General features: G+C 39.7%; 11 protein-coding genes and 3 pseudogenes across 15 annotated transcripts in view; 11 read left to right on the top strand and 3 right to left on the bottom strand.

Moving 5' to 3' along the window:
- Positions 1 to 3,690, top strand: part of hmgb1a (high mobility group box 1a) — a 4,115-nt gene extending 425 nt beyond the window's left edge. The window contains exons 2-5 of the mRNA XM_042432095.1: positions 1,985 to 2,145; positions 2,349 to 2,494; positions 2,666 to 2,840; positions 2,991 to 3,690. Coding sequence (XP_042288029.1) covers positions 1,999 to 2,145; positions 2,349 to 2,494; positions 2,666 to 2,840; positions 2,991 to 3,146 — 624 coding nt within the window. The 5' untranslated portion in view covers positions 1,985 to 1,998 and the 3' untranslated portion in view covers positions 3,147 to 3,690. The remainder of the gene's footprint in view (positions 1 to 1,984; positions 2,146 to 2,348; positions 2,495 to 2,665; positions 2,841 to 2,990) is intronic.
- Positions 3,691 to 25,051: 21,361 nt separating this feature from the next.
- Positions 25,052 to 65,292, top strand: ubl3a (ubiquitin-like 3a). Its single transcript, XM_042431556.1, has 5 exons — positions 25,052 to 25,755; positions 58,184 to 58,292; positions 59,859 to 59,945; positions 62,147 to 62,224; positions 63,383 to 65,292. The coding sequence occupies exons 1-5, from the start codon at positions 25,726 to 25,728 to the stop codon at positions 63,433 to 63,435; spliced, it is 357 nt and encodes a 118-aa protein (XP_042287490.1). The 5' UTR covers positions 25,052 to 25,725; the 3' UTR covers positions 63,436 to 65,292.
- A 4,736-nt stretch (positions 65,293 to 70,028) lies between these two features.
- Positions 70,029 to 75,644, bottom strand: or30bu1 (odorant receptor, family 30, subfamily BU, member 1). Its single transcript, XM_042430442.1, has 6 exons — positions 75,571 to 75,644; positions 72,044 to 72,180; positions 71,730 to 71,953; positions 70,981 to 71,158; positions 70,555 to 70,858; positions 70,029 to 70,329 (listed from the first exon to the last, which is right to left on the bottom strand). Exons 2-6 carry the CDS (start codon positions 72,046 to 72,048, stop codon positions 70,036 to 70,038), a joined length of 1,005 nt encoding a protein of 334 aa, XP_042286376.1. The 5' UTR covers positions 72,049 to 72,180; positions 75,571 to 75,644; the 3' UTR covers positions 70,029 to 70,035.
- Positions 75,645 to 76,493: 849 nt separating this feature from the next.
- On the top strand, positions 76,494 to 91,333 carry LOC121909765 (olfactory receptor 1-like). Of its 4 annotated transcripts, none has more exons than XM_042430436.1 (3): positions 76,494 to 76,737; positions 78,814 to 78,906; positions 89,458 to 91,333. In XM_042430436.1, exon 3 carries the CDS (start codon positions 89,474 to 89,476, stop codon positions 90,479 to 90,481), a length of 1,008 nt encoding a protein of 335 aa, XP_042286370.1. In that variant the 5' UTR covers positions 76,494 to 76,737; positions 78,814 to 78,906; positions 89,458 to 89,473; the 3' UTR covers positions 90,482 to 91,333. The 4 variants fall into 4 exon arrangements, with proteins under 4 accessions (XP_042286370.1, XP_042286373.1, XP_042286372.1 ...); XM_042430439.1 differs by lacking the exon at positions 76,494 to 76,737 and adding an exon at positions 76,747 to 77,033 and having other exon boundaries at positions 90,264 to 91,333; XM_042430438.1 differs by lacking the exon at positions 76,494 to 76,737 and adding an exon at positions 76,747 to 77,033 and having other exon boundaries at positions 90,243 to 91,333.
- On the top strand, positions 84,536 to 86,773 carry LOC121909768 (olfactory receptor 1-like). Its single transcript, XM_042430443.1, has one exon. The coding sequence runs from the start codon at positions 85,019 to 85,021 to the stop codon at positions 85,982 to 85,984; it is 966 nt and encodes a 321-aa protein (XP_042286377.1). The 5' UTR covers positions 84,536 to 85,018; the 3' UTR covers positions 85,985 to 86,773.
- Positions 91,334 to 93,638: 2,305 nt separating the features above from the next.
- LOC121909766 (olfactory receptor 1-like) lies at positions 93,639 to 96,129 on the top strand. Its single transcript, XM_042430441.1, has one exon. It carries the CDS (start codon positions 94,573 to 94,575, stop codon positions 95,578 to 95,580), a length of 1,008 nt encoding a protein of 335 aa, XP_042286375.1. The 5' UTR covers positions 93,639 to 94,572; the 3' UTR covers positions 95,581 to 96,129.
- A 276-nt stretch (positions 96,130 to 96,405) lies between these two features.
- LOC121910539 lies at positions 96,406 to 101,584 on the top strand (annotated as a pseudogene).
- A 316-nt stretch (positions 101,585 to 101,900) lies between these two features.
- On the top strand, positions 101,901 to 106,412 carry LOC121909764 (olfactory receptor 1-like). Its single transcript, XM_042430435.1, has 2 exons — positions 101,901 to 106,132; positions 106,217 to 106,412. Exon 1 carries the CDS (start codon positions 102,785 to 102,787, stop codon positions 103,943 to 103,945), a length of 1,161 nt encoding a protein of 386 aa, XP_042286369.1. The 5' UTR covers positions 101,901 to 102,784; the 3' UTR covers positions 103,946 to 106,132; positions 106,217 to 106,412.
- Positions 106,413 to 107,077: 665 nt separating this feature from the next.
- LOC121910538 lies at positions 107,078 to 109,220 on the top strand (annotated as a pseudogene).
- Positions 109,221 to 112,250: 3,030 nt separating this feature from the next.
- On the top strand, positions 112,251 to 113,299 carry LOC121910268 (olfactory receptor 1-like). The gene has a single exon (XM_042431404.1). It carries the CDS (start codon positions 112,251 to 112,253, stop codon positions 113,256 to 113,258), a length of 1,008 nt encoding a protein of 335 aa, XP_042287338.1. The 3' UTR covers positions 113,259 to 113,299.
- A 2,969-nt stretch (positions 113,300 to 116,268) lies between these two features.
- Positions 116,269 to 118,616, top strand: LOC121910536 (annotated as a pseudogene).
- A 3,140-nt stretch (positions 118,617 to 121,756) lies between these two features.
- LOC121910535 (olfactory receptor 1-like) lies at positions 121,757 to 122,970 on the top strand. The gene has a single exon (XM_042431778.1). The coding sequence runs from the start codon at positions 121,795 to 121,797 to the stop codon at positions 122,968 to 122,970; it is 1,176 nt and encodes a 391-aa protein (XP_042287712.1). The 5' UTR covers positions 121,757 to 121,794.
- Positions 122,971 to 130,069: 7,099 nt separating this feature from the next.
- Positions 130,070 to 137,781, bottom strand: LOC121910534 (olfactory receptor 2AT4-like). Its single transcript, XM_042431777.1, has 2 exons — positions 136,846 to 137,781; positions 130,070 to 130,132 (listed from the first exon to the last, which is right to left on the bottom strand). The coding sequence occupies exons 1-2, from the start codon at positions 137,779 to 137,781 to the stop codon at positions 130,070 to 130,072; spliced, it is 999 nt and encodes a 332-aa protein (XP_042287711.1).
- Positions 137,782 to 140,544: 2,763 nt separating this feature from the next.
- LOC121910569 (olfactory receptor 2AT4-like) lies at positions 140,545 to 143,619 on the bottom strand. 2 transcript variants are annotated; one of them, XM_042431812.1, is made up of 3 exons: positions 143,583 to 143,619; positions 142,144 to 142,254; positions 140,545 to 141,976 (listed from the first exon to the last, which is right to left on the bottom strand). In XM_042431812.1, the coding sequence occupies exons 2-3, from the start codon at positions 142,226 to 142,228 to the stop codon at positions 140,913 to 140,915; spliced, it is 1,149 nt and encodes a 382-aa protein (XP_042287746.1). In that variant the 5' UTR covers positions 142,229 to 142,254; positions 143,583 to 143,619; the 3' UTR covers positions 140,545 to 140,912. The 2 variants fall into 2 exon arrangements, with proteins under 2 accessions (XP_042287746.1, XP_042287745.1); XM_042431811.1 differs by lacking the exon at positions 143,583 to 143,619 and having other exon boundaries at positions 142,144 to 142,391.
- Positions 143,620 to 144,179: the final 560 nt, after the last annotated feature.

Here is a 144,179-nt window from a genome sequence, read left to right as displayed (position 1 = left end):
TTAAATACGAATAATTTTGTATATTACTGTCGTGTCGTTGTTCACAAAATGGAGTCTAATCACTCGTCGGTTATCGCGTAAAAATTCAGGAATGTCTCGCGGACAACACGGTTAGCGACAATGGTAGAAGACTCGCCGTTAAGCTAGCCATTGCAGTGCATTGCGAAGCTGAACGCCTGTCATGTGAAGACTGTGGGCAGCGAGCGGCTGTGGAAAGGGGCATTTAAAATTCATGAAAACATGAGAAAAAGAAAGACCGTCTGAAAATACACATAGACATATGTTTGTTTGCCACAATTCGCCCTGCAAGACGATGAAAAAATTACCTCACGATCTGCGCTTTACTGTAATGGCTGACTGTATTCGCATAGGAAACAAGGCAGCGAGGCAAATGGGAAGCCAGTGACAAGAGGCGCAGTTCGGTTCAACTTTTTCTAACCGTGTTTTCTCGAAAAACAATCCCGTAACTATAAGATGTAACGACGGCAAAAGAAAGTTCAATCCTTCGTGGTTCTAACGACGCCCTTGTGAGATTTTTCCGATGCTCGGAAGACGTTTAAATCCGGGGTTGAAACAGAGTGGTCGCCGCGGTCGCTCTGCCCTCTATTGCATGCAGTGCAATGGCTGTGCGTTGACACAAAGAGAAGGAGCCATATTCTCCATGTTAGTGGATGAAGACGAGCGGCCATTAGGAGCTCATAGAAACCAAGGCAGTAGCACAGCCCGCTCATAGACTCAGTACAGACCCAATGTATTACTATACAAGGCGGCTAGTGCAATAGGAATCAATCGGGGAAATATTTTGTACAGATCACCGGCTTTCTAGACATATTTGTCGTGTTGCAAAGCGAACTGGGAGGCGGGAGGAGACATTTGAGGGGGACTTTCTTTCATGAAGAAGGCATTCTCACAAAATGGAAGAAGAAATATTGCCGTCGTTGCTGACCTCCTTTTCCTCAACGAGAGCCTATGCGCCATTACTACTTCGGTCGACGCAGCTTAGTTGGGAGTTACAATAGCATTTAATGGGGAAATGTAAAGGGGAAAAATACGAGTTTTGATGGGTTTAGCAAATCATGCCGAATTATTTACAGGATCACAGACATGGAAGACTTGATATAGGACGAGTGTTAAATCGCATCGAATAACAGTTTAAGTGTTATATTTTCAATAAATACGTTTTTATGTGTGATTTGTGTCTTTTTTGTGTCAAAGTTATTTGTTTGATGAAAACATGAACATGAATGAAATGGGTGGTTTCCGAGGGCCTTTTTTAATGCAGTTGAGATTTTAGGATTTTTTTTTTTTTTTTTTTTTTTTTTTTTTTTGCAAAGACAAGTCATTTAAAAAAAAGTCCACTGTTTAAGTCCCACAGTGGTCTGTGGTTTATGTTATGTACTTGAACTTAGGGAACTTTTGCAGTTAGATGAGAAAGTGATACGGACCGCGAACTATTACTGAAAGAAAAAAAATATTTTGTACATATATGTATATTTATGGATTTTGACGAGATTTCCTTCTTGAATTCATGTTTAGTCAGTTTTAAGCCACCATAATGGGAGTTAACCACGGAGTTTTATATAAAGGCCACAGTACAGATTGCATCAATAAATAAAGCCATTTTCATCGCATCAGCTCCGTCTGTGCTGGACGGTTTTGTTTTAGCAGACTGCAATAACGGGTCCTAACTTAGTGGGCGGGTCAATTAAATAGTGCCATCAATACCAGTGCTCATTCTATGAGCCTGGGAGGTGGGTAAGAGCAGTAATAGCAAACACATCTAACATTTACATGCAATTAACATAATATAATTTTACATATGAGTTGAAAATATAATTAATTAACAATTTTTATTTTTTTTTTAGAAAACAGCTTTTAGCAGAGTGCCCCAACCAAATATCCACCCATTCCACTTCTCAAAAGAAACATTAATATACAATTACATAATTGCACATTTAATCTATATTTGAAACATTTGTTTTAGAAATTGCCGCCAGGATGGGGAAAGATCCAACCAAGCCGAGGGGCAAGATGTCCTCCTATGCCTATTTTGTCCAGACCTGTCGGGAGGAGCACAAGAAGAAACACCCTGATGCTTCGGTTAACTTTGCGGAGTTCTCCAAGAAGTGCTCCGAGCGATGGAAGGTATGTATGATGATGTCATAAACTTGTAGTCTTGATGCAACTCTTAACTGATGTATATCAGGATAATTCAGACGCATGATTGTGTTGGATGATTTTATATGTATAGTACTTAAATACAGATGTTCACGTTGTAAAATGAGTAAGAAAACAACCTGGGTGTTGCCACAGCTGGTACCAATAGCTAGTTGTCTCTCTGTTTTCAGACAATGTCTGCTAAGGAGAAGGGCAAATTTGAGGACCTGGCTAGACAGGACAAGGCGCGTTATGAGAGGGAGATGATGAGCTACGTTCCAGTCAGGGGAGGAAAGAAGAAGAAGTTCAAGGACCCCAATGCCCCCAAGAGACCCCCGTAAGTATTACAAGTCTACACTTAATGATTTCATAACCTTTTGCAATTGAAATACAGTGTAGCAGAACAAAACAAATCTGAATCATAGGCGGCTGACTCATGTTGACACAATGTCGAACATGTCATGTTGGATAAATGACAAGCTCATTCTTTTTCCCGCTTTCTGTCCAGATCTGCCTTCTTCATCTTCTGCTCAGAGTTCCGCCCTAAGGTCAAAGGGGAGAGCCCTGGTCTGTCCATTGGAGATGTTGCCAAGCGGCTGGGCGAGATGTGGAATGGCACCGCTGCAGAGGACAAGCAGCCCTATGAGAAAAAGGCCGCTAAGCTGAAGGAGAAGTATGAGAAGGTAAAGAAACGGTGATCAGTTGTATTGATGATGCCAGGGGAAACTTATGTTGTGCTCTTCATCCTTGTCAAGCTTTAAATACAAATATTACGAACAGTGTTGGGGTCTCAACAGTTTTAAAAAAAAAAAACCTTCATTCCTTCATCACAGGACATTGCAGCATATCGCGCTAAGGGCAAAACAGGCGGCGGAGCACCAGGAAAAGCCCCTGCCAAGGCGGTGGAGAAGAAGGATGATGACGATGATGATGATGACGAGGATGACGAGGAGGAGGAGGACGATGATGATGAGGATGATGATGAGTAGATGGCGGTTGACATATATAGTGGTCATTTTCTTGTTTATAAAGCATTTAACCCCCTTGTACACACTTCACTTACTGAAAGGAAATACATTAGTATCCAAGGGGTAAAAAAAAACAACAAAAAAGGCTGTGTATATCAGTTGTTTTTATGCTGTACAGTTTTTTTCTCCTTTTTGTATAGTTAACACTACACAAGTATCGTGTCTGTGTCTTTCTGCCAGTCTTATTTTTTCCAGTGTTAGTTCCTAGACCACTATCCTGCCTGGTACAGTGTCAAGGGGTGGGCTTACAGTATTTACCCTAGCTAGAGGTGCACAGCACATAAAAAAACATTCTGAGTTAGATCTGAGTGTTCCTTCTTTTTTTTCCTTTTTTGTTTTCTGTGTGTTTTTATTTTAAATGACATGTTATCAAAAATTGACGTATCACAGTTGTTTTACTGATCTTTATGTACCACTGTAATAGCAAAAATAAGAAAAAAACGCCTTGTTTATTGTTGAAATTTAAATTGCTTCTGATGTCAATAAACATTTTTTTTTTAATAAATTTGATTTGTTGTTTTTGTGTCCAAGTGAAAATATTGAAGGTATTGCTCATTGTCCTTCAAGGTTCCTTCTCCCAAGATGAAATGGGCCCCACATGTTTTGGTAGAAGCAGACTAGTTTAAGTGAATAGTAATACACAATAAACAAGTAAAAACTACAATATGGCTGGTCCAGAAGAGTACAAGGAAAGAAGTATTCACCAGAATATAATGCTCTGTAAAGCCGTCATCACTGCAGCCACAATCAATGGAATACAATTAAATTTAAAACAATTAAAACATAATAAATGATCAAAGTATGATGCAACAGTGTACCACTGCTTCTGAAACAAATAGTCATCACTGAGACTATCCTTCTCAGTAAATGTTCCAAGACCTAAGAGTCATTCATTTTGATCTTAGGAGGTGAGATTTGTGTGTTAACTTGCATCGCTTCCTACTCAGTAAATTTGAGTTGACATGTCAGTGCCCGGAGACGATTAAATAGAGCAGGAAAGCATCTAACGACCATGCCTCGATAAGCTGTTCCTATGAAGAATGACTCATCACCACTACTGTATGAGTCCTGTCCTTTTTACTGTGGTTGTATGCAAACAAGCTGTGCATAGAAGCTCTTTGCCCCGGTGGAGGTACGCTAAAAGTTGTAGCATTACTGTCTGCTCTGCATGCCAACATGCATCACTGACTCTTCCTGTTTTATTTAGATACAGCTGCTTCATCTCTCACGTACTCCCTAGGTCTCATCCAGGGTATAAAAAAAAAAAAAAAAACACACACATTTATATAAGAAGGATTATGTGCTTTGAAAAACCCAGTGACATAAGAATATGGCTGGTGTATAAACCACCGCAGTCCAAACCTTAAAAGGCACACTCACACACACATTCTGTACATTGTGGTCTTGACAACACAGTTTACCCCTAATGGAGAGAGCCTATGTAGACAGGGGGGTTACCAACTGTCAGCCTGGGCATACACAAGTATTCATAGAAATGAGCCGCGCAGCACAAACGTGTCTCTGATCTGCGGTGTAAATTACAAGGATGTGTGTCTTCTTCTCCTGTGTTGCAAATCTCTGCACTAATGTCAGGCCTTGGCCTACTGAATGAGCCTTGGTGTGAAGTAGGCTAGAGGACAGGCGCGCACACACACACGGGGCAGCCAGTAGCTGACCTCTGCACTGCTATGATAAAACCCAGCCAGTCCCTGAAGGTGACGTAGCCCCCTGCTATCCCTGATCACACACACACCTACTGATGATGCTTGTTTTCTTCTATTACATATGAAACCAGTGGATGATGATAGCAACGATGACATTTCCTAAACCCTCAATCTTGGGACATATCATGGATGTGTCGTCTACGTCTGTTATTGTCTCTGAAAAGCTCCATGGAAAGCTAACTTGAGGCAAACAATTACCAAACATGTGACAGCTGCAAGCTGCTGTCACTGCTGATCATTATTTATCTGTGTGCAATATGCTATATGGCCTGTTTACAGTTGCAGCAGACTGAGGGAGGCATGTTTACCCTCACATCCACTGGATTGGCCAACAGATTGTCCTTTTTTCATACTGCAGTGGATCATAATGGTGAAAGGCAGGAAGGGGAAACTATGCTGAAACAGTTGCAGTGCCTCGTGGCCGCACTCAGCTGTTGATCAGTGTCTGTATGGGCCTGTACAGGCTAGGAGTGCGCATACAGTATAGCAAGCTTAGCTACACAGCGCCACTGACGGCTCCAGAGCCTGTTAATCCCAGCCACCTGGTGCCCACTGTGCACACTGAGCCCCATCAATGGTCTCGGGGCGACACCTAGTGGTCATATTTCTGCAACTGCATCAAAACTGCAGAGACAGCCAAACATCCGGGAAGGCCGTTTTCAATCAATATTTAACTTAAACAGTCAGTCAGTGGTTTAAATATTTTACTTAACTATAAACAAACAAGATTCTCCTTTACAAGTAAAAGTTCGTCATTCATAGTTATACTTAAGTAAAAGTACAAAAGTAGTCGCAGCAAAGTGTACTTCAAAAGTAAAAGTACTCATTAGGCGGCAGAATGGCTCCCGTGGAGTGTTATTTGATATAACTGGAAGTTATTTATGTATCTTATATACTGTTGGGTACTTCAATCTATAACAATTGTGACAGACCCTGTTTCCTGCTGTCTGCTGCTGTGTCAGTAACTGTATCCACCCATGTTGTCTTTGAGGTGTCAGAGGAGCTGATTGCAGTATCCAGCCAGATCTGGAGCACCTAGGTCCAGTCCTCTACAGCTTCAAGCGTGGATCGCTCTCTTCCCTATCAGCGCCTGCACCCTCTTGCTTTGCTTTGCTTTGTTTTGCTTTGTTTTGTTTTGTTTTGTTTTGTTTTGTTTTGTTTTGTTTTGTTTTGTTTTTACTCCACACATTGCCCTACACCAGTGTTTTTCAATCCTGGTCCTGGGGCACCTACCCCTGCCCTGCATGTTTTAAATGTTTCCCTGCTTCAACACACCTAATTCAAATGAATGGGTCGTTATCGGGCTTCTGCAGAGCTTCATGATGAGCTGATTATTTGAATCAAGTGTGTTGGAAGTGGGAAACATCTAAAACATGCAGGGCAGGGGGGCCCCGGGACCAGGATTGGAAAACATTGCCCTGCACTATCCACACACATCCACATGAACACTACTGATGTCAATGACTAATACACCTCACGTCCGAAGTTACCTTGCAGTTTATTTTTTCTTTTTTGCAATAAATAACTTGTATTTATTGCCATTTGTTGTCTTTTTTCATTTTTGTTATGACACAATGCATCATATTTTTTAAGAACTAGTTAAAGCTGTTGTCAAATAAATGTAGTGGGGTAAAAAGTACAACATTTGACTCTAAAATGAAGTGGAGTAGAAGTAAAATGTACAATAAAAGTACTCCAGTAAAGAACAAGTACCTCAAACTTATACTTAAGCACAGTACTTGAGTAAATGTGCTTACTTTCCAAAGCTGTGATCTTTTCAAATATATATAAATGTGCCCAAATGTGAAAATGCTAATTACATCAAGCAAATGATTGTAAAATGTATTAACATTTGTAAGAAGGTTCAGAAATTAACCAGTGGTTTTTATCTTTAGTTATTTTGTGATTATCACAGATATTATAAAGACTTAATTTAATTTTAGTACTGGTCTGATCAGTTATGCAAATGCTGTGTTTATACAGTATATTTATGAAACTTTGACTCAAAAGGATGTGGAACGTTTGAGAAAGAATTCATATACCCTACAACATTACATATGATTTGATGAGGGTGTTCAGATCGGCAAACATGAGTTTTTCCCCACAAACTTTATCAATGAAGATTCGACAAAGTCCAGTTAAGTGTTGTTGGTTCAAGGTTAATGTAGATACTTCAGAATCACTGTTTTACATGAATATTAATATATTGAAAATACCAAATCCATGTATTTTTCATGAATCCTTGATTGAATCACTAGTGTTTTGTCACCACCTGGAGGTAAATGTGAACTAGTCCATGCAAACATAATTTTTCTTTATACTGAATAATTAAAGGCGGTGTCTTTTCATTGTGTTCATGCTTAAGACCTTGTAAATTTAATTTCATCACCAGAGCAATGCAAATTTTCAGTCTATCTGCTCATATCTTCATGTCATCTCCTCCACCAAACAATCTATGTTTTTCCAGAAACAAGTAAAAGATAAAACTGAATGTTTGAATGTGCAATAATGCAAATGATTTTTGGATCAGTTCATATGTAATATCATCATATATCATCATAATCATAGTTATGATCATAATCACAATCATCATCATGATATCATCTAATATCAACATATCTGACTTCAGCTTGATGAAGAGACATTTGTAAGATAATGAGTTAATGGAAAATACAACTGAAAATAACACTTACTTTATCTAATTGAAGATGCGTTTGGGTGCTGATTTTACATCAGATGCACTTTGCACACTGCTTTCCCTCCTCTATAGTGAAAATAGATCGTACATATTGTGCATTATTGTACAGATTGGTGGCTTGTTTTTGTCCACTACATGCCATCAAATGAAACATATATTTTTTTGTGTGTCTTGACACTTTTAATAGCAGTCCTGCAGCTCTGCCATATCTCAGACACCAATTCAGTTATCAGTAAGTGACCACCCCAGGGGAAAAAACCCTCTACATCCTCTTCATATCAAACACTCATCTGGATGCTGCTGTTTCTGGATCCTGAACAACTCTGATTCTGTTTAGAAAATATAGAATTATCAGCATGTACTGAACAGCCTTTGCTGGACATTTCATACAAATATTATGTGCACCTGCCTGTCATCTTTTATTGGCTAAATGATTTAGTCTGCCAACTTTTCATTCAGGAGGCTGCTAGATGAAGCATCAGTGGGGTTAATAATCTATTTAAAAAATGTTATCCAAATTATGATTAATAATAAAGAAAAAATATTATTTTCATGTTGTTCTCTACATTCCTATTCCTGACAAATGTGTTTAAATTCAATATTGTATAAAGCAATTGAGGTCAGTGATAAACAATGATTTTATTTACCTGCTGATGACCACTGAAGATGTATGTTTTATCTCATGTCTCTACAGATATATTTCACTTTCCTGCAGATCATATTTCCTAATATTTTTTGAATATATCTCTCTTACCCTTCAGGCAGCGGCTTGAGCTGTTTGGTTTCCAAGCTGGGTTTACTGGAGATACAAAGTTTCAGCCAGTCAGGCATCAAATTCACAATATGAAACAATACCATCTTTATGCTGGAGCCACAGGCTAGACTATACAAATCAGAAGGACAACCAGATGTTTTTCTTTAAGGTTATGAAGATATTTGCAGTTTGGATATAGGACTTGAACTAGTTATTGACTTATTTGTCTCCCCTTTCCCCTATTTGAACTTATCTTGTTAATAGAAATTCTCTATCTTCCATTTCCAAGCTTATCTTTTATTTAAAATGTTCTGTTTTCATTTGTACTTTATGGATTATGACATATATTGTTTATCTATTTTCAAGAATGCGGTAATTGTCTCGGGTGTTTGAGATTAGTTGTTGCAGCCTGTGGCTCTAAAAGTTGTTTTTCATATTATGAATTTGATGAATGACAAAGGTCCATGATTTAAATGTTGTACCTCTATTAAACTCAGTGCAGGAATTCAACCTTTTTATTTTCTTCACAATTTCATTTTCATACACATCCATCTACCAGGCAGAACTTACTTTGATTCCCAAGCTGCAAAATTTGTCACAAACATGCACAAAAACCCCCCAAAGATCTGAGCAGAGACCAGAGCCTTATGATCAGTCACCCTTTAATGAAGAGCCAGACCTGTTAAAAGTCATTTAAACTCAACAACAAATCAGAGGAAAACAACAACCTTTCTCAAAAGACATTTTGCATATAGCCAGGCGCCTGCAGCCAGCATGAGAAGCACAACATAACACTGTGCCTATCGAGTTCGTGTTCACTGAAGTGAGCATATCAAGGCTCTGCAGACGACTGGCAGAACGGTTTGATTAATTGCTTTCTTCTGGATAAGGGGAGCTACGTGCCATAGGATTGTGATTCAATGAGTTTTGTTGTTCTTTTTTCTGTCTTTTCTCACTTTCTTATCTTTTTTTCTTCTTCATCACATGTCCTTGTTATAGTAATGTTTGTTTTATTTGCATGCATGTGTGAAGGACATGTACAAGTTCTACATTCTCCCCACTGAAATTATATTTTTACTACATGAAATGTGTTTAAAATGTGTCCAGTATTTTATATTAAGAAAAGGCCCACACACTGATAAAGAGATAGAGGAGGCTTCAGATACAAAAGAATCAATTTATGTCATTGTGTGAAATGTTTATATTTTAACCCATGTGACAGAATCCTTGCAATGGATTCTTAAGTAGTTATTACGTTTTTTCATGTACTGTGTCAAAGTACAGGTTTAGATTGATAGTTAATAATATTGATCATATGCAAGGTAGTCATGCCACAATAAAAAAGTGCATGTCTACCAAACTTGTAGTTAACTTATTAAAAGTGTTGTATATTTGAGTACAAATGGGCCTGACAGGTGAACATGTTGCACGGCATAAGATGTGGCAGCATGCACGTGTGTGTATCATTGGTGTCAACATTTCAATCATACTACTTTCTGCCTCTGAAGTTAACATGATTCAAAGTGAGGGACCAATCAGGTGCATCTTCTCAGTACCAGCCCACCTCTGAACCAATCATGTGAGGGCTGGTTCCCTCAGCAGGGAGCATGGGGACAGTTGACTACCTGTGCTGAGAGACAACAGTATTCGTTTGATACAGTCATGTATGAGGAAATTATTTTATAAGCTATACACACTGAGTTGCTCTGAACAAAGTTGTCTTATAAAGATGGTTCTCTGCTGTCATTTCACATAAGATGGATCCTGCTATAAACCTCTTCCTCCACTGGGTGATGCTGTTGGAAAGGACAAATCCACTTACTAGTCACATAGTCCCTTTCATTTCTACAATCAACACATTAGAAGAATATAGAGGTTGGACTCATAACATAGCATAACATAACATCCCTAGCAGCGGAATAGAATAGTACATACACAGATGTTTTGGGTCTCAACTCTTTATTAGTGTAAGGTACAGCACTGTAAGTTTCACATTTATACTCTACAGCAGGTTAGAGAAATCAGCTTATCTAATCACTTCATTGCCTCTACAAAGAGAAAGAAAACTGAAGTTAAACAAAGCTCTTAATCATGATTGTTTCCCATAGTTCGCCTAAAATTATCTGAAATATTGTGATGATATAAAGATAGCAAATTGCACCAGGGTAAAAGTAGAGAAAGGACATGAGTTAAAATGCATTTGAGCCAGGGACAGAATTCAAAGACTACTTCTAATAATAATAATTATATTTTTTTTTAAAAAAAACAACGCTTATTATCTTTTACTAGATTAAAAAAACATTTTACTGTTTTCAGAACATGGAAAGATCAGCCATTGCAATTGCATTGTATAATGGTTCATTTATTTACTTCTATAACTAAGACAAACATGATTCTGGTTGAAACTGTGCTGGCGTTTGTTCCCATGGGACAATAAAACTAAGAACTTTGTGACCAAATGAAGATTTATTTAAGAGGGAAACAGATCTGTTAGAACTGATCTGGCTCCAATCATTGTGAAGATAAATCATTTTTGTGCAAGCATGCCTACTTGCCTGTGTATGTGAGAGACAGCAACAGAAAGTGTGTTTGCATGTTTCTTGTATTTTTTTTAAGCAGACAAGTATTTCAAATGCTCGAGTAGGCGGCTACACAAATGTTGAGATCTTGTGAAATGAGATTTGTCATCCGGCACTCATGGTTGCATCTCATGAGTCATCTCGCTCCTCTTTTCCGTGTGTGTGTATGTGCTTCTGTGTGTTTTGTATGAGAAAGTATTGGTGTATGGGCTATGTGTACAAACTGTATGTTGACTTGTACACCTTACATTAATGTCAAGAGACTGAATGCCTGGAAAAAAAGAAATATGTAGGCAGACAGACAAAGAGAGTGACTAACACCATGCGGAACAACACACAACAAAACAAAATAGAATAAAATAAAATCCAGAGCATATAATCTGGAGAAAATCCACGCCCAAACAGAATAGACAACAAAAGGATCTTTGTTGTTTATCCATCATGAGCCAGAAGAAACAGCTTCAATGCTTCTTGTCATAGATTCTTCGAGTCTCTGGGACTCTCATGGAGGGAACTACTAAAAAGACAAGAAAGTTTGATGCTGTAGGAGGAAAATTTATTCTTATTAATGGCTTACAAATTATTTATAAAGCACTAGTAAATCATTTATTAAAGTTACTACAAGGAACTTTAATTTTGTGTTGATTTTTAGTGGCCCCCGTGGACAAAAGAGGTACTGTTTTCCCAGAATGAAGATTTCATTTCCCATGAGCACCACCACCTTGTGTCGTAAAGATCTTGGGTAGTGCGGACATTTGTTTTGGAAGCGAGTGAAAGAAAGACGCTACTTATATGTAATACAATTTTTCTTTTTTAAACACAGCTGTTTGCAGGATGCATAGTGATGAGGTAATGAATCTATTTGTGGCTATGTAAGATTAAAAATTGTAATATGATGATGGTGAAGCAAAGTAAACTTTGTTTTAGTACCGTTCATACACCTAGGTTACAGATAAGGCTACATTCACATTAAATCAAGCCATGCAGCACCTTCCGGCAGGGTTGTGCAGAGGTGTGTGTGTGTGTATTTGTGCTTTAGAACATAACCGCTGTGAAACAATCAGAAAATTACTGCATTGTTCTCGCTACTGCTGCTCCCTCTCTTCATTCACTCTTAAGCTTGCTTGACCACTGCTGCTCTCTCTCTCATGCACTCAGCTCATGCTCTCTTGTCTTTTTGTTTTTGTTTCTCTCGTCTTTTTAAAAATGAGTCAGGAAGCCGACAACAAGTCTAACTTTACTTATAACATTATCAAATGAAGAGAAATGTCCTCCCGAGTCCTAGTAATGTCTTTATACTTGCTACAACGCTACATGTAATGTAAACATAGGCTCTTCTGGTCTGCATGCTGTAAATTGTTTTGTCTGATTTTGCTGGGAGTCTGACTTGGTGGCAGGCATATAGAATAACTACATAGAAATAGCCAATCTTCTTGCTGATGATCTCGTTTGCTAATGTAGGTCATATAGAGGCATCATGAGATGTTTCATAACCGGTTAAAAGTTCCTAATAATGACATTAACCATTAATAAAGCCATTTATTGATTCTTATAAATCCTTTATAAAGGATGACTTCTCAGAAAGTGGAAGCAAAGTATCTAATAAAACACCTTTAATAAATAATCCTGAGTAGTTTTGATAGACATGTTGAATTATAAACAAGCATTGCTTCCTGGATCAAATGGGTAAAGTGCAGCCTCAAGCTCCATATATCTGTCAAAGTAGTAAACAAATGTATGTGTTATTTGTATGGGTTTCCAGTTATATGTCAAGCTGCAATTACGTTTCCCATAAAAATGTAACTAGGAAAATAAATTAGGACATAAACATAATTTCTGAGAGACAGAGATGTTTACTGCAACGTTCAGCCTTAAGAGTCTCATCAATCAAAAGAGCTCTGATAAACCTACTGCACACTACCTACCCAGCGCCAAACAGCTGGCAGATAAATTGGTGACAAGCTGATGAGGAAAGTTGAACATAAACAAGTTGGTGGACACCAAACTAAAGCTGTAAGGAGAGTGAGTATTGGACTCAGGTGGACAGAAACACAACTCCAAATGAATGCTGATGTTACTCAGTGTTTGCCGGATGTGTGGGAAGGAAATTATTTTCTAACACATTAGCCTTAACTTTATAAACTGGTATTATGTGATGACTTTGCATCTTTCAGCTTGTTTTGATATTTTTCTGCCCCCTGGTGACCAAAAATCAGTTAATACAGCTTTGAAGAGTAACTTCAGGTGAAAAGTGTTTCACTGTCCTCTCTGCTGAAAGTTTTAAGTGTGTTGTACCTCTGAGCACAACAGGCATCACTGATGGGTAGAAGTGTGTTCTGTTGCACCTGTAACCACACCCAACGGTGACGTCACAGTGTACTGATCACAGCATGTATATAAAGATGGACATAGCGATGTGTGATGTCACCCATTGGTTTGCATTGGAACCGGTTTGAAGCCTAGAGTTGCTGCTTATGGTCAGTGCCATCTTTTCTGTTTGGAGCCAGGACCTTCCAAATAAGGAATGCCTTTCACGCTCCGGAAACACATCCCGCTACCTCGGAGGCAAACCCTAGCTTACATAGGCACAGCTGTCAATGACATCAAGGCCTACTATAAGTCTTCAAATCTTATTAACAGTGCAATAATTTCCAAAATGACCACCAGCACACTTATAAGAGGGCCCAAATTTAGCAACAGAGACCATAATGACTCATTAAAAAAATTATTGACTTAGTACCTTTAGAGAGAAGTTGACACTTTTTGAATTGGAGTCAATTGGTGCCAGCATTTAGTGGCCACTGGCCTCAAGCCTTGGTAGTTGGTGCTTGGTGCTGATTCACCCCGGTGTACACCTGTATGTCACTACAGTAAGGTGCAAACTAATGGAGGTCAGCAGCATTAAGAGTTTCAGCTGCTAAAGTTGAAAGATTTAAAGATTAGTCCCCGATTTTGTTGTAGGACTGAATAGCTACCCCTACAGACCAAACTTTCCTCCCAACTCCCTGATGATGACTTGAAGCTTAAAGTTCACAGTTCAATCTTAAAACCTCAAAGGCGAGCCGGAGTGAAGATTGCGGATTTGGACTGAGTGTACTTTGAACGGGGTATTATGAGTAAATTCGTCCCACTGGGTTGTATTATCGGACTCTCCTAAATGAAACTCTTCTATGTGGGATTAGGACACAGATTTGGCACACTCATTAATGGAATGGTTATCAGCTAAAATCATCAAACCGATTAAAATTAAAACCTGATTGAATGTTAGTAAAAAGACATTATTACAGTGCACACATATCAAGGACACACCAGCAATGTAGTTCCATTATAGGGTCCAAATACAATTACATGAACACACGAACACAACTGCAGTACACACAAACTTTGTTAGCCTTATAATTTAATATAATTAGTAAAACAATATAATTTACAATTTTGTTGATTTTCTTTATTTGTCACAGTGGTCTTGAATGTACTCTGGAATTTTTTTAGGGCTGTAGTGTGCAGTGTTGTTGGACTGTCATATTTGGAGATGACATGAATTCATAATTTCAAATGGTTTATAAGTTTCCGGGTTGTCTCTGTAACCTTCTTATAGCTGCTCGATTGTTCGGCCCATTTTCTGCACTTTTTATTTCTTGTATCATGAGGAAGCGATCATTTAATTTCGGATCTCTTTCACTACCAGTAATTTAATTAGGTCGACTTAAAAAAACGAGTTCCTCTGGTAAAACCCTGAATCACTCACATAATTTTAGGCCATCGGTGCCTAATCAACTTTGTGTGTATGTGTGTGTTTAAGTGAATTTGAGTGCACACACAGACACATCCTCCCTTGACTTAAAGCCAGTGAATTTCAGCTGATGGAAACCAAAGCAGGAAGTGAGGCGCCGACAGCAGGGACAACACACACACACACACACACACACACACACACACACACACACACACACACACACACACACACACACACACAAAGCATAAAGATAATGTTTGTATCTGTGTATTTGAACATATTTTTAGGACACTGAAAGGAAATGTAAAAGAAGTATGTCAGGATATTCAGGATATAATATTTGTCACTATCACAAATTCATGTTGCTGTGCGTGTGTACATGTCTGCCGGAAGTTTTGCAATGTGAGAGGAGTTTGATGATATATTGGATTTACCTTGTACAGCGCTACAGATTATGTTCTTTAGCCTTCTTTCATTCTCTGTCTGTGTTTTTCTTTTAAGCTCTGCAAACATTTGCTGTTGATGAATCTGCCATATTCTGTCTGCGAAAAACACCTCAAATGACTCAAGGATGTATCCTGGAGGCACCCTGGTGCAAACACAAATCAAGTGACCACCTAAAAAACAATGGCTACTTGAAGACTGAGCCCAGCAAAAACATTATGTAATCCTATTATTTGCTTGGTAGATTTACATGTGCTCACGTACTCATGACGCCCAAATGAAGCAGAGGACACAATCTTTTCCCTCTGTGACTGAATCTAGCTCAAAGTTGTGTGATCATACCATGGAGTGGAAACAGCTACAATCTGTGCTGTCTCACAATCCTCTTTTTTTGTTTTGAGCTCTATACGGAAGACTGCAGCTCATCTAATCACAGCGATTCTGTGCGAAAATGACTGCCCGGCATCCCCATGGTAGCCACAGTACCAGTCGTGCACTGCTGATAACCCCACCTCGCCCTCTACTTTATACCTGCCGAGTCACCATGAGAGAGGGAGGAATGGAAAGAGAAACAGCAAAAGAGGGGGAGGTTGAAGAAGGAAGTGGAGGCTGACTCAGGTACGCGGAGGTTGGTGCTGCCTGTGGTTTGCTCTATCAACACAGCTGTGTGTCCACACCCTGGTAGAGCACCACTGCGAACGTGTGCCTATGTGTGTGTGCAAGTGTGTGAATAATAAGTGACTGTAACTACTGCAGTGGAAAGTGTCGAGACGAAATCACAACAATAGACACTGTGATTATGTCAAGTGCAGCAGGCAGGTAGTGCAATAATAGTTTCTGCAGCTATGTACAGACTATACAGTGTCACTGTGACAACTAGATTTTTTTCTTTTACAGTGTTTTTTATTCCTTTATGATACCATTTTACAAGTTCAGTATCTTCCTGGTGTCATGTCATTTCAAACACATAGAAAGAGAAAGAAAGAAAGAAAGAAAGAAAGAAAGAAAGAGAAAGAAAGAAAGAAAAAGAATGAAAGAAAGACTGAGAGAAAATTCAATAAGTTGAGTTTTTGTTTTCTGCACTTTGGTGTTAGAGTAAAACTCTTTGGTAACCTATATGAAAAGGGTAATTGTTGTAAGCATGAAAGTGTTAAGAGATGTGTGTGACAGTATTACATGTTTCTGTCAGTTTACCTCACAGTTGTTGACACTTAACTCTGAACCAAAAAGGCAACCTCATGGTGGTGATAGATGCGATGTCAGAGGATCACCAAAGTCATCAGGACTGATTGTCAGCTGTCACAACCTGGCTCAAGGCTGGACAAAGGAGGGGAGACTATATAGGAGTTGTAACTAAAAAAAGGTTTATTTCACATCGCTAGAAGATATATTAATCTAAAGACAAAGTAAAGCCAGGGGAGAGAGAAGTGGCTGACTGCCACAAGCTTATATAGAGTCAGTCAGTCCAGGTAAGCTGAATATCCCTGATGACCCAACTGCTCCCCAGGCTCCTGGAGTGGAGAGGGGAAAGGAGTCCTATATAGAGAGGGTACATTAGATAACATGAATGTCTGTACAAAATGTTGTGCCAGTCCAGTTAGTAGATATTAAGATATACTGGATACATTTTGACATACTGGTGGCACCAGAGGAAAAGTCAAGGGATCAACAATGTCTTTAAGATTCATCCTCTGGTGAACATGAATGTCTGTATAGAATCCATCCAATAGATGCTAAGATATTTAACTCTGAACCAAAGTGGTGGACCAACTAGCAATGCAATTCATAGAATCACTGGCATGGCTACAAAAGTACAAAAACTCCATGGTTTGTTTGCACACTCTCTCTCTCTCTTTTTCTCAACCACAACAGGAAGAGATGTACAGCTAGATTGGCTGGTGTACAATAAGTAGCCCATAAGAGATAAGAGCTCATGTTATTTTAATGGTTTTGAGATGGACAGGCTAGATACACACACGTGAACACGCATGGATCCATTAGCACCTTCCACACCTTTTATGCCCTTATATACACAGATATCCGGTGAATTTAGGATGGAGAAACCTGCTAAACTGCTGCATTCCTTAACATTATTCAGACAATACCTGACTTGTTTGTGCATATACAGAGAAACAGTCTTGTTAGATGTTATGCACAGTTTGGCCAGTGTGTATATGTGAGCTCGTCTACTGAAAAGGTTAAACAGGCGAGAGAAAAGGAGTTATTTAGACTGAACAGAACCTCCCTGGGACATGCTGTACTCATACAAACACATAAAATGCTAAATAACTCCCACTCACAGGTAACCGAAAGAGAACAGATAAGCATCTACACTCCCAGAGGCAGGCGTACACAGATACAAAATACAAGCACAGAGCATGTACTCTATTCCCCTTCTGTGGCAGACAGATGGTAAAAAAACATGAAATGATGACGCATTGTTTTCACAGCTAAGGAGAGGAGGCTTTTAATGATGACGAGTGCATGAAAACTGCCTCTCTTCTCGTATATCGCCCCTGCAAACCACCAACTGCACTTGACACTGATTCAAAACACAATCACTCAAACACAATAACTTGAAATGACACAGACAACTTAGTACCTCAGATTTAGCCTTCAGCAAAAGGTCTATCAGGGGGATCTAAGGACAAATCCCTGTGTATATTTACTGCTCAGCATGTTAGACAGGTGGGCAGATTAGGAAAGCTCCCACCTCCTCCTGATCCCCACAACAACAGCTCGTTGTAGATAAGCTCCAGGTTTAGGTTGTCTCTTGGTAAGTCTGAGCCAAATCCAACTCAGGTTTAGACTATCGCTTTTGAGAGAGACCTGATCCACAGTAATGAAGGTAGCTTTTTGAGGATTGATTTCATCGTACCAGAGCTGTCAGTCAAAGAGAAGAATGGGTACATGCGAACTGTTCATGTGAGTCTCTGCAGAAAGTATTTCAAATGCAGACAGTTTGTAAAAACAAGACTAGGAGTCTACAGCCATGCTAGTAGCTCTGTGTGGCCATACTGTAGAGCGTATAAGCTTTGAGCTAAATGCTAACGTCAGTGTGCTAATATGCTCACAGTGACAATTGCTGCCTTCTAATGGAACTCGTGAGCTCGTGGTTACGACATCGGAAGTTGTGTACATGATATGCTCGGCATTCATGTGGTTAAGTCATGAGAACACTGCTGTTAGGCAACATGGATGCCAAAAGATGCCTTGTTCTCTTGTCATTAATATTAATGTTACTGTCGGCTTCTAGATGCCACCAAGGCTAATAATTTAGCCAGGTAGCGAGTGGGTCACATAATACAGGAAATGCAAAGGACAGACAGAGGAAAAAGGTGAGGCCGTTGTGATATCAACAATTTGAACAACATGTCACAACTCATAAACTTGGAGCTTTCAGAAAATTTCATGGATGTATTATAAGAGCTGGATACCGGACTGAAAATGGCGCCTATTCAGTCCAGTAAGAATTGCTCGCCTGGCACATGTGCCAAAAAAATTTCTAGCTTCCGGGTTTACTTCTGGGGGTATGTGGCCCTACTGAATATGAATACACTGAATGCGCTAGAGGAAAAGTCAGATGACCATTTAAGTCATTGGGATTCATCCTCTTGGCACCATGGCATAAGATGAGAAATGAAAAATGTACAAAAGAGAAGAAAAAGGCCATATATACAGACAAATATACAATAGTATAGCTAATAAACTTTTTGTGAGTCATCGTAATTAATTGTGACATTTGTTTCTAGAAAGACACTGCTTTGAGTGCCACAGACAACTCCATTGACTTCCATTGTATTAGTGGGGTGGTAGAGATGATATCTCAAAACCTGCACACATAAAATCTAATTTTCCTGCATAGTTGTACATTAATAGGTGAACTGACCCTTTAAGAATAAGACACTCAGTGTTCTTCTCATTGATCTCTCTCAATCAGGGACTGATGGGCCTGAGGGAGACTGTAGACTAGCAGGAAGGGGACATAGAACAGCATGATGTGGTTACATTGGGGAAATAATTGCTCACACCTCCTCTGTGAGCACCGAACTGAATTGTCCTCTCAGTCAGGGGGTGTGAAACGTCATGCTGGGTGCTGTGTTGCGTCGGTGGCTCTCAGCACCAACCTTTCCGCCACAGTCCAAGCTCAAAGTCCGCTTTGGGTTCTCAGAATAGCTGATGACACACAGTGCATGTTAATAATCTGTGGGAAACATGGTGAGGCAGCGGTGGCAAAGCAGTGGGATGTTTGATTACTGCTATGCTGAGCGTCAGTGTTTATATATGGAGCAGTGGCAAGCACCAAGTGTATTTGCATGCCGCCCTTCAAAGCTGAAAAGCAGCAACTGTTTAGTAGTGACACTGGAGACAGAAATAGATCAAACTTTATCTTCTGTTCTGACAGTGCGCAAATGGATATTGTATACTGGTTAAACTCCAGACTTGCACTTTGACCTTTGAATCACACAAAAAAGTAGCTGATGCTGCTTCCTTTTCAGTGCTGGTACACTTTATATGTGTGGGTTTCACATTTACAACATGTCTTCCTCTGGTGTGTGTGTGTGGTCTGAGCAAAGCAGCAGGTGCTTAGATGAAAACCTAAATGAGAACACAGTCAAGAGGCTTAGAGGATTACAGAGTTGTATTGTCTTTACACAAAATGTAGCATTTATATTTGATCAGCAGACCTTAAAGAGAGGAACTAAGGGACTATAAAGGTGACCTGGCGCTTCATATTACACAGACCTGCACTGTTGTACAAGTACAGGCAACTGCTGAGGAGGGAAACACAGGTCGGATAGACAGACACACACACACTCACACGCAATTATATTGATCTGATCCAGATACAGTTTGGTTTTGCTGGGAAGATATGAGATGGCCAGCAGGTCAAATAATGAAACACAAGCATTTATGGTTAAATGTGCCATCAGGCTCGACACCAGCAGCAGAATCACTGCATATTTCATTTCTTTTATATCCAGTTTTACATAGTCATGTGCAGAAAAACCACATGTACTCTTATGTTCTTAACCCTTTGGTGAAACACTCACTCAAATAATTCATTTATATCATCCAGCTGACTATCTTTTTGGGCCATTTTTAAATATTTTCTGACGTTTTATAAATTAAACTATTATCAGTCAATTTGAAAATAATCAAGGGATTAATCGATAATGAAAATAATCATTATTTGCATTTCTACTTAGCTCATGGGCTAAATCATACTCTGACCTTCATTTTGAAATGATAGCCAGCAAAAACACATTCACACTTCACTGTGTTTGTGCAGGCATGCTTACGCTTTTGTGTGTGTGTGTGTGTGTGTGTGTGTGTGTCAGACTCACTACCCCCTCTCCACTCTCCCTTTATGGTGGGGAGATTAGGTAGTTAATCCTGTAGATCTCAGAGAAAAAGCCACTCCTGATGCCACAATGGATTTCACTCAGTCCACCAGAGAGGACAGACCTGCTGCCGATACACATCTCGACCTCTGACGGAAACAGGGCCCACACACACACACACACACACACACACACACACACACACACACACACACACACACACACAAGCCAGAGCACTTCACCAAGGACAAGATATTATATTACATATGTATTAGATGTATGCTATAAATAACCTGACAACCATATTGAACTATAATATTATGAACCTGTCATGTCTTTTTCCAGTACACATCTTTTCATAATGAAACCATTTAGTATTTCTTTTTGCTGCTTAAGAAAAGCCATTATTTTGTCGTTTCATGTCTGTAAGGCATTCTTCACTCTTAATGACAGCATGTGCTGAAGAGTCGAACAGTCCTGGATACTGATTGGCTAAACTATTGATTAAGTGATTACAGAAGCAGCCTTTTTGCCTTGCTTTATCCTTTAAGTCACCAATCATGTCTAATTGACTGTTACTATGCATGAATGCAAATATAACTGTAAACAATGCAGTTTTGAGTACTATTGCCACCGTCTGTGGCAGAATTAGTATTGGTATTACCGAATCTCAGTGTTGCATTCGACACATATTACTAGACGAACTGGAAAACTGGGAGGGACTTTCTGACACAGTACTAAATTGGTTTGAGTCCTACTTAAAGGACAGGGACTACTTTGTGTCTATAGGTAATTACACACCTGAGCGGACAAAAATGACATGCAGAGTTCCCCAAGGCTCCATTCTGGGGCCTCTTCTGTTCAACATCTACATGCTCCCACTGGCTCAGATTATGGAAAACAACAAAATATGTTACCATAGTTATGCAGATGACACACTCATTTACATTACCATATCATCAGAGGACTATGGTCCATTATAAGTGCATTGAACAAATCAATGATTTGATGTGCCAGAATTTTCTTCAATTGAACAAAGTTAAAACTGAAGTAATTGTTTTTGGAGCCAAGGAAGAACGATTAAAAGTCAGCATTCAGCTTCTATTGGTAATGTTAAAAACCACAAACCAAGCCAGAAATCTTGGTGTACTCATGGACTCAGACCTGAATTTTAACAGCCACATTAAGACAATTACAGAGTCAGTCTACTATCACCTTAAGAAGGATTAAAGTCTCAGCAGGATTTGGAAAAACTTGTCGATCAGACAGCTGCAGCTGATTCAGAACACTGCCCCTCAAGTCCTCACTAAGACCAAGAAAGTGGATCACATCACTCCAGTTCTCAGATCTTTACACTGGCTTCCTGTCTGTCAAAGAATTGATTTTAAAATACTGCTGTTGGTTTATAAAGCACTGAATGGTTTAAAGCCAAAATAAATTTTTGATCTTCTGCTATGTTATGAACCATCCAGACCTCTCAGGTCGTCTGGGACAGGTCTGCTTTCTGTCTCCAGAGTCAAAACTAAACATGGAGAGGCAGCTTTCAGCTTTTACGCTCCACATATCTGGAACAAACTTTCAGAAAACTGCAGGTCTGCTGCAACTCTCATTTTTTGTAAATCAAGGCTGAAGACTTTTCTGTTTTTCCGCTGCCTTTTGTTAAATTAAATAATTATTCATTTCTTACACTGCACTGTAACTTTTATTCTTGTATTTTATCTGTCTTATTCTATTTGAGCTTATTTTTGTTTTCTATTCTCTTAGCCCTTAATTGACTGTTTTTTGTCGTATTTAAATGTCCGTTTATGGTGTGTTTTCTTTTCACTTTGTCTCTATGCTTTTAAAGTTTTATGTAAATCACTTTGAATTGCCTTGTTGAAATATACAAATAAACTTGCCTTGCCTTACTATTGTGAACCTGGGGAGGTTAAAAGACATTAAACCCAGCCCTAGCAATGCTATTCTGCAGCTGACCCTGACCTTTGACCTTCTCAGAGGTGACAGACAGAAAAAACAGTCAATAAGGTATCAAATTCTTATTCTGCTGTTAAGACAAAAAGCTTAGAGCTGCTCAATTAATGGAGACTTTTCTTCAGCAGAAGAAGAGGAACTTTATGTGTTATAGCCTACTTGTGTTTGAGTGAGGTGTAGAACATAAATGTTAATAGTCTGTCAAAAATTAAATGTGATGAATTTCCCATTTTTCCTGAAAGGTCCCATTGATTATCCACACTCTTCCTCCTCTCTGTGTCTCTTCATAAAAAAGGAAACCTCCCTTCCTGCCAGTTTCTCAGGAGGTGTGTTCAGTCATTCCTGCACCAGGCTGCACAATCTCCCACTCAAGCTCCCACTGTACTTTCAGCACTCACTTTTCCTGTTACAGCCCCTTAATCTGTGGACTGCCGCCATGTTCTTAAAGGGACTGATCAAGCAGCACAGAGAGAAATATTCAACACGGATGTGAAGTGATTTCGACTTCAAAATAAAGCATACACTTAAAATGAATTTAATAAAACTCCATAAACCTGAACAATGATGCTTTTTTTTGGTTGTTTGTCTTTTGGAATACATTAAATGTTTTCGGGGAAAATGAAAAGATTGCATTTTCATTTTTATGGTTAACTTTACCTCAATATCTTGATGGATAGCTGTTGATAACTTCAGGTCAGAAATCCATTATTACTATTATTTATTATTATAATTTTATTTATCTATTTTCTTGTTCTTCTTCTTTTTCCATAATTATGATTTTATTTATTATTTATCTTTTTTACTTTACTATTAGTATTTTTCACTATAAAATATATAAATGTTGTTGAAACGATGTAGGTATGAATAATATCATATGTATAACTCTTGCACTCCTGCAATTAAGTATATTTTAAGTAAATAAGTATATGACTAAGCATGATGTGCCAATTGTCACTACATAGAGAATGTGGCTTTCATGCAATGATTGGACACTGATTGGTACATAAAAGTATAGACCTTTTGTACAGAGGACATTTTGAAATGTCAGCAGAGAAAGCACAGGTGTAAATGATTTAAAAAAAAAAAAAGAATTCCTTTTAGTTGCTTCAGTTTCACGATCCTGTTATTCTGCATGCTGGCTCACTGTTACACTGTTACGACTTACTAAGACACCTGGATGTTGTTAGTAACACAGAATTTTGCTTTATTAGGGTTCAGCCACATAAAACCTGCAGTGGAAGGTGACCTCCACTGCAGCACATTTACTCAAGTACTGTGCTTAAGTACAACTTTGAGGTACTTACACTACATTTGAGTATTTCCATTATATGCCTCTTCTACTCCATTACATTTCAAAGAAATATTGCACCTTTTTTATTTCACTACATTATGCAACAGCTATGGTTGCTAGCTACTTTGTTAGATGGTTTTACATATTGTACAAAACATATAATCAGTTTATAAAATATGAATCAATGTTACTGACAAAACTACCCAACAGTAAATGAAGCAGTTAAAATGATCTCCATCTACATAAAAATACATTAAACTACATTAAAATACCACTTACATGTTAATGCACTCATAATGATGATCCAATAATACAATAAGGTAACACTGACAGTGGTCATTCTGCATAATGAATACTTCTTCTTTTCATACTTAAACTGCAATTTTGTTATTAATACCTCTGTACTTGAGTAGAATTTTGAATGCAGTACTTCTACTACTACTACAGGAGTTTTTTAGGGAATACTTACCTGTTGCTAATCACTGAGTGGGACAGAACAAAGGTGCAGTGGCACTTGGACATTTTTGTCAGGAGGCCATATGAGGATACTGTTGATGTCACATAATGTGACTTGAGAATGAGGAACTGGATGAGTGTAACCCATTTTTTTCATCTTATGTGCAGCAGTTCAACTTTTGAGACCAACATATTTGCATATTCATAGATTCTGGATTGTTTCAATAAGAGAGAAGAAGGAAATTGGATTTTATGTATTTTAATGAAGTAATTTGACTTTTTTTGGCTGAAAAAACCACAACAGAAACAAATTATTATTCCAAGCAGAGTATTTTTATACATCTGAAAACATGTCTGGAGGTGATCTTTGACAATTTATAATTAGATTTTTTGACTTTTTTTTGTGGAAAAACCATATCAGACACAAATTATTACTCAAAGCACTTGTATAGATAGTATTTTTTTTATAGATAGAGAGATAGATAGATAGATAACTTTATCCCCAAAGGGAAATTTCCATGTTACAGCAGCTATCACATAAAAAATGACAAAAACACATGACAAAAAACACACGTAGCTTACAAAAACACACACAATGAGGTGTGTATGTGTGAATTACCAACAATATTTACAGTATATATACAAAAACGTACTATTCTAAATAAAAAATAACTGGAAAAAAAATACAATTTTACACTTTAAACTGTGGGTCTTAAAACATGTCTGGATTGGTTTAAATTGTCAAAAAAAAAGAAAAAAGAAAAAGCTGTATGCTGTACACTGGGAAGATTTTAAAGTGGTTTAATGTTGAAAAATGTAACCGGACGTCCCGCATCTATTTTGCGTCACGAGCTCGAGCTTGACGTCAATTTGGAGGCAGGATGACAGCTGAGAAAAGGTACAGCAGCGCGAGCGCACTCAGTATCGTTAACAACAATAAGTAGCCTACAAACTCCCGTTTTAACGAGACGGACCGACACATTTCACCGTCCGACGCCTTTTATACCAAACCGACGGGAGTGTTTGAGTTCATCAGAGGACGGTAACCGACCGTTAACCTTGCGGATATTATTTTTTCTTTCTTTTTTCACCAAGAGAGAAAAAGGTCGGTGTCCGGATGTGCCAGCAGTGTTGGGTTTTTCGCATGGCGTAGGCACCTTTTTTTCTACAGCAGGATATTCTTAATGTTTGGAGGGTCGCAGGAGGCCCTTGGGTCGACAGTTTATCCCCATTAACATTATCTACACTTTCCTAATTAACCGATTTGTCAGCGAAATGAGCAACGACATGATTGTGCAATAGAGAGGAAGAAGCGTTGTAACACGTCTCGACTACCTCAGTGTTGTGACTGGAGAGAGAGAGCAAGTCACCGGGAATAAACTCTGCTTTTTTTTTTATTTACACGACGCGCTTTTTCACACCTTGTGAGTGCTTTCACGAGAGAGACGAGAAAGGGGGGAATATTTGTACCCTTGTGTTGTGTTGTGTGAGTGAGAGAGAGAGAGTGTGTGTGTGTGAACCGGGACCGGGAAAACCTTCACGATGACGGGCAGCAGCACCCCAGCAGACATGGTGAGAGAATTTAATGTTACTTTTCTTTTTCTTTTCTTTTTTTTTTATTTTTACACTTAACAGTTTCATCCATTTATTCCCGGAAGCTTTTGACATTAAAAAAAACAGAGCAGCAATGAAGAGTGTTCTCTAACACTGGTTTCATTTATTTCATTTAGGGATAAGAAATATATTGATATTTTATCGACATTATATTGATATAAGATGATATGACATGTAATATTGTGGTATGGCGTAAGTATTGTCTTTTCGTGGTTTTAAAGAGTACAGTGAAATGATGTAATTTTCTGAACTTACCAGGCTGTTCTTGCTGTTCTATTATTTGTCTTTACTCACCTAATCATTATATCAACATTACTAATGATTATCTGATTATGTAAATATTTAACAAAAGCACCAATAGTCATCCGTACAATATTGTCACGCTATGGATATCGAGATATTTGGTAAAAAAATATTGTGATATTGGATTTTGTCCACAGTATTGAGCACATAGCTGTACAAGTCTAGTATCACATGAACTAGACTTTACTTCCTGGTGGTGCTCAAAGTTTGACGTGTGGATCTCTCTGATAGGGAAGTGTCTTAAAGGACAAGTCCACAATGTTTCAAGTCTGTTTTAAAACAACAGTCAGGTGCCCAAATGAACACTGAAACAGGTTTTTATTGCAGTAATCATTCCTCCTGTTCATACCGGCCATTAGATCCCTTCATAAAGCATTTACAAGGTAAGTGTTGGAGGCCAAAATCCACAGTCCTCCTTCTGTGCAAAAATGTATTTAAAAGTTTATCTGAAGTTAATATGAAGCTTCAGTCATCCAAATTAGTCAAATCAAGTAGATATCTATCAATGCTACAGTCATTTTAGTGCCAAAGTCTCATTTGACATTCCTGTCACCCCCTGCTAAACCTAAGTGTCAAATGCTTTTTCGGAACTGGAAAAGCAGTGACCCAGCCATCATGGCTACTGACCTCCAGCCCATCACCTGCCAAACTTCTGCATCAGTGGATGAACTAGTGGCACTCTACAATACATCTCTGAGCAGTGTCTTTGATCTTCATAGCCCTGTCAAGACGTGCAAGGTCAATTTTTCACGCTCTGCTCCCTGGTTCAGTCATGACCTGCAGAAAATAAAAACAGCTGGACGTGTCCTGGAACGACGCTTCAGATGCTCTGGGCTCACTGTCCATAAACTGGCCTTCAGTGAACATCAAAGGACTTACTAAAAGTCCCTTAAAGATACTTGGTCACAGTTCTACTCCAGCCTAATTAATCACAATCCTGGCAACCCTAAGCATCTTTTTTCCACCATGAATCATCTCCTGAAGCCACTGTTATCTTCCCCAATTGAGGCTACAGAAGAGCGATGTAACAGCTTCATTGACTTTTTCAGAGCCAAGGTCAACAACATCCGCTCTTCTGATGTCAAGCTTTTTCCTCTCTGCCTCCCCCTGTCATTGACGCTTTGTCTGGAAGTATGCCGTCTCTACTTCATTTTACTGGCGTCAGGCAGAGCCACATTGAGGAAATCCTCAGGAAGATGAAACCCTGTACTTGTGCCCTGGACCCCATTCCCACAGCTCTGCTCAAATCATACATCCCCATTCTCACCCCCCTGATCACCCAAATTACCAACCTCTCCCTTCAAACCAGTAACCATCTGCCCTCAAGGTCGCAGTCATCCGCCCCCTCCTCAAGAAGCCCACCCTGGACCCTGAAGTTCTTGCCAGCTACAGACCTATCTCCAACCTCCCTTTCCTGTTCAAGGTGTTGGAGAAGGTGGTCACTTCTGAGCTTCAGGACCACATTAAACACAACAACCAATTTGAAAAATTTTAGTCAGGTGGTCATTCAGCACACAGCACTGAAATAGCTCTGCTCAGGGTTGTGAATGACCTGCTGATGGCAGCTGAAGCAGGGTCCCATTCTCTCCTGATTGACTGTCAGACTCTGCACTTAATGGTCTCAGTCTTACCTTTCTGATAGGACTGAGTATGTCTCACTGGGACGACATAGGTCTAGATCGCTCCCTCTCACCTGTGGGGTTCCGCAAGGATCGGTTCGCGGCCCCATCCTCTTTACCCCCTACATGGTCCCCCTTTGACGTATCATCGGCAGACATGGGATGTCTTTTCATTGCTATGCTGATGATACCCAGCTGTACATCAAAACTGCCCCCAAGCCCTTCTGCAGCCATGTCACGCCTCAGTTCCTGACTTGAGGAGATAAAGGCCCGGATGAGCACAAATTTCCTCCAGTTAAACAGCAGCAAAACTGAAACTCTCCCTAATGGTACTCCACACCAGATTCAGTCATCCTCCATAACTCATCTCACCTTTGACGGCCAGGACATCCCCCTTTCCTCCTCAGTCACTAATCTGGGTGTTAGTTTTGACCCTCAGCTGACTTTTGATGACCATATAAGGCATCTATGCAAAACTTCTTTCTACCATCTCAAAAACATCTCTAAACTCCGCCCCTCACTAACCCTGTTAGATGCAGATAAACTTGTCCATGCCTTTTAGAGGAAACACAAAGAGGGAATTTGATGCTAAAAAGATTGTAAATATGGCAGATATCCACTTGATATGACTAACTCAGACTGCTAAAGCCTCATATAAGCATCACACCAACTTTTAAATGCATTTTTGTATAAAATGACAGTGTGGACACTTTGTGGATTTTGGCCCCCATCACTTACATAGAAAGCGCATTTAAGGGGATCTTTTAACAGCCAGTATGAACAGAAGGAATGTTTACAGTGAGGAAAACCTCTTTCAGTGTTAATTTAGGCACCTGACTGTTGTTTTAAGACAGACTTGAAAAACTCTGAACCTATCCTTTAATTTCCAGATTACCTGGGGATGAAGTGGTGAACCTTTTAGTATTTAGATTAGTCAGTTAAACCAGATTAAAAGCAAAATAAGACTAGTTTAACTCTATAAATGAGTCTACCATACAGTATGTTTGTGAAGCTGGTCTCAGATCACATGTAATGGAGCTGAGTTTAGTCTTGTCACAAGTAAAATATTATTAAATTATATCACACCATACAGTAAATATTTAACTGACTGACTCAGTGTTTGTCTTAACGATGATGTGTGTGTGTGCGTGTTTTCAGGTAAGAGGAAAAAACTGTGAACCCACCCTTTAATCTTAACTGATGTAATCCATATTTGTGTGTTTGATCTACCCTCTAAACTATAAATCACATGCCTCCCACATTTTTGCTGACTATTTAGATTTCTTGAAGTATTTTTAACACAGTTCCAGACATCCACTGGTTTCATTTCATTTCTTTGTGGTATGTTGCGTGCAGATTCAATTGAAAAGTCTGCACTGAATTAACTCATCATGATAATTTAAGTTTGAAAAGTTGAAAAAATAATGCTTTATATTCAATCAACTTGTCGATTGAGAATACGAATCATCAATAATTTTGATAATTAAGTAGTCGTGGATGTAATTTAGCAAAAACATGAAAAGCATTAATAAAAAAACATTGAATAGTGAGGATATGCTGCTTTTTTCTGTTTTAAATTATTGTAAATTGAATATATTTTGACTTTGAGTTGTTGGTCAGACTAAAGAAACAAATTGAGGATGTCAACATTGGCTCTGAGAACTTGACAGACTGACAATAATGAAAATAATCATTAGTTAATGCCATAATGCTCACTGTGATGGACTACGCAACACAAGCAAGTTTCACGAGTCTGCTAATTGATTTACATATTAGGTTATATGGAAATGAATGGAAGCCAGTTGCATCCTGGAAAAGTCAACAAATCACATCCACATTTCTAAAACACAGCGACATGGTTTGCAGAATGATTGGCTGTAATGATTGGTATAGGTAATATGTAATATAAATGTATATGTATGTGTGTATATGTAATATAAATATGCGATATAAATGAGCTATTTCGGTTAGATTTGTTAATGTTGGATTTGTACTGGAGTTCCCTTAGGCACATATTGGTATTTGGCAATATGTGTCTGTTGTAAGCACATACTATATATGTTCTAACATTATTCAAGTTCATACAACAGTTCATGTATGGTTTATGTACAATTCAAGTATATTTTGAAGAGGATTATAGGTGGACTTTGTTGTTGTTTGTTTATGTACTGTATATACTTGCAGTTATTCTGGGCTTGGGTGCTGGAATGCAGGGGCATATGTTTTTGTTGTTTGTGACTGTGGATAGTGCCGTAAGCTAGTTTGATTTCAGAAAATTGGATTTAATTCAGTGGAACATGAGTCAAAGCTTGTGAACCCCTGGCATTGCAGGAAGCAAGGCTGTAAAGAGACAAGAGTTTAAGAGGAGGCTAGGTGCTTTTACTGGGTTCATACATGTGCATACACAATGACCAGTAATTGCATTGCTACCACAACCCCATTATGTCATACCTACTGATGTAGTGATACATTAAAAGGAGCCTAAACTATGACTTCTAGTCTGTGATCATCATCAGGTGACTTTATCAGCTTTCAAAACACTATCCTCATGCGACTTATTTATTTGTTTTAGCTTACTTACTGAGGTGTGTGTGTGTCATCACAAATATTTATGTCAGCCTCTCATGGGTGAGATTTTGCACACATAAAAAGGCATATGAAATGTGTTTAGCTGGGTTTACCTGGTCTTAAGCGTAATATTTCCTCTCCGTCTGGCAGTGTTATGTCTGTCATCTTTGCTGTGAGTGCATGGAGGCTCTACTTCCAAACCTATGTATAGAAAGGATAAACCTCGTAATGTGCCCCGCCACGCGGAGATCAGCTATCCCAGCTGTGCCTGTGCTCCTGCATGTCCAAGCTCAGCTGATCCCCTGGACAGCAGGTCCATTATGTTGTCAGGATGTTGGGATAATGCTGTGAGGAAGTTAGAGGTGAGCCGGCCTCTATATGTATATGTTGTCCGGTCAAAGCTAAAGCATCTAAATATAGCATATTGCAAAGGAATTTCTATGGATTATGGACAAAATCATGAACCGAAACCATTTTCTGATCCGTTGTGAACGTTAGCTAAATCCTCAGTCAATCCTAAAGAACTTTCATAGAAGGTCTCGAGTTATGTCACCATCTGTGTGGATGTTTGGTTGCAGTTTACAGTTGTGTTGGTGCTCGTTCAGCCACTTTGGTTCAAGCCTCCATCCGCGCTGCTGGAGTGTCCTTAAGCAACACACTGAATCCCTGACAGCTCAGCCTGATTTGTGCTCTGGGAATTTCCCAGTGGGGGAAGTATCACTTAATTATTGCATCATTTATCACCAGTGCTGGGCATAAAGTTCATTTCCACAATTGTAAAGTAATAATATTTTTTCAGAAAGCAGAAGAAAGCGTTGCCAAATCTCAAATTGGGTTTTATCCATGCCAGAGCTGCTGTCTTCAGGTTCATGTTATTAACATGCCTGCAGCAGAAATATAAAGGTCAAATTCCGGTGTTTTGAGACTTCTGCAAGTTTAAATCATCAGAACAATTACTTCCCTTTGTGGCTTCGCTCAATCTATACATCAAACCAGCTCTTTGTGTTCCCCAAGGAAATATGGGGAAGTATCAGCTATCTGCATTTAACTCTTACTGTGCGGTTGAAATCAGCAGCAGATGCACATTCTCTCGTCTTTTCCCCATCTCCCCCCCTACTCTCTCTCCGTCTGTGGAAGGAGCTGGTGAGTGTGTATGCACACACAGTTATAAAGGCTGTATAGAGTAGGAGTGAGAGTAGGAGGAGAGGAGATTGTTGGTGCCAAACATTGTGGGTGAATGAATCTGAGAGAAAGAATAGGAGAAGGAATAGTCATCCCTCTTGAGAATGGAGGATGTTTTAATTTTTTTTTTCTTCCTTCTTGGGAGGAAAAAAGAAGAGGGGTGGAGGGAGAGGAAGAGTGAAGGATGGGGAGGTGGGGGTTGCTCAGAGAGGGCAAATTACCTCGCTCCAGGCAGACCTCAGAAGTGCTGACAGGGTCCGAATGGTCCCCATGGCAACAGTGGGACGCTTGGATCGGAGGTCTGGATGCCCATTTAAGTGTGTGTGAGTATGCGGAGGGATAGGGCGGGGGGTGCAGGTGTGTGAGTGTGTGTGTGTGTTTGTAACAAGAAGCGGACGACAGAAAGAGTGATACAGAAGCAGGAGGAGAATAAAGCACCTTCAGAGTTCAGATAAGCCCCGCTGAATGAATACACTCCAGAAAACAGTGAGTCTCACGGAGCAGAGAATGAATTTCAAACATCACCACTTTCGATATGTCCCAGCACAGCAGACAAGACGGGGAGATCAGGTACACACACACACACACACACACACACATACACATATACATACTTTCCAATGAGTGTTTATCAGTTGTTGTTGTTAGTTATATAAGGTCGTTATATATCAACTAACAATAGCAGCTCTTAAATTTGCATATTTCTGTGATCATCATGACAAACATTAAGTTAACTTCTCCCAGCAACCGCCACTATGTCTGTGTTGACAGATACGCCAGTTACTACAAAGTGGTTTGGGCAAAAAAGCAACCCCTTCAAACATAGAAAGGTTAATCAAAATGGCAAAAGTTTGATTTATAACTGTTAGTAAATAAGTCATTGATAAAGATTAATCACTCTGAACTTTTTAACAAGCCATCAATTCTGCCATTGTAAATGTTAATAAAAGCTGCGATAATTAGCAGAATAATCATTATTGGCAGCTATTTTGATCGTCAAATAATCGTTTTAATCTAGTTTTTTAAGCACAAATGGCGGCAGCTTCTCAAATGTGAGGATTTGAGGCTTTTATGTGTTATAGACGATAGAAACTGAATATCTTTGGATTTTAAACTGTTGATTTGGACAAAACCAGACATTTGAAGATGTCACCTTTTTTGACATTTTATAGACAAAATGATTCATGGAGAAATTAATCTGCAGATTAATATGATGAATATAATCATTAGTTGCAGCCCTAATCACTTGCTAAGAAACCTTCAGCAAAAGTAAATCATCTGCAATTAATGATAAGTAATTTAAGTGTTTTTAAGACCGGCTGCAGCTGTAAGTGTTGAAAAGTTGTTAATAAATTTGTTTTAGATCAAGTAGTGATACAGCAGGTATTTATGTTGTTCACACACACGCACATCTGATATATAAATATACACTGATACCACACGTACACACTCAGTGGGTAGTATTCAAACACCCCGTCATTTGTGCAGTGGTGAGTACGCATTCATTTGTGTTGGAGGTGGCAGTCACAGCCCTTATTTAACCAGACCAGGAGGTACGATAGAATGTATTAACCCTTCGTCAAAGTGTTCAAACTCTTTAAATCTGTCATGATCAGTAGATTTGTATTGATCAGAATTTTGACATTTGAATAGAAGTGCAATTACAAGTGGTTCACAGTGTGTGTGTGGGGGCTTCTGTGGTGCCTTCATTTGTTACAGCAAAAATTGTGACTGTGAATGTCTGAATACATCCGTTTATCTCATAAATGTGTCATCATTTATTCAGAATAGTGGATTTTTGCTTTACTTGGATCAGTGTGTGGCTAAATGTTAGATATCTCTGCTACACTCTGTGTGGCTAATTATAATTTTGACGCTTTGAAAGCAGTTTATAGTCCATTCCCACATTGTTAGAGTCCCCTTAAGGCGCACAGAAACGCAGATTCAAACACACACCCACAAACACATTCAAAGGAGTCAAAGGTTGGGCTCAGAGGTCAGCGGTGTGTTGGTCGCAGATGAAAGAACAATGGGAGGGGAATCCTTGCTACTGAAAACAGCACTCCCTGTCCCTCTTCCCACTCGAGCTTAGCTCAGCACTTCTTACACCGAGTAGCTGGTGTCAGAGAGAGGTCTGCAGGCGTTCTTCAGCCTCCGGCATGAGCCGCTAACAGGGCTTTGATTGACACGTTTCAGGGGGAGAGAAGGAGAGAAAGAACACTATTGAATCCTGACACTGCCAGTTGGATGAAGCATGTCAGTGAGTATGTGTGTGTTACCGGTGCCATGTGTTCCGAGTGAGAGTCACAGATCAGGATTACATCATCCTGCCCGGGTGCAGGAGTTGATGTATTGACTGTGACACTGTCACATGCAGACCTTCAAGCGCCACGGAAAGTTCTGACAGCAGTTCTGAAGCGGCAGGAGTCGAGCTTGAATCATATTCAGTGTTTCCCCTATAATAGTACAGGCCTGGTGGGCTGCCAGGACAACGAGTACCCCTGCCAGGCCAAAAAAAATTTTTTTTTAATGCCACAAATAACGCCAAATATCCATTCATTCAGAAATCAATAGCATTTGGGAGCCTCTGAGCAGCGCTGTTTCGAAACGTCTGTGTTGTTGCCTGGGAAACTGCAGGTAGCATAACTCCTTTTAAGGAATAGGGCAGAGCGTAAGTCAGTGAGTGGTTACGCGAGAGAGCAAGTGTCAAAAGTGACTGTGAATGCGAGCAGAGGAAGAGGTTAGCAGTAAGTTGTCAATCTGAGAGTAAATGTACAGTACAGACTATAGTGTGTCAGTTAATAAGTGCTATAGCTTCTCAAGACCAAGAAAAGTCACGTCTATTGTTTCCCCAACTGCTGTAAAAGTGAAGGGGGATATCTCCGAAGTACACAATCAATACATGGAGGTTCTACTGATAACAGAGAAGTGAATGTTTTTTAAGCTCATATTTTGATTGAAAATGAATTGAAGACAGGTATGAAAGTTTGCAGTGTTGACCAGCTTCCAGACTGTGTACTAGTATTTGTTTATTATTTGTTTCTGTAAGAAGGATCATGTCATTTCCTGCTCGTATTGACAATTGCTGGTATTAGCAGGGCTTCTGTCAATGAATATATCCAGCGGTCCATTGTGTTGGTGTAGCGTTAATTCAATTGCATTGACGCACGTCTCCAGCACTGACAGGAAGTCCTATTGAGAACCTTTCAACCATTGATTTCTTATGTAACTTTTCGTTTGCGTATGTTTGTCTGTGTGTTCATGTGTTCACCAATGTGACATGTGTCGGTCCGTGTGCACCCTACGTATTGTACTCTATGAATAATGACACCCCGCAGTTCTCCAGCCGAGGCAGAACTGCACAGATCTAGTTGTACATACCTGTCAGCACTCCAGCTTTCCCTTTATTTTTCTCTCATGTCTGCACCAGCTGACACGTGATTTATGCTCTATAGCTGCATGTCTCATCAATGGAAGTCATATTGTAGGTTAATGAATGGATATTGCTTTGGTGATGTCCAAAATCTAAAAAAATCAGGAAATACTGTAAATACAACCTTTTTTTGTGTCTTGACAGCTATGAATTTTTGATATTCTGAACCATGAGCTACCAAGCTAACATGGTGAACCAAAGTAAAACAAGGTGGGTGAAGAAAGAGTGGCATTAGTAGCAGTTGAGGGGGACAAAACCATTTTACAGCTGACCTGTTAAACATTTTCAGAAAGCAAACCTTAATAACCACAACATTAAATCTTCAAGACGAAGCCAGCTATTAGATTTCTTCACCCAGCAGCCTTGAAAATAAGAGACCCTATCTCTTTTGTTGCTGGTTTGCATTTCTGATTGGCCCGGCTGGGAGACTGAATAGTCTTGTGAATGACCCAGAAGGTTTCTAAGAAGAAAAAGTCAGTGTGTGCATGTTGGGATAAGGGCTTATTCTGCTGGAAAATCCCTCCGTCAGTGTTGGCAGGTATGGCTTTGCACAGGCTGAGGAATGTGTTGAACTACTTCAACGTTTTTGAGGGGGCTCCCAGGGTCCCAGTTTAAGAGGAAACGTCTAGTCGACACTGTCGATTCCGGTCCTGATCTCTCTTGACAGTGAATAGGCACTTCCTGTGTGCTGCATGTCCTTGAATATTAGTAGGAGCAGTGATTGTGACGTAGAGGATGTGTAGACCAAAGTTATCGTCCTAATTACTGGATCCTGGAGCATAGAGCACTCGCTGTATTCTCTCCACAGTACATGCAGGGCACTGAACACCTCAAGACAGAAGTAAAGTGAGGACATTCTTCAGCTTTTATGCCAAGTGTGAACATCACAAAGCATGACATAAATGAGTGGGTGTGAGTGTGAGTAATATGTGAACAAGAACAACTCAGATGGTGCTAATACAACAGCGTAATCCCGACTAGACCCTGCATGCCTGCAGCCACTTTTGAAGTATGTATGTGTGTGTGTGTGTGTGTGTATGTGTGTGTGTGTGTTTTATCCACGCATTTATACATGCACACATTTGCATAAAGAAACCAGCTAAAGCACAACCTGTTCTTCCTGTTGAGTGTGACGTGTTTGCTGTTGGCTTTGCTAGTGGAGTAACGCCTGTTCAAGTTCACATTCGCTCCAGAAAACAGCACAAACCAGAGCTACGTTTAAAGGCCATTGTTTGCATGTAATGGTGTTGTGCCACCACTCTTGGCACTGTGCCATGTGGTTCCTTATATTCCTCTGTTAAGTCTAAAGCAGCACCAAATACTTAACAATACACCTGACTCTTTAAGTTGACCCATTAGGCAAAACATCAGCTTCACAAGGTGAAAAAAGGAGAAGGTAACAAAGAAATGAAAGTCATAGACAGCTGTGAGTTTGCTGCATTAGAAACTGAAAGAAGGAAGAGAAACTTGGGAGTGATGTATAGAGAGGAAGACGAGCAGCCAGACTTATCCTGTTTACTGCAAGGAAACATAGTGAATAATTTGGTCATTCTTTATTTTACAGGTCCTTTATACTATTTTGTGATTAATTTGCAGGTGTTTAAAAGATTTTACAGAAAGGGTGGTGCAATTTGGTTCAAATTATAAGAAAAAACAAAAGTGTTTGAAAGGTCCCATTTCTTTGAAAGGGTTATGTATTTTTTTCATTTATGGGAAATGTGCTCATTTTTAAGAAATAATAATATGCTAATACGTAGTTTTATCTGAAAACTAAGTCTTTTCAGTCTGTTAAGAAAGAACTATGTATGAAACCAAATATGACTGGGTACTTATCAACTAAACCAACATAACATGTTTTTCAGTTTTTCCTTTTTCATTTGTGCCAAATTGCAACACCTTTTCTATAAAATGTCCCAAAAATGAACCGTTAAATACCTGCAATTTATTTCGAGACTTTCCAGGAATTTAGTATAAAGTGGGACAAAAGGGACCTGTAAAATAAAGCTTTAACAATAACTTTTGCTGATTCATTTCTCAGATCGTTTGAAGGGACATATTAGTCTCATCAGTTATTCTACTCACTGCCATTTCAGTAATGTGAACTAATGTGAATCATCAGTGCAAAAAGGAAGATGCTCGGTTAGTAGCTTGTGTGTTCCAGTTTTTAATGGATATTAAATATTGTGCTCAATCAGTGTTCTTAGTGCATTTACTGTATTGATTTCAGATTTACACCAGACATTAATAGCACTGACAAAACCAGGGATCTTGATATTTCCTCTTGTTATAAACTGATTGGCATTCATGTGATGTTACAGGAGAGGGACTTTCCATAAAGCTGTGGAGCTGTAATTTTCCTACATATAATTTAAATAGATGTAAAACAAAAGCACTCAAGTGATAAAAAAAACCCCACCGCATTTCCGGTAGTGTTGAGCAGAAAGAGAGTGAGTGCGTGTATGCAGGAGGAATAGGGGATGGGGGATGATGGAGGGGGGGTGTTGGTGTTTGACTAGCTCAATAAAAGGAGCCTTTCAGCTGCACTGGAAACAATTTCCAGCTGAGGGGACATTTATATTAAAGCTTTGCCTTGCCAGCACGGACTGTACATCTGTGTGTGTGTGTGTGTGTGTGTGAGAGAGAGAGAGAGAGACAGTGAGTGTGTGCGTCAGCACAGCTAGCTAGCAAGAATCAACTTCCTGATACATTTTGGGACAGGCTGCCATTTCCAAATCAGTGCTTAAATCTGTCCTAATGTTCGAACGTCCTGTGCCAGCGCAGTCAGACAGACAATACGTACTGAGGGAATTAGAGGGTCAGCGTTGAGACACTCTGGGTCTCAGGCAGGGCAGACATGAGCCACAGAGCAGTCATCCAAAGGTCAAGCTTTACTGGCTGGATGTTCCAATAGGATCAGCGGGCCTCCAGTCCTCACATACGAGTCTTTTACCCGGATTTTTACTGTGTTGCGGTCGCCAATAAGCAAAATACTTTTGAATGCTTTCAAAATGTAAATGGTCTGACTAATTTTTCTTCACACACATTTCTGCTTGATTAATGATGGAAACAATTAATTTATTACCAAAATTGTTTGTTGATTGACTAATCAATTAAGCAACTACTCATTTCAGCTCCTGTGGCAGAGCAACAGTTGCTAGGCAGCTATCTCAGAGGCCATCCTACTGAAGCTCATGTGTCATATTTACCTTGCGCTGGCTAAGCCACAGCCTTAATCCTCAGCTGATTACCTGAGCCAGACTCAGTGCTGAGGCTTTCAGGGTTTGCCACTTAGGTGAACAGTGAGTCTAGAGATCAATAATCCTTCTTATCGTGCTGCTTGAACTTTTTTGCATTCATCTCAACCACTTCAGATCCTTAACTTCATTGTTAATACACTACTTCTGGTGTCCTTGCACCACATTTACAATGACAAACTTCTGTCATTGTACATCAGATAGTGATTCTGATCTTGAACAGGATGAAACATAATATTGATCATGTATTTAGTATTTCAGTTTGTGAACTGTAATGGTAATAGTGGAGGAGAATTGGTTGCAGGTTTATAGGGAGATGGATGTAAAGAAGCCAGTCCACCTGTTTTGCATCTTCTCTGGTCCACACGCACACATACACACAGATATATTATGGTGGAAAATCGACAGTGAGGAATAAAGAGGCTGAGGTCACGGAAGAGTTAAAGATAGAGCTCAACGAGGAGACAGCCAGAGTCAGGAGGGAGGGAAGAGTGTGTGTGTGTGTGTGTGTCTGAATGTATGTGTGTGAATGATAGAGAGAAAGAAGGAGCATGGAGAGAGGGTATATTTGGCCTTCATGCTGTCTTGCACAAATTTGTCATTGCATGTTGGATGCTATGGAGCACTCTGACTATGAATATCTCTAATGATCCCGGCAGGGGTTGTGTGTGTGTGTGTGTGTGTGTTTTATGAGTGTGTATGTGTGTTCTTATCTGAATGAGCTAGCAGTAATGAAGCATTGGACCTTGGACTAGAACGATTGAGGGCTTTTCATCTGTTTTCTTGTAATGAGGAAGCATCGGTTTATTTTGAGGGAAGCAGCAGAAGCCTGACTTACACAGAGGGCATCAGCAGATATCGACCGACCTATAGTTTACTTTAATTGCACATTTTTGTGAAGTGGCTTCTCCGCGCCAGATATCATTTGGCTAAATATACGGTCATACGGAGCAAAAACAGCAGCGTTCACTGACTACTAAATCAGTATTCTAGGCTAGTGGGTTTTAAAGCTGGGATGTTTATGGGTGAGTAAGGCTGGCACATTTTAAGCTAAGTTTAGCTGACTTCCATTTAGCTCAGTCAGCTGATCTCGGTACAGTTACAGTTCAGAGTGCAGCGTGGTTTAAGGCTCACATAAACCATTAAGGCCCAGAGATGGCAGGTAGAGTAATCCTGTTTAATTTTTAATGTGCAATGTACAAGTCACAGTGTTGAATCAACAGGGCAAAGTGTGACGCCAACGTGTGCCTCATTCTCAAAATGCTCTTAGCCTTCAAGCTACTTCTGCATCCACCTTGTTGTGAACTTTTAATCTCAGGTGGATATTTAAGAAGCACGTCCTTATATAACGTTGCCTTAAACATCTTAATGATGGTCACGTAACAGCGCCCTTTTGCTGATTATGTCATCTGCCGGCATATGATTTTTTTTTTCTGCCCTGGCATGGAACAATGTTTGTGAAAGATCTTGATTGGGTCCCCAGCCGCCAACCCTCCCCCTCGTCGTCGCTGCCCTGTTCCTTCCTGTTGTTGTTTGTGTAACCAGTTGCCTCCACTGTCTCCCCACTGAGGCTGCCTTTTTCCTGTTGTGCATAACAGAAACATAACCAGTGGCTCAGATCTCAAACCAGACAATGAAAAAAGGAAACCCCTTTACAGTAGAGGGGTATATATCACACACTGCAAACACAGTCGGGTGCCTAGTTTGTGTCTGTTTTGACAATTTATTTAATCATTTTGCTTTGACGTTGTAATTATTAATTGATTTTAAATGTGAATATAGAAGAAGGTGCCTGATTTCTAGACAGATAACTAGAACTGGGGCATCCTGTGGGCTTGGTAGTCTAAAGTGTGTCCTCTGTTGATTCAGCAACAATCATTTTTGAGGCCATAGATTGTGTTGTGATATTCTGCAATGTATTGCAAAGTGTAGACAAAACTAGTACACTGACATCTAATATAACAACTAGGGGTGGGTATCGTTAGGACTTTATTGATACCGAACCAGCACCAATTTAGTACCAGTTCTTGATACTCATCCCCAATAACAACACTACAAACAGCTGAATATACACCTTTCTAGCTAAGTCTGAACAAAAATGTAACATTTCAGGGCTTCATAAAGATATCATTGTTATATTATTATTGCAGGGCTGTTGCATTAGATTACCATGTTAAACAGGATTGTATTGTATTGTGTCCATACACCCATAATCTCTTATGTACCTTATCTTTGCACTGGCTCTTAAAATTTGCAAAGTTGCACACTTCAGTGTCTGTTGTCTGTCTCTATAAGGCTTAGTGCTTACTGTGTGCTTTATGTGACTTTTTGTATTTGTAAGTGTAGAAACTTGATTTAAGAAAATGTTTATTTTTTTAATGCATGTGTTCACGTAAAGATAATAAATTGCTTTTGTTGCATCTATTCCTGTCACTGCACGCTGCTTAATTCCTGAATAGGCCTAGAAAATGCTGTGTGTGTGCGTGTGCGTACGTACGTGCATGCATGCGTATGTGTGTGTGTGTGTGTGGTAGTAATACCCCTGGTTGTTTCTGTCCAGTGCCATCTGGTAAATTCCAGCACAGAGGGCATTTTAGCTTGCCAGCAGTCTCTGTCTGTGTGTGTGTGTGTGTGTGTGTGTGCGAGAGAGACACACACACACACAGACAGAGTCGTGTTTCCATCACTTCAGAGGACATCACATTGACTTACATTCATTTCCGTATCCTAACCTTAACCGTTACCACTACTTACTTACCTAACCCTTACTGTAACCTAAAATAACTCTGAACTAATCTTAACTTTAAACCAAGTCTTCACCTTAAAATCAATGATTTATGTTAAGGGTACTTGCTTTTTGTCCCCATAAGCGAGGCGAGTCCCCACAACGTGACTGTGTAAACAGATTTATGTCCCCACAACATGAGGAATATCTGGTCCACACATGCATTCACATGTAGACACACAGTCTCTTTTCTACACACACACGGCATCACGTGAGTTGTGACTGCAGGGCAGTACTCTTTTCTGAAGGAGAACAGAAAATGCAACATTGTGGATGTAACTGCTGTCTCCCAGCCGCCCCCCCTCTCTACTCTGATGTTTATTGTCTCATCTTCCTCCCTCACGTGTTACATTAGTTAAGAACTGCAATGATTAATCGATCTTTTAAGTCCTTTTTTTTAAGCAAAAATGCCAAAAATTCTCTAGTTCCAGCTTCTCCAGTGTGAGGATTTGTTGCTTTAATTTGTTTTATATAATCACATACGGAATATGTTTGGGGTTCAGAATGTTGGTTGGATCAAACAAGACATTGGACAGCCATGTAGGACAAAGAAAACGTGATGGACGTTTTTCAGTGTTTTCTGACATTTTATAGACAAAACGATAAACCGATTAATCGAGAAAACAATTGGATTGAAGTTAAAGCACTGTAGTGTCTGAGGAAAGGGGTAAACATAGTACAGGAAAGAGTTTTGAAACCTCAGTATGTGCAGTGATGTGCTTTTCTTCCTTAATTGGGTGAAAAATCTATAAAAACAACAACTTGTCAGGAATTGAGAACAGAGTTGGATTTACCTGGCTAACATTGACTTTTTATATAATGGACTTTGAAAGGATTAATACTGTGTTTTGAAAGATTTTCATACAGAAGCCTAATTATACTGTCAAACTCTCACCAAAATGAGAGCTAAATTTTCACCTGACAACAGCCACATGACAGATGATAAATGATATAAATTATCTATGTTTCTGGTATTTGGGGGCGAGTGACATTAATCTGTCAGCAAAACTCTGTCCAATAGACAAAGATAAAGGCCAACAAATCTCTTATTGATTAATCTGTCAGTTTTTTAAATTTATGTCAGAAAACAGGCAAAAATGCCCATCACGTTTTCCCATAAAACAAGTCCAAAACCAGCATATAATTACATAATAGAGTAAAGCAACAGTTGCTCACATTAGAGATGCTGAAACCAGCGAGGAACCAGTGGCTAAGTCAGTTGGTCGTTCAGTCCACCGCTTTGGTCTAGACTGAAATAACTCACAAACTATCAGATGGTTAACCATGAAAATTAGCACAGGCATTCATGTTCCCCAGATTATGAATCATCCTGACTTTGGTGATCCCCTGACTTTTCCTTTAGCGCCACCATGAGGTTGATATTTGTGGTTCAGAGTAAAATATCTTTACAACTGTCAGATGGTTTGCCTTGAAATTTGCTACAGATATTCAAGGTCCCTAGAGGATATATTCAAATAGTGATCAAATAGTGACTCTCTATCCAGTGCCATCATCAGGTCAACATTTTAATTTGTCCAGTACTTTGGTGTATGACACCTGCAAAACAAGTGAAATTCCCATCAGTCTCAGCTGTTCTTTATGTTTAGTGCTAAATCTAATTGATGTCATGCATTTTTTCTTTACTTATATCACATAATAATACTTTTTTTTTTTTTAAGAAAAAGTGGATTTTATTATCCTAAACAGTAATTATAGATGCACAGATGAAGAACAGGCAAAAGCTTATGTGTAGAAAGGACAACGTGAAAGGTTATAAATCAAGCTAATCCTGCCTGCAGGGCATCGACTACACACAGTTGGAGAGACCACCTAGGATAGAAGATGGGGGTGGGTGGGTGGAGACAGAGTGGAGTGGAGGAAAGGGGGAGATGGGAAGGCAGAGGTCACCGCAGAGTATGTTGCTCTCCTGGGAGGGGGCGGGGGGCAGGGGGGGTGCTTTACTTGACTCCAGGGCTTTCACATAGCAGGGGTCAGGAAAACACGGGGGAGGAAGTCATATTGGTTAGACACCTTGTGATGGAAGTGAAGCAGAGTGAGAGGAGGAGGAGGAGGAGGAAGGGGCAGACAGAGCTGCTGCAGAGCAAATGGTAGGACGAAGGAGGTAAAGGACAGGAGGTCCTTTCATCTAAGCCATCATCAGGAATCATCAACCCTCTGTGTGGTCTCCTCACACCAGCATGTGGCATGGTGGCCTTTGGGTTCGTGTGTCTGCTGGTAGCTGATAGAGACAGAATATGGCGGATGAGGCACAACTTGGCAAATAATTTCCATTTCGTCACATCAGACGAAACATAATCAAGAGCTGTAATTTGCTAATTCAAACTAACAAAGCTTAATGCAGATTCAAAACTGCCAGACTACAGCAGAAATGGTTTTCTTTCAGTCACAGCTTCCTGTTCAATAGCATTTTAATTCATATTTTTAGTGTTATACTTGAAACATAAAAGAAGAAGTTGCTATGGTGGCCTGCAAAGCTGAATACACTTTACTACTACAACTATAGCAGGATACTGCTATAAAGCAAAACTGAAAGTTGGACCAAGTTGTTTTGTCAAGTCAAGACCTTGCTTTCTTTAGCAAGGTCTTGCTGCTATAAAATTGTATCAAGCTCTTGCAACATATCTTTTCTTATCTTTATGATAACATTCATAACAGTTTCTGAACATTTACCTTGAAATATTATCAAACTTTTTTGTTGGACAGGTGAACAGGGCTCAAGTGCGTCCTCTTGGTTCATTATTTCTTCCTGCTTCACAGCCAAAAGTCAGTTTTACCTCTATTTTCCACATGTAGGAAAACAACGATATGGGAGATCTGATGTAACTCCATGGTGCTAACACTAGAGCTGCAGTGATTAATCGATTAGTCGATCAAAAGAAAATTAATCAGCAACTATTTCGATAATCGATGAATTGTTTTGAGTCAATATTTAAGAAAAAACGTTGAGATTCTCTGGTTCCAACCTCTTAAATGTGAATATTTTTTATTATAAAGATATTTTCTTTTCTTTAGTCTTTTATGATAGTAAACTGAATATCTTTGGGTTATTGACTGTTGGTCGGGACAAAACAAGACATTTTATGTGGTGATTAACATTTTTCACAGTTTTCTGGCATTTTATAGACCAAACGACAAAGGCAATTAAACAAGAAACATGACGTAATAATGCATTTGGCTGTTAAATGAGAGTGAGTGCCAAAGTTGGCTTGGATGTCAGAGGAGTTATGAAGACTCAGCATCCGTAAACGGTAACGTGGCGCCATTCTAAAGCCTAAACTTTCAACAAATAATATTTCAAAAAATTTAGTTGCTTTCCATCACTTTCACATTGTCTATATCTGGAGAAGGGGGATGTTATTAGCTAATAGACCTAAACTGGAGCACATTAGTTTAAATGTTGGCAAATATCTGTCTTCAAATCTTATCTGCTCCAGAGGTGATTTCTGTAGCTTAATTTCTGTCTTTCACCATCTGTATCACATTGTTTTTTTATTTTCTTCGCTTACAGATACAGTTTTGTTTCACTGTTAAGCACCTTGTCATTTCATTCTCCAACTCATCTCTTGCCTTTGGTTTCACTGGGAAAGGGGGACACAGTCTAGACGTTGACAGAGGGATGAGAGGAGAATCGATTGAAGCATACAAGAGCAATTTCATGTCTTGGCCCACAGCTTCAAATACCCCCCCCCCCCCCCCCCCGCCACATCAGTGGGCATTTTGAATGTGCTCGCAAATGTTTGTTTGTTCATGTATGTGCATGTGTGGTTGGTATATGGCCGAAACAACCGATTGGATTTCTCCACCATGGTCACCTTCACGCTTCCTCTTCTTGTCGCCTCACTGACCTTCATTGTTCCTCATTTGAATCCCTGTTTGAATCTCTCTCCGTTCCCTCTCGCGCTTTCTCATTTCCTCCCTCGATCCCTGGGGCTCGCCTCCAGTACTGTCAGCATTTCCCCTGAAGCATCACACCTCGACATCACTATCATGGCGTCTGTACAATATCAGCACTTTGGCGGCGTTGTCTGCTAATCTATCTCGTCGTTTTCTCTCCTCTAACTATTACATTTCTTTCTGCTGGTCACGACACCTTTAACACTTAGTTAATTGAATTTATTTCCTTTTTCTTTTCTCTTGTTGTCTCACTTCTTCTGTGCTTTCCTGCTTTCATTTCTCTCTCTGAAAGTATGTATTTGAGTTTTATTCTCCCAGTGGAGATGAGGACGACAGAGCCTCGCCTAGCTGAGGCCTGATGTGGAGATGGGGCGGTCTTCGATCCTAAACTGTTACAGATGCTTATAGACAGTGGGAAGTGTCACTAGTAAAACCAGTGGAAATATTCTAGTGAAGCTGTCATCTTGTGGCATTTCTTCTCACTTTCCCACATGCTTTCTCTGGTCATTTATTAAGTATCATCACTCTTTGTGTTGACTCTGTAAATATGTGGAGAAGCTTATGCGTTCGTCCCGCAGACAAAGCACCGGACAGAGTCGAGGTGCTGGCAGACACTGGTCTTAATCTGTCTGACAGTCAGACAGCCTCACACAGGTTTCCAAGAACAGGTCCATTGGAGCGGCAAGAGAGTGTGAGTGATGATTCTTGGGGCGATGTTGTGTCATTAATCAGAAAAGCTAATAAATCATGGGAAATTAATTTTATTTTAGGCCGAGCGCAGCAGTTTTTCAGTAGCACTAACTGGCAGTGTTTTTGTGTGTTTTATGGTGAATGGCAGCCTCACACCCGGGTCTAGTTTTTAGTCCTTAGAGGTGTATTGTGCAATCAAACTGCAAAGTTGTAAATATGATGTGCTTTTAAACCTCACAGTTAATAAATGAAGCTTCTGCTGAAGAAATAATATTAAGACTAGCACACAGTACAAATAAAAATGACAAACTTTACAGTGAAGTCAGATGTAAAACAGTAATACAGGGTGTTACTACCTTGATGAATGCTAAATCAATCAATCAAACTTAATTTGTATAGCATCATCATACACATTAGTGTAATTCAAAGTGCTTCAAAGATGACTGACAAGCCAATAATAAGACAGAACAAATGTAAACAGTAAAATAATTTGAGACTAATGCACACAAGAAATAAAAATTATGAAAATGCAATAAAAAACAATAAAATTGCTTTAAAATAAAATAGAGTAAAATAAAAACGAGATAAAATAGATGACAAAACAATGACAAATAAAATCTATGGGAGGGAAAATATTTTAAAACAAGAATACTATAAATATACATAATGTCCGTAAAGCATTCTTATCGGAAGAGACGCCACAAAATACCCAAGTATCGGAGTTTATCTCATGCACAATTGATGCTGTGGTTTAAATTGCAAGTAATGCATGCATATGCATCCGCTGATATGTTTCTGGTGTAACAAAAAGATAATGATCTTGTGGTGTGAAAGATTGCTGTGACCACATATGTCAGAGCACTAAAGTTAATCAGATGTTCATGCTTTCAAACAAGAGTCAGTCCTGTTAAGTTAATTTCTGGCTCTATTAGTCTCCCACCATCAATCAATAATCAGGGGGTAAGTCTAGTCAAGTTGATCCACTGACACCGTTTGTTTGAGATACTAAATCCACAATCACAGTGAAACATGCTTATTTCAACCCAATTTTTAATTAAAATAATTAATTTTATGATGTTTCATATGTAGCTTAAAGGAAATTTTTTTGGCAAACACACACTAATAATTGCTGTCTTTCTGTGAGTTAGATGAGACGACTGATACCATTCTAATGTGAGGGCGGTATCAATCTTCTCATCTAACACTTGGCAAGAAAGCAAATAAACGTATTTCCCAAACTATTCTTTAATGCTGTTATTACAGCTGTGAATCAGAAAAATGGCCTCATATCCAAAAATCACAGTGGCTGCAACAGTTTGTTCCATTATTCACTGTCATCTCCAGATACCATCACCATTACAATATGTCTCTCTGCTATTCAGACTTTCTCAAGTTTCTCAGAAAAGTGAAGTAGTCCAGAACTTTATTATGTCAACATAAGAAGTCGATACTGTATGTAGCCTGCATGGTTATCCTGTCTGACTGCTTGTCTTGTTCTGATATGCCATGAAAAGGGAAGTAGCATCAAAATGAGAGCAGCCTAAGAAGTGGCATGGTGATAAGCATGGTCTTGTTTAAATATTTAGCTGAAATTGAACCTCAACTACTCTCCACCAGGCTAGATAGCACTGCAGCGTGTTGTAGGGTCCATCAGCTCCTGCAGACCTTTCACACTCTGTAATGTCACACAGTAATGTTGGATAAAGATCCCTTTGATCTCTGTTTCCACACACACTGTCCCATCAGTGTGAGGGTTGCCAGCGTGTAATGTACAGTAGTTTACTTCAGTTTTGGCATTGGCTCACATTTGGCATGTTAATTAATTTGGCCCTGGGGTGTTGGAAGAGCCATTTAGAAGTGTGAAGAAGAGAGATAGAATGTGAGGGGGGAGGCATCCATGCAAAGTAAACCTGCGTCAACTTCTTGTGACAGCTCTGATCACAGAGAGGAGGGGTTAGGAAGAATGTTTGATCAAAGGCATCTACCTACCTGGCGCCTGTCAGGAGAGAGGAATGCAGCCTTGTGTGTGTATGTGTGAGTTAAGCGAGTTCTCCGAGAAGAGATGACAGCATGAAAGGGAGCTCTACCTGTTTCTGGAGAGGGGAGAGGCAGCTGATGGATTAACGGGTTATCTGTGTGTAAACGGGAAGAAGGAAGTGATGAAGAGAGAGGACAGAAAGCAGAGAGCTGTCGGGTACAGCACCGGCTGGAACGCAGGAAACAGCTGATCACGCTCGTGACAGGAGGGGAGAGGGAGTGGAACGAGGAGCGGAGTCAGGACGTCAGCATATCAAAGGACGGGTCTTTCTGAATGACAGTACAACTGACAAGGGCTTAGAGAGAGATGAGCTTTGCTGGAGCATTTGAGTAATGAAACATATGATTGACAGCAGTGAGAGCTGCAGAAAGGAAGAAGGAGTTTTGTTTTTCAGTCTGTCCTGTATCCAAAATCCAGAGTTATGACTGCAGCAGAATAATGACATTCATGGCAGTGAGCACAACACTGTAAAAGAAAAAGAGTCAAAGTCTGAAAGAGACATTAAAATACAAAAAGCGTCAGTGTCAAATAATGAGTTTCTCCTATAATTATAGCGTTAATTATATATTTTTATAGCTGTAGGTGCAGGATCTCTTCACTTTGTGCAATTAAATTGCCACAGTGAGTGTTTGATGCTACTGTGAGGGAAAGAACCTTAAATTTCACACCACTAACTGCAAAGCAGCCATTAGCCACCACAGGAAATGAACAAGAAGCCCCAGAAAGTGCATCTGATAAAGGTCTGTGGTGTTGGCTCTCACAAGCTCTCTTACAGTAGTTCCTCTTTTTAATGATTAATGGCCTCTAATTGAGTCCAACGGGAAGAAGGCCTGTGTTTTATGTGCACTGAACAGCCTGCATGCTTCATGCAGAAACAGGGACACACAAGAAACTACAGGAAATCAACTATTCTTACAGTTAGAAATCTACTTTTACAAGCTCAATATGAAGTTTCAGCTTTACAGACAATAAAGTTTTTTGATGACACTGCATGTTAAGCATTTGTCAACAGAAAATTATCAAAAGAAGAAAAAAACCCTGTAAATGAAATTGATTATGGAAATAATTATTGTAATAACAACTTAAAGGATGTTCCCCTCAGTGCAAAATACCCACCAGAGCACCTGTAATCACAGAAAAGAACATCCTGTATTATTTTAATGTTATTGTGGCTTTTGTGCCAGCATTTTTGCAGCCTGGATTTGTTGAATCCAACCAGGAGATGATAAATGCGTGCCCCTGATCCGGCAACCTCTGAGGACAAAATTATCAATCCTGGTTCTACTATAGTAGAGTTTAATGATTGCTGTCAGTATGATCTGCAGAGATGAGGCCATTTTTTGTGGTGATAATTCAGACATGGCTGCTACAGCTGAATGATCATAGAAGTAACATTGGCTAGAATCATTTGCATTGTACGACACAAAAGAGCACAACACCGTTTTTGCTGTCTAAGAAAAGACAAATTGATTGCATGTTAGTCATGTGATGAAATTGAATCACTCTCAAATTTAATTTTGCCTTTCAGTCATGTAGAGGCAAAAGCAGTAGCCAGAAAATCAACCCTTGTTAAAAAGAACAGCAAAACATGTAAATCTTTAAAGCTGTACACATGAGGTCAAAATGAACTGCATCATAAAACATGTATATCTATGAATGGTCAAATATAAAGATATAGAACATGAAACTAACTCAGATATTTTGAAATGCTGTTCATGCTGAGTGAAACTTTGCTAAGCCTGGTTTGGCCAAACATTGTTCATTTTGAGTCTAATAGGAGCAATAATCGACTGAGACTACACGCATGGTTTGAGAGCGAATGTACAAACTTCTGCTAGTGAACTTTCCTCTGGAACATTGTGTACAAGTACAAAAGTACAATAAGTGATGTCAAGTCATCGCACTGCTTTCAAAAAAAGTTGGGTTTTTTTGTTGGTTTTTTTTTTTACTTTTGATCAGTTACTCAACAGTTTTTGGCAGTGGGAGCCCCTAAAACCATATAAATGTGAATCATCTGTCATGTTTTGGAGAAAGATATGAGCAAGAGCAACCTTCTTTTGGCCGAGATGATTGTTAGATCATCCCTGATGGAGCAAGAATTGGAGAGGATAGGACTGATTTAAGAGATAGAAGGAAAGCAGTTTCTGCATACTAAGTTCAGTGCATGTGTCACATTTAACCTCCAGCTTTGAGTCTACAAGGACGTCAGAAGAAGATGGATATTTCTATCTTACAAAGAATAAAACACTCTCCTCATGTATCGCCTGCTGGTGGTAATTACTGCAGCTGATTGGATTAGAAAGGTTCAATCTCAACTGCGCTAAGCATGAGAAGAAAATCTACTCAACCACAAACGTGCATATGATAATAGATATACACATTACTGCATGACTCTGATAATGTAAGCCCCTTTAGCGTTACCAAAATACGACCAGCCTGTGTTATTGTAATATTACGGTGCATTATTATTTCGTGCACTGTCGGAGAGGGCTTACACATAGTGTACGTGCATAAAATCAGAAAACAGGACAAAACAGCACAGATGACTAACTAGCTCCCTGGTTACCACCAAGTGTTGGCATGGCAACCAGCAGAGCATGACTGTAGGCATAATCAGTGATGTTGGAAGAAATCTTGACCAGTCAGATTACTTGGCTGAAGCTGTCAATTCATTTGTGTAACAGCAAAAAAAAAAAAGACAATCTGTCAATTCTGCCGTATCAGAAGTTAATTCGACACCTGTTCTAAAGATACTCACTCCGCCGCTTTTTGTCAGTTTTGTAAATTATATCCGTATATCATAAAGAAAACCTCACCTGGCCTCTCTAGTTCATGCAAACAACAGATACCTGATGTTTTACATGTTATACCTGTAGTGTATTAAAAGCAGCTATAAAGTGGGTCAAAAACGAACTATGACAAACAAGCTATTATAGATAAGTAGCCTATAAAGATGGTTAAGTTAATAATAAACAAACTGCAGCTGGGTCAAGGTCCTACTGTTTATTTCTAGGTCTTGACTGCAGAGGTCTGTTACATCCCTTAGCAGACTATAGCGAAGCAGATTTTTGTGCCGTGCACAAACAGTTATATGTCTTGACATCAAAGCTATATTTGGATAGCCTACAAACACATCCTAACTTTGCTTTGACTCCTGAGTGGAAGTCCTGTGCCTTTATTGTGTTATGCCTTTGATGAATGTTACTGTGCCTGTTTAATATGATGTTCATGATCCATGTTATCAAGTACCAGTACCCGCGACAGATGTTAGCCCTGTGTGACAAAAAAACGCAACCCCCTCTTTTATTTGAGGAGAGGCAGTCCAGCTTCTGGCAAAAATTTGCAGGGTCATCTGGAAAAAAAGTCCAACTAGTCTCAACTTTTGCTGCAAAGCTATGTGATGTCAGCTGGCAAGGCACTGCTTTGGCCAATCACATACATGCAGTGTTTCCCAAACACAGGCTCAAATCGGGCGGCCGGCCCAGGTAGATTAAGGCTCGCCAAGGTAGATAAAATCCAAATTCCAATTTTTTTTTCAATCAACACACAAAATTATCATTTCAGCGGACCTTGAGCCCCAGACATGCCATATAAATATAAATATCACAATACTGATAACTGTAGCCTCAGTTTGAGACAACAGAAAGGCGACGTTGTGCTAATAACCCGAAGATTTATTCCTTTTCAATGGCAGGAAACACAATACAGCCACTGATAACTAACTGCTATATTTAGAGCTTAACAAGATATTCAAGGCTGACGAGTGACGACAGTTGGCTAAACATTAACATGATAAACAGCGGGCTACAGCTACGTACTGACACTCCCCCCCACACACACACACGCCAGAGAGCCTCTTGTAGGGCAGCTAGCTGAGCCACAACACAGGTACCACACAGAAACTTTTTTGAAACGGCCATGAATGTGCCTCTAGTGACGGTCAAAGCTCCAGTGGACTCCCATGCCTGGTTATTTTGCTTGCATTTCATTGTCACCCACAATTGCCGTCCATCTGACCGTCACCAATCTGTTCAGTGTCTCCATAAGGAGGCGGAGGGTAGTGGGTCTTAACCTGAGGAAAACACTCATATGCAAGTGAAGATTCCTTGTAAATTAGTTTGCAATGTGAACGGCGTATTTTAATTGTTAACAGTGAAATCATCGTGTCGAAAAATAAAATAGTTGCCGCTGTGATAACATTCCAAAGTTGTAAAATCCTGTTTTTTAATATTATAAACCATTGTGAAGTGTTTTTGGCATCTGAATTTATATGTAATTCCAGCTGGACCTCCTGGATGCTATTTCATTGTCTTATTGGTACCTGAAGCAACGCACACTTCTGCGTTGTTTTAACACAAAGCTGTTTTCAGTCAGAATGCCCGTGAAGAGTAAGAAAGTACAGAGTAAGAGTGAAGAGTGTGTCAATTACAGAAGACAGATTATTGTCACTTTGACCTGAACATGTTGGAGGATATTTACAAAGCTTGTCATTAATACCATCAGTTTCCCAAATTTTTTTTTTGTCACCGTAATTTTTTAATTTAGCAGGTTATTTACTGAGACTATAGATGTAAATGACCTGTCGTGAGCCATGAAAAGTCAGAAGAAACAGGCTGGAGGGACCTGCAGGAAACAGAAAAGTTGCTGAAGCGAGAACTTTGTAATGTGTCTTTTAATGTGCGTTTCTCTGTCTCCGTCTCTCTCACTTACTGTTTTGGCTACCGTCTGTCATCCTCTGTGTGTGTCCAATAAAACAGAACAGCAGATTTTTTACACCTGCTTTTTCCCCAGATGTGACGTTTCCTGTTATCAGGTGCATCTGTTATTTGTATAAATTTTACATTTCCATTCCTTTCGCCCATATTTTACTCCTCTAAACAGTAATGCTTGAAAACACATATTGCATGAGGCCAAACATGCAGCTTTCAGCAGTGAAGCTTTTCTTCTGCGTATCGTGACGTGACGGCACATGCAGAAATCATTAACTGTACAAAAGCATGGACATAGAATCACCCACAGATTTCTAAAAACGTTTTGAAACCTGCAGTTTGCATTTGCTGCTGACAAATTCTTTTTAATGGGGTCCTCTACATATAATATGACGTATTTCTGCTCCTTTCCAGGATGGAAATAGCCAGCTGGTAGCCTCAGCTGGTACATTTTTCTCTAGTTAGTTATGTGTTAAGTCATCAAATAAATATTAAGAGACCACAATTTGACTAAGGAAAATAAAATCATTTGAGAAGTTTTGAATTTGCAACAAAAATTGCAAGTTTGAGAAATGACGTAAAAAGTAATTGGATGCAGCAAATTGAATAAGTAATGTGATTAACACCAAATCCTCTTTTGTGTACTCTGCACATGTAGAGTAATGCACTAAACCCAACACAGTTAGACACACATACTCACAGAGGCAGTGAGATTACAAATCTTTGCCTTAGGCTTTGTTTCTCGTATCACACTGTCATCAGTCAGCCGCTGTTACGTAACCTCCCTGTCTGTGTAGATGTGCGCACACAAAGGAGGGAACTCACACAAAGAAGAAAGACACTATTTATAATATTGTATTCTATAACCCAAAATGAGGCTTTTTGACAAATCAAGACGGTTGATTTTCCTGTGAGTTTGCTCCAAATACAACATCTGGCTGCAGCTTCAGATACATGCATTCATTCTGTTTTTAATTAAAGAAAACAATGATTCCTTGACAGAATTTGTGTGCTAATCGCGGCTAATAATTGCAGTCACTCTTTATGTGAATCACTGAGAGCTTGCAAAGCAGTTATTATTCACTCAGTTTTGACTAATTAAAAAAAACAAGATGAGCGTCTCTCTGGCTGCTCTTTTTCCTCTTTTTCTGTAGGCACAGTCTGTACAGAAGTTGCCCAACAAGCCACAACATGGCCTATCGTCTCTCACAATTTAGAGCTGTTTATATTAATTTAAATTAGTCGGTGCCAGGAAGAAAAAGTAATTATCAATAAGAATCGACGACTGATAATTCATGTGGGATTTGTGTAGCCACATTCTTGAGTTTACTCCGTGAGGATTTTCTCTAGATTTACTGTGCAAGTCAAAGCAGGCCGACTGCTGGTTCCAGCTGGCTTGTTTTAAGCAGAACACAGTCTGGCTAATCACCCACCTCCTCTCTTAAATTCATTCATACAGTTAGGAATCCACATTGACAGCAGCGGCTAACCTTACTGTGTAGACTACGTACAAAGCTGCTCTAATATATTCCCACAGGAAGGCTTCCCACTCTATAATTTGTTGACTGCTGTAGAGGGTCTAGAGAGCAGCAATACTCTTTAATGCACATATAAACATACACACAAACACACACGCACATTCACACACACGATTGCCTTGAGAAAGAGTTTAGAGTGGTACTCGGGGAGGAATAATTATAGATGGCATTGAATTTCCTGCTTTCCACCGTGCACAAACAGTGTTTAGCCAAGAGGGTTTGCTTACTTCACATGTTTACACCATGGCATTACTTGGCAGCAGGGTTACATTATTGTAGTTTAGAGTGTGTTTGAATGTCTGGTCTGCAGCGATGAGTGGGGAGCTGCGTCAATACAGTTTCCTGCACAAGGAGCCTATTTCTTTATTTCTTTATTTATTTTTCAGGAGTAGCCAGGAATGGCAATCCAGCTTACAAATACTTAAGTCATGCTCAGTATGTTGCACGAAGCCTTCATAGAACTTATTTCCGACATCATGAGCTCAGAGTACGTCTGGTTGTAGTCCAGGACGTGCAGTTTATATGCATGAGTAAGTGGGCTGTTCGCCTGCAGATATATGCGTATGTACTGTATATGTATGTTTATGCATGAATGCATGAAGCGCTGCTCTCCCATACCTGGAGCTGTTGTATTTGTTACAGACAATAGATTGTAATTGAATATACTTTCCCTGAGCTGGTTGTGAAACCTCATTACCATCCCCCTCCGTGAAAGAGAGTCCAGGGAGAAGGCAGCAGGACCCCCAGAGAGAGGGGGGATGGAGAGGAGAATTAGTAAGAGAGCATGGTTCAATTCAAATCAGAATCAGAAAAGAGGAAGTGAAGAAAAGTAGAACGGGAACAGAAAAAGCCCAAATTGAAGGAGAAAAACAACATTTCAACAAAAACATATTTCTCAGTAAGATGTTGCTCCACAGTGACGGCTCTAGTGCTCCTTGGCATCAATTCTTCAAGTCTCTGAAACTTTACTGGAGGGATAAAACATCTTTGGAGAATGCTGTCGAGCATGTCTGGCCAAAATCATCCTATAGGTGTTTGATTTTGTTGAGAAGTGACTCACATTATGTTTATGCTCATCAGATCATTCTGTGACCTTCTTGCATTCATAATGTTTCTTTCTATTGAGGTTTTTCCTTCCATTCATCATCCGTCTGTTGGAAGAAAATAGAGAGAGAGAGAGAAGCGGTATGAAGAAAGTGATGGAGAACGCAAAGGAGGATGGAAAGGGGGGGGAGAGAAGATTGAATGTCATGCAGGGTGATGATAAGAGGAGAAAGGCTGAGTTTACCTTGTTTAATTGAAGAGAAGCTCAGTGCCTCTTGTTATTCTGGCCTTGTACATTCCTGCACTGTATACTGTGCAGAGCGGCAGATTGACAGAGTGTGTGCATGTGTGTGTGTGTGTGTGTGTGTGTATGGGGGGGAGGGTGGGGTTGAAACAGACAGAGCGAGGGAGGGAGGGAGGGGGATGCAGACATTGCTGCAAAGAGAGGAAGAGACAATATGATGTGACACTATGTGGAAAATGGGCAGGAGGGGGAGGTGGGGTGCGCTATCTTGTAGGTGTTATCAGGTTAAGCCACCCACCACTGGCTGTCGCCATGGTGACACCATGGTAACGACCAGGTGTTCAAGCAGGAAGGAGCAAGACCTTCCTTGTGTAAAAGGGTTTCCTCTGCACGTTTCGTCCTCATTATTTCTGTGTCTGTCAGTGTCACTCTTGTTTGTTTTTTTTAACATAGGGGTGTATGCATATCAAAAACAGCAAAGACAAAGAGCAAATGTAACTAGCGTAAATGTCAGTCGCTTACATTCTGCAAATTCCTGCTTTATGATCTGTATCTATTGTTGAAACACACCCATGTGAAACGCAGCAGGAGGAAGCAGTTGATTGTTGGTGTTGTTTATCATATGGTTCACTTTTAAACAATGCAATATCAGAAGTGCACATATACTGTGCGTAGGTGTATTTGTGTGTTTCTCACTGTTTGCCTGGCTGCACATGTTTGATACAGTTTTAAATGGCTCAGAGTATTTTGAATATACATAAAAACAAAAACAGAAGCTCAAAACTATCAAGTTCATCTGATCTCTCAAGAGCAGCTTTACCCGTGTATATGTACTCTATGTTTGCGGGGTCAATGATGAGGTCAAATACGACTTTCATATGATTATCACTTTATGTGTACGTGTGTGTTGTTTTGTATATATATATGTGTGTGTGTGTGTGTGTGTGTCTTCCATGCTTAAACCTATAAGCTGATTTGATAACGTGCTTACAGAGATCTCTGTTTCAATCCGTTGGTGTTAGCTCTGTTACATCACTGCAGCCGGCTCTGTGCGTTCGTGTGTGTGTGTGTGTGTGTGTGTGTGTACGTATACACGTGTGTGTGTATGTATGTGTGTCACTTAGTAGAGTCCGTTGGTTGCGGGGGGGATGTATGGCATAGAGGGCTAACAGACACTCGTCACATGACAACACACTAGGAACAATGACACACACGTGCTCGTGCCATGCAGGCCAGACACACATATACAGTAAGCAAAGGCAAACACACACCACAGACCTTTTCTCATGCTCTTAAAGGCATACCGTACCGGTGTTTAACACACATCATGCCAGTCAAGAGATAACCTCTGATCTGCATCCTAATGCCAGGGAATTTAATTGATATGCAAATGGTAAACATCACACACACTGTGCTCAGTTCACCTCTGTTTTCTGACTGCATGTGAGTGATTTAAGGTGAGAGATAAAGAGATGTGGCGCCTAGCAACACAAATCTCTGCCTCTCCTCTTAAGTGTGATTATTCCCAGCAAAGTCACAATAACCAAATGTAAACAACAAATTTATCTGTCTGTCTTCATTATTCATTCGCATGTTAAAAATGTCAACAGTGGCTTTTTCAGACTGGTAACCAGTGAGTAGAGACGGGGACACACCCACACTGATTATAGTTATGTGACTGGAATAAATTTTACTCAGTCAAGTGGTTTTGAGAATCATACAGCTTGTGGTATTAAATGATTGTAATTGTTTTCCCTTTGATCAAGTCGCTGCATCGTCGTTCTCACTCAACAATTTAAAAAATGTTTGATTTTTACAACTGGAATCAGGACCTTTGACAATATAAAGGGAGAAATAATAATAGAAAAAGCTGTCAAACAGTGCAGTGTGCCGTGAGTGAGAATTATTTTATAATCCATTTCATGGAGTTTCAGGTCAAAGCCATAAGTTCACCTCACTTTTATGAAGTTCACTCACCTCCAGCTCTCACGGAAGAGTTTATAGCCCTTGTTGCCCTCAACCCTCCATGCACCAGTTTAAAATATGTGTTGTTCCTCAGTCTTCTGTGCAATAGTGCAAACTGTCTCTGTACTTCCTCTGTTGTTCTATATGCTGTCTGACTGTCAAGACAAAAGAAATCTTAGTATGTAGATGGAAACACTCATTATGTGTGGGGTGTCTCATGTCTGTAGGTTTCAATAAGCTTATAATCTTAAAGTCCGTCCGTTAAAAATCATCTACTGGATCGTATAATTACATGCTGAACTGTCCTTCAGCAAGACCAGCTCCAGAGGTGCTGTCCTGTAGCTGACCCTGATCTCTGACCCCCCTGTAGCGAGGCCAGAGAAAAGAGGACTAGACCACTGGGGAGAAGAGTCTCACACTGTTTGTGATTTATTGTCGGTGCCACTGCTGACCACTGGAAGAAAGTATTTAGGGCAGGTGGCAGCCTGTAGTATAACAAATAAACTAATTGTTGGTGTTTTGTGGACTGTTTTACATTGTGAGAGCCAAGTTTGGTTGTATTGAATTTACAATATACTACTTATAGCCTAATTTATAGATAATACATCTAAATTTACCAAATCACTGCAAGCCAGATTGTTTTTAACTCACACTCAGGAAATTCACCTTAAAAATGCTGCACATAATAAGCCTCTAAGTTGTAGTTAAATCTTGCACTGAGAAAACTTTTATTTTAGTCTCATGAAGAATGACGTATAATAAAGTATCATGTTCAAAGAACTACATGTGGTTTAATCTCTAGACCATATAACAAGGCAAAGATGATTTAAAAAAAAAAAAAAAAAAAAAAGTGTGACTAAAGACAAAGAAACAAAGAGTTGGAATGATGAGAGAAAAATGAAGAGGAAGTTTGAGAGACAGATGGGAATTGATCCTGCGGAAGGACGCCCCTCTGGGTTCTCATATCCTTCCCGTTTCCTATTAAATTACTTAACTTGACCCTCTGATCTGACTGTTTGTGTGATGTTTTGTTGGATGTGTCCATTACTGTTTCTCACATGTAGTCTAAACATATACGTGATGTTTTTATGTGTTGCAGATAAACCTGCGGCTCATCTTAGTCAGCGGGAAGACGAAAGAATTCCTCTTTTCTCCCAACGACTCGGCGGCAGACATCGCCAAACACGTCTATGACAACTGGCCGATGGGTGAGTGGATCCTCTCAGATACTTAAGTGATCATTACTGGCATCCAGTTACATGCATACCCAATCTGTCCTTTTAATATATTGTATTTTAACACAGAGACAAATCCACAGAGACCTATCATCCAACTATCACTCAACTCTGCCGTTCCACAGAGCTTTTTAGCGTGTGCAATGCAATCTGGTACATCTGCTATTTCCACACATTCTGCTCGTAGATAATAAAAGATACAAATACAATTTAGCCGCTAACTTCACTTAGAAACCAGATGATCTGACTTACCCTGGCACTATTTTCTATAGCAAAGATAAAAGCAGCCGAGGGCCTCCAGTATACTGTGTATCCAGAGAGCTGAGATCACATTCAAACCCACTGCTAATTACTTACATGTAGGTCTATATGGCAGTGTGGGAATGTGCAAATCTTTGGTGTGGGTAATTAGAGCGCACTCCTCCTTTCAGCCTGATTATCATTGCATACAGGAATGTGTGCTCGCTGTACAGCCACCTCCTGTCTGTAATACACCCACTCCCTAACTACTGCTACAACACTGTTAGAAATCATTTGATACCGCTGACCTAACACCACCTTCAATTCTGTGCAGACTGTAACCTTTTCTCACGGTGCTGTGAATGCTGCAGTTTAGGAGTTAAGTGCATGAAAAAAAACTATAAATTACACCGATGGACTCTTATTCTCCGCGACAAGATTAGCCTCTTGTATATGGGGTCAGTTTTCCTTTCCCCCCTGTGTTCCTCTCAGACTGCAGATCTGAACCCTGTGAGACCCGGAGCAGGCACTCAGTCAGCACCAACACCCTCCGCTTAGCTGGAGACAAACATCTGGTGGCCAGACGCTGCTGCCATGCAACTCTCCACTCGTTCGTTGTTTTCTCTCTCATTTAATGCCTTCACTTTTGTCTTCGGCTCTTCCCAAGCCACACCTAGTGTTCCTCTTCTGCTTTCTCACATTCTGCAGTGCATCCCGCAAAGCCCACATAATATACATTCCACATAACGATCTTAAATAAAAGACCATATATGTCTTGAAATATCTTCAATGTGGTTGTTGGTGGTCGTTTTTCTATCATCATGCAGTGACTGATGTCTTTCCTCTACATTGTATGTCTGATGCAGAACGAGGCTAACGCAGTAGTTTAAAATTCAAAGCTTTTCATCATGTTTGCTCTGCTGAACTTTAATCAAAGCCCCTTAACAATTAAATTCCTTGTGTCCTTTTCTGAATTGCTAATTTAGACTCCGGTAACCTTCATTAGCAGCGCTCAATCAGAAATGGGCTTTGTTTATATTGGCGTTTAATGCAAATTTAGCAGTGAAAATGGTCATTATTGAGTCTGCATCTTTACTGTGTGAGGATTATACAATAATGATGACAATTATGGTGATAATGTGTCAGAGAGAGGTAGATAAAAACGATTGATTTCAAGAACAAATGTGTCAAATACCAAAGATGAGATAAGCAGGAGAGGGGCAATAAATAAAACATTTCATTTTTCTTTTCGACTCTCGCTCTTACCATCTGTCTTTGCCCCTTTTTTTTCTCTTTCAGACTGGGAGGAAGAGCAGGTCAGCAGTCCTAACATCCTGAGGCTGATCTACCAGGGACGTTTTCTACACGGCAACGTAACACTAGGAGGTGAGAAAACACACCGAAACACACTCACTTTCACATGAAAGTACCCCTCCCCAAAAAAGCAAAAAAAGAGCTCATGTGCTCATAGACATGCACGTAAAAATCACAGCAGTGTGTTGCTGGAAAGTTCTTTGCTGTTCTCATCTTTTTCCTGAGCTGCAGAACAGAGGTACCTCAGTGCTCCGGACAAGCCTGCTTTGACGGAGAGAGGGAGGAGAGAGGAAATACAGAAAAAGAGAGGAAAGAGACTGGTCAGGAAAGGGGCAAGACTGGCATTAGAGTAGACCTCAAGCAGCACAAAGAAGAGAGGGAGAGAGACGGGGAGGAGGGGTTAAAATGAATGCCGTGAGTGAACAGAAAAAGAGGATGTCTTCTTTTGATGCAGCCCACTTCCCTTCTCCCTGGCTCGTCAGGCTTTTTAGTCCACTTAACCCAATTTTGATTTGACTTGTGTTTCGTGTGGTTAACGAGGTCTAACCCTTTTACTCTCATTCCATTACTGCCATCTATCTGATAATTCCCTTATCTTTGGTTTAACATGTTTGCACGCTGACACAGAACCTCTGTTTTAAGTCGAGCCAACACTCCCAGCGGGTTTTTGAAATGCAAACATAGACACAACACACATATGTTAAAGCACACATCACGTGATTGATAAACAGTTTTGGGGAGTAACAAGTATTGCAGCCAAGAAATCAGTTACAATTTAGTGATGTTTAAGGTGTCTTTAAAATTTAGCAGCTTCCCTGTATTATTATTATTATTATTATTATTATTATTATCATTATTATTATTATTATTATTATTATTATTACAAAGTATACAATACAGTAGTTAGACTAGTTTTAGATTAGTTTCGATTGGTAATCCATCACACCATGCGTAGTTTTGTTAAGTTTTATTAACAGTTGTTTGGTAACACAGCTGAAAGTATGACAGGGCAACATGGTGGAAATCAATATCATGATATTGATGAAGAGATATTCTGATATCAATATATTTCACAATGTATGTTATACAGTATATATGTATGAAATATATATGAAAATAATTGATCTTCACAGCAATGACCTGTGTATCAGTAGCTTAGTTTGATCATCATAAGATAAATATAATGATCTCGTTTTACTCCAAAAGAAAAAAACTTGATTGGAAGAACAATTACAAGGCAAAGTTCAGTTGTAAGTGGAAAAAACCCCCATAAATAACATACTGTATGATCATGTCATCACAATAGAATTCCACTGAAAGTCAGTAACAGATAATATTGATTTATATCCCAGTCTAATTAAAGGGTGGATTCATTTGAAACTTGTCTGTCCTGAGTGAGTCGAGCAGTTCGCACATTTTTCATGCTGTGGGAAATTGTTCAAGCTATTTTTGAGGAAGTCTGGAAAAAGAAACATTGTCACTTTCACGCTATGTGAAATAATTGATATTTGCATTGTTGTAGAAAGATTTACATTCTTGGCTATTTCTGGCCCTTTTCTTGCCATGAAAAAGATTATTATTCTGCAGGAAAATTACCTTGCATTCATACAATCATATCATACAACACTCTCAGCCATTGTTTAACATTTCCTGAGGGAGCTTAAATATAGTTAGTAGCTTTTCTCTTTTTTTGTATCTACATATGATGTATAGCTTAAAGGTGCAGTGTGTAGAATCTGGTGGCATCTAGTGGAATGGACTTGGCAGCAGTATGTTTTGATTAGTGTATAAAAACCTGAAAATAAGAATCATTTTGTTTTTGTTACCTTAGAATGAGCCCTTTATATCTGCATAGGGAGCGAGTCCTCTTCCACAGAGGCCGCCATGTTGCACTTCTGAGTTTCGTGGCCACCGTAGGTTCTCCTACACGCTTGGAAGGGGGAAGGGTACGCAGTTGGTTGCAGTCTACAACCTCACTGCCACTAAATTCTACACACTGGTCCTTTAACTCTTCAGTGTACTTCAGTGTAGCATAATAGACATGCATCTCATATGTAACACTGAAAAGGATTATCCTCTGAAGTACTGCATTGTAATTTGATGTAGTTATCTCCAGTTTCAGAGAGCAGTTAAAGAGTCAGATGATACTGATGGTGAATGACTTTGTAAGACGGAATAACTGAATAACCTTTACATCCTCTCTGTCTCTGTCTGTCTGTCTGTCTGTCTGTCTGTCTGTCTGTCTGTCTGTCTCTCATTTTCTCCCCCTCAAGCTCTCAAACTGCCCCTGGGGAAGACCACAGTGATGCATTTAGTTGCCAGAGAGACTTTGCCTGAGCCAAATTCCCAAGGTAACCAGCTCTCCGTCTCCCCTCTTTCCTTTTCAGGGGGCCTTTCACATGCTGGACAACTTTAAACGTTCTGCTCCCAGCCATTATTTATCTCTACACATGGCTTCTGTTTTAGGAACAGCCACTGGTGCAAATAATTGGCTCCCTTAAGTGTATCCCCAAGATACAGCACAGTGTGTAGAATGTAAGAATAATATAAATCATATTATGTGACAGGTTTCCCTTTTTGTGACTCTAGTAGAAGGTTATTGTATGTTTACCTAACAAATAGTCAGCAGGTTCACTGTCCACTCAAAGCACTCTAGTTATTAGATATCGTCAGTAGGACTAAATTGCTGTATTTTCTGTGCAGAATAAGCCCAAGTTAAGGTAAAGTATAATAAATAATTGCCTGTGTTTACTCCAGAGGAAAATCTGTGCCTTGTGGGAGAAGAATTACAAGCCAAAGTTCAGTTATAAGTAAAGAAATGTTGGAAAAAAATACATGTTTTTCAAACGGTTGCTGTGGTCTGGAAAAACTTGCTCCTTTCACACTGCTCGCTCCACAACATTGTTAACACACCATAAATAGAGCCATGTTTTCCCCCTCTTGTCAGGTGTAAGCAAGTGACCTTGTTAGCCAGTGTCGCTTGCTGGTAGAATAGCTGGTTAAAACGGAAACACAGCTGTTAAAGGATAGGTTCACAGTTTTTCAAGTCTGACTTAAAACAGCAGTCAGGTGCCCAAATGAACGTTGAAACAGGTTTTTCTTGCTGTAGTCATTCCTCCTGTTCATAATGGCTGTTAGAAGATTACTTCATAAACACAATGTAAAGGATGGGGGACAAAACTCACAGCAAAAATTTATTTAAAAATGTATCTGAAGCTTATATGAGGCTTCAGCCGTCAGTCAAAATAGTCGCTTTAGTCAAATAAAGTAGATATCTTCCACAGTTACAATCTTTTTAGTAAAGAATACAAGTCTCGAGGGACAGTTTTACTGTTGAGCTGCGGAGGAAGTATAGTAAGTGGTGGTCTTGGCTCACATTTAATAGAGCTGAGTTTAGTCTTTTCACAAGTAAAATATTTTTAAATGATATCACACCATACAGTAGATATTGAGCTGATTGACTCAGTGTTTGTGTTGACGATGATGTTTATGTGTGTGTGTATTGTCAGGTCAGAGGAACAGAGAGAAGACCGGGGAGAGTAACTGCTGTGTCATTCTGTAAATACACACCTACGCTGTCAGGCCCTCCATCCTTCTCATCTGTTCTCGCCCTCAACGTCCAGGACCTAATGAGCTTTGTCCCCTGTCCTGGAGCCTGTCCATAACGCGGATATGCATACAGACAAACACACACTCTCTTCTTTTTCTTATTTCTTTTCAATATTTTTTTTTCTTTCTTTCCCCCTTTTCACACGCATACACAAAAAGACAGCAGGCTCAGGCTGATCCAGGACACAAGAGTTGGGAGCAGGAAATTGATTAACAATAGAGTTGATTCCTTTTATTGTACTTGATTTGTTGTCATAACTGAAAAATTAGAGGAAGGAACTGGATTTGCATGTGTTTTTTTTCTTTCTTTCTTAATGCACACCTTTTTAAGCCTTCTGCCATACACACACACACACACACACACACACATATATATATACAGTAGACACACACCTTGTTCAATCATCCTCAGCCGGTCTGTTAAAAGTCTAACCGGCTCCTCATTCTAGCTGGTTGTCATAGTAATGCAGTGCCCAGGTTTGTGTGTGTGGCCTTGTTTTCTCATACAGACCGCTGAGAATTTTAACCACTAACAACTCACCAATATACTATACCCACACATACATACACATACATATACAAGCACACACTATGACACCCCGTCTACACATCCAGCCATATGTGCTTGTGTGATCTCCCTCAGTGCAGCAGACGAAGCTTAGACGTGCCTGACCAGAGAACTCAAACCAGGACACACACACACACACATATACCTGTGTCCTTTTTACTGCCCTGCTCTGCATGTGCCCTTTAAGTGCACAATAGAGAAATTATTCCTTTTTTTGTCTGCAGAGCGCTGTACAGTAGAGACCGAACACATCCTACTCTTTCAGTCATCACATCATTTAAGCCAAACAAAGCCTAACAAACAAACAAATAGACAAACAACCAGTGTTGGCAGTGTTGTTTTGGTTATTTGTTTGTCCATTGACATTTGTGACTGTGTTTTGACAGTCCATGCATATTGCTGACCGACCAGTGTTGTGATTAATAAAAACGTCAGTTTTCTTCCCTCCCTGACGCACCATCCCTCTCTCCACCTCTCTTGTTTCCGCCTCCCTGACAGGAGGAAGGGAAAAGCTTGTCGTGCTCCTTTTTTTAACAGTGTTGTGAAGGATCTCTCTGACAATTTTCTGTCCAAGCAGGGAAATTAACTCGGAATGGAAATGTTCCTTATTTGTCTTAATTCGCTTCTTACTCTCCTTAATTCTCTCTCTGCATTAATAAGTCCATTTTGCACAACTGAAGCATGTGCTCCTTCATCAGATTAATAAAAATGTATAAAAGTTTTATTGTTTTATTTTATATTTTTCCAAGGGAAGTAATGTTCCAAACTAAGGTAACGTGTAGAATATATTTAATATGAATCTTATATAGAACATGATGACTCTAGATCTTGTTGATATACAGTATATTGGTGTTTAGTCTATGATTGTGTATACGGTTAGCTTCTAGCCAGTTCACAGTCACTCGCTGACAATGTCTTGTGCTTAACAGCAGCAAAAACCTCCCTAATCATCGACAGACTGTATTTTTATTTTCTTTCTTCTGTGCTCTTTTATTATTTTTCTTTCATTTGTTTATAATTTAATGTAATCATTTTTATTTGTGGTTTTTTGCTTTAAAGAATCGCTTTGTAACAGCACTAGGTCTTAAAAAAAAATATTGTTTATATTGATCAGGGTTCAAATCTGTACAGAAATAAACGTTTTCAAAACCAATTGTAAATAGCACTAATGCTCCTTCTCCCCTCCTCCAAACTTCAAAATGAAATACATCTGTAAACTAAATAAAGGTTATTGAAGTGCAAGGCCTCTTGTCATGTCTCATTGCTCTTAAATCATAAATCTTTGTTGTGACAGTCCACTTTTGACACGCAGCAATGAACTTTCAGCAGCAGCTATTCAGCATCATCCTGTCAACAACAAGAGTTTCAACAAACTGGGGAAGCTGATGGGTAATTTTTTACATGACTCGACAAATTTTCAGCAGCTTGGAAGCGGATTGTGAAGTATTTCTGCTGAAAATGACCACAGATCAAGATTATCTTAAAATTTACTCATACACAGAACACTTACAGCAAGAGTTATTGTACATTAATGCAGTGGAAGCATGAAATTGTAATATGAAGTTATAAATGAAGTACATAGATCCCTCTCTTAACTAAAAGAAAACGTAAAAATATTCCATTATACGTACTTAAAGTATCAGAAGTAAAAGTTCTCACTGTGCAGAATGACTCTTTTTAGAGTGTTATATCATCACATACAATATATTACATTAATGGATTAATACTCTGTGTTCAACATGAAAGCAGCATTTTAATGTTTCAGGTGCTTGAAGTGGAGCTCATTTTATTAGTGTTGTGTAGCGATAACTACCACAACTGTGTGATAAGATAATAATTTATGTTGTCTGTCTAAAAGGAATAGAGAACTAATATCTAACCTGTAGGTATAATGATGCACTATATTACATTAGATTATATGTTTTGTGTGTAAAATATTAATCTGTTTAGTAACTAGTAACTACAGCTGTCAAATAAATGTTGTGGAGTAAAATAAATAATATTTCCATCTGAAATGTAGTGGGGTAGAAGTAGAAGTAGCATGAAATAAAAATACTCAAATTCAATTACCTCAAACATACAGACCACAGTAAATTTCCTGTGTGTAGGAATGTGTTTCTTGTGAAGTGACAGTCAACAGATTCAGTTCATAGTTAAAGTTTAAGCAAGTGAGACATGTTGTTGACAGTCAGCTTACATGTACAGAATCAGCAGCTATCAAAAACTTACCAAAGTTTGTCTCAAGAAGAAGAGACTGCTTACAAGACCTTCTACCAAACATTCAAGCTGTAAGTGATCACATAAAGTCTTAATGCAAGAAAGAATAAAATTAAATTGCATCCTCTTTCTGTGACAAACATGTGATGCTGTTAAGTCATTTGTCCGGTTTGCGCAACAGTCAGTAGGCTAAAGTGCAGTAGGAAGAGCGCTGTGGAACACAGAGTACAGTCCAGCCTGACATCCTGAGTTATGTGTTATGTCTCATGTAACTTGGCAAATGAAATGCTGAATGAACAAGAAACATAACATTATACTGTGTGGTCGGTTTTACATTAAAGAAATAAAAGATGAATCTTTGAGCATGAGGAGAGTATGATTTGCTAAATAAGTCATTTTATTAAAAGATGATGACTGTACTTCAGTGAACTTCTCTGTAGTTTTTTCCTCTTCTCCTCCCTGTTTTCATCCCTCCCTGCAGTCATGCTGTGTTTGTCCACACAGTGACTGTAATGTGGGCCAGATATTCAGCTTGAATACAACTATTCTTCTGTTACACACACACACACACACACACACACACACACACACAGAGAGAGAGAGAGAGAGAGAGAGTCTGGATTGTAGTTACAGTAGTACCACTCAGGACGGCACATTCTGTTTGTGTAGTATTGCTGCTGCCCGGCCTCTGAACAATACACCAGTCTCTGAATACAGACAAATCACTGTTTCAGTTTTAAAGGTGGTGCGAGTCTGCATGAGTCAACAGTTTGCAGTATCATTTAAGTATATGTGACATTTACAAAAGTGACATTTAAGTATACGGCTACACTATCTGTAAACATTAATAAAACTGACATGATTTCATGTGATTTAACTCCAACTACAGGCTGCAGGACTGTGAGTAGGGGCATGTGTGGGGAACCCCTTTAATGGAGCAACACTTACATGTTCATTACTCGTGTTTGGATGGATTACATAGGCAAAAACCAATTATGGGTTACCATACACCAAACATTACATGAATTACTTTGCACAGTATGTGACCATGACAGTGAAGCCTGTAAGGTTTGAGGATGTTGCCATCTTCTGGCAAAACACCTGTATAGCAACATGGTGAATACCAGAGCCACACATAGCAGGGCCTTTGGATAACATCTTCCACCAGTTGGCGTGTGTTATGTTCAGTGGATATGTCTTCTTTCATTTCTGTTATTGTGAAAGTAAATACCTTATCATCTATATTTAAAACTACAATGTCTTATCACATCTGTTTTTTTTTAGTTTGCCCCCCCGAAGAACGTTGTAAAGTTCATCACATTTATTACAGCTTTGGAGGAAATCAGTGATGCTTCTTAGGCTTGTTTTAAAGTTCTCCTGTATTGATATTTTATGTATTTTGTAAATGATCTCATTAAGCCTTGATCATATTTAAAAGAGAGGTTCTATAGGATATAGGATAGTAATCATTCCTGTCCATACTGACCATTAAAAAGATCCCCTACAATGTAAGTGATGGGGACAAAGTCCACAGTCCTCCTTCTGAGTAAAATGTGTTTAAAAGCTTATCTAAACATAATATGAGACGTCAGTGGTCTGAGTAAGTCAAATAAAATGGATATTTTCTACAGTTACAGTCTTTTTTTAGTTTCCTCTTTACGACTTGATGGACAGTGTTTTCCTATCCAGCTGCAGTGGAAAGATAGTGACAAAAAGAAGGAATTTGGCTCTAAAGCTTTGACTTGATTTGACTAATTTGGATGACTGAAGCTTCATATTAGCTTCAAAAAAAGAAGCAGGCTTGTGGATTTTGTCCCACATTAATTACATTGTAAGTGCATTATGAAGGGATCTTCTAATGGCCAGTGTGAACAGGAGGAATGATTACAGCAAGAAAAACATGTTCATTTGGGCACCTGACTGTTGTTTTAGGACAGACTTGAAAAATTGTGAACCTTTCCTTTAATCTATCTACAGTATCTTTTTTGCAGTCTATTTTATTGTAGATTGCTCAGTTTGTCATATTCAAGATTTTATAAAATGGAGTTTTGTATAATCTCCTTAATTGCAGCCAAGGACAAAACACGTCGTCAGTCAAATTACTGCACTCCAAGTGTGTTTGTTTTTCACTGTCTTTTACTTTGTTCCCTTAGAAGTATTCAAAAACCTTGAAATCAACCTCTAGAAAAGTCATCTTAATGTTTTCTTATTTTTTTTAAGTTTAAAGAATAATAAACGATGGGCTATGTCTACGCTGTGCCAAATTCCATATATGTCTGTTGAATGAACTGAATAATCAGAATGTGAATGAATATTTCATTTATTGTTTATTTTTGCAGAGACAGTGCACAATTAAAAGTAACTGCACCAGAGTTAGCTAGCAGCTAATTTACATCTGTTGTCCCTGAGCAGGTAGACACAACTCCTCCTCTTCTCTTCTTCTCCTATTTTAACAAGGTAGAAGGTATGTAAAAACTTTATTAACACATATTTCCTGCGATAATAATGCTGATTAGACTGTAGATTACTGAGATGTATGGTGTTAGAGCCATTTTTTGTGTTAGTTGCAAATTATATTTTCACAATTTACCAATTTATTGAAATAATGTAAAAAGGGACATTTTGACTTATGAAGTGATGTCAACTTAATATTTTGAGCAGTTATTTTATGAATTTATTCAGGTTATTCAGATGATGATGATCAGCAATGATATGAAGGAAGAGCTGGGACTGAGTCTTGTCTTCTTCAGCAAACATGTAGGAAACGTGTGTAGAGCAGGGCATCAGTACAGTCTTTGACCTCACGTTAGACTCAGAAATGTTTTTCATTTTGTTTGTTTAAAGTGAGAATAAATCAGCTGAATAAAGGCAGAAGTGGTGGCTACAGTTTTATGATTTGGACTATTTTACATGTGAGTCAAGAAGCAGAGCCCCCATGTGGTGGCGCAGTTTAAAAGAAGTTTAAAAAAACAGGCCCCGACATCAGGATTTGAGCCTTTAGGTCCTCTCATAAACCCAGCTTTCCTGATGTTCTGTTATCATAACATCCATTATATTTCCTTAACTTAAATTCAATCACTATTCAAGGGTGCAAAGTCAAACAGATAAAACTTTGTGTTTCAATGCTTGGAGGCTTTGTTTTAATAGCAGAAAAACAATATCCCCATACTATAAGGCACACTTACAGTATAAATAATTTTCCTGTCCCCTTTCTCCCTGAACAACAATCTTTGCCTTTTGCTTTTGTTTCTGTCATGTGGTAATTATAAATCTAACTTCTGTTGTTTGGTTTGGACGGGCTGTGTCTTATGTGTATGCAGTTTCTCTGTGTGTTTTTATTGACAAGAGGAAGAAAATATGATCTGTTTCTTACAGTATGTCCCACCACCACAAATTATGACTCAGGCAATGTGATGCTTCAAACTACGTCTATGTTACCTGTGATTATGAGCCCTATGAACTCCACCTTCAGCTTATTCCTACTGTATTGCATTTCTTAATAGTTCAGTCTGCAACTATAGATTTATAGAGAAATCTGTTTTTGTTTTGGCTTTTTTTTTTTTTTTTTTTACATTTTAAACACAGAAACTGGACACTAAATAGAGAATACATTTCTACTGGTACACATACAGACTTAGTGTAAATAATCTGTGTAATCGATCAGTCTAGAAATCTAACTTCTTTCCATGTATATAGATTCTTTAATTATTATGCAAATGTGTATTATCTCGTTCATCAAAACAACAAGACAAGGTCCCGGATCCCTTGTCAGTGTGGCTTGGTGACGGTGACAATTTGGCCATGTTTGGTAGGCGTAATGTTTCTCCGTCTCTGGACCCAGCGTCTAAAGATCTGCTTGATCTCCTTGGTTCTCAGACAGTAAATGAACGGGTTGATAAGTGGAGGGAAAAGACTGTAGAAGAGGGTGGTGGCTATACGCTTGTCAGGCGTCATGGTCAGGTTAGGAAAGAAAGGGGTCGAGTAAACAAAGAAACGTGGTACGTAGTAGATAGAAATGATACATCCCTGGGTGGCACAAGTAGAGAAGGTCTTCATTCTGCCCTGAGGAGAAGAGTGTTTTAAGATTAAATGTTATGAATTATGTACAATAAAAAGACAAAAATATGTGTCAATTGTAAAAAAATAAATAGTTGCTGAGAAAAAGATAAAATGCTGATAATCTTGACAGATGTATGTGATTTTAGGGATTGAAGGATGGAGCATGACAATGTATTTAAAAAAACAAACAAACACTGTTATCTTAGGATAAAAAGAGGAGAGCCTCACCTGTCCACTGGCCATGCTCAGTACTGAGATGATGATGCAAATGTAAGAGAGGAAGATGAAGGCTAAAGGAACATAAAGGATAAACATTGCTGCTGCAAAGGCGGCGCTGAATTGCTGGCTGGGGTCCCCACACACTAGAGGTGTGAGAGACATGGTGTCACAGAAGGCATGAAGGATTTGGTTGGGCCCACAAAACGGCATCATGGTAAAGTTGACGGTGCTAATGCCAGGGAAGATGTGCGCCACCACCCAGCAGAAGAGCGTCAGGCCTGCCATGGTTTGGTTTGTCATCACTGTTGGGTATCTGAGGGGAAAGGAAGACGGACAGAGAAGGAGAGTGACGAGGACAGAAAAAAATAAAATGTTCTGTTTTCAAAAAACAGACGTGAGACTGATGAAAATTGCTGTAAAACTTTTTTTTTTTACCTGAGAGGAAAACAAATAGCCAGATATCGATCCAGGGCCATGGTTAATAAAATAAGGGAGTTCAAGGAGCCAAAATAGTGGACCATGTGCTCTTGGAACAGGCAAGTGTGAAAGCCAAGACTCCCATCATTCCACCAGTAGCGAGCAATTATTTTGGGTAAGGTGACTGTGGTAAAGCCTAGAGGAAAAAGAGGGAAAGTGAAAAGAAACATGAGAAAAGGCAAGACAAAGCAAATCATATGTGACATGTCTGATTTTTCCCTATTTCATGATGGAAGTAAATCAAATACATTGATGGCAGACAGATGAATAGCGTACAGTAAACATTATCAAGCCTGTGTTGCCACAAGATCAGCCTGTTATATTTTTTTAAATCAATATTTGGTTCATCCTGGCCTGCCTCTTTCTGCTTCTTTTTTTGGACTGCAGTTCAAATATTGATTTTTTGATTGTTTCTCTCACATGTCCTGGTAAAGTCTAGACACTGATGTACATCAGAAGGTCAAGAGGGCACCCGTTGTTGCTGGGTGCCTCCATTGTTTACTCTACTATGCTCAAGGTCAACAGTAATACTGTGATTTGAACAGTCACAGAGACCATCAATGTTTGTTTAAGTGTTTCAAATGAAAAACCATTGCCGTGTGACTATTTTTAAGAGCAATCTTTTTTTTTTTAAATGAATGCAGCGTAAAAACTAATACACCTGATCTTGAAAGTAGAAGACGAGTGACAGGCAAAACAATATTTACCAATGTCTGAGAGAGCCAGGCTGACCATGATGATGTACATGGGCTTCTGGAGACTGCGCTTCAAAGCAAACACCACCACCAGCAGAAGGTTGCCCACCACTGTGGTCACATAGAGGAAGAAGAAGAACCACGCCACTAGGTCAAAAAACTCCAGCTGGAGACTCGGGAAGCCCACAATGACAAACTCTGACACACGTGTGTAATTCTCATCCACCTGAAACATACTGAAGGCAGAGTCAGGCAGACAATCCAACCAGTACAGTGCAGCATGTCACTGAGAGGAATCTGAGGTTGAGATGCATGCCGGTGCTTACCTCATTGGACGGCCTTGACGGTGCGACAAACACACATCAGCAGCATCTCAGCTTTATAAAGATTTTGCGACAGGCGGGAAGTGTTGATAAAACTTTGTCCCAGTAGAGGCAGAACAAGTGATGCACTCTTTGGTAACCTTTCCATAACAATGATATCATAAGTCACAATCTCAATAGATAACCCATAACCCTCAACACTAACCCATGTAACGTTATTATGGTGTGATGTAGGAAAAAAGAATTAAAAAATGAAAACATTTTATGTCTGTGTTTCCTTTGATGTGGTGACATAAGAGATGGAAATTGCTTTCATTTGTAAAGTACAGCAGACGGTATATGGAAGAAATTAGATAGATCTTAAACAGAAAAACTGGACATGTGGTCCAAACACATTCTAGTAGGGCTGCAATAACGATGATTTTTATCATAGAATGATTTGCTGATTACTTTTTTGATAAATTGATGTGTGAAAATAGTGAAAAATCATCAGTTGACATATTTAAATTGCTTGCTTTGTCCAAAAGCTCTTCAGTTTACTTTCACAAAAGATCAAGAAAACTTAATATAAAAAATATTCAAAATACAAATATTCAATTTGAGGGGCTGAAACCAATGAAGTTCTGCCATTTTACTTAAAAATGACATAAACAATTGTCAAATTTGTTGACGATAAATTCTGTCGATTGACCAATTGATTATTTTTCAGACTAATAAATTGATAAATAAATTGACTAATTGTTTCAGCTTTTTACTGTACAAATACACATTTCATTTCATTTCCTCTATTTAACAGGGTAAAGCATTGAGAACATACTGACCCAGCCAAGATGGTATAATAAATCATTACAACACAAATACAAACAGCCACACAAGAGGATTTCGGAATAACAATTAACAGTATGTAATGTCTATTTACAGAGTGTCGAAACAACAGGAATATATTAACTTTGATTAAAATATCCATAGAAGCAGATGATAAAAGTTATTGTTGTGTATTGTTCAGTATATTAATGCAGGATAGACATAATGGGTTCAGTATAAAATACAGTATAGTATAGACATGCATAGGTATACTGAAAGAATATGTGCACACTCAGGTGATGTCTGAGGACATTTATGTTTGAGGGAGCCTGATATTCAGAGGAGGGTTGCATTATGGTTTGTGTAGCCTTAATGTTGCTGGGCTGACACCTTAACTACTTCTCTTACATGGGTTTTTGTTTGTTTGCTTTTGCTGGAAAATGATATGTGTTTTCCTTTAGAGAGAGCGCTGTGAATTCACAAGTGGAATTCCCCTAAACCTAAAAGTTATTCAACCAAAACTCATCAATTAAAAACAGAAACACAAACAAGAAATAATCCAGGCCGCAGTCACCTAACACAAATATAACACAGTAAAAAGACAAACAAACAAAAATAAATAAACAAATAAATACATAAAACAAACACTCACCAACATAAATAAAACTGAAATAGGTCGGTTACATAATATATGTATATACTGCCATCTGTTCACATCATTTTAAGGCATTTTTACACTGTGGTTTTCTTGGAGATTTAATACAAAGCCTGAAATCATTTTCAAAGGCTGAACAGCTTGCGGGGTAACCTTCAAATATCTACATTTATGTAAACAGAAATTAGCTATTATCACAACGTTGTTACATAAATATTCCAATTCTTGGTTTTGCATGATAAAAAACATATTTAAAATCAGGAATTACATTTTTTGTGCCAACCATTTATATAATCTTTCCCAGAAGATATATGTGTATAAATATGTGTTCTTAAGATTCAGTGTCTTTGTCACAAAATGCACATTCATTACATTTCAGATTAAACCTAATTCTTTAAAATCATTACATGGGTATATATCATAAACAATTTTAAATTGAACTTCTTTCATTTTTGGAACTAAGGGGAACGAGAGATCCAATGTTGCTTCTTGTAAAATCTTGTAATGACAGTTTCTGTTTCATTTTGCTGCAGATTTTGTTTCTTTTTTTAGCACCAATTGACAATTCGTTTAACACTGGATGCATTCACATCGCCACACTGCCCGCACAAAGTTCACAGTGGAGGCCGACCTGCAATAAACTGCAAGAAGAAATAGCAAGTGGGCTTGAATTCAGCATGAAGCCAATTAAGGAAAATCAAACTAAGATTAAATTAAAAGTAATGTTGTGTGTGACCAAAGTGGAAGCTCTCAGATGACCACATTGGAGAAGGGAAATAAAACACTGCTGGAGGAAATAACAACATTGAAACGCAAATCAGAAGCCCTTGAGCATCACAGCAGATAGTTCTGTTTGAGGATACTTGGGCTAGCAGAGGAAATGGGCAAAGGCAGAGGGACATCTTTTTTACTTTTTTTACTTAATGTTTTTTTTACTTAAAGTGACCTTTTCTGTTCGGGCCCTTCAGGTTTGGAACAACCTGCCAGAGGAGATCAGATCTTAAGTCACTTCTAAAAAACTCACTATTTTAGACTTGCTTTTTTAAAAAATTTTTTTTATAGATTTTACTATTTGTCTTTGTCTAATAATAATAATGATAATAATATTCTCATAATCTTTTGTAAATGAGATGTTAAATGCTTCTTGGACCAGAGGAACTGGACCACCATCTCTTGTTGCAGCAGCGGTGCATGCTTGTAAGACTGAACCTCTCGGAGGCCAGACAGCACATTATTTGTCTCATAACTGTAAAGAAGAGAATCCCAGAGGGGCTGAAATATGAAGGACACAAAATCAGCATTTTTCTGACCTTCCAACAGAACAATGGAAAATGCAAGAATCATTTGATGAGCTAAGCAGTCTTGTGCATAACAGACCTCTGCTATGGTGTGAGAAAGGCCCCCTCTAGCTGTGGCTTTCTCTCCAGGATTTTCTCTGCTACTGTCTCTACCCCATCTGAACTCTACCTCATGTTATACAGGCCTTTGGACCTATCAGATGAAGGAGAAGGGAAACTTAAATGGTAGGGTAGTATTTCTTACACAACTTATGAAACAGGTAGAAGACCCCAACAGCCTAAACACTGCACTGTTTAAAAGCTTCTTTTTTTGTGTGAAAATAGAAAAACATGATTTCACTGCTTTTTCTCCATCCAGACCACATTAGAGTCTAGATCCTTCATTATTTTGTCTTGATTGATTTAGTGTACTTTCATTTAAATGTCACTAAAGCTGAAATGATTAGTCAATTAAACAATCAATTAATCAACAGAAAAATAATCAACAACTATTTTGATAATAAATTAATCATTGTTTTCAAGCAAAACTACCAGTTATTCATTAGTTCCAGATTCTCAGTTGTGACGATGCATTCGTCTTGTTTATCTGATGTGAGATTAAATTAAATATCTTTGGTCTGTTAGTTGGACAGAACAAGAAATTTGATGACATCACCTTGAGCTCTGGGAACTTGCAATGGGCAGTTTTCTTTTTTAAATTTTATGGACCAAACAATTAATCAAGAAAAATAATCAGCAGATTAATTGATAATGAAAATAACTGCTTGTTGCACCTGTAATTGTGATAATATATTTAAGTGAAATATGGTATGTCTGTTGTTTGTTCGACTTGACAAATGGCAAGCCGAAATGTCTGCAGTGAACACACAGGTGTAACTAATTACATTAATTAAGATCCTGTTCCACTAAAGTGCTTCTAAGCCATACTGGTGAACCAAAACACACAATAGCAGGACCTGGAACAGAACAGGGTTATCAGTTATGTTATTAATTACAAATTGAGTTAGACTGATGAATTTGCCATGCCAGTACGGTCTGTGTACAAATCAGTGTATAATGTTGGCTGCTAGGTAACAAGAAGTTGCAGTAAAGAAATGCCAAACTGGGTTTGAGGTAATTTAGAAACAGTGTCACCATTACATAGTCTGTCCACCAGAGAGCACTGACATGTTGAACTTTCAACTGTAAAATGTAGTATGTGTCTTGGTCACAATTTTTCTTTTTTTTTTTTTTAATTTTAAAAAACAAAAACAAAACAAATCTAAGAGATCCAAATCTATATTGATTGTTCATGTCATTTTTTTTACTCACAAATATCAGCATCAGCCTCAAAAATCCAGTATCAGTTAAAAATATTACAATGACTCATGATGTTTACTTTGATATTTTCATTGTATCATTCTCAGATGTTTATTTCATTATGTAGATTTTTTTTTTCTATAGTGGTTGGAAATCATTCTTTGGAACTGCCTTTATGATCCACATTAATAACTGTTTGCTTGTATAATCTGTATATAGTTCTGTGAATATATTGTATATATGTATATATATGTGTATAATTTTGTGTTTGGTTGTTAAACATATGGGATTTAATGTTGGGAAGGGGCCATGTGAGATGTTCTATGAGGCAAATCTGAGGACGCCTCTGAGTACAGGTGGCCACTTGGTACACCTGTTGGTAATAAATTGACTGACACTCATTGTTGGTGAACCAACCAATGAAATTGGAGGAAATGTCTATGCATTTTCCATTGTATTGGACAATCTGAGTCGTATAGAGAATTAACACCCAATTCTGCAGCTCTACAGAGCTTTCTAGCATCTCTTGTCCGATTGTTTTGGTTTTATCAGCTGATTAAGGTGGTTTTCTGTAGCAATTGTTTCCAGCAAAAAAGCTCTGATAAATGGCCACCTGCTCCCATGTGTATTTACTGTATAAGGTACGTGAGTAAGGCAAGTATTCACAGTATGAAATTTCATTTAATAAGGTTAAGGGAATTCTGTCGCAGTGTCTTTACTGGAGAAGAAATAAGGTGTAATTCAGTAGTGACATGATGGGGAAGCCAAAAAGACAGGTGGTTACCGTCTCCATGGTTACCGTAGTAACGAAAATCTTTATGACCGTTGGGCAGGAGATCAATTAGCTAAACGAGCAAACGGTATATGAAACTTTATAACTTTATACATAGCGGAGGAATGCCTGTTATCAGCAACTCTAGAGAGCAGAGGCACAAAGGTGAGAAAATGCCAGTGTTTGGGGAAATATAACGAGGCTAAATTTCGCTAGCTTTGTCAATCACCAGAGAGCTCTTAACCAGGTGTTTGGTGATTGAGCTACCCATGATAGTCACCGGCACGTTAAAATACCCTGCAGTGTGCCATTTCTTTCAACTGGCACGATAAACCCAACCAGGGAATAAATGCCTCAGGAAGTGCTGGTCCTCCTGTTCTGCTGCTGCTGGGTGTCCCTATTAAATCCCTGGTCCAAGTAACGTTATGTTGTAGGGGATGTTTTATGACGCTGCTGGTTTGTTTTGCTAAGTTTGTGAGAGAAGAAGGGTCCTCCTAGTGACACTGGCAGGTATTGGCACCTCAGTGGCAGTCTGTGGCACCACAGTGACAACCTGTGATACCACAGTGGTGGCCTGTGGCACCTCAGTGACAACTTGTGGCACCTCAGTGGCAGCATGTGGCACCTCAGCCTGGCCACTGAGGTGTCACAGGCTGCCTCTGAGGTGCCACAGGCTGCCATTACCACGCTGCAGAACACTAGTCTGAAAACGCAACAAACTTCAGCAAGGCAGTGATCCTCCTAGTGGTACTGGCAGCTTGTGACACCTCAGAGGCAGCCTGTGGCACCTCAGTGGCCAGGCTGAGGTGCCACATGCTGCCACTGAGGTGCCACAAGTTGTCACTGAGGTGCCACAGGCCACCACTGTGGTATCACAGGTTGTCACTGTGGTGCCACAGGCTGCCACTGAGGTGCCACAGGCTACCACTGTGGTGCCAATACCTGCCAGTGTCACTAGGAAGACCCTTCCTCCCCTCAGCCTGGCTACTTAGGGGCCTGAGGCGACGGGGACGACCGTGTTAGCAAGTGCCTCCTCCTACTTTGCATGCGTTTACCTTAATTGTACCCTTGACTTATTCTATGGGTTTATGCTTGTTTTATGTATTTGTAGTGTTAATCTTTTTTTAGTGTGCTGAATTAGGAGACCATTTGCTCAACAGAGCCCCCCTCCTATCCACTCATGTAGTTTAGCCACATTCCTGGTCTGGTGGAAATTTATTAATCAGTTTATCTGCATTCATTACAGTAATATTTTTCATGTCGACATTGAAAGTAACTATTCTGTATAATGAGAGAAGAGAGCCACGTGTTTTCTGTAGAAACTATTTTCAGCAAAAAAGCTTGTAAATGGCATGCTACCTCCTCAGCAACAAACAACAGACAGTCAAAATTATCAAGTGGCTGGTGAATATGTGGAGAATCTAGAAAACTTAAGACAAGATGTCTCTTTCCAAGAGTTGGTGAGACCAAACCAGACCTAAGGGAGATGCTAATGTTGCTCTGTGTCTGCTGGATGTGAAAGTCAACAACTTTTTGCTTGCACTTCAGCACTAACACTTTATACGGTAAGCTAGTGATATACTGAACTGTGACTGTGTATCTGTCAGCAGTTGGAGAAAAAATTTACTACATCTTGAACAGATGAATTTAACAGCAGGGTATTGACTTACCGTAAACTGAATGCCCACGCTTTACTATAAATTTAGAGTCAGACCAACATGCTGAAGTAACTAAAGGTCAAGCTGTGTTGTCAAACATTCAGTCAGGGTGAGCTGAGACCTCCAACATCGCAGTATTGCGTGGTGCTCAGTCATCATAAAACACAAACAGGGAATTTCATCTTGAAAAACTGCAACTCTGGATAATGTTCACTTAAACAGACTCACTGATGCATCACATTGTCTATTGCTTAACTTGAATGGATTTTGTTCCACATTTCTTACAGGGGGCGGCTCAGCTTGGCAAAAGTCTGCAGGGCGAGAATGGGAAACTGGAACGATCACTGTGACCGAGGGCCCTCCTGAAGCAAATATCAGCAGTGAGTGTAAAGTCAAAATAGGCTTCAGTCATTTCAAACCTATACTCTAAGCTTTGTGACAATTTAGAGGAAAAATCTGCTACATCTCATTCAAAGTAGAATGCACAAAGAAATGCTACCTTTCTTTTGTTTAAATTAAACTTTATTGTAATTGGAAAGGACAAAACTCATTAGGGGGTTCCATGTTTTCAATCAGTGTGAGCACCCATTGTGACTGGTCGATCGATCTGCACAGTGTGAGTGTAGAAACGGACTGTATTGGCTGTGCAGAAAGGCTGATTAAAATGTGAAATGTGAGTTAACGCAACGTTAAGATTCATTAAGATTCATAAAAACTTAAACTCCACCATTTTACATAAATACCACCAGCTTCAGGTACACGATTAGAGAAGGTCAACAAAAAAATACTATTAAACAAACAGATACTGTCCTTAAATGAGTCGCACCAGACTGTGATATAAAGGAATTAACCATGCAGGTGATTTTAGAAATTCAAAATGAAATCTTGTGTCGCTTGAGGGCTTGATCCATGCTGCATTATGCATGCATGTTTCAACAAGGGTGCTCATCAGGGTGTTTTTTGCCAACAGAACCCATAATCCATTTAGTTTTTTCTTCTTTTCTCATTGTTTAACACTCTGTGTGATAACAGGTACTTATGACATCATTGGTCTATCCTAAGCAATATTTTAGCTCATTCATGTAGTTATTGACCTACTGCCATTCCACTACATCTGTGGGGAAAAACTTAAATTCCAGTTTTTGAAAAGCTTTTCTTTTTTTTTTAATGATTTATTAAGGAGTGTTTGTGTAAATAAACACTTTTGTGCAAGCCTGCTTCAAGCTACCAACTTTCTTCTTACAGTTAAATTTCTTTTTAGATGTTAATTGAGATCCTTTGCAACACAAGGGCCCCGCGCCAAGAAGTCAGGTGGAAAGTCCTGTATATCTATTGTTAGACTTACAAAAACAAAAGTATATTTGAACAATAATAAGCTGCACCATCTGTGTGATAAATATTTGTGTCTTTGTGTGTATCTGTATGGGATGAGGGAGCCTGAAACCTCTCAGGATCAATTAGTCAGTTTGGTCATAACAGGTTTAAGGAAGACTGTTATCCTGTGGGAAGCAGCCTCAGGTCTCTCCTGAGCGCAAATGAGAAGGTACAGTGGCGATGTGGTGGGATTCCCCTGGGTCAGCCCGCAAGAGAGTTGACAGACCTGTTTGTAATGAAGGAAAAGTAAGATCAAGTTAACTCTACAATCTGTGATGGTCAATTTAGTTTACTTGTGAAGGTGTTCATGCAACCTAGGTCAAAAGATGGGGATTATAATATAACCCAATACCACTACCACATCTACTGCTATTACTACTACTACTAGTACTATTACACTACCACTACTTCTACTACCGGAACTACTACTGCTTCCTCTACTGCTGCTATAACTTCTACTACAACTATATTACTGTGACTATATGACTACTACCTCTACTACTAGTATTATTACTACTACTGTGACTGCAAGTAATAGTAATACTATTTCTATAATTTGATTACCCAAACTATTACTGCAACTACAAGGAACAATAGTACTGTTACAACTTAAATGACTACTAGATGTATTACTACTCCTCCTATGTATACTGCATCTACAGCTAGTAATACTACTTACACTGTGTCTATTACAAAAAGTAATGCTAATGTATGTTGTACACAAGAGCGAAAATGAGTTGATTAAGTGGGCGGTTGGCAGAAAAGTAATTTGCAGCAATTTTGATAACTAAATAACTGTTTTGAGTAAATTATAAAATAAAAATGTCCTACATTTGTAGGTACCAGCTTGAAGAGTGTTGATTTACAAATCCTTTATCTCATATTATCTCATATAAATATAAAGGCAGTCAATGTCCTTGTTTTCTGACATCTTGTAGAAGAAACAATCAATTGATTTCTTGCAAAAAATAACACAAATATAATGAGAATAATTATTAGTTGCAGCCCTACTGGACATAGCAGGAACACCAGGTTGCAGTGGTTCTCTTTGAGATTATATACATAATATAAAACATAAAAAGGTCATCATAATGTTAAGTCAAATGGAAAGGTGGTTGATTCTCTCAAGAGGCCAATTTGTGAGCTTTTTTTTGCAGAATGTAGGATAGCATTGATCCCTGCAGGCCTGAGTCAGTGGATGCATGATCTATCATTTTGTCCTCCTTGTTATTTATTTTCAGAGGAAATCTCTCTTTGGGAGAATCTAAACACCTGTAATATACCCAGAGAGCTAATTTCATTAATTTGGTGACACTACCTTAATGACAGATCCCTGCAGATAATATTGCATTAGTGTGAGTTTAGAGGTCTCATGTCCCTGCAGCATTAATAGTCTCTAGAGTAGGCGCTGGTATTTTTTAAGCAGAGCTCACAGAGACAAATTAAATTAATATGAATTGTGAATGTATGTATCACAGGAATTTGGAACGCGCTCTCTCCAAGGCAGAAGTTAAGCTGCGGTCACACCACAAAGTGACATTCACTTGTCCATGTGAAAAAGGGGTGAAAAAGGTGAACTGCCGTAGCTGGAGAGCTAACTGCTAGGCAGTCACAGTACCTTGCTCTCTCTCTTGTCCTGTTAATTTCTCCCTAGCATTCTGTTTACCGGTGCATATGACTTTGTTCAATAAAAGGTTATTGAAGAGGGACAGTAAAGCTGTCTGCATTAATGGGCTCCAAGGTCAGCACTGTCAAGACAGTTTGCTTTTAGTCAATGGTGCAAATTCATGGGTCAAAGTTTACCAAAATTCTACTCAACACGACAAGCCCACAAGGACTTTTTCCCCCTCCACCAGCAAATCAAGCTTCTTTCTTTTTAGGTGTGTGTGTGTGTGTTGGACCAGGCTGATAGTGCAGAAATCAGACTTTTACACTTTTACTTTTCTTGTCCGAAGTCTTTGTCATGTACAGTAAAAAGCTGATTAGAAACCCAATTGCGCGTATACATGACAAAGGAAGCTGCTTTCATCAGGACAAATCTAGCTGGGGAGACCAGGTTTCTCTAATCCCCTACCCCAATTATAGTAACCAGGTTTGCTGTTCATGACATTTAAGAAATCTGCTTAAATGTATGCAGAATACAGAGTGTACCTGGTTACTTAAGTGCATGTAAAAGCATTGAATGTGAGCTTTCTGCTAAAATGTCTTGCTTGCTAGTTTCATATTGAAATAATCAAAGTCATGGAAAGTTTTTGACTTTATGAGGTGATGTAATTCTTTCTGTCTTCTAACATAACCCCCTCTTTCTACCGACTGTCCCTTGTAGTTTGGGACAAGGTGTTTACCTAACTGTTCAGGATGTGTCATCATCCTGCAAGAGCAGTGTCAACAAACAACTCATTAACACCCTCATTAGTTGTTCCAGCTTTCAACTAGGGAGTAAAGAATAGTTCAGATGTGAACTTGCTACTCGGACATGCAGTATTTTATGTATAAAATGTATGATTAGATGCATGAACAATCTATGATTATAAATTAAAGGTTGAAGTGTTAAATCTTTAGGCTTAGCTCCCAGTGTACCATGATGGTCCAGTAAAACATCCTCCAGACACCACAAAATTACCCATCAATCTCGTGATACATCATAATCTCATACATAAACAAGATACTTGAACAATGTCACTTGGGGACTTTTCCAAGTAACCATGACCTACATTGGACTGCACATTGCCACTTTGTGTGCTGGAGGTAATAGTCTGACAAAATCAACAGAAACTCATCATATGGAAAGAGAAGAGATGCAGTCCTAAGGCCACCATGCTGGACACCCTCATTTCCTCAGTTGTGCCTTGAGTTTACGTCCATGAAAATCACATACATAATCAGTGACAAAGGACAGTCTAGGTGGAGTCCAACACACATGCCCAGTGAAAATGCACTTGACCGCTGCCAACAACTCTTTTTTCAAACACATAGTCCTGATGGTTCAGAGCACCTGCATCTGCAATAGGATGTGGTCATTATAGATCTAACTGACAGGGCTGTATGTTGTGATTTTAGTGGGCTGGTTGGCACAGCTATTGCTTCTTCTCTGTTACAGCCTTATTCCACTTTGGTATAGAGTCTTGAGCAGAGATGTTCAAGGTAACCTGGAGTTCTCAAAAAGGTACTCTCTTTCACTGCCGTTTAAGTTAGTGCATGATAACTTTCAATATACAGTAAATGGTAAACTCTTTGCCTAAGCAGAGTTGGCTGGAAGTTTAGTAAAGTAACAGTGTTTGTTGGTTGGCCGGCTGGTGTACCAATGCTGGATTTCTGTCCTCTATTATGCTTACATCGGTCAGAGTGCATATTATTCACAAAAAACTTCAACTTTGTCTTCGAAAAGCTAATTATTAAGTAAATGAACCCAAAATGCTCCTAAATGCTTGCTTGTTATCTAAAGGTGAGCTCTAGATGACTCTAGATAAGCATGCACAAAGCTGCAGTGTGCACTTGCGACACAGTTTTGCCCTTTCTGCTCTGCCACTGTTACTTTATGCATAATAACAACAATAATAACAATAACAACAATAATAATAATAGAGATATGACTAGTAATAATAATAGCAATAATAGCTGGAGAAGGTGTCAAGGCAGACATCCACAGGATGCCTCAATCCCTCGGACTTGGGAGTTTCCTGTGAGACGAGAAAACACAAAAACTCTGAGGAAGAAGCTGAGTTAATAACATGCATTAATGGTATATGAATACACACTGATGAAGAGGAGGAGGAGAAGAGAGGAGCTCAGTGCATCACGGGAAGTCCTCCGGCAGTCTAGGCCTATAGCAGCATAACTGGCTAGCCCTAACTACTTTATCAAAAAGGAAAGTTTTAAGCCTACTCTTAAACGTAGAGAGGGTGTCTGCCCCCCGGACTTAATCTGGAAGATGGTTCCACAGGAGAGGGGCCTGATAGCTGAAGGCTTGGCCTCCCATTCTACTTTTGGAGACTGTAGGGATGTAATAATAGGGTAATAGGGTACTATGAACTCTTTAAGATATGATGGTGCCTGACCTTTAATGGCTTTGTAGGTGAGGAGAAGGATTTTAAATTCTATTCTGGATTTTACAGTAAGCCAGTGCAGAGAAGCTAAAATGGGAGAAATATCATCTTTTTTTCTAGTTTTTGTCAGTACATGTGCAGCTGCATTCTGGACCAGCTGGAGAGTCTTTAGAGACTTGTTAGAGCAGCCTGATAATAAGGAATTGCAATAATCCAGCCTAGAAGTAACAAATGTGTGGACTAGTTTCTCTGCATCTGTTTGAGACAGGATGGGCCTCCCTAGTTGATGGACCTGCCTTTTTGCAATATTATGTAAGTGAAAAAAGGCAGTCCTTGAAATTTGTTTTATGTGGGAGTTAAAGGACATATCCTGATCAAAGATAACTCCCAGATTCTTTACGGTGGTGCTGGCGGCCAGCGCAGTGCCCTCTAGAGTATAATGTGTTTCTAGGTGTTTAGGGCAAAGCACAATAACTTCTGTTTTGTCTGAATTTAGTTGAGGAAAATTGCAGGTTAAGGCATGCTTGGAGTTTCATTAACTGAACTCAATCTGATAAATAGGATTTAAACTAGCTTAATTCAGTTCCTTTAATGCCAATTAAATGTTCCAGTCTCTGTAATAGGATGTGCTGGTCAATGGTGTCAAAATTATCAGAGTATCAAGTATTGCTTGTGTAGCCAAAGCCTGATAAAGCTTATTCCTCTGTGCTATAGACCCCCATTGTTGTCATGTTTTTGCCAACATGTCATGTCATGTTGTCAAATGCAATAAAAACTATACAAACATAGATGCTCCATAGACTTCCACTAGAAAGCTTTCTCAGAATCCTGTGAGTAGATTGCATAAATGAAATAAATTCATTGGATCGAAAATGTTTTTTTTATCTGATGCTTACACACAGTAGACTCAAGGGATCAGATCCTGACATGCACACAAAGGACTGCCATAAAGTTAACGCCTCTCATCATCAGACAGAGAGAGTGAAGAGCTCACCTCCGTGCTGATGTGCAGTACTGTTCTCTACATTAAGTATTGTGCTTTGGACAGCATAAACTCAACAAAAAAAAATAAATGGAGTTTTTCAACTCAGCTTTTGGGAAAAACATCACTTTTGTGCGACCTGCATATTTCATAATAAGTGGATTTACCGGCATACCTAATATAAAATATTATTATATCTTTCTCTTTTTTGTTTATATCATTGCAGTGCTGGGAAACACAATTGTGATGGCTGTAATAATCTTGGATCATAATCTGAGAACTCCAAAATATGCTGCAGTTTTTAACCTGGCGTTTGTGGACTTGTTTGGTAGCTCGGCTTTGGTGCCGAAGGTTCTTGACATCTTTCTGTTTAACCACCACTACGTTCCTTACTACAGCTGCTTGGTAATGCTTTTTTTCTGCTACACCTGCCTTTCAATGCAGTCTCTTAATCTGGTTATACTTTGCTATGACAGACTGGTGGCTATCACTTACCCACTACACTACCAAACAAAGATAACCAAGAGGTTCATGTTAAATTTAATTGCCTCTGTTTGGGTCTTTGTCATTATTGCTGTACTTATTGCAGTTGGCCTTCTTACAAGACTTTCCTATTGTAGGTCTGTGGTTGTTAAAAGCTATTTCTGTGACCATGGCCAGATATACAAACTTGCCTGCAATGATGTAACTCCAAACGTTGCCATTGCCGGTTTGTTTCCATTTCTTCTTCTTTGGCTTCCACTGACATTTATCTTGGTAAGTTATTCATTTATTGGCCATGCACTGTCTAAAGTAGCCACAAACAATGAAAGAGTGAAAGCCTTTAAAACCTGCACAGCTCATCTTTCATTAGTGGCAATCTATTTTCTGCCAATACTAATCACATTTACTATGAGTTCAAAAATTAATACAAATGCCAGGATCATAAACCTGTCATTGTCCTCTGTCTTTCCTCCCATGTTGAATCCAGTCGTTTATGTTCTGCAAACACAACAAATCAAAGAATCTGTAAAAAAAATATTGAAAATCAGAAGGCAATCCAAAATTACTGTGTAGAAAGTAATCATACTATGACCATTTGTGTATATTTTTGGTCTTGTGTTTAGGGCATTATGTACGTTAAAGTAAAATACTAAAGACTATTGTAAATACAAGATACTCCACAAACAAACATCCCACAAATGTGTTCAGAAAGAATTCATTATGTCTCTGCATATGTTGTCTTAATGAAGTCCACTGTATATCTGAAAATTGCTTTTCTTTTCATAATCATCGTTTAGTACAAAATCTGAAACATACAAAGAAGCTGATGTTTGTATTTCCTAAATTAATGATTAGACAGGAAGGATTTATTGTGATGAAATGTTTAATGTTTTTCTGTACCATGGTTGAGTGTACTCGCTACATCTTAAAATAATTTTGAATGAATTTAATGTCTTATAGTTGCATTTTGGAAAGAACAGAAAGAGAGCCTCCTTGTTTTCTTGTGTGCTTCTCTTGTCTGTATTAATATACTGTTTTTGCAAACTCAACACTGCTTCACATCAAATCCCTCCTGTCATTCAGAGACATACTGACATTTCTTCGCTGGAAGAATTTAACTGTGAAGTTACTAGAACTGTGAGTTGATCTGCTCTGTTTTTATCCCCATGTTTGATTTTTTTTTAGATTTTGTAAGATAAAAAAAGCTAAATTGCCGAAATGTTTTGATGTGTTTATTAGGTTGAGTGGTTGATGAGTGAGGTTGATATCTACATTGTTGGGGTCAGATTTAGGGTACTTAGGAGGTGCCAAGCTGTTGTGGCTGTGTATGGTTCATTCCACATGCTACGGAGGCTCCTGTTTGTTAAATGAATAAATTGTTAAATTGCCAATATGTCTTGTTTCTTCAAACTTCAATCATCTAATCCACCAAACACCAAACAAGAGTCAATGGCAGAATAAGCTGTTTGGCATTAGCAGAGAAGATTTGGCATGTTTTTCATGGGCGCAACCCACATACTCAGCTCTGCTGCTCATCCCTCAAATGCATGTTCCTTACAAATGTGGCACCATTTAAAAGGGAAATAAACAGGCTTTCCAACGGTATAAGATTTATTGCCAAGAAGCATTGTTACAACAAAGAAATAATCTACCAAACAAAAATTTCCTTACTTTTCCTTATCTTAAGTTTAGATACACCTCCACCACTTCTTGCTATCCTACAATGATACAGAGCATGATAATTTTGGATGCCATAGAGAGATATTGACTCATCAGTCAACCAAGTTTCTGAAAATGCTATGAATGAGAATTCATAATTTAATGAAGACAAAAAGTGACAAAGTAGCTAGATCATGATTTTTGGTAAGACTACAAATGTTTAAATGAAAAGTTGAGAACTGCTTAGATTGGAGCTTTGGAGCTTTGGCATATCAAGTAGTAGACTATTAAAACTATTAATACTGAGATAATCACAGGATAAAGACTCAGAAGTTAAAGAGCTAAACATTTTTGAATCAGCACCAAAAGGCTCCTTAAATTTAGTGTCACCATATTGGCTTGAATCAAAAGGATTGAAAAACATATGATTTGAAGCAGTTGTCGTCCTATAATCACAATTTATATCAACAACTAAGCCATCATCGCCAATGTCATGATAAGGAAATATGGAGACACACTTAGAGCAAGTCCAAGAGCTCCATTCATTCATTTCATATTCACTGATAGGTGTGCATCTCAGGTGGTAACACTTTTTACAGCAAGCACAATAAACAGTTGGATTTGAGACGATGTTGTGACAGTGATAAGAAAAGAGAGCTGTAGGCCATATGGGCATGGAAATGTTCATTGGTAGACCAGTATACTGAGATGCATATTGGAATTACTAGGTGATACTGTATGTGTGAATATGTGTGTATGTGATTGTGTGTGTATCGTGTCTAATGTTCAGAAGTCAGAGGCATAGCATTGTTCTGCCTAGGCCTCAGTGCAGGTTTCTGGGATGATGGGTGCACAATGACTTTGTCATACTGTAGGTAGGCAGTCTCATCCTTCTTCCTGGCAGCCCTCATGGCGTGAAGAAGTTCCTCATTTATGAAAATGTCCGTGGCTTTCAGGGCTTTGGCTTTGCTGAGGACCTCCAGTTTGTCCTTATAATGCAGAAACTTGACAACAATGGGCCTTGGCCTGGTGGAGGATGGAAAAAGCTTTCTAGTCCTGTGAGTCTGCTCCAACTCAATTTTGCGGTGGTCTATCTGTAGCTTCTCTGACAGCAGCTTCTTCACTTTGTCCTCAGAATCAGACCGTTTTTCACTGACTGATTAATTAATGCCATCAGTGATAATATTGTTTCATCTAGACTGACCTTCTATATAATCAGTTTTAACATTGAGTGAGATAAGACTTTTGCAGACTGTTTCCACATCATTGGTCTCTTTGTAGGTATCACCCTACGTCTTGCAATAGTTTTTAAAGTCATGAAATTCCCTTTAAGTGAATTCCAGACTAACCCTGAGGTCATGGACTTCCCAGCAGCTCCCCAGCTCTTTTGTTGTCTTTTTTGTTCAACACAGGATTTGAATTTTTTCTCCTGTTGTTCAAGAAGAGTTTTATAGAAGTCCTTTGCTGCTCAAGTAATTCATGCACCTGAGCCATGAAGATAGTCTCCTCTGGACTGTTGTTGGAACTTCTTTTAGGTGGCATGGCATTATGAAGATCAGGTCCAGTGAACCACTAAGCCAAGCTGGATTTTTGACCCAGATTGATGATAAAGTTGGTGAAACCTCTGTTTGGCTCAATTTGTATGAGTAAAATTTTAAAAGATAACGTTCATTCACTCATAACTATTAAGATACAAAATTGATTGATTCTGGACTTTGTGAATTGAACAGGGGATCAGTGCCGATATCTAGCCTTAATTACAGCCATGGTACGAGTGCACCAGACTTTCAGCCTCAGTGAGTTCAGATCACCTGTGGACAGTAGAACATGTGTAGCTTTATCATCTCGCCAGTGTGTTTCATTTGTTTAAAAATTAAAATTTAAAAAGGTGACGCTCATTCATTCATAACTATTAAGATCCCCTTCTCTTCTGTTTCTTAAAAGTGATATTTTGGTCCTTCTAAATACTAGTTTCTTAAAGCTCTGAAACATACTGGATTATTGTCCTCTGCGTATGACCGAACACACTTTCACAAAGCCATATTTTTTATGTATTAATTGTATTATTCCTTTACTATCATTGTCTCATCACTTTACTGATTCTTGTCAAAACATGATCAATTAAAGTCCTGTTGACAATAGATAACAGAGTCAATTGCATCAGCAAAACAATGACATAACTATGAAACTCTGAAGTGCATGGATATCCAATTCATGTCCATGTGACAAAGCCGCCAAAGTATAAATAACAAGTCTCTCACAGTACAACTCACTTTAGTGCACCATACTCTTCATATCGTCTGAGGTGAGTTCAAGTACAGCAGTATTTATCAAACAAGTAAAATGTGTCATCCTTTATTATTGTATTTTTTCTTTTTACATCTAAGGAAACAGATATCCATAATGAGCCCTGAGGAGAAAGCTGCCACCACATTTAATGACACGTTTGTTCGCCCTGCAAAATTCTATATCAGTGGATTTTCTAACATCCCTCATGTTAAGTATTACTATGTCTTCCTGTGTTTTGTTTATGTCATGACTGTTCTTGGTAATGTTCTTCTCCTCTCAGTTATCTACCTGGTTGAGACTCTTCATACTCCTAAATACATGATTGTGTCCAACCTGGCTGTGACAGATTTGTGTGGCAGCACTGCTCTTATTCCAAAACTTTTGGACACATTTTTGTTTGATAAGAGGTACATTGTCTATGAGGCTTGCTTGAGTTATATGTTCTTTGTTTTATTCTTTGGAAGTGTACAATCATGGACACTTGTCACTATGGCATATGACAGATTTATAGCAATTTGCTTTCCTTTAAGGTACCATAGTATTGTGTCTAAACCAGCTATTACTGCAATGCTGCTGTTTGTGTGGGTTTCTTTATTGAGTCTTGTAGCATTTACTGTTGGGCTTATTGATCGCCTGTCTTTCTGTAGATCTTTGGTGATAAAGAGCTTTTACTGTGATCATGGACCAGTATATCGTCTGGCCTGTAATGACAATTCTTTAAATAACATAATGGCATATGTTGCTTTCATTATAGTCCTCTGTATACCTCTTATACTAATAGGAGTCACATATGTTTGCATTGCCATAGCACTGAGCAGGATTGCATCAGGAGAGGAGCGACTCAAAGCTTTGAAAACTTGTACGTCTCACCTGATCCTTGTAGCTATTTTCTTCCTACCAATAGTGGGCACCAACATAGCTGCAGTGGCCTCCAACATCCATCCTAACGCCAGGATCATAAACTCCTCGTTGACGCACACCATACCAGCTTTGCTCAATCCCATTGTGTACTCTTTAAAGACAGAAGAGGTGCTGAACTCTATAAAGAAAGTTTTCAAGAGAAATAGGCTTAGCAACACAACCTCATCCAGAAAGGTGAACTCTTTATCAGTGCTGTACTGACACAGTAGGTGGCAATAGAATATTTGTGATTTGTAACTCTTTACTCATAAGATGTCAGTAATAAGTACTACAATTTTACTATTAAAATGGCTATTATCTGGTATCCTGTCATTGAATGTATTTTCCTGTTCCTGTATCCATATGACTTTATGATCTCCCTTGCAAAATTAAATCATGGATTTCAATTGTAATGGTTTCTGCTGATGTGTTCCCCTGCTGATTTGGATAAGGCATCGGCAGATGGCTGTCCTCTACCTCAGACCTACGTATCGAACGGGTTCCCAAAATCTACACGTTTGGCTTCTATAATCACCAGCTGTTGTTGAAGCACTCTAATTTGGGCCTATTTAGTCAGGAATGCCTGCCAGCTGGATTACAACGAAAATGTGTGGGTACAAATAGGTGTTGGAGGTTTGAAAGTACTCCAAGATGACTGTTTAAAAGGCTATCTCTGGAGGAGGCCCACTCTGTTGGTTGAGGGCACTTCCCCCGGTTCTATAGGGCGGCTTCAATGCCCTGACCCTAACATTTTTTCCAATTCAATATATATAGTAAACCTTTCAATCATACGCTCATTGTAGATACTACACTGAAATTATACCTCTATCACAGGGTACATCCGGTCAATCTCAATCAACAGATCTAAACCTGTCCAAAACTGTTAATTAATAAACATTGCATGTTTATTAATTAACATGTTTGATCATTATCAAAGACCTTAATGACGCCAGTAAAACATCCCACCTACAAAGTGCTGTACAAAAGTAAGACAAAATTCTTTCTATTCAATTGTCATATATGTAATGCCTTTACCGAAATGGCCTGTGTTGAACAAGAACAAAAATATTAGAAATATGCATACTATTATAACTATTTAGTTACTTACTTATTTATTAAATTTATGAAAGAATCAAAGCTGTAATTTGTAAAACATTCATTCAGAATTTAATTTATTAAACAACAAAAACTTTCAAATCATGGGTTCAGATTTACAAATTCTGAGTGTTCCATATAGAAAGACACGACATGACATAATATAACTTTTGGCCCCGCTTCACAGAGGAGCAAAAAGTGAAAAATGGACATAAATCGAAGCTAGAAAAATCCAGCGCTGTTGGGATTCTGAGAAAGCAGGCAATCTCAAACTTTTTCATGTCGAAGACCTCCAAAACAGATGCACAATAGACCACAGACCCATGTTTGATAGGATTCTGTCTGAAAAAATCTCCTCTAAGAAGATACATTATCTGGAAGTTAGTGTAATGTAAGTGAAATTAATCTATTCGTCCTTTTGCTGGGAACCTCCTGCAGCCCTCTCAAGCACCCCTGGTGGTCTGAAGATCCAAGCTTGGAAACCATTCTTTTAAACAACATGATAACCACTGCCTTACCACATTACCAAATGGATAAAATCAGGGATGTCACATGAATCAATACATAGATACTATAGACAAATAGATACCAAATCAATTCCAGAAGATAGAAAATGATACTAATACCATTGTTTGTAGTTATCATTAGTAGCAATACCTCACTCTATAACTCAGTGTTATTATTCTAACATAGCCAGAGCATAAACTGTAAAAAAATATGGATGTAGTCACCATGACTTCACACATTGGTTTGCAAACTGCCATTTTGAAGCCTCGAGTGTAGCGATTTGACCATCGCCATCTTGGATTTGGCCGTCGCCATGTTTGATTTTTGGAGCTAGAAGTGACCATATTTGGACAACAAGGTGGTGCTAACAATAGCGCTAGCTGCTAGCTTGGTTAGCACGGTGCATTTACAATCTATGGTTAACAGTGATAAGGCTAATGCTAATTTTCCCTAGCAAAAAACAGGCCTAAAACCGTTAAAACAAAATGTTCTCACCAGAAAAACTGATCATCCAACTCATTGGTGGGTCTTTTATTAAAACCAAATGTCACCAACGCTGGACAAGACATTTTTTAGGCGACCAAAAGTTGTTACAATTAACTTAAGTGAACTGAAAACACTGTGAAATAGCAGCAGCTACGCCTATACACAATGGTTATGTTATGTAAGCAACATTGTCACCGTGGTAGCGACTTGTCAATCACAACGTAGCCATGCCCTAAAGCATATGCTGCTTTATTGTCTATTTTACTCTAAATGGGACCATAATTTACTAAATGAACATCATGCTGTATTGAAGAAGACTTGAAATTAGCAACTGAGACCATAAACTCATTAGGAAACAGTTTACTGAGGTAATAAATCAAGAGAGAAGTAGGGTCATTTTCTCATAGACTTCCATATAATTCGACTTCTTTTTGCAGCCAGTGGAGTCATCCCCTGATGGCCATTAGATAGAATGCAGGTTTTTGGCACTTGTTTGGGTTTTGGTTGGGTGATTGTGGAGGCCAGATAATTTGATGCAGCACTCCAGCACTCTCCTTCTTGGTCACATTGCCCTTACATAGCCTGGAGGTGTGTTTTGGGTCATGTCCTGTTGAAAAACAGGTTATGTTTCAACTAAGGGCAAACCAGATGGGATGGTGTGTTGCTGCAGAATGTTATAGTAGCCATGCTGGTCAAGTGTGCCTTGAATTATGAATAAATTGCCAACAATGTAATTCTAGGTAATTTTATTATAGACTTACATTCTGAAAAAGACGTCTGTAAATCAGTGGATACATTTTTTTGAAGGTCACAACCCCTGCAAAGTGACTCGTTTCACTATCAGAATTTAATCCATTCAGTCTGGTCACATTTCAAAAGTCTAGAAGAGTGACTGAGTCGTTTTATGCCCATTCAAGTTAGGCAGAGGTCTAAGTTCAGCCGGTGGAAGTCTCTACTGAGTATGATCCATGGACACTTTGGGCCCATAGAGCGTGCGCAGTATGTTTTCATCTGGGTATTTCTTTACAGCAGGAAGTGGCTTTTTAGCTTCATGTGCCACTGAGTAACTTTCATAGGAATGAATGGGGCCTTGCCTCCGATGCAGTATCCAGTTGTCTTTATACTTCCATGCTGGGACCAGGTGCGTCAGGCTGTCTTATTGACTTATTTAATGCTGGTGACAAGAAGAGGACTGTACCAAATTTCATGGAAATCCAGCCAAAAGTTGTTGAAATATTAACTAAAATCCACAAATGTCAACTTACTGACTCACCAAAGTCAGTAGGATTCATTGTCCCAGAACCATGAATGTTTGTACAAAATTTTATCCATCCTGAAGATTTTCAGATATTTCACTGGATAATTGAAAAGTTTGATCTGATGATGGCACTGGATGATCACCAAAGTCAAACAACCTTACTAAATTTCTTGGCAATCGATCTAATAGTTGATAAGATCAGTTTGGTATAGAGTAATAGACTGTCTGACCAATGTTGCCATCCATAAAAAGCCATGCCACTAAATGACTAGAAAACAACCCTCCATACTCCCCACTCTATATTTTAGTTTATGACCAAATAAAAACCTAATGACATTCCTAGCAGCCTCTGCTGTACTTTGTGTTAGTGCTAATTAGCAAATTTTAGCATGCTAACATGTTAAACTAAACGAAAACAGAAACATTATGCACTTTGAGCTGCATTTTGTTTATGTGAAAGGTGCCATATGAAGTTTATTATTATTATATTATTAGTATATCTACTTAGCACTAGCATGTCTTTTTGAGCATGTTAGCATGCTGATGTTAACATTTAACTTAAAGCACAGCTGTCCAATGCACAGTCTTATGGAGCTGCTAGCATGGCTGTAGACTTGTTTTAAAATACTGATTATGCTACTTTCTGCTGTTTGTTTGACTGATGATTCACTGGTGACAGCAATTCACAGAGGTGATTACATCATCAAAATAATGACAGAAACTTTGAAGTGGCCTGTATGAATATCCAATTCATTACCGTGGGACACAGCCACCTGCACTCAGCCCACAATGAAAGCAGCAAAGTATAAATGACAGGTCTCTCATAGTACAGCTCACTTTAGTGCACTGCACACTTGATATAATCTGAGGTGAGTTTGGTTACAGCAACATTTATCAAATAAATTGTGTCATCCTTTATTATTATTATATATTTTTCTTTTTACATCCAAGGAAACAGATATCCATAATGAGCCCTGAAGAGAAAGCTGCCACCATATTTAATGCAACATTTGTTCGCCCTGCAAAATTCTATATCAGTGGATTTTCTAACATCCCTCATGTTGAGTATTACTATGTATTCCTGTGTTTTGTTTATGTCATGACTGTTCTTGGTAATGTTCTTCTCCTCTCAGTTATCTACCTGGTTGAGGCTCTTCATACTCCTAAATACATGATTGTGTCCAACCTGGCTGTGACAGATTTGTGTGGCAGCACTGCTCTTATTCCAAAACTTTTGGACACATTTTTGTTTGATAAGAGGTACATTGTCTATGAGGCTTGCTTGAGTTATATGTTCTTTGTTTTATTCTTTTTATGTGTGCAATCATGGACGCTTGTCACTATGGCATATGACAGATTTATAGCAATTTGCTTTCCTTTAAAGTACCATAGTATTGTGACTAAACCAGCTATTACCACAATGCTGATGTTTGTATGGGGTTTTTTATTGAGTTTCGTAGCGTTTAGTGTAGGGCTTATTGATCGCCTGTCTTTCTGTAGATCTTTGGTGATAAAGAGCTTTTTCTGTGATCATGGACCAGTATATTATCTGGCCTGTAATGACACTTCTTTAAATAACATAATGGCATATGTTGCTTTCATTATAGTCCTCTGTATTCCTCTTATACTAATAGGAATCACATATGTTTGCATTGCCATAGCACTGAGCAGGATTGCATCAGGAGAGGAGCGACACAAAGCTTTAAAAACTTGTACTTCTCACCTGATCATTGTGGCTATTTTCTTCCTACCAATAGTGGGCATCAACATAGCTGCAGTGGCCTCCAACATCCATCCTAACGCCAGGATCATAAACTCCTCGTTGACACACACCATACCAGCTTTGCTTAATCCTATTGTGTACTCTTTAAAGACAGAAGAGGTGCTGAACTCTGTAAAGAAGGTTTTCAAGAGAAATAGGCTTAGCAACACAACCTCATCCAGAAAGGTGAACTCTTTATCAGTGCTGTATTGACGCAGTAGGGTGCAATAGAATATTTGTGATTTGTAACTCTGTACTCATAACTTCTCACTAATAAGTACTACAGTTTTACTATTAAAATGGCTATTATGTGTTATCTTGTCATTGAATGTATTTTTCTGGTGCATTATCCAAATGACTGTATGATCTCCTTTGCAAAATTAAATCAGGGATTTTAACATGTTGTGAATGTACACCGCTGAACATGAAGTTATTTGGGAAAAAGAAACAATTCATCTACAGCATCACCAGCAACTGTTGTTTTACAAAAGCCGGGTCTCCAATAATGACCGGGGGTGTGGTCGGCACAAACAAATAAAGGTCGGCCCCAAATACAGGCCGGGGAGGGAAAAAACAAGGATGGATTAAGGCCGCATTCAGACCAAATCAGGTGTTGCTGCGCACCGCTGCAGGGTTGTACGGTGGTGTGTGGGGGTGTGTGTGTCTTTATTTGTGCTCTAGAAAGTAACTGCTGTGCAACAACTAGATATTTTTTTATTGATCTGATTCACTGCTTTCTTACCAGCTCCATCTCTTCATTCACTCTCTAGCTCCCTCTCCCTCTTTTTCTCTCGTCTTTTTATAAAATGAGTTGGGAAACCGACAGCAAAGCCTAACTTTACTTTTAACGTTATCAAATGAAAAGAAAAATCTGCCCCCCTCCTCTTGGTGCCTATTATAATGTGACTGTGGTTTGTAGTAATCTAAATGTGCCACAAGATGGCTGTAGCTATATTTGAAGTACCATGTAGGATCTGTGCAAGTGTCAATGACTAAATTTTCCATAACACCAATGCGACAACACTGTAGAGAGCGAACATGGCACCCACCAGACAGAAGTTTGACATTAAATTCAAAGAGTCTTGCAATATGCAGAGGAAAAGGAGAGATTTTGACACTGATCCGAAAAGAATCAGATTCTGGAAAAAACAGAAGCGTGAGCTGCTGTTGGCTGACAAGAGGAGAGCACGGCTAGCTGCAGGTGGGAGGAAGAAAGTTAGCTTGGAGCTAGAGAGACAGCTGATTGATATTTGATATTTGACTGTGCTGTTAACTGGCTATTAATGTTTATATCCAATGTAACGTTACCTCAGATTTGTTTGGTTTTTATGTGACACTGGCCATATTTCTCCTCCCGTATTTGACCGGTCATACTTAACACAAGTTAAATTGAATTGTTTGAAATGAAGGCATTTTGTCCATGGGCTTTTAATTTTATTAATAGCATAATGCAGTAACAAAAATTTAACAGAGCAAATGGAAGCAGATCAGAAAACAGGGAGGCTTTGTACTAAAATATGAGTAAATATACTTATCAAACAGAGGGAATTAGGAATATGGGCCTCTCTCTTATATAAGCCTGCTTCCAATAAAGGCCTGGTATCCTCTAAAGTTGAGATAAATATAGGCCCCAGCCACTATTAGAGAAAATACATTAAATATAAATATAATGTTAAATGTTAAATATACAATATAATATAGCAGATTTGGACCCAAAATATGCCATTTTGCATACATCTGTTTTCAAATCCAGGAAATTGTACATTCATAATGTGTTAACAGGTTGGAGGTCATACTTTGAGAGTTTGTTAACATGATGATGGTAGTGATGTAGGGAGCTGTCTAGCATACAATACTAGACCTCTGTTATGAATTGTATGCAATATAAAAACTGACTGCTATTCAAGGCACATACTGCTGCTGGTACATCTCAACGCAGCTCTTAAACTCATTAAATAGTTGAGTGTTGTTGACACCTCAGACTTAAATAGTCGAGGTTGGTTGTTGGGCCAAGATTGACATTGAAAACATCCTATCTGTCGATACTGCAACTAATCTAAGAAGTTTATTTGATTTTACGAGGACTGATATGGCACAATGAAAAGCATTAGTGACTGATTGTCAGACTCAGCTTGATTAATAGCCCTTACATAGCCTGGTGGTGTGTTTTGGGTCCCTGTCTTGTTGAAAAACAACTGATAGTTCAAATAAGCACAAACCAGATAGGATGGTGTGTTGCTGCAGAATGTTGAAGTACCCATGCGGGTTAAGTGTGCCTTGAATCCTGATAAACTGCCAAAAGTGTCACCAGAAAAGCACCCCCACACCATCATCATGCTTCACAGTTGGAACCACACATGCAGATACCATCCATTCACCTTCTCTGCATCTCACAAAGACGCAGTGATTGGAACCAAAAATCTCAAATTTGGACGTGTGATGAGATGTGTCTGCTACTTGAACTCTGGGAGGCATTGATATGGGCTCTAAGGTGCTGTTAAGTGGCAATTTCTGAGGCTGATAACTTACTACTAACTCTTGGTCTTCATTTCCTGGGACAGTCCTTATGACAGCCAGTTTCATCATAGCATTTGATGGTTTTAACGACTGCACTTGAAGAAACTGTGAAAGTTCTTGAAACTACCCAGATTGACTGACTTTCGGGTCTTAAAGTAATGATAGACTGTCATTATGCTTTAGTTAGTTGAGCAGTTCTTGCCTTTATATGCATTACTACAATAGTCGAATAAGGCTATTTTCTGTATACCAACACCACATCAGCACAACACAACTGATGGTCTCAAACGTCTGTCATCAAGGCAATCACTAGCTACTTTGAGGAATCCAAATATGAAACATATTTTTGTTTGTTTAACAGTTTTTGTTTACTAAATGGTTCCATATATGTTATTTCATAGTTTTGATGTCTTTAATATTGTTCTACAATATAGAAATAGTACAAAATAAAAAAAAAAACCTTTGAATGAGTAGGTGTGTCCAAACTTTTGACTTGTATTATATATTAGCCATATTTTAGGAGTACAAATAGGGTCTTCATACTGCCTGTTATATGTGTTGTTCTTACTTACTTTAACTTCTTAAGACCCAGAGTGTGCGAGGTGTGGTCCATCTAGACAGACATACCCAAAATAAATCAAATATATTTACAATATACACATATATGACAGTGGACAGCTCGGAAAGATGGAAACCAGGGCAGGGCAGATTGGCAGCCCAAACCGTATCCTTTGAGATAAGGAAACCCACACTAAGCTATGGATCAACACATGGAACAAAACCCCAAGAGGGGAGGAGGGATGAGCACTCCAAACTGACGGACCAAAGGCTAATGACCAAAAGCAATGGACAACCGACTGAGTATGAAATGCACTTGTGGGAAGATCTGTAAGAACAGCTGAGGCCTGAAGATTCACCAGACCTGGATGAAGTGTTTGGAGGGAGAGGGAGCGTCACAACGCACAGGTATTGTACCTTGTAAGACACAGGAGGAGCCTTGCCTGGAAGCACCCCAGGAGCCCGGAGCCTCCAGGTGGTGCAACAAATCCCTCAGAACAGCTCTTCGGAGAAGGTTAGAGTCCAATGGCCACAGGCCGATAATACAGCATTCTGGCAACAGTTCGACAAGGATGCCGACACGGTGCTAGAAGCAACAACAAAGGGAGATGTGGATTGGAGGCTGCAGATGATGACGACAATCATTGTCAGTCTAGCTGCAGAAAGGATTGGAGCAGTGGAGAATAGGCCAGGAAGAACACCCTTCACCATGAACTGAAGAGCAGCTAAGATCCACAACATTTTGAAGGAGCTAAAACGCCTCAAAAAGTAGTACAAGGAGGCCAGTGAGGAACAATGTCCCCCCTTGGCTGCGCTGCGATCTACCTTGAGGAAGGACCTTGAGGGAGGACCCCTGCTGAGTGGATTGGCACCAAAGACGCCAGAAGCAAAGAGCCAGGAAGCCAGCATCCTTCATAGCCAACCCTAGCTGGGTTGTTGCAACATCCTGATAGAATAACTACCACCTGTCAAGGAGTTTGACAGCAGGGAGCCACTCCTGAAAGAGGTCCAGGATGTTGTGAGGAGGCCAAGATCTAGCTCAGCCCCTGGCCCAAGTGGAGTTCCGTACAAGGTCTACAAGAACTGTCCCTTGTTACTGAAACAGCTGTGGAAAGTCCTGAATGTCATCTGGAGGAGAGGAAGAGTGGCACAGCAGTGGAGATTTGCTGAGGGAGTCTGGATCCCCAAGGAAGAGGATTCCACCACATTTGACCAGTTTAGGATCATCTCTTTGCTGAGTGTGGAAGGGAAGATTTTCTTTAGCATAGTAGTGAGGGGGCTGACTGACTTCCTCTCCAACAGCGGCTACATAGACACCTCAGTGAAGAAGGGGGGTGTATCTGGAGTGCTGGGGTGTCTAGAGCCCACAGGAGTGGTGACCCAGCTCATCAGAGAAGCCTGGGAGAACAAGGGAGGCCTGACAGTTCTCTGGCTTGACTTGGCCTACGGTTCCATCCTGCACAAGCTGGTCCAGATGACCATGGCCAAGCATCATGTGCCGGGCCAAGTGGCAGACCTTATTCTGGATTACTACAACCAGTTCAGGATGAGAGTCTCAGCAGGATCAGTCACATCAGAATGGCACAGGCCAGAGGTTGGAATCATCATGGGCTATACCATCACCTCTTTGCCTTGGCGATGAACATGATTGCGAAGTCCGCAGCACCAGAATTCCGGGGCCCTCGGACGAAATCAGGGATGCACCAACCACCACCACCAACCACTGAGTCAATGCCAGGTAGCAGATGGATCCCGCAAGGGCTGGAGAAACTGATTGGGTTGGCAAGAATGCGGTTCAAGCCTGGAAATTCAAGGTCACTGGTGCTGAAGAAGGGCAAAGTCATGGACAGTTTCTGCTTCAGCATCCTAGGAACACCCATCCCAACTATCTCCAAAAAGCCAGTGAAGAGCCTTGGCAAGGTGTTCAACAGCAACCTGAAGGATACAGAAAGGCAGCTTGTCAACTTGTCAGCAGCTGGAGAACTGGTTGAGAGCAGTGGACTGATCAGGGCTCCCCGGCAAGTTCAAAGCTTGGATCTACCAACATGGTATCCTCCATCCATCTCCGGACTGCCACACTGCTCAGGCAGGGGTACGTTTGAGCACATCTTGAGCTGCTGCCCAAAGGCTCTTGGGCAGGGCCGGTACATCTGGTGTCACAACCAGGTTCTGAAACCCATTGTGGAGGCCATCAGCATGGGAATCAGCAGCTGCAGACGTGCACACCCCACCACCCAGAAGATCACCAAGGCTGGAAAGTAGCCACCAAGAACCACAGGAGCCACGAAGCCAGCAGAAATCATGGCAACTGTGCAGGATTGGCAGCTTTCTGTGGACTTGGCGATCCAGCTGAAGTTCTCACGGTATATAACTACAACACCCCGGGGGCCAGACATCCTCCTGGTTTCAGAGGCAACCAAGAACATCGTCTTGTTGGAGCTGACAGTGCCATGGGAGGACCGTCTGGACGAGGCCCATGAGAGGAAGAGGACCAAGTATGAAGAGCTGGTCATCGACTGCCGCAAGCAGGACTGGAAGGCAAGGTGTATGCCTATTGAGGATGGCTGCAGAGGTTTTGAAGGGCAGTCACTCTACAAAGTCTTGAGTGCACTGGGCATTACCAGAATGGAGAGCAGGAGAGCCATCAGCAACATCACAGAGGCAGAAGAAAGAGCCTCTAGATTGCTCTTGATTAGGAGGGGAGAACCATGGGGTGTGGTAAACCCACTTGAACACAAGCCAGGGCCTGATCAACCTTGGCTGGGTCGCCTGGGCGAGGGTGTCTGACAATTGAAAGACCCAAAACACCCAATGACCCCAGGGTATATCACTGATGATGTGTTCTGAAGCATCCAAGAGATGTTTGCTATCAATGACATATTTGTACTTGTGAATTTACATCCTACTGTCTTATTGACTTATTTAATGCTGGTGACAGGAAGAGGACTGTACCAAATTTCATGGAAATCCAGCCAATAGTTGTTGACATATTTAACTAAAATCCATAAATGTCAACTTACTGACTCACCAAAGTCAGTAGGATTCAGCGTCCGGGATCCATGAAGGTCTGTACAAAATTTAATCTATCCTGAAGATTTTCACCCATTCACACACATTCATACACTGAATGGGCACAGGGGCTACCATGCAAGGTCCCAACCTGCCCATCAGAGGAAATCTAATCATTCACACACATTCACACACTGATGGCATAGCCATCACGAGCAATTTGGGATTAAGTTTCTTGCCCAAGGACACATCGACATGCGGACTGGAGGAGCTGGGAATCGAACCGCCAATCTTCCGATTAGTGGACGACCCGCTCTACCTCCTGAGCCACAGCATGATAAACTAAACTAAAACAGAAATGTTATGCACTTTGAGCTGCATTTTGTTTATGAAAGGTGCCATACAAAGTTTATTATTATTATTATTATTATTATTATTATTATTATTATTATTATTATTATTATTATTATTATTATCATTGTTATATCAACTTAGTGTGACCTGCCTAACTGGAGGGTAAGGCTAATCCCACCTTAACCCGGGCTCCCCCCAAGACCACCTACTCTATACAGGTCAACACACAGATAAGTGTAAAGAAATTAAACAGAGACGTGGCTTCGAGTCCAATTGTATGAAAATTTATTTAAAAAGATCAATTTATAAAAATGACAGTGGCATTGTAATACAACCAGAGATCAAATTATTAATATAATAAAGTTAATATCTGCCAAGTAGGTATTTAAGAGTTAAAATGCCTCACACACCCTCACGATCATGCTGTGTCTGTGCGTATAATAAAAAAAAATATATTCAAAATACTCACTCTAAAGGAAAACAAAAAAAAAACATATGATTAACAAGCCAGGCTGACTGGTACAGGATAACCGCTTTTTCCACGACTATATCGCCATGTGCCTTCACAGCACTGCCACCACTGCAAACACACACGCACACACACACCAAACTAACACCTCTAGGTGCCGTGTAATACTTATCTGCATGCCGGTGCACAACAACCCTTCTACATTAGCATCGGCATGTCTTTGTGAGCATGTTAGTGTGCTAATGTTAGTATTTAGCTTAAAGCACAGCTGTGCCAATGCACAGTCTTATAGAGCATTGCTGTAGTCTTGTTTTACAGTAAAATACTGATTATGCTACTTTCTGCTGTTTGACTGATGATTCACTGGTGACAGCAATTAACAGAGTTGATTACATAAGTAAACTGATGACATAAACTATGAAATTTTGAAATAGCCTGTATGAATATCCAATTCATGACCATGTGACACAGCCACCTGCACTCATCCCACAATGAAAGCTGCATATATAAATGACTCTCACAGTACAACTCACTTTAGTGCACTGCATTTTAGGCCTGTCATCTGAGGTGAGTTTGGTCACAGCAACATTTACCAAACAATTAAAACGTGTCATCCTTTATTATTATATATTTTTCTTTTTACATTTAGGGAAACAGATATCCACAATGAGCCCTGAAGAGAAAGCTGCCACCATATTTAATGCCACATTTGTTCGCCCTGCAAAATTCTATATCAGTGGATTTATTAACATTCCTCATGTTAAGTATTACTATGTATTCCTGTGTTTTGTTTATGTAATGACTGTTCTTGGGAATGTTCTTCTCCTCTCAGTTATCTACCTGGTCGAGACTCTTCATACTCCTAAATACATGATTGTGTCCAACCTGGCTGTGACAGATTTGTGTGGCAGCACTGCTCTTATTCCAAAACTCTTAGACACATTTTTGTTTGATAACAGGTACATTGTCTATGAGGCTTGCTTGAGTTATATGTTCTTTGTTTTATTCTTTACAGGTATACAATCATGGACACTTGTCACTATGGCATATGACAGATTTATAGCAATTTGTTTTCCTTTAAGGTATCATATTATTGTGACTAAACCAGCTATTACTGCAATGCTGCTGTTTGTGTGGGTTTCTTTATTGACTCTTGTAGCATTTACTGTTGGGCTTTTTGATCGCCTGTCTTTCTGTAGATCTTTGGTGATAAGGAGCTTTTTCTGTGATCATGGGCCAGTATATTATCTGGCCTGTAATGACACTTCTTTAAATAACATAATGGCATATGTTGCTTTCATTATATTCCTCTGTATTCCTCTTATACTAATAGGAATCACATATGTTTGCATTTCCATAGCACTGAGCAGGATTGCATCAGGAGAGGAGCGACTCAAAGCTTTGAAAACTTGTACTTCTCACCTGATCATTGTGGCTATTTTCTTCCTACCAATAGTGGGCATCAACATAGCTGCAGTGGCCTCCGACATCCATCCTAACGCCAGGATAATAAACTCATCGTTGACGCACACCATACCAGCTTTGCTTAATCCTATTGTGTACTCTTTAAAGACAGAAGAGGTGTTGAACTCTGTAAAGAAGGTTTTCAAAAGAAGGCTTAGCAACACAACCTCATCCAGAAAGGTGAACTCTTTATCAGTGCTGTATTGACATAGTAGGGGGCAATAGAATATTTGTGATTTGTAAGTCTGTACTCAACTTCTCACAAATAAGTACTACAGGTTTACTATTAAAATGGCTATTATGTGGTATCTTGTCAATAAATGTTTTTTTTCTGTTGCATTATCCATATGACTGTATGATCTCCCTTGCAAAATTAAATCAGGGATTTTAACATGTTGTGAATGTACACCGCTGAACAAAGTTATTTGGGGAAAAGAAACAATTCATCTACAACTGTACCAGCAACTGTTGTTTTACAATGCTTCACTGTATGTTTATATGTATACATATATATATGATAGATAGATAGATAGATGTGTATAAATATATATAAATATATAATATAATATAGCAGATTTAGACCCAAAATATGCCATTTTGCATACATCTGTTTTCAAATCTAGGAAATTGTACATTCATAATGTGTTAATAGGTTGGAGGTCATACTTTGAGTTTGTTAACATGATGATGGTGGTGATGTAGGGAGCTGTCTGGCATACAATACTAGACCTCTGTTATGAATTGTATGTGATATAAAAACTGACTGCTATTCAAGGCACATGCTTCTGCTGGTGCATCTCAACGCAGCTCTTAAACTTGTTAAATAATTGAGTGTTGTTGACACCTCAGACTTAAATAGTCGAGGTTGGTTGTTGGGCCAAGATTGCAATTGAAAAACATCCTATCTGCCAATACTGCAACTAATCTAAGAAGTTTATTTGATTTTACGAGGACTGATATGGCACAATGAAAAGCATTAGTGACTGATTGTCAGACTCAGCTTGATTAATAGCCCTTACATAGCCTGGTGGTGTGTTTTGGGTCCCTGTCTTGTTGAAAAACAACTGATGGTTCAAATAAGCACAAACCAGATAGGATGGTGTGTCGCTGCAGAATGTTGTGGTAGCCATGCGGGTTAAGTGTGCCTTGAATCCTGAATAAACTGCCAACAGTGTCACCAGAAAGACACCCCCACACCATCATACCTCCTTCATGCTTCACAGTTGAAACCACACATGCAGATACCATCCATTCACCTTCACTGCATCTCACAAAGACACAGCGATTGGAACCAAAAATCTCAAATTTGGACATATAAGACCGAAGTACAGATTTACACTGCTTTAATGTCCATTCCTTGTGTTTCTTGGCCCAAGCAGTTCTCTTCTTCTTATTGGTCTCCCTCAGAAGTAGTTTCTATGCAGCAATTCAAACGTGAAGGCCTCATTCATGCATTCTCCTGCACTCTCCATGAACAGTCTATGTTGAGATGTGTCTGCTACTTGAACTCTGGGAGGCATTGATTTGTGTTCTAAGGTGCTATTAAGTGGCGATTTCTGAGGCTGAACTAACTCTTTGTCTTCATTTCCCGGGACAGTCCTTATTATTTTTTATTTTTTATTTTTATTTTTTTATCTTGATGTGCAGCACTTTGGAAACCTTGTGTTTGTTAAAATCGTGCTATATAAATAAAGTGGATTGGATTGGATTGGATGAGCACAGCATTCGATGGTTTTTACGACTGCACTTGAAGAAACTGTTAAAGTTCTCGAAACTACGCGGATTGACTGACCTTCAGTAAAATGACAGACAGTCATTACGCTTTAGTTAGTTGAGCAGTTCTTGCCATTATATTCATTACTACAATAGTCAAATAAGGCTATTTTCTGTATACCAACACTACATCAACACAACACAACTGATGGTCTCAAATGCATTAGGAGGGTTAAGATAGTGCCAATAGTGTTCAAAGCTGTCATCAAGGCAATCAGTGGATACTTTGAGGAATCCAAAATATGAAACATATTTTTGTTTGTTTAACAGTTTTTGTTCACTTAATGGTTCCATATGTTATTTCACAGTTTTGATGTCTTTAATATTGTTGTGCAATATAGAAATAGTACTGTTATGGCACCTGAAGACTCCCTAGTGTTTCCCTGTTTTTCCCCTTCCCTGTGTTCCCGTCTGTCTCTCTCTCTGTTTATGTTTGTGTGGGCGTGTGTGTGTTGGCCTGGGCATGGTTCTCCTGGCTCCCAGCTCTACACTCCTGTCTGCAATCAGCTCATCACCTCTCCCAGTCTGCTCACCTTCCTCCCATCAATTCATCAGCTTGCAGTGTATATATATAACGGCCCTTCATCCACTCATCGCCAGATCGTTGTTTCTACTCAAGTGGTAGCTTGCACTTCAGGCCTCTTGCTTACATATAGTGATTTCTCCAAGTTCGGATTTTTTGCTAACTGCTGTCTCTCTCTCCAGTGTTCCTGGACCATCGCTCGCCTGCCTGCTTGCCCGCTCTCCAGCCCACTAGCCCCTTCTCCATTCTGCCAGCCCTTGCCATTCTCCCTCACTCCTCTCAGCCCTCCAGTCCTCTGCCTCAGCCCGCTTCATCCCCACTCTATCCACCTCCATTCCTCCACTTCCCTGGCAATAAAACCTTATTTCATTCACCGTCGCTCTAGTTTGTGTCTGCATTTGCGTCCACATTGTAAACCCTTACCCCCTAACTTTTGACTTGTATTATATATTAGCCATATTTTAGGAGTGCAAATAGGGTCTTCGTGTTATATGTGTTGTTCTTACTTTAACTTGTTAAGACCCAGGGTGCTGGGAGGTGTGGCTCACCTAGACAGACATACCCAAAATAAATCAAATATATTTACAATATACACATATATGACAGTGGACAGCTCGGAAAGATGGAAACCGGGGCAGGGCAGGTTGGCAGCCCAAACCGTATCCTTTGAGATAAGGAAACCCACACTAAGCTATGGATCAACACATGGAACAAAACCCCAAGAGGGGAGGAGGGATGAGCACCCCAAACTGACGGACCAAAGGCTAACGACCAAGAGCAATGGACAACCGACTATGAATATGAAATGTATATGTGGGAAGATCTGTAAGAACAGCCGAGGCCTGAAGATTCACCAGACCTGGATGAAGTGTTTGGAGGGAGAGGGAGCGTCACAACGCACAGGTATTGTACCTTGTGAGACGCAGGAGGAGCCTTGCCAGGAAGCACCCCATAGAGCCCAGAGCCCCCAGGTGGTGCAACATATCCCTCAGAACAGATCTTCGGAGAAGGTTAGAGTCCAATGGCCACAGGCCGACAAGACAGCAGTCTGGCAACAGTTCGACAAGGATGCCGACACGGTGCTAGAAGCAACAGCGAAGGGACATGTGGATTGGAGGCTGCAGATGATGACGACAATCATCGTCAGCCTAGCTGCAGAAAGGTTTGGAGCAGTGGAGAATGGGCCAGGAAGAACACCCTTCACCATGAAGTGAAGAGCAGCTAAGATCCACAACATTTGGAAGGAGCTAAAACCCCTCAAAAAGTAGTACAAGGAGGCCAGTGAGGGGCAATGTCCCCCCTTGGCTGCGTTGAGACCTACCTTGAGGGAGGACCCCTGCTGACCCTCCATAGAGGGGATTGGCACCGAAGACGCCGGAAGCAAAGAGCCAGGAAGCCAGCATCCTTCATAGCCAACCCTAGCTGGGATGTTGCAACACCCTGATAGAACAACTATAACTTGTCAAGGAGTTTGACAGCAGGGAGCCACTCCTGAAAGAGGTCCAGGATGTTGTGAGGAGGCCAAGATCTAGCTCAGCCCATGGCCCGAGTGGAGTCCCCTACAAGGTCTACAAGAACTGTCCCTTGTTACTGAAACAGCTGTGGAAAATCCTGAATGTCATCTGGAGGAGAGGAAGAGTGGCACAGCAGTGGAGATTTGCTGAGGGAGTCTGGATCCCCAAGGAAGAGGATTCCAACACATTTGACCAGTTTAGGATCATCTCTTTGCTGAGTGTCGGAGGGAAGATTTTCTTCAGCATAGTAGTGAGGGGGCTGACTGACTTCCTCTCCAACAGTGGCTACATAGACACTTCAGTGCAGAAGGGGGATGTATCTGGAGAGCTGGTGTGCCTAGAGCCCACAGGAGTGGTGACCCAGCTCATCAGAGAAGCCTGGGAGATCAAGGAAGACCTGGCAGTTCTCGGGCTTGACCTGGCCTACGGCTCCATCCTTCACAAGCTGGTCCAGATGACCATGGCCAAGCATCATGTGCCGGGCCAACTGGCAGATTTTATCCTGGATTACATGGCAGTTCAGGATGAGAGTCTCAGCAAGATCAGTAACATCAGAATGGCACAGGCCAGCGGTTGGAATCATCATGGGCTATATCATCACTGTGATCCTCTTTGCCTTCGCGATGAACATGATTGCGAAGTCCACAGCACCAGAATTCCAGGGCCCTCGGGCGAAATCAGGGATGCACCAACCACCAGTGGATGGCAGTGGACTGATCAGGGCTTCCCGTCAAGTTCAAAGCTTGGATCTACCAACATGGCATCCTCCATCCATCTCTGGACTGCCGCAATGCTCAGGCAGGGGTACGTTTGAGCACATCTTGAGCTGCTGCCCAAAGGCTCTTGGGCAGGGCCGGTACATCTGGTGTCACAACCAGGTTCTGAAACCCATTGCGGAGGCCATCAGCATGGGAATCAGCAGCTGCAGACGTGTATGCCCCACCACCCAGAAGATCACCATTGTGAAGGCTGGAGAGCAGCCACCAAGAACCACAGTAGCCAAGAAGCCAGCGGAAATCATGGCAACTGTGCAGGATTGGCAGCTTTCTGTGGACTTGGCGAACCAGCTGAAGTTCTCACGGCATCACAACAACCCTGAGGCCAGACATCCTCCTGGTCTCAGAGGCAACCAAGAACATCAGACGATGTTGGAGCTGACAGTGCCATGGGAAGACCATCTGGAAGAATTAAGAAGAAGAGGACCAAGTATGAAGAGCTGGTCATCGACTGAAGCAAGACTGGAAGGCAAGGTGTATGCCCATTGAGGTTGGCTGCAGAGCTTTTAAAGGGCAGTAGCTCTACAAAGTCTTGAGTCCACTGGGCATTACCAGAATGGGGAGGAGGAGAGCCATCAGCAACATCACAGAGGCAGTGGAAGGAGCCTCTAGATTGCTCTTGATTAGGAGGGGAGAACCATGGGGTGTGGTGAACGCCACCTGAACACAAGCCAAAGCCTGATCAACCTTGGCTGGGTCGCCTGGGCAAGGGTGTCTGATAATTGAAAGACCCAAAACACCTGATGTCCCCAGGGTATATCACTGATGATGTGTTCTGAAGCATCCAAGAGATGTATGCTATCAATGACATATTTGCACTTGTGAATTTACATCCTACTGTCTTATTGACTTATTTAATGCTGGTGACAGGAAGAGGACTGTACCAAATTTCCATAATCCAGCCGATAGTTGTTGAAATATTTAACTAAAATCCATAAATGTCAACTTACTGACTCACCAAAGTCAGTAGGATTCAGTGTCCAGGATCCATGAAGGTCTGTACAAAATTTCATCTATCTATCTATTTGCATGTACATAGCCAGGCAATCATGACGTGCCTACTGATTATGTGTGTCCCACACAGTACAAAAGACAGCATCTCACTGCAGCTCACATCCTTCTCATTTCAGCGATGGCAAAATCAGCTCACTGATCTTACTTCTCCATGGATGTAGTCGCCGCTCCAAGCTTGCTTCTGCCCCAGTCTCATCACCTGCCACCACCGGGTGTCTCTTCTGCTTCAAGTTTCTTGGATGGGACCACGCAGAGAGTGGGATGATGTAGCCACTGCCTTGGGTGCACTGCAGGGCACTTCCTTGAACTCACCATGATATCCCAAAAGTTATGGCCATGGCAGCGATGCATGTAGGAATCTCTCTGCCCTCCCCTATCCTGTCACCGGTCAGCCAGCTTCGTGAAGGATTTTATGGCCTTGCTCATCTGGCTCAACCTGCCTCAACCTGCCTTTGTCTCCTCTCCTCTCTGGGACATTTGGCAGAAAGTCAAAGCATTCTGGAAGGAGCCACTGAAAACAAAATCACCAGTGGCAGGACTGGTTTCCTTCCTGAGATTGCAGGGCCACACAGAGTCAGGCTGTCCCAGTGTGACCCCCCTGGAAGAGGCCCTCATAGCCCTCCTGATTCCTTACTGGACTGGCAGGGCGGTAAGTAGGAAGCCGCAGCCTCTGCTGGTGCATGATAGGGACACACTGGAATATTTAAAAAAAAATATTCCGCCTGGGCGCACAGCTGGCTATGGTAGCTAACAATCTGGGAACATTGGGTGTTGCTGCGGCTAATACTCCGCTGGAGTCCGGGTTTCGCTACTGCCACCTGGAGAGGAGGAGGCACAGCTGAGCGGTCATCTACTACTTGCGCTTTCTTCTAGCTAGAGAGGAGACGAGGTGCTTCACCACAACACCATGGCAAGGAAGAGAGTGCGCAGACAGGGCAGAGCACAGCCAGCCCCCACTGCCTCAGCCACCTCCCAGACCACTTCAATGGAGACACTGTAGCACCGGCCCTCCCGTGACAGCGGAGCGGCCCATGCCGGAGCAAAAACTGGCAATGACTGTCAGTGGGAGGGAGCATCACATCAGCAAGGGCTATGTTCAACTGCCTGGGCCCGCTCACGGACTGAGGAGAGGAGACATAAAGTCTGCTCCCCTCCTTGTAAGGTGACGGATGCACTGACACAATATCTAAGGCTGTGTTGAGGATACTGACAGTGATGGATTCTTTCGATACCGGTCCCCCATGGGCCAAGATAAATCTATCTCCTGCATTTTGCCTTTCAAGGGATAGTCTATGAGTACTCTGCCCTGCAGCAGGCAGTCCTCAGACTGGCGCAGAGCGGCAGTGACAGCTCTGATTGTCATGCAGGTGTTGGGGCTCATGGCGGTGGGCCAGTTGTTCCACTGGGGCTCCTGCACATGTACAGGCTGCTACAGTGGTTTGCCAACCTGTGCTTGGATTCCAAGAGGCACTGGGAATGCTTGGTGAGTGTTCCCCCATCAGTGCAGGAGGACCTGCGTTACTGGGGGTTCCCACAGCAACTGTCAACGGAGACACTGCTGGGTCAAGTGACCTCCTATATAGCGATGTTCACAGATGCGTCCCTGACGGGGTAGGGAGGCATTTGCCTAGGGAGAGCGATAGGTGGTGTGTGGCCTTCAGGTGAAACTGACACATCAACCTCCTCATACTTCAGGCAGTGCTCTTGGTTCTGCGACACCTCCTGACTCTGGTTCAGGGGAGACATGTGTTGGTGATAACAGACAACCGCACCACAGTCGCTTACATTAACAGGCAGGGTGGAGTCCAATCCGCAGCCCTGTTGAAGATGGTGGAGATTGCCATTCATAAAGCCATGCCACTAAATGGCTAAAAAACAGCTCTCCCTCCTCCCTAGTCCACCATCAGGTCAAAATGTTAATTTGTTAAATATTTTAGTTTAGGATCAAATAAAAACCTAATGATATTCCAATCAGCTTCTTCTTGGTGTTAGTGCTAGTTAGCACATTTTAAATGGTAAATGGTAAATGAACTGTAATTGTATAGCGCCTCTCTAGTCCTCTTACCACTCAAAGCGCTTTTTACACTACGAACCACATTCACCTATTCACACACATTCATACACTGAATGGGTACAGGGGCTACCATGCAAGGTCCCAACCTGCCCATCAGTGGAAATCTAATCATTCACACACATTCACACACTGATGGCATAGCCATCACGAGCAATTTGGGGTCAAGTATCTTGCCCAAGGACACATCGACATGCAGACTGGAGGAGCCGGGAATCGAACCGCCAATCTACAGATTAGTGGACGACCCGCTCTACCTCCCGAGTCACAGCATGATAAACTAAACTAAAACAGAAATGTTATGCACTTTGAGCTGTATTTTGTTTATGAAAGGTGCCATATGGAGTTTATTATTGTTATTATTATTATTAGCATCATTGTTATATCAACTTTGCAGCATTTTAGGGTGCTAATGTTCAAATTTAGCTTAAAGCACAGCTGTGCCAATGCACAGTCTTATAGAGCATTGCTGTAGACTTGTTTTACAGTAAAATACTGACTATGCTACTTTCTGCTGTTTGACTGATGATTCACTGGTGACAGCAATTAACAGAGTTGATTACATAAGTAAACTGATGACATAAACTATGAAATTTTGAAATAGCCTGTATGAATATCCAATTCATGACCATGTGACACAGCCACCTGCACTCATCCCACAACGAAAGCTGCAAATATAAATGACAAGTCTCTCACAGTACAACTCACTTTAGTGCACTGCATTTTAGACCTGTCATCTGAGGTGAGTTTGGTCACAGCAACATTTACCAAACAATCAAAATGTGTCATCCTTTATTATTATATATTTTTCTTTTTACATTTAGGGAAACAGATATCCATAATGAGTCCTGAAGAGAAAGCTGCCACCATATTTAATGCCACATTTGTTCGCCCTGCAAAATTCTATATTAGTGGATTTTCTAACATTCCTCATGTTGAGTATTACTATGTATTCCTGTGTTTTGTTTATATAATGACTGTTCTTGGGAATGTTCTTCTCCTCTCTGTTATCTACCTGGTCGAGACTCTTCATACTCCTAAATACATGATTGTGTCCAACCTGGCTGTGACAGATTTGTGTGGCAGCACTGCTCTTATTCCAAAACTCTTAGACACATTTTTGTTTGATAACAGGTACATTGTCTATGAGGCTTGCTTGAGTTATATGTTCTTTGTTTTATTCTTTGGAAGTGTACAATCATGGACACTTGTCACTATGGCATATGACAGATTTATAGCAATTTCTTTTCCTTTAAGGTATCATATTATTGTGACTAAACCAGCTATTACTGCAATGCTGCTGTTTGTATGGGTTTTTTTATTGAGTCTTGTAGCATTTACTGTTGGGCTTATTGATCGCCTGTCTTTCTGTAGATCTTTGGTGATAAAGAGCTTTTTCTGTGATCATGGGCCAGTATATTATCTGGCCTGTAATGACACTTCTTTAAATAACATAATGGCATATGTTGCTTTCATTATAATCCTCTGTATTCCTCTTATACTAATAGGAATCACATATGTTTGCATTGCCATAGCACTGAGCAGGATTGCATCAGGAGAGGAGCGACTCAAAGCTTTAAAAACTTGTACTTCTCACCTGATCATTGTGGCTATTTTCTTCCTACCACTTGTGGGCATCAACATAGCTGCAGTGGCCTCCGACATCCATCCTAACGCCAGGATAATAAACTCATCGTTGACACACACATTACCAGCTTTGCTTAATCCTATTGTGTACTCTTTAAAGACAGAAGAGGTGCTGAACTCTGTAAAGAAGGTTTTCAAAAGAAACAAGCTTCACAACACAACCTCATCCAGAAAGGTGAACTCTTTATCAGTGCTGAATTGACACAGTAGGGAGCAATAGAATATTTGTGATTTGTAAGTCTGTACTCATAACTTCTCAGTAATAAGTACTACAGTTTTACTATTAAAATGGCTATTATGTGGTATCTTGTCATTGAATGTTTTTTTCTGTTGCATTTTCCATATGACTGTATGATCTCCCTTGCAAAATTATTTTTAACATGTTGTGAATGTACACCGCTGAACATAAAGTTATTTGCGAAAAAGAAACAATTCATCTATAGCATCACCAGCAACTGTTGTTTTACAATGCTTCACTGTATGTATATATGTATATCTATCTATATCTATCTATCTATCTATCTATCTATCTATATCCATATATATATATATATGGATATAGATATCTATCTATCTATATCCATATATATATATATATGGATATAGATAGATAGATGTGTATGAATATATGTTAAATATATAATATAATATAGCAAATTTAGACCCAAAATATGCCATTTTGCATACATCTGTTTTCAAATTTAGGAAACTACATTCATAATGTGTTAATAGGTTCGAGGTCATACTTTGAGAGGTTGTTAACATGATGATGGTGGTGATGTAGGGAGCTGTCTGGCATACAATACTAGACATCTGTTATGAATTGTATGCAATATAAAAACTGACTGCTATTCAAGGCACATACTGCTGCTGGTACATCTCAACGCAGCTCTTAAACTTGTTAAATAATTGAGTGTTGTTGACACCTCAGACTTAAATAGTCGAGGTTGGTTGTTGGGCCAAGATTGCCATTGAAAAACATCCTATCTGTCGATACTGCAACTAATCTAAGAGGTTTATTTGATTTTACAAGGACTGATATGGCACAATGAAAAGCATTAGTGACTGACTGTCAGACTCAGCTTGATTAATAGCCCTTACATAGCCTGGAGGTATGTTTTGGGTCCCTGTCTTGTTGAAAAACAAATGATAGTTCAAATAAGCACAAACCAGATAGGATGGCATGTCGCTGCAGAATGTTGTGGTAGCCATGTGGGTTAAGTGTGTCACCAGAAAAGCACCCCAAACCATCATACCTCCTCCATGCTTCACAGTTGGAACCACTCTCCACTCTCCACTCTCCATGAACAGTCTATGTTGAGATGTGTCTGCTACTTGAACTCTGGGAGGCATTGATTTGGGCTCTAAGGTGCTATTACGTGGCGATTTCTGAGGCTGATAACTTGAATGAACTAACTCTTTGTCTTCATTTCCCGGGACAGTCCTTATTTTATTTTATTTTTTTATCTTGATGTGCAGCACTTTGGAAACCTTGTGTTTGTTAAAGTCGTGCTATATAAATAAAGTGGATTGGATTGGATGAGCACAGCATTTGACGGTTTTTACGACTGCACTTGAAGAAACTGTGATAGTTCTTGAAACTACCCGGATTGACTGACCTTCAGTAAAGTAATGACAGACTGTCATTACACTTTAGTTAGTTGAGCAGTTCTTGCCCTTATATGCATTACTACAATAGTCAAATAAGGCTATTTTCTGTATAGCAACACTACATCAGCACAACACAACTGATGGTCTCAAATGCATTAAGAGGGTTAAGATATTGCCAATAGTGTTCAAAACTGTCATCAAGGCAATCAGTGGCTACTTTGAGGAATCCAAAATATGAAACATATTTTTGTTTGTTTAACAGTTTTTGTTCACTAAATGGTTCCATTTTGATGTCTTTAATATTTTCTACAATATAGAAATAGTACTATTATGGTACCTGGAGACTCCCTAGTGTTCCCCTGTCTGTCTCTCTCTCTGTGTTTATGTTTGTGTGGGTGTGTGTGTTGGCCTGGCTCCCAGCTCTACACTCCTGTCTGCAATCAGCTCATCACCTCATCACCACTCCCAGTCTGCTCACCTGCCTCTCATCAATTCATCAGCTTGCAGTGTATATATACCCCGGCTCTTTATCCACTCATCGCCAGATCGTTGTTTCTACTCAAGTGGTAGTGTACACTTTAGGCCTCTTGCTTATATATAGTGATTTCTCCAAGTTCGGATTTTTTGCTAACTGCTGTCTCTCTCTCCAGTGTTTCTGGACCATTGCTCGCTTGCCCACTCTCCAAGCCCACTACCACCTGCTCCCTTCTGCCAGCCCTTGCCATTCTCCCTCACTCCTCTCAGTCCTCTGCCTCAGCCCGCTTCATCCCCACTCTATCCACCTCCATTCCTCCACTTCCCTGGCAATAAAACCTTATTTCATTCACCGTCGCTCTAGTTTGTGTCTGCATTTGAGTCCACATTGCAAACCCTAACAAGTGCAAAATAAATAAAAACCTTTGAATGAGTAGGTGTGTCCAAACTTTTGACTTGTATTATATATTAGCCATATTTTAGGAGTGCAAATAGGGTCTTCGTGTTATATGTGTTGTTCTTACTTTAACTTGTTAAGACCCAGGGTGCTGGGAGGTGTGGCTCACCTAGACAGACATACCCAAAATAAATCAAATATATTTACAATATACACATATATGAAAGTGGACAGCTCGGAAAGATGGAAACCGGGGCAGGGCAGGTTGGCAGCCCAAACCGTATCCTTTGAGATAAGGAAACCCACACTAAGCTATGGATCAACACATGGAACAAAACCCCAAGAGGGGAGGAGGGATGAGCACCCCAAACTGACGGACCAAAGGCTAACGACCAAGAGCAATGGACAACCGACTATGAATATGAAATGCACATGTAGGAAGGTCTTTAAGAACAGCCAAGGCCTGAAGATTCACCAGACCTGGATGAAGTGTTTGGAGGGAGAGGGAGCGTCACAACGCACAGGTATTGTACCTTGTGAGGCGCAGGAGGAGCCTTGCCAGGAAGCAACCCATAGAGCCCCGAGCCTCCAGGTGGTGCAACAAATCCCTCAGAACAGATCTTCTTAGAAGGTTAGAGTCCAATGGCCACAGGCCAATAAGTCAGCAGTCTGGCAACAGTTCGACAAGGATGCCGACACGGTGCTAGAAGCAACAGCGAAGGGAGATGTGGATTGGAGGCTGCAGATGATGACGACAATCATTGTCAGCCTAGCTGCAGAAAGGTTTGGAGCAGTGGAGAATAGGCCAGGAAGAACACCCTTCACCATGAACTGAAGAGCAGCTAAGATCCACAACATTTGGAAGGAGCTAAAACCCCTCAAAAAGCAGTACAAGGAGGCCAGTGAGGAACAATGTCCCCCCCTTGGCTGCGCTGTGACCTACCTTGAGGGAGGACCCCTGCTGACCCTCCATAGAGTAGATTGGCACCGAAGACGCCGGAAGCAAAGAACCAGGAAGCCAGCATCCTTCATAGCCAACCCTAGCTGGGATGTTGCAACACCCTGATAGACCAACTACCACCTGTCAAGGAGTTTGACAGCAGGGAGCCACTCCTGAAAGAGGTCCAGGATGTTGTGAGGAGGCCAAGATCTAGCTCGGCCCTTGGCCCGAGTGGAGTCCCCTACAAGGTCTACAAGAACTATCCCTTGTTACTGAAACAGCTGTGGAAAATCCTGAATGTCATCTGGGGGAGAGGAAGAGTGGCACAGCAGTGGAGATTTGCTGAGGGAGTCTGGATCCCCAAGGAAGAGGATTCCACCACATTTGACCAGTTTAGGATCATCTCTTTGCTGAATGTTGGAGGGAAGATTTTCTTCAGCATAGTAGTGAGGGGGCTGACTGATTTCCTCTCCAACAGTGGCTACATAGACACCTCAGTGCAGAAGGGGGGTGTATCTGGAGTGCTGGGGTGTCTAGAGCCCAAAGGAGTGGTGACCCAGCTCATCAGAGAAGCCCGGGAGAACAAGGGAGACCTGACAGTTCTCGGGCTTGACCTGGCCTACGGCTCCATCCTGCGCAAGCTGGTCCAGATGACCATGGCCAAGCATCATGTGCCGGGCCAAGTAGCAGATTTTATCCTGGATTGCTACAACTAATTCAGGATGAGAGTCTCAGCAGGATCAGTAACATCAGAATGGTACAGGCCAGAGGTTGGAATCATCATGGGCTGTACCATCACTGTAATCCTCTTTGCCTTGGCGATGAACATGATTGCGAAGTCCACAGCACCAGAATTCCGGGGCCCTCGGACGAAATCAGGGATGCACCAACCACCACCACCAACCACTGAGTCAATGCCAGGTAGCAGATGGATCCTGCAAGGGCTGGAGAAACTGATTGGGTTGGCAAGAATGCGGTTCAGGCCTGGAAAATCAAGGTCACTGGTGCTGAGGAAGGGCAAAGTCATGGACAGTTTCTGCTTCAGCATCCTAAGAACACCCATCCCAACTATCTCCAAAAAGTCAGTGAAGAGCCTTGGAAAAGTGTTCAACAGCAACCTGAAAGATACAGAATCAGTGCAGGCAACTTGTTAGCAGCCGAAGAACTGGTTGAGAGCAGTGAACTGATCAGGGCTTTCCGGCAAGTTCAAAGCTTGGATCTACCAACATGGTATCCTCCATCCATCTCTGCACTGCTCAGGCAGGGGTATGTTTGAGCACATCTTGAGCTGCTGCCCAAAGGCTCTTGGGCAGGGCCAGTACATCTGGTGTCACAACCAGGTTCTGAAACCCATTGCGGAGGCCATCAGCATGGGAATCAGCAGCTGCAGACGTGCACACCCCACCACCCAGAAGATCACCAAGGCTGGAGAGCAGCCACCAAGAACCACAGAAGCCAAGAAGCCAGCAGAAATCATGGCAACTGTGCAGGATTGGCAGCTTTCTGTGGACTTGGCGAACCAGCCGAAGTTCTCACGGCATATCGCTATAACAACCTGAGGCCAGACATCCTCCTGGTCTCAGAGGCAACCAAGAACATCGTCTTGTTGGAGCTGACAGTGCCATGGGAGGGCCGTCTGGATGAGGCCCATGAGAGGAAGAGGACCAAGTATGAAGAGCTGGTCATCGACTGCTGCAAGCAGGACTGGAAGGCAAGGTGTATGCCTATTGAGGTTGGCTGCAGAGGTTTTGAAGGGCAGTCACTCTACAAAGTCTTGAGTCCACTGGGCATTACCAGAATGGGGAGGAGGAGAGCCATCAGCAACATCACAGAGGCAGTGGAAGGAGCCTCTAGATTGCTCTTGATTAGGAGGGGAGAACCATGGGGTGTGGTGAACGCCACCTGAACACAAGCCAAAGCCTGATCAACCTTGGCTGGGTCGCCTGGGCAAGGGTGTCTGATAATTGAAAGACCCAAAACACCTGATGTCCCCAGGGTATATCACTGATGATGTGTTCTGAAGCATCCAAGAGATGTATGCTATCAATGACATATTTGCACTTGTGAATTTACATCCTACTGTCTTATTGACTTATTTAATGCTGGTGACAGGAAGAGGACTGTACCAAATTTCCATAATCCAGCCGATAGTTGTTGAAATATTTAACTAAAATCCATAAATGTCAACTTACTGACTCACCAAAGTCAGTAGGATTCAGTGTCCAGGATCCATGAAGGTCTGTACAAAATTTCATCTATCTATCTATTTGCATGTACATAGCCAGGCAATCATGACGTGCCTACTGATTACGTGTGTCCCATGCAGTAAAAAAGACAGCATCTCACTGCGGCTCACATCCTTCTCACTTCAGCAATGGCAAAATCAGCTCACTGATCTTACTTCTCCATGGATGTAGTCGCCGCTCCAAGCTTGCTCCTGCCCCAGTCTCATCGCCTGCCACCACCGGGTGTCTCTTCTGCTTCAAGTGTCTTGGATGGGACCACGCAGAGAGTGGGATGATGTAGCCACTGCCTTGGGTGCACTGCAGGGCACTTCCTTCAACTCACCATGATTTCTGAAAGGTTATGGCAGCAATGCATGTAGGAATCTCTCTGCCCTCCCCTATCCTGCCTAAACTGGTCAGCCGGCTTCATGAAAGATTTTATGGCCTTGCTCATCCGGCTCAACCTGCCTTTGTTTCCCCTCCTCTCCGGGACATTTGGCAGAAAGTCAAAGCATTCTGGAAGGAGCCACTGAAAACAAAATCACCAGTGGCAGGACTGGTTTCCTTCCTGATATTGCAGGGCCACACAGAGTCAGGCTGTCCCAGTGTGACCCCCCCAGGAGAGGCCCTGACAGCACTCCTGATTCCTCACTGGACTGGCAGGACGGCAAGTAGGAAGCCACAGCCTCTGCTGGTGCAGGATAGGGACACACTGGAATATTTTTAAAAAAATATTCCGCCTGGGCGCACAGCTGGCTGTGGTAGCTAACAATCTGGGAACATTGGGCGTTGCTGCAGCTAATACACCGCTGCACGCCCCCCACAACAGAGCAGGCTGATTTTCTGGGTTGCACCATTGGCCAGATTAATAACCTGAGTCTGGGTCTTGCTACTGCCGCCTGGAAAGGAGAAGGCACAGCTGAGCCGTCATCTGCCACTTGTGCTTTCTTCTAGCTAGAGAGGAGACGAGGTGCTTCACCACAACACCATGGCGAGGAAGAGAGTGTGCAGACAGGGCAGAGCACTGCCATCCCCCGCTGCCTCAGCCACCTCGCAGACCACCTCAATGGAGGCACCGCAGCACTGGCCCTCCCATGACAGTGGAGCGGCCCATGCCTGAGCAAAAAACAGCAATGACTGTCAGTGAGAGGGAGCATCACATCAGCAAGGGCTATGTTCAACTGCCTGAGCCCGCTCATGGACTGAGGAGAGAGGACATCAAGTCTGCTCCCCTCCCTGGAAGGTGATGGATGCACTGACACAATATCTAAGGCTGTGTTGAGGCAACCGACAGTGATGGATTCTTTCGATACCGGTCCCCCATGGGCCAATCTTCCATTTATGGAAGGTTGGTGATGGAGTGGGCTGAATCGGAATATCACAGCTTCCTGGCTGCTCCTCCCAAGAAGAGATTTATTCTCTCTCTGAGAAGATCAAGGACCTGTTACTGAAACAGGCTGTCTCAATCGTTCCCACTCACGACAGACAGAGGGGGTTTCACTCAGCGTAGTTCCTGGTTCCCAAGAAGACGGGAGGCTTCAGACCCATTTTGGATCTCCCCATTCTGAATCGATGTATCACCCGAAAAACGTTCCGCATGCTAACCATCAGGAGATTGCTGGAACTGGTTCAATATGATGACTTGCTCACCACCATTGACCTGAAAGATGCTTATTTCCATGTCACGGTGGTGAAGAAACACAGGAAGTTCCTGCATTTTGCCTTTCAGGGGATAGTCTATGAGTACCCAGCCCTGCAGCAGGCAGTCCTCAGACTGTGGCGCAGAGCGGCAGTGACAGCTCTGATTGTCATGCAGGTGTTGGGGCTCATGGCAGTGGGCCAGTTGTTCCACTGGGGCTCCTGCACATATCCCAGCTGCAACAGTGGTTTGCCAGCCTGCGCTTGGATCCCAAGAGGCACTGGGAACGCTTGGTGAATGTTCCCCCATCAGTGCAGGAGGACCTGCGTTACTGGGGGTTCCCACAGCAACTGTCAACGGAGACACTGCTGGGTCAAGTGACCTCCTACATAGCGATGTTCACAGATGCATCCTTGATGGTGATGTGTGGCCTTCAGGGGAAACTGACACATCAACCTCCTCATACTTCAGGCAGTGCTCTTGGTTCTGCGACACCTCCTGACTCTGGTTCAGGGGAGACACATGTTGGTGATAACAGACAACCACACCACAGTCGCTTACATCAACAGGCAGGGTGGAGTCCAATCTGCAGCCCTGTTGAAGATGGTGGAGATTGCCATCCATAAAGCCATGCCACTAAATGGTTAAAAAACAGCCCTCCCTCCTCCCTAGCCCACCATCAGGTCAAAATGTTAATTTGTTAAATATTTTAGTTTATGATCAAATAAAAACCTCATGATATTCCCATTAGCTTCTGCTGTACTTGGTGTTAGTGCTAATTAGCACATTTTAAACAGTAAATTTATGGTAAATGGACTGCACTTGTATAGCGCCTTTCTAGTCTTCCGACCACTCAAAGCGCTTTTTATACTACAAACCACATTCACCTATTCACACACATTCATACACTGAATGGGTACAGGGGCTACCATGCAAGGTCCCAACCTGCCCATCAGAGGAAATATAATCATTCACACACATTCACACACTGATGACACAGCCATCAGGAGCAATTTGGGGTCAAGTATCTTGCCCAAGGACACATCGACATGCAGACTGGAGGAGCCGGGAATCGAGCCGCCAATCTTCTGATTAGTGGATGACCCGCTCTACCTCCTGAGCCACAGCATGATAAACTAAACTAAAACAGAAACGTTATGCACTTTGAGCTGCATTTTGTTTATGAAAGGTGCCACACGGAGTTTATTATTATTATTATTATTATTATTATTATTATTATTATTATTATTATTATTATTATTATTATTGTTATATCATCTTAGCATCAGCATGACTGATGATTCACTGGTGACAGCAATTAACAGAGTTGATTACATAAGTAAACTGATGACATAAACTATGAAACTTTGAAATAGCCTGTATGAATATCCAATTCATGACCGTGTGACACAGCCACCTGCACTCATCCCACAATGAAAGCTGCATATATAAATGACTCTCACAGTACAACTCACTTTAGTGCACTGCATTTTAGACCTGTCATCTGAGGTGAGTTTGGTCACAGCAACATTTACCAAACAATTAAAATGTGTCATCCTTTATTATTATATATTTTTCTTTTTACATTTAGGGAAACAGATATCCATAATGAGTCCTGAAGAGAAAGCTGCCACCATATTTAATGCAACATTTGTTCGCCCTGCAAAATTCTATATCAGTGGATTTTCTAACATCCCTCATGTTGAGTATTACTATGTATTCCTGTGTTTTGTTTATATAATGACTGTTCTTGGGAATGTTCTTCTCCTCTCTGTTATCTACCTGGTCGAGACTCTTCATACTCCTAAATACATGATTGTGTCCAACCTGGCTGTGACAGATTTGTGTGGCAGCACTGCTCTTATTCCAAAACTCTTAGACACATTTTTGTTTGATAAGAGGTACATTGTCTATGAGGCTTGCTTGAGTCATATGTTCTTTGTTTTATTCTTTGGAAGTGTACAATCATGGACACTTGTCACTATGGCATATGACAGATTTATAGCAATTTGCTTTCCTTTAAGGTATCATAGTATTGTGACTAAACCAGCTATTACTGCAATGCTGCTGTTTGTGTGGGTTTTTTTATTGAGTCTCTGGGCATTTATTGTTGGGCTTTTTGAACGCCTGTCTTTCTGTAGATCTTTGGTGATAAAGAGCTTTTACTGTGATCATGGACCAGTATATCGTCTGGCCTGTAATGACACTTCTTTAAATAACATAATGGCATATTTTGCTTTCATTATAGTCCTCTGTATTCCTCTTATACTAATAGGAATCACATATGTTTGCATCACCATAGCACTGAGCAGGATTGCATCAGGAGAGGAGCGACTCAAAGCTTTGAAAACTTGTACTCCTCACCTGATCCTTGTAGCTATTCTCTTCCTACCAATACTGGGCACCAACATAGCTGCAGTGGCCTCCAACATCCATCCTAACGCCAGGATCATAAACTCATCGTTGACGCACACAATACCAGCTTTGCTTAATCCTATTGTGTACTCTTTAAAGACAGAAGAGGTGCTGAATTCTTTGAAGAAACTTTTTAAAAAAAATAGGCTTAGCAACACAACCTCATCCAGAAAGGTGAACTCTTTGTCATTGCTGTATTGTCACAGTTGGTAGCAATAGAATATTTGTGATCCATAACTCTTTACTCATAACTTCTCAGTAACAAGTACTACAATTTTACTATTAAAATGGCTATTATGTGGTATCCTGTCATTTAATGTATTTGTCTGTTGCCTTATATGATGTGAAAAAGAAACATTTCATCTACAGCATCACCAGCAACTGTTTTTTTTCTCAACAGTTTTACACCCGAAATACACCATTTTGTTTACATCTGTTTTTAAATGTAGGAAATTGTACATTGTACATGTAATTTCTTGGAGGTCATACTTTGAAAGTTCATACAATAACATGATGATGGTGGTGATTTGGGGAGCTGTTTGGATGGCATACAGTACTAGACCTCTGATATTGATTGTATGCAATATAAAACACTGACTGCTACAAAAGACACATACTGCTGCTGGTACATCTCAATGCAGCTGCACTATCTGTTAAAAAACATAAATAATTTGAGAAAAATTAGAGAGCATGTGTATTTAAATGTTGACACCTCAGATTTCAATATTGTGATTAGTTGCTGGGCTAAGATTAGCATTGAAAAACACCCAAACTGTCGATACTTAAAGTAATCTAAGAGGTTCATTTGATTTCAGGAGGACTGATATGGCCCAATGAAAAGCATTTAAGAATTAGTGACTGTCAGACTCAGCTGTAACCCAGTAGGCTCACTATCTTTGTCATTAAATGCTAGCAGCCCAGCAGCAAACTATAAACATGAACACCTTTTACCAAGTGTCTCACAATATGAGTGCTGTTTAACCTTGTCATAACTACTAGATTGTCCGTGGAGTCCTTATAAACTGTGAACTCGGACTAATGTGAACATGACCAATTTGAATACATCACCTTGGGCTGTTGAATATTGTAACAAGTGTTCCACTATTTTCTGACATTTTATAGACAAAACAGTGAATTGATTCAGAAAATAATTGGACTGGAAACCTGGTTATTTATATCCCTGTATGTAGTGCATGATTATAACAGTATCCTGGTTTCTAATCATCTGTGTAAAGGTGTGTCATGATTCCACAACTTCTCAGCCACTCATTTTTGAATGATCAGAAACTTGGACAAGCTGTTTACATGCAGCTGAGAGTAAGAATGACATTTTATGTTTTGCTGATTGTATTGTCCTGTCAAATTTAATTTGAATACAGAATGGGATGATATAGAGTGCTGTGACCTATGATTTATCACCTATGCTTGTTATTGTACTCAATTTAGGGTATTACTGGAGTACAGAACCTGTCAAAAGTTTGGACATACCTACTCATTCAAGGGTTTTTCTTTATTTTTACTATTTTCTACATTTAGTTTAGTATGCTAACATGCTAAACTAAACTAAAACAGAAACATTATGCACTTTGAGCTGCATTTTGTTAATGAAAGGTGCCACATGAAGTTTATTATTATTATTATATCTACTTAGCATTAGTATGTATTTTGAGCATGTTGCTGGTGTTAGCATTTAGCTTAAAGCACAGCTGCACCACTGCTTTTTTTTTTTTTTTTTAAATACTGCTACTTTCTGCTGTTTGCTTGACTGATGATTCACTGGTGACAGAAATGAACAGAGCTGATTACATCAGCAAAATGATGACATGAACTATGAAACTTTGAAGTAGCCTGTATGAACATCCAATTCATGACCATGTGACACAGCCACCTGCACTCACCCCACTATGAAAGCAGCAAAGTATAAATGACAGGTCTCTAACAGTACAACTCACTTTAGTGCACTGCACTCTAGAGGTGAGTTTGGTTACAGCAACATTTACCAAACAATTAAAATGTGTCATCCTTTATTATTATATTTTTTTCTTTTCACATCGGAAACAGATATCCATAATGAGCCCTGAAGAGAAAGCTGCCACCACATTTAATGACACGTTTGTTCGCCCTGCAAAATTCTATATCAGTGGATTTTCTAACATCCCTCATGTTAAGTATTACTATGTCTTCCTGTGTTTTGTTTATGTAATGACTGTTCTTGGGAATGTTCTTCTCCTCTCTGTTATCTACCTGGTTGAGACTCTTCATACTCCTAAATACATGATTGTGTCCAACCTGGCTGTGACAGATTTGTGTGGCAGCACTGCTCTTATTCCAAAACTCTTAGACACATTTTTGTTTGATAAGAGGTACATTGTCTATGAGGCTTGCTTGAGTTATATGTTCTTTGTTTTATTCTTTGGAAGTGTACAATCATGGACACTTGTCACTATGGCATATGACAGATTTATAGCAATTTGCTTTCCTTTCAGGTATCATAGTATTGTGACTAAACCAGCTATTACTGCAATGCTGCTGTTTGTGTGGGTTTCTTTATTGAGTCTTGTAGCATTTACTGTTGGGCTTATTGATCGCCTGTCTTTCTGTAGATCTTTGGTGATAGAGAGCTTTTACTGTGATCATGGACCAGTATATCGTCTGGCCTGTAATGACACTTCTTTAAATATCATAATGGCATATGTTGCTTTCATTATAATCCTCTGTATTCCTCTTATACTAATAGGAATCACATATGTTTGCATCACCATAGCACTGAGCAGGATTGCATCAGGAGAGGAGCGACTCAAAGCTTTGAAAACTTGTACTTCTCACCTGATCCTTGTAGCTATTTTCTTCCTACCAATAGTGGGCATCAACATAGCTGCAGTGGCCTCCAACATCCATCCTAACGCCAGGATCATAAACTCATCGTTGACACACACCATACCAGCTTTGCTTAATCCTATTGTGTACTCTTTAAAGACAGAAGAGGTGCTGAACTCTGTAAAGAAGGTTTTCAAAAGAAATAGGCTTAGCAACACAACCTCATCCTGAAAGGTGAACTCTTTATCAGTGCTGTATTGACACAGTAGGGTGCAATAGAATATTTGTGATTTGTAACTCTTTACACCTCTCACTAATAAGTACTACAATTTTACTATTAAAATGACTATTATGTGGTATCCTGTCATTGAATGTATTTTTCTGTTACATTATCCATATGACTGTATGATCTCACTTGCAAAATGAATTCAGGAATTTCAATATGTTGTGAATGTACACCGCTGAACATAAAGTCATTTGGGAAGAAGAAACAATTCCCCTACAGCATCACCAGCAACTGTTGTTTTACAATACTTCACTATAAATATATATGTATATGTACACATATGTGTGTGTGTGTGTAAATATATATTCAATATTACATTTAGCAGATTTAGACCCAAATACACCATTTTGCATATATCTGTTTGCAAATACATTTGCAATGTGTGTATAGGTTTGAGGTCATACTTTGAGATATACATTAACATGATGATGGCGGTGATGTAGGGAGCTGTCTGGATGGCATACAGTACTAGACCTCTGATATGAATTGTATGTGATATAAAACACTGACTGCTACTCAAGGCACATAACGCTGCTAGTCCATCTCAACACAGCTTTTAGAGCATGTGTGCTTAAATGTTGACAATGTTGACACAATGTAGTTGTGGTTGGTTGCTGGGCCAAGATTGGCATTGAAAAACATCCAAACTGTTGATACTGCAACTAATCTAAGAGGTTTATTTGATTTTAGGAGAACTGATATAGCACACTGAAAAACATTTAAGAGACTTATTGTTGGACTTAGCTGTACCCCAGTAGGCTCACTGTCCTTGTCATTGAACGCTAGAAGCCCAACAGCAAACTATAAACATGAACGCCTTTTACCAAGTGTCTCAGAATATGAGTGCTATTTAATCTTGTCATAACTATTAGATTGCCCATGGAGTCCTTATAAACTCTAAACTAGTACATGGGCAATTTGAATACATCACCTTGGGCTGTTGAATATTATAACAAGTATTTCATTATTTTCTGGCATTTTATATACAAAACAATGAATTAATTGGGAAAATAATTGGCCCGGAAACCTAGTTATTAATATCCCTTTATATAGTGCATGATTATAACAGTAACCTGGTTTTTAATCATCTGTGTAAAGGTGTGTCTTGTCTCCACAACTTCTCAGCCACTCATTTTTGAATGATCAGAAACTTGGACAAGCTATTTACATGCAGCTGAGAGTAAGAATGACATTTAATATTTTGCTTATTGTATTGTCCTGTGAAATTTAATTTGAATACAGAATGGGATGATATAGAGTGCTGTGACCTATGATTTATCACCCATGGTTGTTATCAGGCGCGTCCATGGATGTATAAAGCCAACTGGATAAAGGAAGAGCGCCGGGCTTTGAAGCATATTTGACATAGCGGCCAAACCGTGTAATTACAACATTAAGTGATGCACACTGGCCCAAAAATACTTTTTCCCATAGACTTACATTGTGAAAGAGACATCTGTAAATCAGTGGATATTTTTTGAGCGTCACAATCCCCGCGAAATGACTTGTCTCGCTATCAGAATTTGATCCATTTGATCCATTAACCGAATCTGATTTGTTTTATAGTATACTGCCCTGCTGTTGTGGCACTTTAATTTCCCTGCAGTGAAGTACCTTTTTTTTTCATTGTGTCTAAAGTCATTGCGGAAATCACCCTGTGGAAGCAATGATGAAAAACTGTTTTTGTCAGGATGGTGTAAGGGGGCAGTTACATTACACTTCTATATTCCACTCACTTAAATTATAATCTATGCACAGGGTGGGAAAAGGTAGCACATTCATATTTGTAGAGTTACTGCTTGTTCAAGCTGCTTGTTGTTGAACAAATGACTGATAAGTTTATATGATGTAAACAGTCTTGACCAATAGAACCACTCAAGACTCAAGATGAAGGTGAAACATACAACATCCATTGATGAGTCAACAATTCTGATAGGCTTGCACCATCCAGTGGTTTGTACCTGTACCCTACTGTATCACTGTCAAAATATACAAACAGAAACAGAGGCACGATGGCTTGCTGTGTCACAGTGTCTACTACACTATGTATGTCACTATTTGAGAATTAGCAGCTACATAGCTGACCAGACTAGCTTTACTTAGTAACATTTTGTATTAAAAGAGCTGTTGTGCTTGTTGTTGTTGTACATCTTGCCACTCCCATATATTTTGTGGAGAACAAGATGGTTTTAGTTGCATATATTGTGGGGCTGATTAAAATAAAACCAAGATAAGGGCTTTTATCATGGCTGTGATCTGTGTAATGGCAATAAAGAACTCATATGCAACCATTTATGCCCCATATACAAGTGCTTGGATTCTGCCCTTTTTATTCAACAAAAGCTGATGACAAATTTCAATGGCATCTCAAGGGTTTAAAGGATAGGTTCACAATTTTTCAAGTCTGTCTTAAAACAACAGTCAGATGCCCAAATGAATTGAAACAGGTTGAAACAGGTAACAGAAACAATAATGAAACAGGTTTTGTGCACCTTAATCATTCCTCCTGTTCATACTGGCTATTAAGAGATCCCTCCAAATGTGCTTACAATATAAGCGATGGGGGACAAAATCCACCGCCATCTCTCATCCAAATAAAAACAATATTTTTCAAAGTTAGTCTTTTCAATGCCAGATTCCCTCTTTTTGTTATGATTCTTCCACTGCAGCTGAACAGGAAAATGTTGTTCGTCAAGACAGTCTTTTTACTAAAAAGACTAACTGTTGAAGATATCCACTTTATTTGACTGATTCTGACAGCTGACACCTCATATTATCTTCAGATAAACTTTTTTTTTCTCAAAACGAGGACTGTGGATTTGATCCCCCATCACTTACATTGTAAGTTCATTTGGAGTGAATCTTCTGATAGTCAGTATGAACTCGAGGAATGATTACAGCAAGAAAAACACGTTTCAGTGTTCATATGGGCACCTGATTATTGTTTAAAGACAGACTTGAAAAATTATGTACCTGTCCTGCAAGAGTATGGGATGGTTTCATATGTAGAAAACATCAGCATGGTGTAGATTGTGAAGTTAATGTATGGATGGCTTTTGGGTGCAGGAAAAAACAATCCTCATATTTCACATATTGTATCTATGGAGCACTTTCACTTGTCTTCACTTATATATTGCCACTTATATAGGACAGGAGCTAATGAATCCACTCTAAACCCTAAAATCAGAGATTCCATTTACTGCAGATTTACTTGTTGTTCAGCTTGATAAATGACTTAAGGATTTCTGAAATTGTTGGCTAATTCTCTGTCGATTGGATAATCAATTAATAGACTTCCATTTTAGCACTACATGCTTATATATAACAGAAAAATAGTCTAACTAGGAAGTGTCACTTTGATATTCCAAATGTTCTTCCTCCCACACTCCTAAAAATCAAGACCAGGGTTTTATGTTGTTCTAAGTAGACTACTCATATTAAGTATGATGGCAATGGGTAAAAACGACATTTCAAAGGCACAGTGCAGGTTACATGGTCAGTTATCATGGTGTTTTAAGGAGGACAAATTTGGGAGTGGACGAAAGCATGTGAAATAAGTACATCATTGCAGACATTTGCCATCTGTAGTATAGCGACATACAGTATATCCATAGGTAGTTAGTAGAACTATTAATGAAAAAACAACTAGAAAATGTCTGTTGATACAAAAAAATATATTATTTCAATATATTTTTCAGTGGCCATTGTGATTCTAATTTTCAAATACAGTAGCTTTCAAATACATTTAATGTGTAGTAATTTAGTCATGGTACAGCTTGCACTGTACACATAAGCCCACTAGAGGGCAGGCACCTATCATACTACCATTCCCTATTTTATGTCCTCAATATGGACAGTATAATGTATAATTATTACGTATCTGCATTTATTCATTTTCACAATGATACAGGATGAATAATATATCATTTAGCACATCAGTTTTTACAAGATCGGACAGTTTTCTTCTGTGGTACATTATGTCACACTTTACTCTGGAATATAAGTGAACCTTTATTGTCTTTCTTAATAACATGATGATGTCCTCAGGAACTCAGGTACATATAAGACATAGAACATTTTTTACATTACATACCAATGCTTCAGGTTAACATATACAGCACAGTATTAAAAATAATGGTGAATTGCTCCAATAACCACTCTACTATGTCATTAATCTTGGTTTAATGCCGGTAGAAGTAGATATATTACTTAACCCAGAAGAATCCAGCAGTCTGGAAAAGATTTCAAAGAATGAATAATGACTAAGTTGACCTGTTTTCAAATAAGACATATTTATTTATCTGATGAAAGCAAATGCATATTTTTTCATTATTCCACATTAGAGCCAAACTGATGTTGTGCACAATGTGCTTTGGGTGCAGTTATTAAAGCACACATGCAAGAAGAGTGGTCACATTTAATGTAGGAAACAGTGAAGTGTCATAAAGGCGTTTTTTAATTATTATTTACATTTAGACCTGTCTATGTTTTGATACTGAAAAGAATATTGCAAATTACAATTTCCTTACAATATCAAACAGTTCGTGTATATTCAAATACATTTGGAAAACAAATTGTAGTTACATGTCATCACTAGTTGCATCTCTAGTCACATTTTTTCCACACATGAGTACACAATTACACAAAAACAAATGGACACATGTCACAAAGTTGGACAAACCAGAACACACATATAAATAAACAAACTGCTGTTTTATGCATATTTTTTTCAACAGGCTCCTCCAAAATTATGTATGCAAATATTTAAATGTACCTAAAGTATGTATTCAGTGAAGTACAGTAAAATACATGTAATATTTATGTGTATAAACTCATTGCAATAACCCCATCATGGGATATAACCTTGGCCTGTATGTGGTATAAGTGTAAAGCATGACTGATGAACAGATGAATATTTGAAGCTTTTGTAAGGCTCTTCACTTATATTACACGACCACAGAATGATGACTTTCAGGATGTTGATCATACATTTTATGCTTGTAAAAGTCAGATAGGTAGATAACTGTCAGTTTGAATTAATTTTTCAACCCCTGCTCAGAACTATGCTTAAAAATACTACTTTATCACATTTTTAACTATTTTAAAGCCTTAGATGATCACTCCTTTCAACAAAATTTATAGCAAGTGTAAGGCCAAATTGCATTAGGATTTTATACATAATTTCAACAATAATTAGATCATATTGAAAGTGCATTATGGTGGTTGCAGTACAGTAGGGATGTACAGAGAGCCCAGTATTTGTATTTATATCTATATTTGTTGAGGCAGCAAAATTATTTATATTTGTATTTATATTCGAATAAAAGTGGAAATAGGTGTAAAAATACAATTTTTGTTTTTATTATGCTTTTAATTTTAGGATATTTAAGTGTTCAAATGAGTGTTTATGGAGAAATATCTTACAAACGAGGTCCCTGCACCAGGTCTTGAACTCCAGTCTCCCAGATCTTAGCTATAACCAAGTGCATTGCAAATGTGCAGACAGACCTCTACTTATTTATACATCTATAACACAGAGGCAGCACAGCATGTAATGTGTAGAGATGAACTTCAGAGGCGAGTCTTGGCTTGTATCATTAGCTCAGCTTTATTTCTGGGAAAAACCCCTAGCTGATGTCCAAATGAGGAAATGTGCATCACGTAGCAGGTGGATGTGACACCCCTTCTTGAGACCTGCTGATAGCGGAGCAGAGGAGAGAGACCTGCGTGCTGGTTTTTACCGTGTTTTTTTTTTCTTCACGACAACAAATCATTTTTAAAAATATTTGTGTGAAATAAATATTCGTAAATAACCCACTGACTATGCCTGACCTTTTGGAGGACATTTACCTTCTGTTCTCAAGCAACTCTTGCCTTTTCATAAAAATCTCGTTGAAAACTTTGAATGCTCACAGTTGGTGAATTTAACTCCACGCTTTAATCCTCTGGGCCCACGGACGTGGCTAAGAATTTCTCAGGAAAATACTGCATGATACTTACAGTATGTAAATGGGGAAATCAAGTCATTAACTGCAGTGGAAATCTTCAGCTGCTGGTGAATACTTCCCCAGGTGGCACCTCCGGAGGGGAATTAGCTCAAATGATAGAGTGCTTGCTTTGCATGTGAGAGGCAGCGGGCTCGACACCTGCATTCTTCATTCCTGTTTATTTGTTCCTTGTAAAAGGAGTCTTTTCCCTGAAAGTCAATGCCCCACCGATGTTGCAGCCGGTTCCTACTTGGCCTTCAAACCTACCAGTTGCTGGACACGATTTCCTTTCGCAATGCAGATTTTTATATTTATAGTAATTTCATCTTGCAATCACTGCATTTTATTTAAGACTTGGAATATTGTGTTTGTCATCATACTTTCATTGTACATTACCATGAGGGCTATGGCAGATCTCTTCTACCAACAAGTGGAAGTAGGTATGGCTTGGGCGGAGAAAGGCAGACTTGTTACAGACAATGTTTAATTGGTATGCCTTTTCAGTCAAGGGGCACTCACAGCACAACACTCCCTTTCTATGCAAGATGCAAAGGGATTCAGTCCGTTTCTCCTGAAAGCTTTGTTCCCATTGAGCAAAATGAGGTTAGTCATTTGCTGCTGTCCATCTCAAAGTTATTCCATGGCAGATGTAGGTTTTCTCTGCATAATTCTGGTGTACACACCAAACATCTTTATGGCACACTTCCTCCAAAGCATTGCTCCACTTACAAGTATTTTTTCGTCACAATCAGCAATGTCATGGTGCCAAACACTGCAAAGCCAATGCTTTGCATACAGATGTTCATGGCAGGAAAAACACAATGCTTTTATTCGAAGGAACTGACGTACACCAGGATTCCTCCGAAGCGTTACTCCTGCTGAATGTGCCCATAATAGGCGGAGCAAGGGTGCAGAATTTTTGCAGGTACAACCTATGGTATAAGTGTTAATCATAGAAAACCCATATTTCCTCCAAGTTCCTAAAACTTTTCCCACACACCCCATTTAATCTGCTGTATTTCTGTGACTTCTGGTAGTTTTTTACCCATAGGCAGCAATGTCGCATTGTTCAATATACATGTCCACAGCTTCTGAGTGGGATTTTCGCTCCTCAACAGACGCATATGCAGATCCTACAGAAGCAGGGATATTCAACCATGAAGGGATTCTAACCCTCAATCTTCTGATCTGAAGTCAGACACCTTGTCCTTTAGGCCATGCGGTCACGTAGAAAGGTGATAAGTGTCGGAAAGAATGTTGTTAGCAGCAGGACTGAGCTGGCAGGCAGGCTGAGCTTCAGTAACATCACTGGCTGGCTCCCATTGTCCAGGTGGGGACTAGCCGGTGCCTGCCATTGCTCACTGGCTGTTTGGGGAGAATAAGCACAAATGATCCCGTGGCCAAACTTGCACGAATTATGCAAAGAAAAACAAATGTTCCTGCATTCAAACTCGCACAAGTAACACAAGGCGAAAATTCACTTCGTGTTTGGTGTGAGCACAACATAACAAAAGCAAACTTGTTTTATTAGGTTCGTCAAACAGTAGAGTTGAAAGTAATTTGGTGCAGCCTTTTCAGTATGATGAGGGAATTTACTGTTTTAATAGAAATGAAGCACAAAACTAAGGTTTGTTGCGCAGTAGTAATCAGTTTATGTTTTTAACTATTTGGCTTGCTGTGAAAGCCCCTTTTACAGTCAGGCCCCTTTATTCAGAAATATTGGAAATGACTAAAGCCATAGGCATGCAGCAGATAAATAATTGTTTGAAACGACAATGTTGTGTGCCAATTCTTTTTTTTTTTTTATTTACCATTTTCCTGAAAATAAGACATAGTCCAGTCTCTTGGCTTTTTAACTCTCTACACCAACATTTAGGACCTAGTTTTTTCCTTTACTTTTACAACACTTCAAGTTTTGCTTTTACATTGGTGTATTTGCTGTGTGCCAATTTTAGTTCTTCCAACCAGTGCAACAGCTCTGATTTTGATCTCTTTGGTTTTCAAAGAATATACAATAGGATTGATGCAGGGTGGGATGCAAGAGGCCAGCAACAGGTTAAGCACATGCTGGTCCAGGTCAATGAGTCGCAGATAAAATGCAATAGTAAAAACGATAATAAGAGGAATGTAAAATACAGCCACAAGGATGAGATGCTCAAAAGTCTACAGAGTATTACCAGATGGGATTCATTTGTAGTCTCACTAACAAGTGGATCCAGCAACTTTGTTGTCCTCAAAACCATCTCATGTTATTCTTTCAGTCATGGGTCATGTTATTTTCTCAGTGGGCCTCTCAAAAACTCTTTATTGATACATTTACATAAAAATGTACAATTGTATATACAAGATGACTCTGACTCTACATGTGTTTATTACTGATGAACAGACTGATAAAAGATTTTATATACACTTATATCATATTGACCCAGAATGAACAGGATATTCATAATAAATTAAATGTCTGTAAAAAGTCAGATATATAGGAAAAAACATCACACACACTTTAAACAGTTTGTTCAATACCTATAGAATACATCTATGTGTTACATAAAAGTGGTAAAAATGACATGAAATTATTCTTTTCTTTAGTTTAAGGCCTTGACTCTCTTCAGCTTAACATATATGTATGTGTTATATTGGTCGCATGACAGACAAAAAGGCGTAATTATTGTTAAGTACCATTATTGCATAATTATGTTGCTTATTTAGATGTACTGTATTTAAATGTACTTTTCTAACAATATGTAAAACTGTAAGAACTAACAAAACATTTTGTGAACTTTGTACATACAATGGGGAATTAACAGTGCAATATGATGACTCGTCTTCTGCATAGTGTTTGTTCCCTGAGGATGCATTTATCATTAAACAAGCCATGTTGAGCCAAAACAAAATCATTTTAATGGGTCCAATTTGTCATGCCATCACCAGAGAATTTTGGTTAATGACCTTGACTGTTGCAAACAAACCTTTTACTCTTTCAACTTCACGCTAATTAATCTCAGTTGTATCTATTAGGTATCAAAACAATTACAACTGGAGGGAAATGGAAGGGATTGTACATTCACCATTTTCTCGAAGCTGTCATTTCATTCAAAATATACCTGCTTTCAAAGGAACGCAAGAGAAAGGCCAGTAGTCTTGAACTTCACACTTCAGCTTAGTGTGGATATTCTGAATTTGGAACATAAACTGTAGAAGTATTGAAACTTTACTTTTCAAGCAGTTGAAACAGTAAGTTTCAAAACAGTAACTTTGATCTGTAGGGAAATTTGGGAGTTGAGATGCTGCACTGGCCACTATAAAGAAATCAGTATGTGGTGTACATTCAGTCAAAATCACAACAGCTGACTTGAATTTTACAAGTAAGCACATGCTTGTGCATGCATGTACACTCAGTTGACAAAAAAGAGACTGATGCGTATAACAAAGAAAAGAATGACAAAGGAGAAGATTAAAGCCTCAGAGTTATGTTCTGAGTGAGCCATCTAGCCAGCAGGTACAGTTTTAAATGTGTCAGTTATTTCTGAAAAGTCACCACGCAGCCTTTAAAAGTCTGAGCCTGACTCTGGCATGTGCACCAGGTCCTGGTGTTCAGTCATCTACTGCTGCACGACATAATGTAGCTTGGCACAGTCAAATAGCCCCAAATCCATGAAATAATTTTTTATTTTTTTTTATTTATCCAACACAAGCACATAGTAGGTTCACTGGATTTCTAAAACAGTAGAGCTACTGCTGGTGTGGTGAATCCACTGAAATTTGACAAAAGTCAATCATCTATTCTTCAAATGGACATAAAACACAGTGGGAGGAGAAGATCACACATTCAATGCAGGAGATCTCCAGATGAGGGGCAGGGTAGTTGTAAAGTGTTTTTTTTTTTTTTTTTTAATATTTCAGCCTACTGTGAAAGCTATTTTGACAGTCAGGCTATTTTTATTCCAAAATATTGAAAATCACTAAACTCATAGAGTACTAGTACTATGATACCACAATGTTGGTATGAATAAACATGTTGCATGTGACGCTGCAATGTTATTAGAGGTCAGGACACACACCAGGACAGCTCTACTTTCCATGCTAGACTGATCATTCAGTGGCTGGCTTACATCAGTGAAATGTCTCATCATTCAAACATAACGTTACTGAGCAGTTAAAGTAGCTCTAAATTTGGAAATTAAGCTTTGAAAATGAATTGTTAAAATTAAATATCATCAGATTGTCTCTTTTTTTTCCACACCCAAAATCTTAGACAGTTCACAAAATATATAATGTTAGCACAAACCTGCAGATACAATAAGAAGTCTACAGAATATTATCAGATGGGATTCATTTGTAGTCTCGCTAACAAGAGGATCCAGCAATTTCTGTGTGCTCAAAACTATCTTCAGAGGGTCATGTTATTTTCTCAGTGGGCTTCTCCAAAACTATTTAATGATACCTTTACATAAAAATGTACAATTGTATATATGAGATAACACTACATGTGTTTATTACTGATGAACAGAATGATAAAAGATTTTATATACACTTACATCATATTGGCCCAGACTAAACAGGATATTCATAATAAATTTAATGTCTGTAAAAAGTCAGATATATAGGAAAAAACATCACACACACTTTGAACAGTTTGTTCAATACCTATAGAATACATCTATGTGTTACATAAAAGTGGTAAAAATGACATGAAATTATTCTTTTCTTTAGTGTAAGGCCTTGACTATCTTCAGCTAAACATATATGTATGTGTTATATTACACATTATGGCAACATTAATTAAATCACATAAAATTAAATTGTGTGGTTTGCCTACAGTTCTCTGTTCATAGCCCTCTTGTTGCTGGTGACCTCACGTGACCAGTTTGACACCTTTCTGTCAAACGCCTGACAGATACTGCACAAACATCTAGATTATTGCTACGTCTTATTAATATTGAAAGTATAGTTTTTATGTTGGTGTGTTTGTTGTGTGCCAATTTTAATTTTTCTAACCAGTGCAACAGCTCTGATTTTGATCTCTTTAGTTTTCAAGGAATATACAACAGGATTGATGCAGGGTGGGATGCAAGAGGCCAGCGACAGGCTCAGCACACGCTGGTCTGGATCAATGAGTCGCAGATAAAACCCGATAGTAAAAATGGTAATAAGTGGAATGTAAAATACAGCCACAAGGATGAGATGCTCAACACAAGTGGCCAGAGCTTTCACCCGACTGTCCAGTGATTTCATCCTGAACACAGTCACCAGGATGCTGACATAGGACAGAAGAATGAAAGTAAAGGGTCCTACAAGGAGCAAAACAGTGAGAAATGAAGCTGCAAACCACTGCATTGTATAATCATTACAGGCCAGTCTAAACACAGGTGCATAGTCACAGAAATAGCTGAATACTCTGACAGAGTTACAAAAAGACAGTCGAGTCATTATACCCACTGAAAATGCTGTAACTCCCAAAGCAGAAGACCAAGTCAGGCCAACAATACAACACATGCTCCGCACAGTGTTGATGGAGTTTTGCCGCAGAGGAAAACATATTGCAATCAACCTGTCGTAGGCAAGTATTGCCAGCGCATATGACTCCAACGATGCACAAGTATAGTAGACAAACATTTGTAACAAGCATAAGTTGAATGGAATAAAGTTGTCTTCAATTAGAAATATCTTTATCATGCTGGGAATAGTGCATGTGTTTAGGATTAAATCAATTACTGCGAGATTGACAACAGCCAAAAATTTTGGGGTGTGTAAACAATGATTAAAAGCAATTACGTAGATCACCAAACTATTGAATAGCAGTGTAACTACATAAACAAATGCTATAAAGATGAAGTAGACACTGATGTAAGGAAATGTTTGAAATCCGATGATATAGAAGCCCGGAGGATGAATGATGACAGAGTTGTTTAAAACAGTCCTGAGAAAAGACATAGTTGAACTCCACAGGCTGTGTGTTGCAGGACAGCCTCTGCATAAAGGATCATATCACATTATACACACAGGCCTCTAAAGGCTGTGTATGCATCATATCATGTCACTATAATGAGCACATTCAAATATAAGAGTGTTTAAAATCAATTCTCAGCGTTCAAACATGCATAAATGTAAATGCGTAAAAGTCAGTGAATGAAGCTCACCTGATTACCTGGTTTAATACTAACTATGTGATACTGACTTCAAAAGCAGCATGTGGATGGCTGCATGTCTAACCTGAGGACAGGGGAAGATAAACTTTCCTCATTGATCTCCAGAGATGAAGCTTCCAGCTGATACTGAGAAAGTCAAAGCCTATTAATGACATTAATTTGATCCGCGGAGAACACCTTCACTTGTTTTGCACTCAAAACAAACATCTAATTATCACCTCACCACTCTCTCTTAAAGGCAGGCATACATGTAATCTTATCCGAATAAAATGAATTAAAATAGGTGATGATGAGGACATAATGTTGATGTGACAGTTGAGTCCTCCAAATACTGGCAAGACCTCTGCCTAAATTAACTTTGGTACAGTCTTGGTCTTTTTCAAAGTCAGAGACTCTTTCCCAATCAAACACCTGTGATCCAGTCAACTTTGTTCATCCAAAGTGCTGCATAAATCAGAGCCCAGTCCAGGAGCACTATGTTGCCCCAACCTGATGAAAATGACCTCTTGTGACTAGATGACAGACAGAGTTTAATAACAGATTGAACTTTCAGTTCCCGGGATTCCTCACATTGCAAAGAAACCAGGACCATTCACAGTGCAATCACTGACTGATTTGGACTTTTCCGATTGGTCGCATGACAGACAAAAAGGCGTAATTATTGTTAAGTACCATTATTGCATAATTATGTTGCTTATTTAGATGTACTGTATTTAAATGTACTTTTCTAACAATATGTAAAACTGTAAGAACTAACAAAACATTTTGTGAACTTTGTACATACAATGGGGAATTAACAGTGCAATATGATGACTCGTCTTCTGCATAGTGTTTGTTCCCTGAGGATGCATTTATCATTAAACAAGCCATGTTGAGCCAAAACAAAATCATTTTAATGGGTCCAATTTGTCATGCCATCACCAGAGAATTTTGGTTAATGACCTTGACTGTAGCAAACAAACCTTTTACTCTTTCAACTTCACGCTAATTAATCTCAGTTGTATCTATTAGGTATCAAAACAATTACAACTGGAGGGAAATGGAAGGGATTGTACATTCACCATTTTCTCGAAGCTGTCATTTCATTCAAAATATACCTGCTTTCAAAGGAACGCAAGAGAAAGGCCAGTAGTCTTGAACTTCACACTTCAGCTTAGTGTGGATATTCTGAATTTGGAACATAAACTGTAGAAGTATTGAAACTTTACTTTTCAAGCAGTTGAAACAGTAAGTTTCAAAACAGTAACTTTGATCTGTAGGGAAATTTGGGAGTTGAGATGCTGCACTGGCCACTATAAAGAAATCAGTATGTGGTGTACATTCAGTCAAAATCACAACAGCTGACTTGAATTTTACAAGTAAGCACATGCTTGTGCATGCATGTACACTCAGTTGACAAAAAAGAGACTGATGCGTATAACAAAGAAAAGAATGACAAAGGAGAAGATTAAAGCCTCAGAGTTATGTTCTGAGTGAGCCATCTAGCCAGCAGGTACAGTTTTAAATGTGTCAGTTATTTCTGAAAAGTCACCACACAGCCTTTAAAAGTCTGAGCCTGACTCTGGCATGTGCACCAGGTCCTGGTGTTCAGTCATCTACTTCTGCACGACATAATGTAGTTTGGCACAGTCAAATAGCCCCAAATCCATGAAATAATTTTTTTTTTTTTTATTTATCCAACACAAGCACATAGTAGGTTCACTGGATTTCTAAAACAGTAGAGCTACTGCTGGTGTGGTGAATCCACTAAAATTTGATAAAAGTCAATCATCTATTCTTCAAATGGACATAAAGCACAGTGGGAGGAGAAGATCACACATTCAATGCAGGAGATCTCCAGATGAGGGGCAGGGTAGTTGTAAAGTGTTTTTTTTTTTTTTTTTTTTAATATTTCAGCCTACTGTGAAAGCTATTTTGACAGTCAGGCTATTTTTATTCCAAAATATTGAAAATCACTAAACTCATAGAGTACTAGTACTATGATACCACAATGTTGGTATGAATAAACATGTTGCATGTGACGCTGCAATGTTATTAGAGGTCAGGACACACACCAGGACAGCTCTACTTTCCATGCTAGACTGATCATTCAGTGGCTGGCTTACATCAGTGAAATGTCTCATCATTCAAACATAACGTTACTGAGCAGTTAAAGTAGCTCTAAATTTGGAAATTAAGCTTTGAAAATGAATTGTTAAAATTAAATATCATCAGATTGTCTCTTTTTTTTCCACACCCAAAATCTTAGACAGTTCACAAAATATATAATGTTAGCACAAACCTGCAGATACAATAAGAAGTCTACAGAATATTATCAGATGGGATTCATTTGTAGTCTCGCTAACAAGAGGATCCAGCAATTTCTGTGTGCTCAAAACTATCTTCAGAGGGTCATGTTATTTTCTCAGTGGGCTTCTCCAAAACTATTTAATGATACCTTTACATAAAAATGTACAATTGTATATATGAGATAACACTACATGTGTTTATTACTGATGAACAGAATGATAAAAGATTTTATATACACTTACATCAAATTGGCCCAGACTAAACAGGATATTCATAATAAATTTAATGTCTGTAAAAAGTCAGATATATAGGAAAAAACATCACACACACTTTGAACAGTTTGTTCAATACCTATAGAATACATCTATGTGTTACATAAAAGTGGTAAAAATGACATGAAATTATTCTTTTCTTTAGTGTAAGGCCTTGACTCTCTTCAGCTAAACATATATGTATGTGTTATATTACACATTATGACAACATTAATTAAATCACATAAAATTAAATTGTGTGGTTTGCCTACAGTTCTCTGTTCATAGCCCTCTTGCTGCTGGTGACCTCACGTGACCAGTTTGACATCTTTCTGTCAAACGCCTGACAGATACTGCACAAACATCTAGATTATTGCTACGTCTTATTAATATTGAAAGTATAGTTTTCATGTTGGTGTGTTTGTTGTGTGCCAATTTTAATTTTTCTAACCAGTGCAACAGCTCTGATTTTGATCTCTTTAGTTTTCAAGGAATAAACAATAGGATTGATGCAGGGTGGGATGCAAGAGGCCAGCGACAGGCTCAGCACACGCTGGTCTGGGTTAATAGCTCGCAGATAAAACCCGATAGTAAAAATGGTAATAAGAGGAATGTAAAATACAGCCACAAGGATGAGATGTTCAACACAAGTGGCCAGAGCTTTCACCCGACTGTCCAGTGATTTCATCCTGAACACAGTCACCAGGATGCTGACATAGGACAGAAGAATGAAAGTAAAGGGTCCTACAAGGAGCAAAACAGTGAGAAATGAAGCTGCAAACCACTGCATTGTGTAATCATTACAGGCCAGTCTAAACACAGGTGCATAGTCACAGAAATAGCTGAACACTCTGACAGAATTACAAAAAGACAATTGAGTCATTATACCTGTTGTAAATGCTGTAACACCCAGAGCAAAAGACCAAGTCAGACCAACAATACAACACATGCTCCGCACAGTGTTGATGGAGTTTTGCCGCAGAGGGAAACATATTGCGATCAACCTGTCATAGGCAAGTACAGCCAGTGCATATGACTCCAAAGTCCCAAATGTATAGTATACAAACATCTGTAACAAGCATAAGTTGAAAGGAATAAAATTGTCCTTAACAAGGAATATCTTTATCATGCTGGGAATAGTACATGTGTTTAGAATCACATCAATTACTGAGAGATTGACAACAGCCAAAAACTTAGGAGTGTGTAAACAATGATTAAAAGCAATAACGTAGATCACCAAACTATTGAACAGCAGTGTAACCACATAGACAAATGCTAAAAAGATGAAGTAGACACTGATGTAAGGAAATGTTTGAAATCCAATGATATAGAAGCCCGGAGGATGAATGATGACAGAGTTGTTTAAAACAGTCCTGAGAAAAGACATAGTTGAACTCTTGCAACACTTGCAGGACAGCCTCTGCATAAAAACTCTCCGGCCTGATGAACAGAGAAATCATACAACATTGCACATTAGACCTCTATAGAGGTTATAAACCCACATGCATAAATTTCATGCCAGTTTAATAAGCACATTCAAACTTAACAGTATATTAATATATATTCTCAATTAATCCAAACATGTTTAAATGTGCTAAAAGTCTTACCTGATTGTTTGATGCTGCTTACAAAAGCAGCATGTGGATGGCAGCATGTCTGACGTGTTGGCAGTGGCAGATATACTTTCCTCATTGATCTCTTGAGATAAAAGCTTCCAGCTGATACTGAGAAAGTCATTGGGCATTTAAGACATTAATTTGATCCATGGAGAGTGGAGCTGCAGCTTATTCTGATTAAACTCCTCTTTCACTCAAAATAAACATCTAATTATTGTTCTTAATGATGATTTAGTGAGTTTGAGTGTCACACACACAAACATGCATGCAAGCTTATGAAACTAAAATAAAGGTCAGTTTTCTGAGAAAAACTTTTTTTTAAAGCACTAATATTTTAATTTTACATTATTACATTATGGTATATTATGGAATTAAATTATGGTATATTCCAGTGCAGTGGTTCACCCCTTGAAAGCCTTTGTCATGGCACCTTAAGCAACCCAACCCCCAATATACCGGTGTGACGGGTAACAAATTAAAGGAAAAACTGGTAAAGATCTGAATGGTTGACCCCTACAGTGAGAGAATCTGGTGGCTCTGTTATGCTTTGAGGAGCATTTTGCTGGCATGGTTTTGGGTCTACTTGTCCCCTTAGAGGGAAGGGTCACTGTAAATCAAGACAAAGTTGTTCTGAGTGATCACCTTTAACCCATGATGAAACATTTCTATCCAGATGGGAGTGGTCTCTTCCAGGATGACAATGCCCAAATTCGCAGGGCATGAGGTGTCACTGAATGGTTGATGAGTATGAAAATTATGTGAAACATGTGTTATGGCCTTCACAGTCACCAGATCTCAACCCAGTTGAACACCTATGGGAGATTTTGGACTGACGTGTTAGACAGCACTCTCCACCACCATCATCAAAACACCAAATGAGGGAATATCTTTTTGAAGAATGGTGTTCATCCCTCTAGAAGAGTTCAGAGACTTGTAGAATCAATGCCAAGGCTGAGGAACACCTTCAAAAAGATATCGGAAGATATATGGAAGTTTGAAGAGATATGCACTCAGCGGTGGCATATCTCACTAACTACATTGTCCTATAGCCAGAAGTCAGACTACATGGCAGAATCTCTGATACTAACAAAATACTTAGACTAATGTGTGCCTCCATGACAAAATAATATGCATTGTTACATGTTCATTAGGTTTATTATTAATGATATGATAAAAGCATCTAAATTGTTAGTGATGTAAACTGGACTATCATGATAGCCAATGGAGTACACTATGTAGTGAATGGTTATGGTTATGTTTATTTATTTAATATCCTGGGGTTTTGAATTAATTGCTCACATGAAATGGATGACTCACTCAGGCATTCTCACTTCTGTTGTCAAGTAGACATAGCATATCCATGTATGGTTATGGCTTGAAAATAAAAAATACATAGTGTTAGACATCCAAGAAAATATGACCTGTCCGACCTGTTTTCTCGTGATATCGGGTTGATTGACGCTTGATCTCGAGATGACAGCATCAAAAAAAACAAAAAACAAAAAATAAACTCCAAGCATGGTGGTTCTCAGCTCCTGTAGAATACAATTAAAGTAGGTTAACATGTTAAATGCATTTCTTTAATTTTCTTCCATTAAAATGAGCTTATATTTCAGATGTTTGAGGAAAAACAAATAAAGGTTGTAGGCATTTCAATGGGACATGTGACTTGCTGCTGGTAAGAGAACAACCTGCAGGTCTGACTCCTCTGACAGGACATCTCTTGTCTTGTTTTCATGTACACCAGCAATCAGAGAGCCACGTGACAAATATGAATCTGGGAACATGTAACACCACAGTGAATGTGCATGGACAATGATGGATACCCGTCTTTCACAAGTAGCCATAACCTATCGGATAAGTCGTTAGTAGAGTAGTTTTGTCAGTCGTCTCTGTGTTGAGAGCTGAGATGTTTCAACATTTCTTTCAGCTGTTTTTTGTGTCAAACCTTTCCATCGCTGCTCTGACAATCACTTTTTTCTGAATGCTGACTTCTTATCTGACCGCAGATTGTAGTTAATGTAAAT

Source organism: Thunnus maccoyii, chromosome 13 (genome assembly GCF_910596095.1).
Source record: "Thunnus maccoyii chromosome 13, fThuMac1.1, whole genome shotgun sequence".
NCBI classification, from domain to species: Eukaryota; Metazoa; Chordata; class Actinopteri; order Scombriformes; family Scombridae; genus Thunnus; species Thunnus maccoyii.
This window is presented reverse-complemented; position numbering and strand designations above follow the sequence as displayed.

Coding starts and splice junctions, on each gene's coding strand:
- LOC121909768 (XM_042430443.1), top strand. CDS start 85,019: ATGGAGTTTTTCAACTCAGCTTTTGGGAAAAACATCACTTTTGTGCGA.
- LOC121910535 (XM_042431778.1), top strand. CDS start 121,795: ATGACTCTCACAGTACAACTCACTTTAGTGCACTGCATTTTAGACCTG.
- LOC121910268 (XM_042431404.1), top strand. CDS start 112,251: ATGAGTCCTGAAGAGAAAGCTGCCACCATATTTAATGCCACATTTGTT.
- ubl3a (XM_042431556.1), top strand. CDS start 25,726: ATGACGGGCAGCAGCACCCCAGCAGACATG. Junction 58,293..59,858: donor CTATGACAACTGGCCGATGG/GTGAGTGGATCC, acceptor TTTCTCTTTCAG/ACTGGGAGGAAGAGCAGGTC. Junction 62,225..63,382: donor GCCTGAGCCAAATTCCCAAG/GTAACCAGCTCT, acceptor GTGTATTGTCAG/GTCAGAGGAACAGAGAGAAG.
- LOC121910534 (XM_042431777.1), bottom strand. CDS start 137,781: ATGTCTTTTCTCAGGACTGTTTTAAACAACTCTGTCATCATTCATCCT. Junction 130,133..136,845: donor AAATCAGAGCTGTTGCACTG/GTTAGAAAAATT, acceptor ATTTGAAAACAG/GTCAACTTAGTCATTATTCA.
- LOC121909766 (XM_042430441.1), top strand. CDS start 94,573: ATGAGCCCTGAAGAGAAAGCTGCCACCATATTTAATGCAACATTTGTT.
- or30bu1 (XM_042430442.1), bottom strand. Junction 71,159..71,729: donor CCTGGCTCTCTCAGACATTG/GTAAATATTGTT, acceptor TTTTTCCTCTAG/GCTTTACCACAGTCACCTTA. Junction 70,330..70,554: donor TGAGCATGGCCAGTGGACAG/GTGAGGCTCTCC, acceptor TCTTCTCCTCAG/GGCAGAATGAAGACCTTCTC.
- LOC121909764 (XM_042430435.1), top strand. CDS start 102,785: ATGACTCTCACAGTACAACTCACTTTAGTGCACTGCATTTTAGGCCTG.
- LOC121909765 (XM_042430436.1), top strand. CDS start 89,474: ATGAGCCCTGAGGAGAAAGCTGCCACCACATTTAATGACACGTTTGTT.
- LOC121910569 (XM_042431811.1), bottom strand. CDS start 142,273: ATGACTTTCTCAGTATCAGCTGGAAGCTTTTATCTCAAGAGATCAATG. Junction 141,977..142,143: donor AAGCAGCATCAAACAATCAG/GTAAGACTTTTA, acceptor TCTGTTCATCAG/GCCGGAGAGTTTTTATGCAG.